The 110,602-nt window shown below is 38.6% G+C and overlaps 3 protein-coding genes and 2 long non-coding RNA genes across 7 annotated transcripts; 2 read left to right on the forward strand and 3 right to left on the reverse strand.

Moving 5' to 3' along the window:
* The first annotated feature begins 12,159 nt into the window (after window positions 1–12,159).
* On the forward strand, window positions 12,160–26,859 carry LOC125367215 (POTE ankyrin domain family member C-like). Of its 3 annotated transcripts, none has more exons than XR_007214009.1 (3): window positions 12,160–12,572; window positions 21,219–21,356; window positions 25,193–25,205. XR_007214009.1 is itself a non-coding variant. In XM_048367829.1 (3 exons), exons 1-3 carry the CDS (start codon window positions 12,570–12,572, stop codon window positions 26,488–26,490), a joined length of 246 nt encoding a protein of 81 aa, XP_048223786.1. In that variant the 5' UTR covers window positions 12,160–12,569; the 3' UTR covers window positions 26,491–26,859. The 3 variants fall into 3 exon arrangements, 1 of the variants encoding a protein (XP_048223786.1); XM_048367829.1 differs by lacking the exon at window positions 25,193–25,205 and adding an exon at window positions 26,386–26,859; XR_007214008.1 differs by lacking the exons at window positions 12,160–12,572; window positions 25,193–25,205 and adding an exon at window positions 15,127–15,208 and having other exon boundaries at window positions 21,219–21,660.
* Window positions 23,663–56,356, reverse strand: LOC125367213 (ankyrin repeat domain-containing protein 26-like). Its single transcript, XM_048367826.1, has 8 exons — window positions 56,245–56,356; window positions 55,208–55,278; window positions 54,689–54,782; window positions 50,990–51,096; window positions 49,406–49,535; window positions 40,027–40,218; window positions 36,593–36,631; window positions 23,663–23,672 (listed from the first exon to the last, which is right to left on the reverse strand). Exons 1-7 carry the CDS (start codon window positions 56,299–56,301, stop codon window positions 36,596–36,598), a joined length of 687 nt encoding a protein of 228 aa, XP_048223783.1. The 5' UTR covers window positions 56,302–56,356; the 3' UTR covers window positions 23,663–23,672; window positions 36,593–36,595.
* LOC125367216 lies at window positions 28,877–29,701 on the forward strand. Its single transcript, XR_007214010.1, has 2 exons — window positions 28,877–29,076; window positions 29,606–29,701. It is a non-coding gene; the product is annotated as an uncharacterized LOC125367216 (long non-coding RNA).
* LOC125366879 (ankyrin repeat domain-containing protein 26-like) lies at window positions 56,349–93,141 on the reverse strand. Its single transcript, XM_048367601.1, has 10 exons — window positions 93,133–93,141; window positions 75,310–75,424; window positions 73,772–73,945; window positions 69,503–69,609; window positions 67,314–67,451; window positions 62,941–63,005; window positions 60,522–60,638; window positions 59,055–59,265; window positions 56,644–56,662; window positions 56,349–56,354 (listed from the first exon to the last, which is right to left on the reverse strand). The coding sequence occupies exons 3-10, from the start codon at window positions 73,820–73,822 to the stop codon at window positions 56,349–56,351; spliced, it is 714 nt and encodes a 237-aa protein (XP_048223558.1). The 5' UTR covers window positions 73,823–73,945; window positions 75,310–75,424; window positions 93,133–93,141.
* On the reverse strand, window positions 81,522–86,954 carry LOC125367184. Its single transcript, XR_007214001.1, has 4 exons — window positions 86,628–86,954; window positions 83,506–83,606; window positions 82,709–82,751; window positions 81,522–81,688 (listed from the first exon to the last, which is right to left on the reverse strand). It is a non-coding gene; the product is annotated as an uncharacterized LOC125367184 (long non-coding RNA).
* Window positions 93,142–110,602: the final 17,461 nt, after the last annotated feature.

The following is a 110,602-nucleotide window of genomic DNA, read 5'->3' on the forward strand; positions in this document are numbered from 1 at the left end:
CTCCTCTTACACTCACGAAGACATACAGACAAACAGATTTTAAAAAAGAAAGCAAAAACAGTGAAAAAAGAAAAGATATTTTCCATTTCCTGCAGCTCAGTTCACAACCATTTGTATGATTGAAGCACAAAGTCATTGTGCCTTTCTGTTCCTCTCCTAAAAATGTCATCCTTTCCTGTCACTCTGTATGAATGTATATATCTGAAGGACCCTAAAGACCCCACCCCTAATCTTTTAGATATGATCAATAACTTCAGCAAAATAATAGGATACAAAATTAACCCACAAAACTCAGTAGCTTCAGTATTTATCCACAATGTTCAGAGAGGGAAATCAGGATAAAAATTCAATTTCAATAGCCTGAAATTATGTATACAGGTCATTTGCATATGCACACAAACTGACTAGGGGTAATATATTTAGGAGAGGAATACAAAGATCTAACAACTCTGCAAATCTAATGAATCGTTTAATGAAATATTTGCCAGGAAGCTGGGCACCGGTGGCTCACACCTGCCTCAGCTACTCAGGAGGCTGACATCTGAGGATTGTGCTTCAAAGCCAGCCCAAGGAAGGAAAGTCTGTGACACTCTTAACTACAATAAACTATTCAGAAAAACCCATAAGTGGCACGGTGACTCAAGTGATAAAGTGCTGGCCATGAGCACAAAGAAGTTCAGGGACAGTGCTCTGGCCCTGAGATCAAGCTCCAGAACTGGGGAAAGATTACCAGGAATATAAAACATTTTTAGGGTAGAAAATCAATGAGGGAAGAGACATAGAATGAAGGAAGGGTGAGCAAATATAGTCATATTAAATGTACATTACATAACATTTGAACTATGTACCTTGAAGTTGCAGATGGGAGGGGAAACTGGGAGAGAATGATGGAAGGGTGACACCAATCAAGATAAGTTGTGCTCATGACCTCACTGATGTATCCTCTATACAAGTACTTAATGATTTTTTAGGAATTAAAAGTTAAATTGGGGAGATGTAAACATTATAAGTAAACATTCAGGTACCAATGGTGTATACATGTAATCTTAGCTGCTCATAATGATGATTATTAGAGAACTGGGGTTTGAACCCAGTTTAATCAGTTCATTTTCAATTAATCAGCTACAAGCAAGTATGAAGGTGTAGAACAACAAGTGTACTTGCTGTAAACAAGAAAGCCAATCAAGCACAAGTTCCTGTATAAAGGATTTGGGGGGGGGGAGGGAGTGTAGATTCAAGACACATGTAAGTCTTATTAAAATTTTAGAATAAGGATTGACAGTAGATGAAATTCTGTACAGTAATGCCAAGTTTCCTAGAAGATCATTTACGTGCACAAGGGATTCACTATTTAAATAAATATATGGGTTCTACAAGCAAATATTAACTGTTTCCATTGATACTCTCTAATCATGGAGTTTCATATACACTTACAGAGGTAGATAGGTCTTCCGTTTTAGATTCAACATTTTTACTCTTTGCATTTTCAAAACCACATCCATAAGTTTCTTCCAAATTTGTAACAACCTATAAACATGCAAAGCAAATTAATTGCATCTGTAGTATAAAATTAGCCAGTAAATGTAAGTGTAAAGGCAATCATACCAGTAGTCGCTTTCATTGGGGGAGTTTGAAATTTTGGTGTGTGCAAGGCAGAGGTGACCCCCCCCCCATGACCAGCTCACAAGGAAATTCTGAACATTTCACTTGTGTTGCCAAGGTTTCTTGCCAGAGGAGGCAAGCGTGTTCCCTGGTACTCAGAGGAAGAAATCTCTTATAAATTTTGAGCTGGATACTTCTAGACTTCCATCCACATGCCTTTGATAATAAATCTTGTCATTTTTATGTGCAGAATATTGTGTAACCTTCTAGCAAATCATCCAACATGGGGACCATTGTCGTGCCACCTCCCAATATGGGGACCAGAACATTTCTTACCACAACTAGGTGTTTGATGATTTCTTTGATCTTTTCATCTCCTGCTATCAATCTCTTTGTCTTGATGGACGGAATGGGCAAAGCGTAGCACATCATGATTTCTCCTGTGGGTGGAGAGCTCAGAACCGGTTCAGCTTTAGGGTGCTGTAATTTTGCACCATGTTTTTCTTTTGCTTTGGGTGACAATGATAAATTGAGTAGTCGTTTTATAGAAGGCACTTCTGGAGCACTTGCCAAAGTGTGACTAGGAGTTGAAGTGTCTTTTGCTGGCTTCATTTTCTTATCAACGTGGCTTAAAAATTCCACACACGAAAATTCCTCCTGTGGGTAAACATGGAGAGATTTAGAGAAAACCTTCTACTATTTATGCAACAAAAATGTAAAGTGTTCTAATTAAATTTGTGTCCTGTATCTGCTTATTGTCCTAGCAGCTTACTCGGGTTACATTGTTATTGATAAGGGGCTGGGGATATGGCCTAGTGGCAAGAGTACTTGCCTCGTGTACATGAGGCCCTGGGTTCAATTCCCCAGCACCACATATACAGAAAACGGCCAGAAGTGGTGCTGTGGCTCAAGTGGCAGAGTGCTAGCCTTGAGCAAAAAGAAGCCAGGGACAGTGCTCAGGCCCTGAGTCCAAGGCCCAGGACTGGCAAAAAAAAAAAAAAAAATTGTTATTGATAAATACTAATTGTCCTCTTTGTTTGTTAATGGGGAAGTGCAAATAAGAGAATGACTACAGGTATGCCAGTGCATGGCCAATTTATATGCCTTTCTGGTAATGACTTGTGAATATCTCTCTATCTTCTCTATTGCCTTTCATAGAATTAATGAATCCTGAACTTCCCAAAATTCTGTCATCCAACGTGATCAATTTCCCTTGAATTTTTTCACTAAATACACAAAATATTTGAATTAATATTTTATTTCTTCTAAATTGTATGTTTGATTTAATATTTTATAAGAATCATTGTACTTGACCTTCCTTAAAATTTTATGACCTAGGATTTTTCTTCCTAGTTTACAGATAGAGAATCTTAGCATGCACAGTAGCTGCTGAGTTGTTAAGTACCAGAGCAGACTGAGCCTTGGCAAACTGGATTTCAAAGCCCACCCTAAGTAGCCTAAAATAGTATGACCCCATCAGACTAAGTATATTCATTATACACTGCTCAATAGGAAGGCTGGTCTTTATAGATACTTTTTAAATCAAGTCAGTGTCACCTATGTGCAGTTAATCAAATCCAACTGAAGTGGACTCTGAAGTTACCTGGTGAATATCCAGTTTTATTGACAAAATTGTTATGGTCTCCCTCATAGGGAATAATTAGCACAGGTTTAGGCTAGTCACAGCAGAGGATCACAAGAGCCCAATAGCTATGCCCTTATGAATGCATAAGATGATGCTAAGTGAAATGAACTTCATGTTATGGAAACAATTGTTATATCAATGTTGTAATTATTTTCAACATGTGACATGAAACCGTAGCTTCTATTATTGATGACCCTCTTGTATCCTCTTCCTGTGTTTGTACCTGCACTATCACTGTATCTTATTCCAATACATGGGAAACCGTGTATACTGGTATTAGAAAGGTAATACCAAAATTGAGAGTCACAGGGTAAAAAGACAAACAACTACAAAAGCAATACTTGCAAAACTGTTTGGTGTAAACCAACTGAACAACTCATGGTGGGGGAGGGGAAAGGGGAGGGGGAGGGGGGAATAAGGAAGGAGGTAACAAACAATACAAGAAATGTATTCAATGCCAAACGTATGAAACTGTAACCTCTCTGTACATCAGTTTGACAATAAAAATTTTAAAAATAATAAATTAAAAAAAGATTTTTTGAATTAGTTTATAAGTTGTATGAAACTGACGGTATTGACAGATGTTCGAGTAGGCTGCTTCTTTTTTCTAGGGATATATTTTGGTTGATATTTCACAGCCAAAACCCTAGTCAAGGTAGATTTTACATGTGCATTAAAGGGACCATAAAAACTGAATCCGTTCATAAGCCCTACCACTGACATCATTCTTTCAAAGAGGGTAATAAGATTTCTTGACAATAAATTTTTTTATTATTAAGAAAAGATTTCTTAATTTTGAAGGGATATATTAACAATTTTTTCACATTTTTATTAAAATTTTCTAAAATATTAAAGTGTGTTCAAAGACATAATATCCTCTTAATACATTTATGAGTTTGGTTATGAACAACCTAGCAAATATTTCCTCTGCTATCACTGAAAACTTTTACTTTGTCCAAACTCCTCAACTGTCTTGTTTCAAAGAAACATTATAGTTGAACATAGTAGCTTTCAATCTTAGTATAAGAGTAAAACCAAAGATAATTTGCCACCAATATTATTAAAATTTCATTTGAATAAAATTCCCTTTTGAAAACTTTATTACAATAGTAAGTGTATGCATTGTAAAACCTACAGGTGGTTGTAGTGATTCACATCTTCCCCTCAGCACTCCTACACCCAGGCAGGTGATTCAAGCCCTGACCCAGTACTGGTCCCTGATACAGTGAGATCCTAGCTTCTCAATCGTCCACAGACAAAACAATTTGAGCCTAATTCCCCTCTGAAATTTTATTTGTTTCCTTATTGTGATTGTGAGTAGATGATTGAAATGAAGTTAATAAGAAAAATAATGCAAATACCCAAATGAGATTAATAAAACAAAGCATCAGAAAAACGTTGAGGAAATCATATTGCCACGGAGATTTCATTAAACAAGAAACAAGACTTCCATGACCCAGACAAAGCAGACACACTGAAAGCAAAGGGAAGAAAGCGTCCGAGGAGGCTGAGCGAGCTGACACAAAGGTTGTATGAGGTGGGAGGGGAAGGAAGCACTGACAACCGGACTTAGTGACAAGCAAGCTACCATCTGCGACCCGCAAGATTGGAACAAGGTTATGCAAAGTCGTAAAGGCGAATGACTAGCTGACAGAAATTCAAAAGAGAATTGTCAGAGTAAAACGAATATAGAAATACTTCAGATATTTTCTTACAAAACGCAGCAAGTACACAACGTGCTACTGGAGAGAGAATCTGTGATCAAGAGGAAACCCCTCCCATATGGAAGCTAACAAGTTTGTGCACTATTGAATTGTGACCTATCTCCAAATACATTCAATTCTGAATCCTACCGCCTGTGAATGTAACCGCGTTTGGAATTCAGTCTCGGTAAATATTATCAAATTAAGATGCATTAAAAAAAATTAGAAGCTCCCTACTCCAGTGACTTTCTCTTCTTTTGATTTGAGGATTGGGCGTGGCTCAGTGGTTTGGCGCTTGCCCGGGGAAGCCCTGAGTTTGCTCCCCAGCACAACAAATGAGAACAAGTGTTTCCTACATTAAGGATACAAATTATATCTCAATATAGGCTGCACAACTAATAGATGCTGATGAAAATATTTTAAAACTAGAAACATTTGAGAAATTAATCATCACCCATCTGTTGACTTTCGAATGCAAAGCAAAAACAGACACATAAAAAAAAGAACGGCGCATGACAACAAGCAGTTATTGGAAGGAAGAGCCAGGCTGGGAATGTGGCTTAGTGGTAGAGTGCTTGTCTAGCGCGCATGAAACCCTGGGTTCAATTCCTCAGTACCACATAAACAGAAAAAGCCAGATGTGGTGCAAGTGGTAGAGTGCTAGCCTTGAGCAAAAAGAAGCCAGGGACAGTGCTCAAGCCCTCAGTTCAAGTCCCAGGACTGGCAAAAAAAAAAAAAAAGCCCATAATCTAAGAACACACGAAACATTATAAACACCCCCATGTGCTGAGAGAGAAGTCCATCTTCTCCTTAAGGGCCTTTTGGAAGAGTTAATCCTGCAAACACCATGACTTTTTGATTCACTGGGACCATGAGACCATAGATTTGTGTCTCAAAGTAGGGAATTTCTCCACTCTGTTATTGAGACTAAGGTACTCATAGGTAATTTGATGGAAAGTATTAATGGGAAGTATATGTACCTAGCACTGATCAAGAAAATCTGTTTTAAACAGGACAACTTGCTTCAGTTAGGTATAAAAAATACTATTTTTGCTATCTGTTCATTTTGTTTTGTTTAATAGTAACAGAAAAGGAGGGGACAGGCAGTAGAGTATTTTAAGAAGTGAGAACGGAAAGGATACTGTATTCCTTTGAGAAAGCCCCTTCTCCACTGAAAAACGGCCTAACAAATGAACAAAGCAAACGGATACATAAATATGAATACAGGAAGTGGCGCTGTGGCTCAAGTGGCAGAGTGCTAGCCTTGAGCAAAGAGAAGCCAGGGACCGTGCTCAGGCCCTGAGTTCAAGCCCCAGGACTGACCAAAAAAAAAAAAAATATATATATATATATATATATAATATATATATATATAGAGAGAGAGAGAGACAGAATAGAATGAATAGAATAGTCCCATGCAAGGAATACGTGTGCAATAAGGAAACCGTGAACGCGTATACACATTGGTTGCACGCAGTCCTGTAACTCGCACCCCTGAGAGGGGCGTGTGGCGTCATCATCCGCTCGCGCGGCTCTCGGTTCCTGGCATTGTGACAGCTCGCTCGTGGGCGTCAACGGCAACATCGCTCGTTATGCTAAACTCTAGCAACGCAGAGAGGAAGCCAAGTGTGGAGACGGGTTCCGAAATACGGTTTTCTCCCTATTCTGCACAGCAGAGCAGGTGCCCCGGAGGCAGGGACCGCAGCCCGGGCGCGCCCGCCCTCCGCCCTCCGCCCTCCAGGGCTTGCAGGGTGAGTACCGGCGGCCGCGGTGGGGGGGCCCTGTGCCCGGGCGGCTCGGGGTGGGGACGCACGCGTGGGGGGATCACCAGCCTCCCCGATCTTCCTGACGCGGGCAGCCGGGAAGCCCTGCGGAAGCCAGGCGCCCGCCGCGCCCCGCGGACATCGGTGCCGGCGGAGGGTGGGCCCGCTGCCTGCCCGCCCCGTCCACCCGGGTGGTCTGCCGAGCCCACCGGGCCGCAACGATCTCAGGGCTCGCGCGCCCGGCGCCGCCGTTGGGAAGGAAGGAAGCCCTTGGGCCCCCGCGGGGCGCGGGGCGCAGGGCGCAGGGCGCAGGGCGCAGGGCGCAGGGCGCGGGGCGTGCGTCCGGCTCCCCGGCTCCCAGGAGCGCACGACGCCTTCAGCGGGCTTGCGCACTTCCACCTGATCTTGCGAGCTGTCAGGTGCACCGAGGTAGTCACTGAGACTCGGGGGCCCGGGGAAACCTGTTCACCCGGGATAGCAAAGTGCACTATCACGCACGTGACTCTGGGTGACACAGTTTGAGTTCCCCACACTGTCAGGGACGGGCGTCGTCCGCTGCACACGCGTCTGCTGGGGCACCAACACGTAGACGGGTGCACCAGCGATTCCCACCAAGGTGCTCCTTCACCCAAGAGCCGACTTCTGCAAGTGGGGTTGCAACATCAGGCAGGTGCACGGTGTTTGCTTTTAAAGGACGGTAGCGTTTTCGATGCTTAGTTGCGGTTACGGCGCTTGCAATCGCTTGCAGGTGAATATGTGCACCGCGTTTTGTGAATCACACGTTGTGGAGCGGGGAGTTCTGTGTTCACATTCTGGGTCAAGCGCTGAGTACATGCGTTCGTTGTCTTGGGCGATTTACCTGGCTCTGCTCTGCCAAGGTTTTTGTTTAATAAGATAGTTAAGATAGTGCTAACATCACTGAGTTAGGAGGATTTAAATTGAGTTCAACATGTACACAGAACCTAGAATAATGCATATTGTTTACATACTAGATTTTTGAGAAAAACTAAGTTGAACACTTGTTAAAACAGATTCCCTTACCTAAGGACTTAGTAATCTTCCTCAAAACATTTTGGTGCAAAATGTTGTTTAAAAATACAACTGAAAACAACAAATATGTAGAATATTACTTTGTCAAATAAACAAAATAGTATATTTTTCCTTTTGTTTGACTATCAGGAAGTTTGATCTAAAGTTAATTTGCTGTTATTATTAGTGGTAGTATACTCTACCTTAAAGTTGCTATTTCTATTAATATTTGAATCCTTGATGTAGAAAATGATTGTGTTTTGAATAGCTTCACTTTATAAACTTGGTAAACTTTGCAATTAGGATAAATAACTTAAAACTTCAGAGATTTTTATATAGAGTTATTAGTTGTAGGTGCTCTTTCATTTTAAATATTTAATATTCACGTGAAAGGATTTAATGACATTTCTTTTAGACAAATAAACAAACATCTGATAAAGGCAAAAGGTATAAACCTGCAGTTTATGAATTTACAGTTTAAGAAAATTAATACCAGGAAACAGAAACATTTTGCCCAGGCAGGTGGGGGGAGGGGACACGAAAGAGAAAGAGGACAGACAAATGGAGAGGGGAAAGATGGATACTACAGTCAAAATATTCAATGTACATACGTGAAAATGGAATGAAACAACGAAGAAATGGGTAGGATTGGGACAGAAGGAGGGGTAGAATAATGGAAGGTGTGACTTTTGGTCAGGATACACTATACTCATAAATTGATGTGCAGAACTGAAACCCTGTTGAACAACTAATTAGAGATCATCTAAAGAATGAATGATAATAAAAAGGCATGATAGAAAGCAAATAGATACATCATGAAATATAAAGTAAAAAATTTACAATAAGTGAAAATAGGGAATTTTGCTTATACAAAGATATGTATTTGCAAAAGGAACTAATAAATGGTAGTTTGACCAGGCAAAGTTGTGGCTGATGCATGTAATTCTGGCTACACAGAAGTCTGAGATCTGAGAATTGTGGTTCATAGCCAGCCTGGGAAGGAAACTCCATGAGATTCTCATCTCAATTAACCCGTGGCTTTGAACTGAAATCTTTCTCTATCTTAGCCTCCTAAGTAGTTGGGATTACAAGTATGAGTCATTTGACCAAAATCTTTTTTTTTTGTCTATACTTCTGATTATATTTCACAAGTGGAATATTGCCATTTTTGAAGAGTTAGTATGTGATACAGATGTTGTAGAGACACATTGAAAGTTCATCATATATTTATTTCATAGGTAAAAAGGGAAATAAATGCTTTAGAAGACCCCAATAAGTTACCCAAATTATCAAGAACTCTTTGAGGACAAAACATACTGTAAAAGGAGTACCATGTTATACAAATAAGTAAATTTGTGCATATTGCACCATAGAGCATGGATGTATTGTATAGTAGTTATATTGTGCTGATCACGTGAAAAGTGTGTTTAAAATGAATAAAAAGATGAGAACTATTGACTAACAGACAGAGGTATGATTATTTTCATGCCACCTTCGTCAATATGAATGGTCTTTGTTAGCTCTGCTTTTCTCCTGTGCCTTTACCATAATCAGGTCTATCACTACAACCTATCCCCTGTAAACCTTCTCCCAAACCATGCAACAATAATTGTGTACTTTTAAATTTTCAGATCTGATCATGTTAACCTGTTACTTAAAAGTCAGATGCTCTTAGAAGTGTTATAATATTAAATACCCCATTCTCCTAGCTTTACCCTGAAATTTCTTCTTAGATTATAGCTCCTCTAAAATAGAATTTTGGGGAAAATTCTTTTAGCACTTAATGGGATGTGTTAGCAACTGGTGTATTTTGACATTTCTTTATTAAGAATTATTACTGAAAGTGGGAGTCATTCTCCTGGCTCTTTGCCATAACCATTGGGTTACTTGTTTTGTTGCAAAAGGAATACCGTATTTTCTGCTCAGTAATTTTTTTCCAGGCTGCTTCTTTACTGTACAATTTTAATGCATATGCATATATATATGTATGTATATATCTTGACCAAGGTGACAAAAATCTGATCTAGATGTTACTGTTTATCCATACCAACTGGCCTTAATGCCTTTCCAATCAGTCTCCCAAAAGTCCAGCAACAGTAGATTTAAGACACATTTTTCTTTTCTAGGTCCTTTCGGCTTCTACCTACAAATACATCTTAGGGTGTTTGGTGTTTTGCTTTGTTACTTAATATCAGTATCCGTTCTAGTTTTTAATGTATCATAACCTAAAGATTCAATGTCTCAAAGCCCATTGGTGTGGATCTATCTGGGCAATGACTAACACTAAGTCATCGATTCCCTGGGAGGTGAAGATCAACTGCATGGGGATGGATTTCTCTCTCAGTTGGATTGCACACATTTGCTACATTTAACCACTTCCACCCTGAGTGTACCACAAGGAGCCCCGGGGTGGGGTGGGGGTGTCAACCACACCCAGGCGTTAAAGGGCAGAGGGCAGAAACGGCCAGTGGGGCGTGGCTTCGGGGCACCCAGAGCCTTCCCAGAGAGGAGGAGGTAAGAGGACAGTAGCTTTGACCTCTCTGGGAGAAAAGGCCTGGAAGGAGAATGGCGCTCCTTAGCCAGCCTGGTACCCCTGAGTGCGTGCTGGGGACTGAGATTGGAAAGGTGTACACGCCGCTGATTGCCTGAAGGAGAGAGTCCTTGACAAAAATCATTGCTATTCTTAACAGGGCATCTCAGCAACCCAATTGCTTAATACAGGGGACCATATAGAAGGAAGGGAATCCACATGAACCCCCAGATATGGAAGCAAGAGGTTCTTATTACATACTGTATGTCGTGTTTTTAATTTTTAGGGAATTTTTTTTCCTTTCCTCTTAATTTTCTGTACCTTGTGTCTTGTGTATAAGATTCTTTGACCAGGGGAAGGGAAAGGGAATCACAGAAACAGCAGGTCAAAGGATGAACTAATACAACAATGATACTCACTTAACAAGAGGTTGGCTATCATCACCCTTAACAACTTGGGGGAAGGGGAGTAGGGAGGAGTAACTGGGAGAAAATGAGGGATGCGGTAACATTGTTTAGAAACAAATGTCATCATTACCTTACTTATGTATTTGTAATCATCCTGCTCATCACATTTTCAATAAAGATTTTTAAAAATCATTATTGAAATGAAGTTTCCAAAATTGGCTAAGCATAAAGACTTTTTATTGTTAAAAGTATTGCAAGATTCATCCTTTATTAATTGCTATAAGTACACCTGCAATGATCACATAAAAACACCTGAAGATAAATGCTATTTGTGTGTCACATGGGGTGGAGCAGAATTTAAGGGTTTCAAATCGGGTCTACCACTGACGAGGTGTGCAAGCTTGGCTAAGTTACCTGGCCTTTTTCTGTGTAGTTCTTTCTGTTTTGAAATCCCTAATGGTATTTCAATTTTCAGAATTGTTGTAAGGATTAAAAATGAGTGAGACACGGGCACAGTGCATAAAATAATAGGCAGGATATGCGTAGAATGCTCTAAGAAAACTAATTCCAATTCTTACTAAAACAATGTCTCTCTCATCTGAGGAATTAAACAGTATTCCCCAAGGTTTGAATGTCCTTCAACACATATTTTAATTTAAAATGAAAAAGACAAAAAGTCTTTATTTCGTCCTGTCAAATAGTGCTAGTAATATATTTTTGCTTTGACAGGTGGAAAGTTTGATATGAATTTAACAACAGTGTGATTTTTGTTCCTTAATGTCACTGCTGTTTATAGTTGTATTATATTTGTAGAAAAATGGTATTTTAAGTAGACTAATACTTTATGAGTTAATGGACTTTACCTATTCATAATGTGTTATGAGTAGGAACATAAATTACAAATTCGGAAATTTTTGTATGAAAGACAGTAGCTGCAGATATTCTTCAAATTTTGCTTAGGGCTTGGGTGCTGTTTCTGAGATTTTTTGCTCAAGGCTAGTGACCGACCACTTGAGCTCCACTTTTGACTTGTATTTACTTATTTTTTGGGGGTAATTTATTGGAGATAAGAGTGTCGTGGACTTTCCTGCCTGGGATGATTTTGAATTGCAATCTTCAGATCTTAGCTTCCCAAGTAGCTAAGATTACAAGTGTGGAAAAAAAAAATTGTGAATCTTTTGGAGAGTTGGTAGCTCAAAAAGAAAAAACTAAGACAAAGGTATGGTTAAAAACAATAATCAAGGGCTGGGGATATAGCCTAGTGGCAAGAGTGCCTGCCTCGGATACATGAGGCCCTAAGTTCGATTCCCCAGCACCACATATACAGAAAATGGCCAGAGGCGGCGCTGTGGCTCAAGTGGCAGGGTACTAGCCTTGAGCGGGAGGAAGCCAGGGACAGTGCTCAGGCCCTGAGTCCAAGGCCCAGGACTGGCCAAAAAAAAAAAAAAACAACAATAATCAAAAGCAATGTTTGTTAGGAAAATGTATTATGCCATTATATTAATAAAAATTCAAATTAAAAATACATTAAAAACAACGTGAAAATAGAGAATCTTTGATTATATAATGAAATTTACATTGAAATAGGAATTAATAATCTCTATCCATTGTAAAATATCATTTGGCACAAATGACTTTTTTTTCAGCATTACCTATCTCCTGCTTATCTAAAAAGATGGAAAATATCACTTCGTACCTTTAATATAGGGTATAAATGTTGTAGAAACTGAATTAGTATGATTTATTTTCAGGTGAAAAATGAGATAACTACCATGAGTGAGTCTGATGACTTCACTCTGTCATCTGAAATAACCTGTGGAGGATGGGAGCTGTCTGGTCCGGACTGTGATGACATCTTGGTGTTACTCAAGCAACTTAGACTGAAGTACAATGGTAAGATGCTTGAACACGTATGATCTTTGACCGTAATACATGGATAGTGTTCAGTACTACACCATAGAACACTGTTGTGTTCACGAGAAATGTGTATTATACTATAATTGGATAAAAAATCTACAGATGTAGCTCAGTGGTAGATTTGCTCAGCAGATGCAAGGCCCTGGGCTTGATCCTTGTTACTGCAAGCAATAGTTAATAATAATCATAATGAGAACAGTGTTTTTAATTAATATTGCCATTTGTTCACTGTGAGTGGTTCATTCAGGCTTTTGATTGACTGTTTCTCCCTTTGCCTTTAACATGATCACTTTATCAGATCAGTTACCCTCATCTCTGCCTCCACTACTGTAGAAACTTTATAAATGTTATATATCCATTGCCACTTTTCCAAAAACCATGATCTAATCAGCAACTGTAACTACACATTTTTTTAAATTTCAGACATAATCATATTCATTTGTTGCTTAAACACAAGCTACGCTTTTGTGTTAGTACAGAGATAATTACCTAATTCCTCTAGCTTTTCTGTAAGATAAAAGTACATTTTAATAAAGAAAATTCAACATGGAAGGCTCAGACATTGCTGAGATACTTGAAAACTCTCCCCTCATTCCTCCCACCTGGCTGGCATCTTTGTAGGGGGAGAAGGTGACAAGGTTTCTTCAGAAGGGAGAACAAGCAGAGACTTCCTCTCCTTGGGCTGCCTGGCTGTTGGCATCTTGGTGACCCCTGCCGAGTGCCCTGTGGAATTCAGGGATGGTACTGTGCAGGGGGCAGAGGTCACAACAGCTGCTGGAGATGCAGGGTGAGCCGGACATGGGGAAAGCAGAGAGAAAAGAGGGAAGGAGAGGTGAAAGAAAGCCAAAGAACATGGCATGGCACCAGAGGCCCAAGAGTCGGGGTTTAGAAGATGGAGTCCAATTATTGAGACTCCATCAACTCTTGTCTGAGTGTGAGACTCTGTGAGCTTTGTTTTTCCTTCACACTGTCTAGATATTCCTGCTGAGACACTGCTGGCACAGACACTAGGACCTCCTCATCATCCCAGACATTCAGAATAGTTTAGTTACATCCTCAACTGCTATTAACTATTGCTATTTATTTATAATTTACTACTATGGCTATTTATTTATAATTTGAAGATCAAAAGTTTATTTTGAAGCCCATCTTATGCACCTGAACAAATATGGATTCTAAACATACTACAGTAGTGCAATTATATCATTCTACAACTTCATGACTGTTTACCTTGTCCTCACTTAAAATGGTGGCAAGAACAGTCTGTATTGAAAATTACATTTTGATTAACTCCAACGTTTATGGTAAATTTGTGCTTACAGTGATAAATTATGTGAGACTTAATTTTTCTTAAATTTTGCTATTTCCAGGGTACATGGTTTATATGAAAGTTCTCTAAAATCTGAAAAACAATCCAAACACATGAGAAACCTTCTCAGTTCAGATTTCAACTGGAGTTAGGATTGTCTGTCATCATTCAGTTTGGTTTCTCTGTGTCTCGACATGCTCAACCTGTTGTTTTAATTATATTTCATACTTACACCTCTCTTTTGACCTTCAATCTGGACTACAGTTGAATTTCAAATGAACAGCCTGACCTCTCTGTAATCCTTTCAGATTTCCTTCCCTCGATACCCGGTAGTTTTCGGTCACACGTGTGTCCTCAGTGCTCTGATAATTACTAAAGGAAGTCCTTGCAAATCTGTAGGGCTGTTGACCTGCAGTGCTGTCCTGCACAGGGTTCTGTCCTGCGATCCTTTTCTCAGGGATCCACCTGACTGCCTTGCTTTCAACCCGCTCTCAGCTTTTACCACCGCTCACGTACTCTGGTATAGACTATTTCAGTTCCTTCTCTCACTGTAGCATCCTAGGAAGCACTTCAGAGCAAGATGTTAGGACGCGGAAAGGTCAACTTTATTTGCTTCCTGTCTATTGGAGATCATGAACTAACATCTATTTTTCTGAAAAGTGTTTTAGACATTTGGTATGCTTCGTTTTGTTTCAGAAACAAAATTAGTACTTACGGGTCCATGGTGGCCACAGCGGACACAAAAGATCCTTAGTGCCCCCCTTCTCCCTCTGCCTGCCTCCTGCTCACCCTTCAGGCTTCAAGGTAGCCATCTTTTCTCCAGGGAAACCCCCTGAGTTCAGTTTAGATCAGATTCACTTTGCTGATTACAGAACTTTTTTGTGTCACATAATCGGTGGGAATGTATTGTGGCCATGTTTATTTGTCTATCATCTGCACTAGACTTAGAACTTGAACATGTTCTTATCTGTGTTAGCTGCAGAACTTAGCATAATATGTTCTACGCCGGAGTCTATAGTGTTTAGTGTATAAAATATGAAAATGTTCAGTACTTCATATTTGACAGGTTCTTTATGTTTCATGTATGTCTTGTTTTCTCCCTGATATAGATCCTGGTAGGATATTGAAAATCCAAGATACGCTTCATGCATATAAAAAAGTATTAAAACTTAAATGTAGCCACTATGAAGCCCTGAAAGAAAAAACTGAACACATGAGAAAAAAATATTAGTATACTACACAAAGAGCTATCAGAAGAAGAGCATGCAAAAGTAGAACAGGAACAGGAACTCCGCAATTTGAGGTAAGATCCGATCATTTAAAAGATGTGTTTACGTGGACATGACACATTAAACAGGGCTCTAACCATTCACACAGTGAGACCAGAGCAGGATGTAATGGGAGAGGCTCACAAGGGCTCAATAGCTGTGTGCATATGGTCGTATAAAATGATGCTTATCAAAACGAACACCAAGAAATGCTTTTGACGTCTGTGCTTTTTTGTCCTGTATGTAAGTTTAATCTGTTTCAACGAGTGCAAAGGGGAGCACAGAAATGAGGGGACCAGAAGGAACTAATGCAGCAATGACTGTATTCCACTGAGAGTCTACTGGATTTCTAACTAATTAATAAACTTATTTGTAGGCAATAGGTATAGAAAGTTAGTTTACTTGACAATATGTTTTTTTTAATTGAGGTATAAACATGACTGTATAAAAATAAGTTTTACACTTGTCAATATACTGAGAGACTTCAAAATTCCTTTTCCATAATATTTGTAAGAGGTAGAAATGACATTTACAGGTAGCAGAATATTCTTCCACTATAACCTTTCAAGCACATGTGTTCTCTGGAAGCGGTGGACGTGAGAATTTTTAAATATGAGAACTAAATATATATATATATATATTGAAGCATAGAAATTGAGACCCGGAAAAACTGGGGAGGAGCCGGCGGGGGCTGGCTGGGCGGTCTCCAGGAATCCCGTTTCAGTGTTCCCGAGACAGACCCACCGCCGAGGGGGCCACGGTAGAATCGCGGTAGGGGCCAGGAAGGACAGCGCTAGGCAGCCTGCTTGGGAAGCCCGGTCCGATCGGAGCCGCAGAAGCCGCCACACGGGCAGGGCAAAAACCAGGACAAGAGCCATGGACAGAGCGGGCCAGGCTCAGGCCCAGCGCGCACTGGCCACGGACCCCAGAAGGCCATGGGAAGCATGAGTACCCCACAAAGGACAGCCCCGCTTGCACCCCCAGAACAGCAGTTGGCAGGGAGCCCTTCCCCCCCCACCACCACTGGAGAGAAAGAAGATGCCAGCGTTGAGGCTGGCACAGACCTGGCCATCTTCCCAAAGGGCAAAGGAATCTGACAGTCAGCTCCAGCCAGGGGGGAGGTCTCCCCACCCAGGTGGGAAGAGCTTCTCCTGGGGTGCTGCCCATTCACCCACAGGAAAACACAGTCACAGCACCCCCCCCCGCACCCCCATCCCACCCGCCCCTCTGCAGATCTGTAGCTTAGCCGGCTGCAAGAGTTTCTAAAATAATAATAATAATAAATAACTGTTTCGATCAGAAAAGGGGACCCCCTTCCTCCCACCTCAAACAAATGACTTAAGAAACCAACGAAGCCACAGGAAAGCTGACCCTGGCCAGGAAATCAGAGGCTCCAACCAAAGACGACACAAGGTCACCCCAATAATGAAGAATTCTTTTGACCGATTATAACTTTTTAAATGTTTTCTAATTTTCCATCAGTTTTTAAAATTTTTTTCCTCTCGGGAGAGGGAGATTTTGTTAGTTATCTATTGTTTCCTATCAAATTGCTACAAAATATATGAGCCAAACACAACCCGTCATTACCTTGAGCTCTCAGTGGGCGAGACATCCCTGTGTACTTGTGGCTCGGTTGCTCGCATCCCTGTGTACTTGTGGCTCGGTTGCTCGCATCCCTGTGAAGTTGTGGCTCGGTTGCTCGCAGGGCTGCAATCCAGGTGTCGGCCAGGGCTGCCGTTACCCCAAAGCTCCAGGAAGACTGGATCGCTTTCCACGTTCAGGTCACAGGGCCTTCAGCAGGATTGACTTCCCCACAGGCTGACGGGTAGAGAGGTTCATTGCTGGCTGCTGGCCAGAAGCTTCCCTCCGTTTCTCCATGTGGGACCTTTTCTTTAGGCAGCCCATGGTACAGTACTGGCATTCTTCAGAGGGAGTGAAGCAGAGACCAAGAAAACGCAATCCAGCCCCGGTGGAAGCCAGTCTTTTGGGACTGTAAGCGTAGAGAGACTATTCTCTCATTTTTACCATATCCTGCTCCATCCAGGCAAGTCCCAGGGTCCAGTTCATGCCCTAGGAGGAAATCACACAGAAGTATAACTGCCAGGAGGCACAGCTTTTGGGGACTGAGACTATCTATCACAGAGACTATTTAAATAATAAAAAATAAAAATAAAAATCAAGGCAGTAGTATATTTACTACTTGGTCTGCTACCAGAGGCAATATTGGAAGATAGTCTCACAGCAATGAGCAAATTAGATATATTTTTTTCTTCTTTTCCTATTCTCTCTTTAAAAACAAACCTCTTGTAATCGTTTTCTACTTCTCCCCTAGATCCGTAGCCAACAGCATTTCTTAGGCCTCCACCCTCAGGAGGCACAGACGAAATCCAGGCTCCCATGAGCAGAAGCTCTGCCTCTCAGGCTCAGTACCCTCATTGGGTTTGGTATTATTCGCCTACATTTACATAACCTTTTAAGTTTTTTATTTCTTTTTTGTTTTTTTCTTACTCTTATTTTTTACTTTTTTACTCTCACTCTCTTTTTCATTTCTCTGGATTTATATCTCAGCCATCATCCCTCTGTCCCTTTCATTCCCTCCATTTCTCTACTCTTAATTGCTCCTCCCATTTTCCCTTATCCCTTTTGCTGGTTCTACACTCCTTGCACCTTTATAGTCCATTGATCCCTAGTTCTTGATTGTCTCAAAGGGGTTCATTGAGTAATCCTTTCAGTTCAGATAGATCTAAAGGTAAGGACAGGTTAGTTCACTAGTTCCAACTATATATAATCCAACCCCTGAGTCACAATACTCCTTCCCTAACAAATAAATTCAGAGATAGGGGAATAGCTACCTAACATATTGATCCTCCAAGATCAGGGAAATTACAAGGTCCAGGGTTGATTTTTGTCTTAAAATTGTGTTCTGTGGTGGTAGTTGATCTGTTTTTATATTGAAGAAAGAGTGAATTTACCTATGACAGTGAAATTCTAAAGTCTGTACAACTACAAGACTCAGGTCTGGGCTAGTTCATGCCTTAAAATTGTGTTCTGTTGTATTATTGGATTTCCTTTCTTTCCCAAATGTGAAGAAGAAGCACAAGAAAATGGCAAGTCAGGGAATCTCAACTCCTGCTCAAAAGAAACAGGCCATAGAGTAGTCAATGAAAAGCCAAGAGGATTGTCCTCAAAATGCTCTACAAGCACGAGTGGTAAATTCAATTAATGAAAAATTGAAGGCATGCATGCACCCATACTTGATTGTCATGAGACTAACCAAAGATTAATAGAGCTAAATAAATAGGATGGAAGAAAGACAACCTCTTCAAAAACTGGTGCTGGAAAAGTTGGTTAAACACCTGTAAAAAAAAAAAAAAAAAAAAACTAAAGTTAAATCCTTATGTACCACCCTGCACCAGAATCAATTCCAAATGGATCAACGACCTCAAGGTAAATACCCTGAAAACATTGCAGGAAGGAATAAGAGAAACACTTGGGCTCCTTGGCACATGTTGAAACTTTCTTTTAAAGGCCCAGAAACATAACAAATCAAAGAAAGGTTGGACAAATGGGATTGCATCGAACTGTAAAGCTTCTGCATGGCAAAGGACATAGTTTGAAAGATAAATAGAAAGCACTCAGATAGGGAGATGATCTTCACTGGCCACACAACAGAGAAGGGCCTCACATCTAAAATATACATAGATCTCAAAACTTAAATTCCCCAAAAACAAACCCTCAAAGAAACAACTGTCCCCTTAATAAATGGGCTAAAGACTGAAAGACAGACGTTTCTGAACAGGAAATGAGAAAGGCCAAGAGGCATATGAAGAAATGCTCAACCTCACTGGCCATAAAACAAATGCAAATCAAAACAACACTGAGATTCCAGTCACCCTGGTAAGAATGGCCATTATCAAGAAAACTAATAACAGGGATGTGTCCAAAAGGGAACTCTACTACACTGTTGTTGGGAGTGTAAGCTTATTCAGCCACTCTGGAAAGCAGTGTGGCAGTTCATCAAAAGACTAAACCTAGAGCTCCCCTATGACCCAGCAACCCCACTTTGGAGCAGTGCTGTGGCTCAGGTGGTAGAGTCCTAGCCTTGAGCAAAAAAGGACAGTTCTCAGGCCCTACGTTCAAGCCTCAGGACTGGCAAAAAAAGAAAGAAAGAAAGAAAGAAAGAAAGAAAGAAAGAAAGAAAGAAAGAAAGAAAGAAAGAAAGAAAGAAAGAAAGAAAGAAAGAAAGAAAGAAAGAAAGAAAGAAAGAAAGAAAGAAAGAAAGAAAGAAAGAAGGAAGGAAGGAAAGAAGGAAGGAAAGAAAAAGAAAGAAAGAAAGAAAGAAAGAAAGAAAGAAAGAAAGAAAGAAAGAAAGAAAGAAAGAAAGGAAAGAGAGAAAGAAAGAGAGAGGGAGGGAGGGAGGAAAAGAAAGAATGAAAGAGAGAGAGAGAGAGAGAGAGAGAGACATTGTCCCATTCATAAGGAAATTGAAGCCTTGGGAAAAAACATACTAAGTGAAGTGAGCCAGACCCAAAGAAGTATAGATTGGATGGTTTCCCTCATTGGTAACCATTAGTATATATCTAGGATAGTCCTAAAAGATGATCATAATAGCCTGCTTAATAGCTATGTATATATGATCACATAAGATGATGCTAAGCAAAATGAAGTTCAAGGTACATAATTCAGTGGTTTATCGTTGTTATTTTCAACATACAATGTGAAATTAGATCTTTTTCTCTTGTTTTTCTTTCCTATGGTTTTACCCCTGTTGTCACTGTATTTGATTTCGGCACCCTGGGTATTGTATATATGTTTACTGAACTAGGGAAGGGAAGGGGAACATCAAAATGGAGAGACAAAGGGGTAAAGGGTGAACAGATGCAACAACAATACTTGCAAGACAAGATTCTGTAAACCAACTGTACAACTCTGGCGGGGGTGGGGGGTAATGGGGTGGAGGGAAGGTGGGAGAAAACGAGAGCGGAGGTAACACGTTTGTTAAGAAATGTACTCACTGCCTTGTGTTTGAAACTGTAACCTTGACAATTTTTTTAAAAAGCATAGGAATTTTATTAAGGTAACAAATTAACAGATGAACAGTGAGATTATAAATTGAATTTTCATTCTCTACCAAAATGACTTTTAAGATAAGCATATTTAATTGCAGATTTGCCCTAAAGCAAGAAGAAGAAGAGAGAAGAAATATTGATGGGCTTTATGAAAAAATTAAAGAACAGTTAAGAGATAAAGAAGAGCAATATAACAATGTAGTTAAAATGAGACAAACACTTGGTGTCTCTGTTAGGACACTGAGTGAGGAACTGAAAACTGTAAAAAATGATTTGAGTCAGGTAATGAGTATTGGGTAAAACTTCATATTTCTCACTTTATTTCATCAATAGTCGTTTTCCTTTTGATTCAAGATATATCCTGTCATATGTTTCTTACTGGTGAAGATACAATCTGAGAAATGTTTAGTAATTTTATAACTCTGCAAACATCCCTCGTGTGCATTTACAAGCTTAAGACCTCTACCACCTAACAAGCCACATAACATATAGTATAGCCATAAAGCCATAACGTGTGAAGTTGCTGGTCACTGAAGCTCTGTTACGTGAGGTATAAATATATTGTTTAGATTTAAAAACAAATCCTCACCTCTACTTAAATATAAACTAGGAGAGTTATACCTGAAATTCTTTATTGTAAATCTTGGCATCTAATAGATGATCATGATATATTTTATGAATGAGCACTGGACTCTAATCACTAGTAGTAATGTAACTTAGGCATCTTTATGTTAATAAACAAAAGCTGCACATTTAAAAAGAAATAATGTATGATACAATCTCTGGTTTTATGAAGTTTCTGCTTTTGATCAATTTAAATGCCATTTTGCAGTTAACTTTTGATTAACGTGAGTGAAAAGTTCTCGTATTTTTGAGTTTTAGCTTTCAACTGTTTTCATAATGTTCTTCTCTTAAGTAATGCCTTGGCTACCCTAAATGATGTGATACTAAAATTTAATTAAATGTCTTTTTCTAGGCTTTACAGGAACGAAATGATACCCTGAGAAAGCTTTCTGAAGAACAAAGTGCCAGAATATTACAAGATGAAATTCTGGAAAATCATCTTTCCAAGCAAAAGGAAATGGAGATATCAAAAGATAAAATGAGTTTTGAGGTATATTCTTTAGTGTTTCTAAATCTGTGTGTATGCACTTCCGTATGCACATATTTCAAAATCCTGCTCAGTGCAGAATATGAGAATATGCCAGAACCATAAGAGAGTATGGTAGAATTGAAAACCCTATGTATGTGTAACACCAGTATACGTGGAGGCTATGCTGTTTCTGTCTCACTGGACAATGTTCTGAAGTCAACTTCCTTCGCCTCTAGCAGCCGAGTAGGGAACATATAGAATGACCTCGTACAATGCAAAGGGGCCTAGCATTTTTATAGGAATTTATAGTTTCATGATCAAATTGTCTTTGGTACTATAATACATGTTCTATTTGGGGCACCGATTTCCCTCATTTGTATGCTAGTAGGCTGGCTGGGTTATTTCTTCCAGTGCTAGGTAAGCATAAAATAACAGCTATCAGAGGTGATATTTTGTTTGCCATTTTCTCCTTTGAGAAAAGTCAGTGTGTGCTCCCAGTTATCCTGTCTTTCACGACAAAGAGCTTTGGAAAATAATGATAGGATGTATGATAATAGATAGATAGATGATAGATAAATATAGATAGATAGATGCTTCAGTAAGCGTTCTGTCCCTGAGCTTTACCTTGCCCTGTGTTTTGTTTCATGGTTTCTTTTTTCAGTCTTCAATAGGGAAGACAGGTCCTCTTGAATGCTTTGCAGCTTCTTTATCCCTGATACGTGTCCCTTGCCTATGGTCTACATACATTTATTTCTTGTATTTTGATAGAACATGAAGGAAAAAATATTCCTTTTTTAAAAAATATATATGCTTTGAGTTATTTTTCAAATTATTTGATAAATTAGGCAGTTCCTTTTCATTTTAGACAAATTACAAAAGCATAGATATAGAACAAGAATAGTACTGATAACCCAAATAGAGAAATAAGAATAGTACCAAACTTCGGCAATGGTTTGTTTTTGTTTTTTTGCCAGTCCTGGGGCTTGAACGTATGGCCTGAGCACTGTCCCTGGCTTCTTTTTGCTCAAGGCTAGCACTCTGCCACTTGAGCCACAGCACCCTCTGGCTTTTTTTCTTTTTTTTTTTATGAAAAATTCTTTAATTTTTATTTAGACAGAATAAGGTCTGAAGACATAGAAAGGTGTACAGTAAAGTCAATGTTCTATCACTGAAAAGATTAGAAAATATTTTAGGTCAAATTTTAAATGAATGAGGTAAAATTTTAATCCGATCATATTTTCACATTTTTGAAACATTAAAGAAAACTTTCAAAGGAATTTGGGCTACAGAATAACAGCGTAACATTTCTGTCTGTATTTTTATTAACAATGTTTTAGCCAAAGGAAGTGCTTATTAAATTATTTGTAGAGAAAACTGTGCAGTTTCATATATATATATATGTATATCACTTGTAATTATTTTTATGCAGAAACTAGAGAATAGATATCTTTTCCCCTGAAGTTTTGTGTTTGTTTTATATTACTTTTTATTCATTTGGGTTAAAATGTGAAGTACTACAAATTCTTTTTTTATAGATTCTTATAAAGAAAAAAAAACTTAGCTGTCTGATTATATACCAAAAGCATATGTCCAAAATTTGATTCAGATTTCCCCAAAGTAAAACTTCTTTCTTTGCTTGATGTTTAACTTTCACAAAGAGCATTGCGATGCTCATCAATGATATAGAAGTAATATATTACTAAACAGTATTCTAACATCACAAAATGGTTCACGTGGGATAAACCAGTTTTATCTGACAGATGGAAAAAAAGCTGATAGCCAAGATTGGTTTTTATGCCTATGTAATAATTTTTAAGGTACTGTAAGAGAATAGGCATAGGATCATGTAACCACAGTGGAATAGATACTAAAAAAAATCTATTAATATCACAAACACTGGTTTAACCCCTTATGCCATCGAACTCGTATTTAAAGTTTCAATTTTAAGTAATTTTTATTCATCCTAATTTCAGAGTTTTGTAATATTATGTAGACACCTTTTTCACATTTAGAATTTTGCCACTAGATGATTTTAGGTTGATTACAATGCAGCAAAGCAATTAACATCAAATGTTGAAAGAAGTGAGCTTTGAAACTTAGGCTAAAATTCACATGGATAGTTATAGATTATGCTTTTGAAGAATACACTAGCAGTATATATATATATATATATATATATATATATATATAATAGACACACACACCATCCACGTTGGGCTGAAGCGCTTTCCCACACTGAACCACTGGGGGTAAACTGAGGACTGGTGGGGGAGAAGCTGCTGTGATGGCTTCCCGGGCCCTTGAGTAGACAGGACTCGTGGCTCCATAGGGCCTTGTCTCTCCTGAGGGGTTTGCTCCTCTGCGGTTCCCATCGCACGAGAGACGGTGGCCGGTTCAAGGTCTCCTTCAGGAAAGAGCCAGTGGCGAGGTGTCCTAGATTGGAGACTCCTCCTCTCGCACACTTACAGGCTGTCTGGGGGTGAGCTTCTGGAACTTCCACCGGTTTGACTCAGGGGAGGGGTTTATTCTGGCTATTTTCCCTATATATGTGGTGCTGGGGAATCGAACCCAGGGCTTCCTGCGTGCGAGGCAAGCGCTCTACCACTAGGCCACATCCCCAGGCCTGCAGTGGGTTTGTAAGGCCTCTTTGGAGGCAGTGTGGATAAACACAGCGCCTACCTGTTTGGCACACAGGGTAGCGTGTCTCGGCGTATTCAGAGTCATGTAACTGTGCTTTTCAATGTCTTGAAGAACTGCAGGTTCCATGGAAGCCACCCCTGGACTCCACCGCCAGCATCCATTTCCTGGCCTAGAAAACACCAATTTATTCATTATTTCTAAAACTTCTGAATCCTGCAGAATTTGTTTTTCTTGTTGTTGCCAGTCCTGGGGCTTGAACTCAGGGCCTGAGCACTGTCCGTGGCTTCTTTTTGCTCAAGGCTAGCACTCTACCTCTTGAGCCACAGCGCCACTTCTGGCCATTTTCTATATATGTGGTGCTGAGGAATCGAACCCAGGGCTTCATGTATAGGAGGCGAGCACTAGGCCACTAGGCCTAGGCCTATTCCCAGCCCATAATTTGCGTTTTTAATAATAATTAGTGATTTTTGACTGTCTTCTTTTTCTTAACATGGTGGGGTTTTTTTTTTAAATTTTTCATTTCATTTGTATAATGAATGAATCCTCTCTTTACTGTTTCTGGCATTGCAATGTTGCTCTAGTAGCACTCATAAGTGGATGGGTCATAGGTTAATTGTACTTCTGGGCTGTTATCAATAATGCTACGCTGAACATTCAGTTGTAAGATATGTGGCAAATACAACTTTATTTCCCTTCACCTGGAGTTTTATTCTCTGGTTTACTGAGACACATTTTCCTATCTCTGCCTTTACTCCTGCTATCCTTTCTGCATTTTCAGTTTTTATTTATTTATAGCTGGTTCATAATTTACTTCTTCATTAACTAACTAAGCATTATCTAACTCCTCTGTCTCTCCCTCGCCTCCTCTTCTCAGCAGGTGTCTTGCATAAAAAGGCATAATTTCCTTTCAGATCATTTAGTTCTATCTATGTCAGTTAATCTTATCCAAGTATAATAAATTTACCTAAGGGGTAATTTTATATAATAACATTCACATAACCCTTTCCTTGAATAAATTGGGAGTGTTTTCATGGCAGCAGTTAGGATGTTCCATCACTCATAAGATATTAAAAGTTTATTTTTTGAGACACTGGCATGCTAAGGCTTTTTTAAATTCGAAAGATATCTTTAAACTTAAAGCTTTTAAAAGGACAGTTCCACTAAATGATAATTTCTTACTATGGAACTAATATATTTTTCTATCCTTCCTTATATAGATAGAACTGGGATGTGTGCCCAATTCTAGCCACTGAAAGTTCTCCATAAAGCAGCCCACCGTGACCTCTTGCTGTGAATGGTTTGGCTTTGACTTGGGAGCCTTGACTTCAAGTAGTCTGGTATTTTTCTTTTCAGATTGGAAAGCTTAATCATGCACAGTGAGAGCTGTATCAGTTTCCTACTTCTTAATCCAGGAGGTATCATTTGCTTTATGCACCAAGATGACGGACCACCATTGAATTCTGATATAAATAAGTTATAAGTTATTAGGATCAGAGAAAATACTGTTGGGCAGAAGTGGAGAAAGTTCCATGAAAGTTAGGGGATATATTCTGGTTTTCTGTGGCCTCTCTTTCCTTATTAGTGGGAGAAAGAATGACTCAATGTTAAATTGTAGAGAATAACCCTTCCAGTCTTATGCTACCTGTAGAAAAGTTCAAATATTATAAGAGCACGATTATTATTATTATTATTCCACAATAACCCTAAGGCTAGTAGAACCCTGCTCACATTGGACTGTTTAATTTTATCTCCCAATACTTTGGTGAGGGAGTTAATGCAATTATTTCCACTTAACAATGACAAAACTAAAACATAACAAAGTTAACTTGCTCAACCTCACTGCTGGGTCAAGAATTCAGACCTGACATGCAGGCCATTTTGAACAAACTGCCTGTCATACTTTTCTATAACACGTCTATTTGTCACTTAAAGCACTGTGTTATTAACATCTGCAATATAGCTGTGATCGTTTATCTTCTTGAGGTTTGCAAATCATCCTTGATGAGATGATGCTAGGAATATAAAATATAAATTCTTACTATATGGGACTGTCACTTTCCCTCATTTCATCAATGTTGTAAATATGAGTGTCTGAAAAAACATAATTTTAAATGAAAATATGCTGCAGTCCCATAGCCATAGTATGTATATACATATACATATACATATATATACCCATGATCAATATGCATTTATTTAAAGTGTTAGTTTATACTATGTGTTACTTTAAAATTCTCAAGCCATAAACTTCTAATATGTCAATTAACCTGTGGTTATGTAACACAAAATTCCCATACTTAATAATATAAATGACTCAGGTAATGAGTATTTCAATTAAAATTTTAGCAGAAAAAAATCAGAAGCTGCCTACTTTTTCCAATTATTACTAAAATATTTTTCTTTGTTTTAGTTGCAAGAATTACGGGATCTACACAAAAGTGCTGAACAACATGCAGAGACGACACAAAAACGCATGCAAAAGTATAAATACCTTGGACATTTACAAATCAAATAACCAATGTAGCAGGATAATTACAACAGTTAGGATAACAATACATGTATAAAAGCTGGGGACATATACATCTTGAAGTATGAATTTAGGGCTGGGAGTATATTTCAGGTGTACAGTCCATGGATTCAATCCAGCCCTGGAAAAGCAAGAAAGAAAGGAATCAAGAACGACAAATAGTTTGGATTTTATACTGTAAAGTTGTATATCGTCCACAAAGCCTAGGTAGAATTTGATGCATTTATCAAGTCATATACTTAACAAATGTTTATGAATCCCAGTAATTTCCCTTCTATTTCATTTCTCTTTATTTTAAAAATATTTTATTATCTTTAAGTCGTTGTACAGAGTTGTCATTCGACAAAGCACTTTATGAATTCCATGCGTCTTGATCAATGTCAGCCTTCTCAACATTCTCACTCATCCCTCCCCACCCACTTTTCCACTCACTTTAATTTTGTAGCATATACATTGAAGTTTTGACTGCATTTACATGCGTTGTTTTAGAAATTATTTGACATTTTAAAGGTTTCTATGAGAATAATCATATCAAAATATACATTTTTAGGCTTGAACTTAAAATTCTCACATTAAAACATACAGCAAAAAAAGGGCAGAGCAAATTGAACAGCTGAAGAAAGTTTGTGCAAACGAAAATTTGGTAAGTCTTTCCATATTAATTGCTCTTATACTGAAAGGGAAGTTTTCTTACTCCAGTATTAGCATATAGAAATCTTTTACACTGTAAAATTTCACTGATAAAATAGTTATTGTGCTCATGCTGATACTAGTTGCTGGTCAGGTGGCAGCTCCTCTCTATGGAACAGTTTACTGAATTCATAAAGTTAATGACTCAACAATAAACAAACAAACCAACCAGGCACCGGTGGTTATGCCTATAATCCTACCTAGGCGGGAGGCTGAGATCTGAGGGTCACTGGTTGAACAAAAGCAGGGTAGGAAAGTCCGTGAGACTCAGACCTCCTATGAACTCCCAAGAAAGCCGCACGTGGGGCTGTGGCTCAAGTGACTGACTGCATCCAGGCTCTGAGTTCAGGCACACACACAATAACTAACCAGTTCTGACAGTCTAAAGCCCAGGCTTATATACAATACTTTAACCCATTGTTCTATAGAAGGCGCTGTGGGGTTATTTTTTTAATTTTTTGACTATTTTGAATAATGCCAAATAATGGTCTGCGTGTTGATTTATAATGTTGGGTTCCTGCGAATGGTAATACTTTAAAACTTATAATAAATTCAATGACTTTCCTTAGAATTCTGATTTTTTTCTTGTAGTTCAAGTGAATTTTAAGAGTAAATTATCTGATTTTCTTAACAAGAATAGCAAGTAAGCTATTCATTACAAAGGAATCTTTTGTCAAATAAATGATTTTCTTTTACAATAAAATAAAATTGACCGTATTATTCTGTAGAAATTTAATAAGATCAAATGATTTGTGACAAACATGATGACCTTCAAGACTAATCATAATTTTTGTAACTCCTGACAATTTTACTTTGAATAATTATTCAGACCACAGTGTGGTCTATTATACATTAAACTTTATTGTAATAGAATTTGTGTTAAAGTGTGCGATGATCTTATTAGACAATTCTCAATCTAAAAGTTGTTTTTTGTTTGTTTGTTTATCATAGGGCTTAAAGTCAGGCCCTGAGTACTGTCCCTGAACTTTTCCCTCAAGGCTAATGCTCTACCACTTTGAGCCACAGCACCATTTCTGGTTTTCTGGTAGTTAAGCGTCTCACAGACGCTGGAGATAAGCGTCTCACAGACTTTCCTTCCCAGGCTGGCTTTGAACTGCGATCCTCAGATCTCAGCCTTCTGAGTAGCTAGGATAACAGGTTGTGAGCTCCCAGTGCCCAACTTGAAAACACTTTATTACCAAAGTATACTTTTTTTATTCACACAGAATAGTGGTCTTGTAGAAAAAATGGAAGTTGAGTCTTCAAAATATGGACATTTACATCAAGAAAATGAACTTCTCCGGCATGAGTTGCTGTCTATGACCAATGTCCAAAAGAAATGTGGCACACTTGAGAAGGATAAAAAGAAGTTAGAAGAAGAAATTGTAAAGCTCAAGAGTCACATGGCAAAGAATATGTTAGAGCTTAGTCAAATGGAACAATACAAGCAGGTGATTGAAGACGGAACGAAACAGGAGTTAGAGGAGAAACTGACAGAAGTCAATCTGTTTTTGCAGGTTAATTTATAATATACTTAACATTTTTAGTCAATTTATGCTTTAGGTATGAGTGTTATAGGTACTTCATCTAGTCCCCTCATTTGTTTTGCAGATGTCTAAAAAGAATATCTTTCCACATAAATATTTCCGTTTCTACAATTATAATTATATTAGTCTTGCATAATAATTTTTCCATTGAGCATTATTTTAGCACTAGTTGGCGTAAAATGAGCTACTTGGAGGAATATAAAAATGGTGATGTTGAAGCAATACAACATTTTGAATATTGCTCTTAAATGACATTGCTTAATTTTCAAAATTTAAATTGATTTTATACTTTATCAGATGACATGGGTAGTAACATCAGAAGGATTTAGATCTAGGGGTGTAGCTCACTGGTAGAATATATTCTTAAGACATATGAGTACTTCAGTTTGTTTTGAAACATATCTAAAGAAAAGAATAGTTTAAATATTTTGTAATTCAGGTTTAATGCAGTTTATAATAATAAGTACTTTAACTGTTGCATCTATTTTCAAATATTTGAAATCACTCAAACATTCATTTGAAAATAAAAAGAGAAATACAAGCCGGGTGCCAGTGGCTCACGCCTGTAATCCTAGCTACTCAAGAGGCTGAGATCTGAGGATCCCGGTTCAAAGCCAGCCCAGGCAAGAAAGTCCAGGAGACCATGAAACTCTTATCTCCAATTATCCACCAGAAAACCAGAAGTGGTTCAAGTAGGGCACTATCCTTCAGCTGAAGAGCTCAGGGACAGCACCCAGGCCCAGAGTTCAAGCCCCAAGACTAGAGAGAGAGAGAGAAAGAGAGAGAGAGAGAGAGAGAGAGAGAGAGAGAGAGAGAGAGAGAGAGAGAGAGAGAGAGAGAGAGAGAGAGAGAGAGAGAATGCACAGTTGTTTGGGTTATAATTGTTTAAAATACATCTTTTTTGCTTTGTTGCAGAAACAAGCAGCATGTCAGGAGAAGATAGAACAGTTAAATGCCTCATCGAAAAAACACACAGAAGACAGAATTAATGAACTGGAAACTGAACTCTCTGAAATGAGATGTCAAGTAGATTCTAGTAAAATAGAACGAGAACACTATAAGCAACTCTATCTAAAAGAAATCAAAATTAGAAAATCATTGTCAAATAAACTAAGCAAGTAAGTCAGAGTCAAATCATTCCACATAAACTAATTAATTTGTCTCTAACATATTTTCAATGAAACAGTTTCAGGAGATTAATGGTACCTAATAGCTAACTAGAAAATATAGTTTTGTAACACAGTGTTAATAAATGAACATGCCTTTAATGTTTCATCTGACATAGTTTGCATTCCCCCCCCCCTTTTTTTCTTTCTGCATAGTTTTATTTCCCCACTCAGTGTTTTAAGATGCATTTAAGATGGTCTATTAACATGTCGCCTAAAGTATTTTGAAGCTCTTATTTCTTAAGACTACTATATTGTTATCAAATTTCTGGTCAGAATTCTCTAAAACAAAATTTGTAACAAGTTCAACTATCTTTTAGAAGAATGCAATTTAAATCCAAAAGTCAAATACTATTATTCTTCCTTTGGGCAATCTGTCAATTGGTAAATTAGCTTTCTTTCAGTATAGTCTTTGCTCTTACCACTAGAGGGCACCTGAGAACCAGTGGTTTTATTATACAATACATAAAAGATAGCTTGTGATGTAGGAAATGATTAACACAGGTATGAGAGTACAATTTGCATAAAGTAAGAAATAATTTCTCAGTGTGAGGAGATATAGAAGACAAAAATGGTTTCCATGTCTGATACTCTGGTAACTATGGTAATTGCCTAAGGAGATGCCTTTGTTGGTTTTAAACAATTCTACAATATCATAGTCACTAGCTGTTGCTACTCTGAATTATTTGCTTAATGGTGCCCACATAATTTATTGGTTGGTACAGATGTTATGTTTTTTTAATTTTGCCCTTAACAAGCTTACTAAAATATTTCTTGCTTATTTCAGTCTTGTGTTTAAAGTGTATCTAAATAAAGGGGCACAATGTGAGGTTTCAATATATTTATCCATAGAAAATGATTATTACAGTTAAGCAAGTTAACATATCTATTATCTCACAGGTAGCCTATAAATGTAAGTATTTCTAATTGTACCTAACATATTAGAAGAGATACATTCTGACAAATTTTAATTGTTAAGACACTGCTTAATGGGAGGTTTAATTTACTGTTAACAGCAATTTCTTAAAATATATAAGTCATTTAAGACTCCTATAGGAACAATGACATACCAGTTATTTTCCTTTTTCAATGTTTTCACAGAACTAATGAGAAGCTAGTAGAGGCCAAGACCAAACTCCTCCTAGAGAAACAGCACTACAGATTTTCCCAACCTAGCGCTGAACACACAGGACTTGTTCTAGAGTCCACTGTTGTTGGAAGTGCTAATAATGCATTTTTAATGCCAAGAACTTTTCCCAGACATTTCCCAGAAAACTTAACAGTTCCAGACCTCAATTCCACAGCCTCCAGTGGAGATGGTGCAGCACCACAAGACCTGGTTTAGTTTCTGTTTCTCTAGGGTTTCAGATTTCTGATATCATTCTTGGTGAATTACTGAATCATCTAGTTGACTTATACATGTTAAAGAAAGGTCATAATAATAGGTTTTAATAAAATACAATTATTAAAACTTCATACAGCTTTCATTTCAAGAAATACTCATTTTTTAATTTGATTCAGCAACTGTAACCTAAATAATACACATTACTTCTTTAAAAGCTCTGAGCATAAGTACTTTTAACTGAAGAATCAGCTTAAGACACTCTGGTTTAACTTCTGAATGAATTTGGTTTGATTTGAATGCCACAGAACTTTGACATTTTCATGCACAATCCTATTTTCCACCCTGATCATAAACAAATGATTAATATCCAAGCATGCAACCTGAAATGGATGTTTGAAAATTAAAAGAATCTGAAATTGATATGTTTTATAAATTAAACTTGTAACAATAAAAGTATTTCTGTTTTAAATATTAAAAGTTTGTGACTTTCCGGGGCTGGGGATATGGCCTAGTGGCAAGTGCTTGCCTCGTATACATGAGGCCCTGGGTTCAATCCCCCAGCACCACATATATAGAAAATGGCCAGAAGTGGCGCTGTGGCTCAAGTGGCAGAGTGCTAGCCTTGAGCAAAAAAAAGAAGCCAGGGACAGTGCTCAGGCCCTAAGTCCAAGGCCCAGGACTGGCAAAAAAAAAAAAAAGTTTGTGACTTTCTAAAGTAAAAATACAGAGTTCATTGCTAATTTACTTATATAATCTTTATTTCAAGTTTCATAAAACATAGTTTATTGCTACCCTAATCACTATGTGATAAATTAGTTAAATAATATACTTGTACTAATTCTTTTTGTAATTTATGTGCATTAATTCTTAGCACTCCTCCAACTTTACATAGTGACAGCCAACAGTTTTTAAAATAGTTAAATTAAGAAATCTTGCATTTAAAAAATGAACTTCACTTACAGCCATCTCTTGCTTGCCTTTGAGCGATGTATAACCAAACATGATAGATATATCATGCACACTTAAATAACAAACACTAAAAACCAGAATCAATTCTAATCTTCCTATCCAAAATGTTGTGTAAAATTATACGCCATCCTTATATTTCCTGAAGATTAATAAGAAGCTTCAAACACAACCGTGTGATTTTAATCACACAGCAAGAATTCATGTGTGGAGATTTTTAAATGGTCCTAATGATGACAAACCATACCGACTTTCGAATTAGTAAGAAAACTTGTTCAAAGATGTTTTACAAACTTTTGTATTTTTTCCAAGTCAAAAGCTAGCAAATAGTTGACAAATATTTTAAAGCTGGTACAAAATATTTTAACAAATATGTTAGTTTGCACTGTGCATCATTGTTAAGAAAATATCTACTTCAACCTGTATATATTTCCTTATTGCTGTATAAATTTTTAAATATTCTTTAAGAAATTTTAAAAATGGATTTAGATTCAACATATGACTTTATATATATATATATATATATATATGATGCACCATTTATTGCTTTCATGGAGTTGTTATGAACTTTTCTTTTTCTTTAGTGCTACTGAGGGTTAAATTCAAGTCCTTGCCAAAGCTTGGCAAGAACTTTTTCACCTGAGCCAGGCCCCTGTTCTTTTGCTTTTAGTTTCTTTTTTTTTTCTTCAGATATTTACATGTGCTGACTGTCACATTTGGCTCTATGTTGTGGTCTTCCTGTGTACATTTCCCAAGTAGCTGGGATTACAAGCATGCAAGCATCGCCATGTCTATGTCTAGCTCCATGATCTTAATACAGACAAAAGTACGTGGCTCTCTATTAAATGAGGCTTCAAATTTATCCTCTGTCTTGTTGTTAGGTCCCAATAAAGTTATTGTTAGAAGCTGTTTTAGATGGAGCTGCAATCAAACAGCTTTAAAAAGGCCTCAAACTAAATGATTGTTTAACACACAATGCTAAGACCCTACCTAGCTGAGCTTTACATGGTTTTGTTAGCTCAGTTTTGTATTTTTCTGAAAAGTGAGGGAATCCTGGTTTGTTTCAGAGTCACTATAAAGGACCACTCTATACAAGAAGAGAAAGAACACCCTCCTTTGCTAAACCTGATGCAAATATAAAATGTTTTCTTTAGTTCCTACTAGTAAAATTCAGATAATATATCATTTTACAAGGAAATGACAAACAAGTGTGTAAATCCGCACACATTGCAAAAGTAGATGTTGGAGAAAAATTTTTCCCTAAACTTGTATGATCCCCCCTCCCACAAGAATTCTCACATTGCCTATTGTATATAATTCAAAAATTTTTAAATGAAGTGTCTTCTATATTTGCTAGGAATGTATTGCTCCTGGTAAAATAAATGCTAAAACAAGAGATAGTGACATATACTGTACAATAATGAGAGAAAATAACAGGTCTGGGGATGAATCATTGGTTGGAAGTTTCAATTAAATAATTTTAAGTGCTCCAAGGAAACAGTAAAGCTTCCTTTGTCTTGCAACTATTTTCAACAATCAAGAATCTTCCTGGGGCTGGGGATATAGCCTAGTGGCAAGAGTGCCTGCCTCGGATACACGAGGCCCTAGGTTCGATTCCCCAGCACCACATATACAGAAAACGGCCAGAAGCGGCGCTGTGGCTCAAGTGGCAGAGTGCTACCCTTGAGCGGGAAGAAGCCAGGGACAGTGCTCAGGCCCTGAGTCCAAGGCCCAGGACTGGCCAAAAAAAAAAAGAATCTTCCTGGTGTCCACGCGTGCAGCATTTCCAGACTCTACTTCCTTTTATATGGAGATGTGTAGCATCTGTCTGGCTGATATTTGGTATGAGAAATTGATAGGCTAGATGCTACCCATCCACAAGGATCACTTTTGACTACAATGTGTCACCTCTCTTAGAGGAGCATGCGCACGTGAGCCAGAGCACATTTTGTTTATTAGCATTGCTTGGAAAAGATGATCTTCCATTGTAGACATTGAATCCCCCATTGCCTTGCTGGCAGGGGCTCGGTGACAAGACTTGGGTAGCTCACCTACAGGCCAGAGCATTGCCTTGAGAAGCCAAGGGCGAAGAGGGAGGCCTGGGAGTAGAAGAGACAGGCCAGGAGGGCGTCGGCTGAGGGAATGGGTGCCAAGCGTGCTTGAGCTCCTGACCCTTCACCTGCCACCAGCCATCTTCCATTCAAGGGAACAAGGTCTGCTGGACAGCTGACACTGACAGGCAGGCCCGTCCACGTGCACCTGTGCCTCTTGACTGGTGTCGGGAACGCCCTTCTTGACACATTGTGGAGATGGGATGAACTCACTTATAAAGCAGCCAGCGGTAAAATACTTCAGATACAGCCGGGAAAACTCATTCTGAAGACACTTCTGATGAGGCAAGGTATCTCAAAAGTGTAACCAACTCTTATAAGTCAACAAAAAAGGAAAAACTGGTAAGTAAAAGGGCAAGAGGAGTTGAAAAGACCATGAAAGGATTATCAGAGGGCAATAAGCACAGGAGAAGATAGTCCACACTACTAGCAGTGGAAGAAATACCGCTGATTAGAGCTGCGAAATTTAAACAACAGTTTATATTAGGGAAGAAAACGTGGCATTCGAATTCTCATGCGCTATTGAGGTAAATGGAAAGCACTCTGTAATACTTTATCCACCTGGCTCTTCTTGTGTTGTATGCGCACACAGGCCATTGCCCTTGCCTGGCACACACTCTACTCCTTGGACCAGGTCACCATTTTTCTGTCATTGTTTATTGACTAGCCAGCTCCCTTTTCCTAGCACTGCACTGAAATCCTGCTCATGCTTTTCACATAGCTGGCATAGCAGCCCAGCGCCACACACCAGTTTTTTCTTCTGGGTGAAATGAGGTCTTGTGAAATCGTCTGTCGTGGCTGATTCACTTTCAACTAAATGGCTGGATTAAAGATATAAGCCCTGGTGCCCACCAATTTGGCAATCTTTGGGAGGATAGGTTAAACTGGAAGGAAGAGTCTTGTGTGGTGACAGATTGGTTAATTTATCTCGTTAAATATGTTTTAATGAACTTGACAAAACTAATCAAATGGCACACTTTGTATTTGTGTGGTATTTCATACATCACTAATAACTCAGCTACACTACCTAAAAACAATACACGGTTGCAAAATAACAACTCTAAGAAGTAGCTGGCTCGGAGAGGTTCGTTCAGGACCAAGATAGAGGAATAAGATACTTAGCCCTAGAGCAAGGAGAAGAGATAGCCATACGCTAGAATGAGTAAATCTGAATTTTTAATGCATAAATATACTTGCAAAGTAGATAACAGTTCCAGGAGGAAGGTACCACAGTTGCCACAGTAGTTCAGGTAGAAACGATGGCAAGCTCACTTGTGCTTCTAAGTAGCGGAGCCTGGCACCAAGGACTCCGATGGAATCCCGAGTGGAGGGCTGCGCCGCCAACGTTGCATTTGAGAAGCTGGCCCCTCAGGTATTCCTAGAATTATTTACTCAGCAGCCATGTGCTAAGGCGCTGTGACACGCACTGGAATGACAGAATGAAGATGACAGTCAGTTCCTCATCAATTATATCCTATAACCCCCTATAACATGTTTAAAGGCAACGGACACACAGACACACACATTCTGCTAGGTCTCACCCAGGCAAGTGTGAACACACAAAAAGGGGCCTTCGCACCAGCGCAGTGTTGGTGTTTAAGCTTCTGTGGTGGAGGTGATGTGTATGTTAACTGAGGAATAAGGAGAAAGTACCCCACAGAACAGAGAAACAGTGCGGACCAACATCTAACGTGAGGAAGAACACCTGTCAACGACAAGTAATCCAAGTCGGCTAAGTTAGAGCACATGGACGGAGATGTGAGATAAAGCTAAATAACTTGAAAATAATCACCTTGATGTGAGACACTTAGTCCATGTTCAGGATTTTTTAAATTTTTCTGAGGGAATAGGATATACTAGTGATACAGTAAATGACCAATTTAAAATGATATTTGTCAAGGGAGCATTTTGAACTGTACCTGCTTAACTACATAGTGCTAGGTGACCTGGGGTTTTTGTCATCCTCTTAGCAGAGACAATGATAACTTGCATTCTATGAATCGCCTCAGAGCGTAAGGGGACAGTCGCACAGAATGACAAGCGAGTAAACACTGTACCAGTAAGAAAAGGGGCAGAATCTGAGAACTGATACTATAGAATATGTTCAAGTGAAAATTACATTTAGAAATGTCTACATTCTTCATCGTTATTTCTTTTATATATATATATATATATCAAAATATTTCAAATAGAATCAACCATCTGCTATTTATACTTTATTTCATAAGTCAATCTACTATTGACACATAAAAGTTGACAATATACCTTCTACTGTTCACTCAGATTTGCCAACTTCCTCTGGCTCTAAAAGAAATCAAATATATTTAATAGTTTTAAGTTTAAAAAGATACAAGATACATTATCATTTAGATGATAGATTGCTTAGAAAATGTGGCCTCAAGAAACACTTGAGAAATGATTAAATCTAAATTGAATATTACTTCAAAAAGTATTTTAATTTTTATGAAGAAAAATGTTATTTTAATATAATAGACATACAATGTTTATCAATTAAACATTATTTCAGTGAGGTGTTGTATCTTATTAACAAAGTTTAATAATTTAACAGATATATTAAATCCATTACATTGTGATTTCTAGCATAACTCTGATGCTTATAAAATTCTCATCAGTTTTAATAGATTTTTCCTAAAATGACTTTCCATTCTCTACCTTCAGAAAGTTAAAAATTTGAGCACAATTCGATGGTATATGATTGTAATTATAACTATTTGGCACACAGAGGACAGAAGATTATGATCCAAAGCTAATATACAAGTATAAAACCCTATCAAAACCAAATTGAAGGGCTGGGAATATGGCCTAGTGGCAAGAGTGCTTGCCTCATATACATGAAGACCTGGGTTTAATTCCCCAGCACCACATATATAGACAATAGCCAGAAGTGGCGCTGTGGCTCAAGTGGTAGAGTGCTAGGCTTGAGCAAAAAGAAGCCAGGGACAGTGCTGAGTCCAAAGGCCTAGGACCTGGGGGGGGGGGGGGGGGGGGGGAAGGGCTGAGAGATTTGAATAGGGCATTTATTTGCCTAGCAAATGTTAAGCCCCGAGTCTCATCTTTAGTGTGGCAGAACAATAAAAAATTGAAGACATTGTTATACTTTTACAACAGAAGCTTACATACATAAATGAGGCAATTGCTCTTGTCATTATAGTATATGAAATCACTACTGACAAAAGATTTTAAATATTATGCTATCTAGAGTCTACCTGTAAAAACTTTTGCTAAGATGGACACAAAGATTGGCTATGGTTATGCATTTATCCTTTTTTATAATTTGCAAATTTAATTTCCTTGACTTTTGGCTTTTACTAATAGGAACAAGGGGGAAAATGTACAACTATTGTAAGTTGGATATCTTCTGAGAAAAAAAAGGACCAATTTTTTTTAATAATTTACTAAGTATATTTTTGCTCAAATGAGAAATATATGAAAATATTTCAAATTATTGCTCCTTTGTCCATATTTCTTTAACTAAAATGTGATTCATTAAATCATTTTTCTTTTTTGTTGCACGTACTGATGCTTAAGCTCTTGCTTGGCTTTTTCACTCAAGCTGGTGTTTTCTCACTGGACTAGGTCTCCAGTCTTGGTTTTCTACTGGTTAATTAAAGATAAGAGCGCCCTGTGCTTTTTTTCTAAGTAGGGTTGCTATCACTCAAATATTTTACACATGCTACGCACAGTCTCACATAGTTTACCGAATATTTCAAACACTTTTAGTGACAATGACCATATCACGTCAAATGTCTCAGACAGTTTAAGTGAAAAATAAAATTTAGTTCACTGACATATTTCCCATTAATTTGAGAAAAATTTCCCTGAAAACAGCAATACATACAAGTCTTTTAATGATAATTCAATACCATATCAAAGAAAATTTTCTTGAAAGATACTTATAATACCATTAATAAAAAAAACTATAAAAGTTACATTACATTTTTATGAAATTAGAAGTTAGAAATGTAATGTTATTCGCTTTCATAAAAACTTGATTTAAGTTTTACACATGAATCACGTGACTGTCACATATGCATGCATAAGCCCACCAATCAACACAATATTTCCAATTTAAAAATAGGATATCAGAAATTTAAAATACCAAAGAAAAAAAAATAATATAACTAACCTTGTACAGGTACTTCCTTACATCCTCACAAGCAAGCCTCATGCTAGAGAAATGTAAGTCTTCGCTTGGAATAAAACTGGAGTTGAGGTCTGAATTATCACCATTTGAAGTACAAGGACCTTCTGGGACAGACCTTGTCCTGTCAATTCTGTGCAAAGATTGCTTCTGCTCTTCCTTCTGCAAGCCTTTGCTCTTGCCAGCCTCTAGTTCCTCGTCAGCACTGTGAAGATTGCAAAGGCAAATATGGAGTAGCTCATGGTTATCTGGATGCCTTCTAAATAACATTTTCGTAAATACAAGTCCAAACAGAATTGAACATTAAATAATGTCTTAAACCTGGAAATAGGCCAAATGATACCTACTCTGGGAGGTATTGGTTTAAATTATTGGTTTAAAATTGTTGTGAATAATTGTATCCCTTTCCAGAAGAATTTAGTTTCTTTTTTCTAATTTATTGCAAAGGTGATGGGGGGGGGAGGTTACAGTAAGGTCATGGCTACATTTCCTTTTAAACACTGTTACCCCTTGTACATCACCTTGACAATAACATTTAATTTACTTTTAAAAACTAGGATGGTACTTCCTGGGGCAGCACAAGCCTAAGATCACATATTTTAGTCTTCCTGTGGCTGGAGTCACAGGTGCACATTACTCCATCAAATTAAACAGTCTAAACAAGTTTAAACAGCAAGTTTAACAGTTAAAACAATAGGACATCAATGAGACTAGAGTTATGGATATACAGATTGTGAAGATATTTGATTCATATATAATTGTTCCCTTCGTTGAGACAGGGTGTCATGAACTTTTCTTCCTGGGCTGGTCTCACACTAGGATTCTCCCCATTTCAGCCTACCATGTAGATTGTGGTGACAGGTACATCCATTGCACCTGATTATGAATAGATGAGGAATCTTGTCAATTTTGCTGCCAAGGTTGGCTTCAGGCCTACCAGTCCTCAGTCAATTAATAAAATATGTATTTGAGACTTACTCATTTAGCTCACACAAGAGTGATTTTATATGTTTCACATCTTCCATTCGAATTTTTTTACATTTATCCTCCTCTGTTTCTTCAGACTCATTTTCAGCTTCCATTTTATAGATTGCAATTTTCATAGCTTTAAGTCTGAGTTCTACCTGACTTAATATTGAATCATTATTGCTGTCCCTTAGGCGCTTTACATTTTCTTGATCTGCTATGCTTTCCTAAAGCAAGTGAAAAGGACATATTTTAAACAAAATTCAGCACTTTGTACAATTACCAATGCTAAAATGTAAGAAAATTGGTAACATTGATTCATGGAACAATGTTGAATATGGGAGATAAAATCCTACAGGTTAAAATGTTCATCTGCATAAAAATATTGTATTTATTTTGGCTTTTCTGTGGGGCTTGAGTTTCAACTCTGTGTCTCATAGATGTCATTCAGTCTGGATCAACTTGGTCTACTACTGATCTCATTGGTAAATCCCCAGAATAAGAGCATTCATTTAAATTTTGTAAAATTTGAGCTATGAAACTTATGAACTACCATATACTTACGACCTACCATGTGCTCTTGTGTAAGATTTTTGAAGATTAGGACTTTCTCTTCTAAATCCTCATAATTTTTCTCTAGGTGTTCCCATTTCTCTGGGATATCTTTTATTGACAACATATCCAGCTCAAGACATTGAATATGCTCTTTCAGAGAAATATATTTGCTAGATGTAGTTTCCAATTTTTGTTTAGCATTGCTAATCTGCATGAATATAATAGTATAGTTTAGTAATAAAAGATACAAATTGAAAATTACCTAAAATAAAACCATGTATAAACTGTGATATATATATACACTTGCAATAAATAATTTACAGTGGATGCTTCAAATATACTGCATTGAACAGTTCTGAAACTCATTAAAATTTAAGCCAATTGTAATTTATAATTTTATAGTATTTACAGTTGAGGGGCTGGGAATATGGCCTAGTGGCAAGAGTGCTTGCCTTCTACACATGAAGCTCCCCAGCACCACATATACGGAAAACGGCCAGAAGGGGCGCTGTGGCTCAGGTGGCAGAGTGCTAGCCTTGAGCAGGAAGAAGCCAGGGACAGTGTTCAGGCCCTGAGTCCAAGGCCCAGGACTGGCCAAAAAATAAAATAAATAATAATAATAATAATAATAGTATTTGCAGTTGACATTCTTGTCACAAAGCATCTGCACTTGCCCACATGTTTGCTACCTCTTAGTAGAACATCTTTTTACCTCTTTCTCCAATATTCAAGCCTCACAAGTTTTAAGGTTTCAGGGACATAGCTTCCAGTTATTTGTGCCTGCATCAATAAATGCCTACTGGAAAAAGTCTTTGAAATGAAGGGCTTTAATTAGTCTAATAAGTAATTATTCCAAAGTCATGATTATGACTTGAGAATTCTTAATTTACCTTAGATTCTTGAATGTAGGATCAGAATTAGTTTTGAAGGAGAAGCAGTGATTCTCACTGTAAATGTCTAGTGACTATTTGTTTCTTAAAGGATTTAATTCAAGAATGTTGCCTTGCCCCCTGTATTCCTACCTATTCATAGGCTGCAGGTAAAAACGACCATGAACAGGAGAATCTGGGAGACTCATCTCCAATTTGCACAATACTGGAGGTAGAGGTGTAGGGCAATGTACCATCCTTGAGCACATATCCGAAAGAGTGTAACTTGATATATGAGAAAGGTACGTGCACACTCATGCTCCTGAAAGTGCCGCTCAAAAGCCCAAGGGTAGAATGAGCTGAGGTGCCCAACAACAGATGAATGGAAGGCAAAATATGATACATATATACTATGTAATAGGACACACCCATAAAAATATGAAATTGTGTCACTGTAGGAATATGAACGGAATTTTGAGACTTCATGTGGACCAAGATAAGCCTGACTTAAAATTCCAGTTAAAAGATGTTTATTCATATGTGGAGTTAGACCTAAAAACATATGTACCATATATTTATATACACATTTACACTCATTCTGATATCCACAATCACATTTATATTTGCATTATGTATATAGAACACATAGAATATCGCTTTAACTATAGGAACAATGGGAGAATTGGAGAAGGAGAGGGAATAAGCAAGAGAAAAGACCTTCAGAAATCACAGCAACCATTCATGAAGCAGCATCACAATCCTCCATGAATGCTGTCGATCAATAGAGGATTTGGACAGCAGGGGAAGAGAGCAATGTTGTGAGAAATACTATAGTGAAACCACTAGATAGAATTCTTACACAACAAAATAACAAAACACAGGAAGGCACAACAGGCCCAGGTGAGATTGTGACACCGTTAGAGGGGACAGCATACAAAGAGGGTGAATGAGGATAAACATGACCAATAAACTGTATTCACATATATGAATAGAACAATGCTGACATTTTTAAGAAAGTGAAGTGAAATTGGGGAACATGTGTTTGACAACAATACATTGTCTATCTGAGTGGAAATGTCACAATTCACTCCCCCATCTCCAACTAATATATGTTGATAAGGAAAATACATAAAAATTTTAAAAATTGGATCTTTAAAAAAGAGAGAACTTTTTGCAAACCCAACTAAAAGAAGGAAAAATATCCAAATAAAAATAGGCATACAAATGGAAATAAACAACAAATTCATAAGATAATGAGGGAACACTTTGGAAAACTATTTTCACATAACTAGAAAATATGGGAGGGAATGGATACATTTCTAGAAATATTGACCTACCAAAATTTAACCAAAGGATAGAAACCATATAATTAAATCTATAGCAAGCAATGATATTGTAGATGCCTAACAAAAGAAAGGTTCACTGCCTAATGGATTCACTGTTGAATTATATTAGACTTTTGCAGAAGACCTAATACCAAAAGTCCTCAAGTTTTCATGAGACAAAAAGGGAAAGTACATTATGAAACTCATTCTATGAAGTCAGATTTCCACACATTCCAGAGTCAAACAATGGCACACAAAGAATTGTAGACAAATCTCTTGGATGTGCTAATTCTCAAAATTCACAACCTAAATACAACACCATCTCAAACATGACATGATCAAGGTGCTGACATTCCAGGTATGCAGAGTTCCATCAGCACAGAAAATGAATCAGAAACAAGAATCACATGCTCATATCAATTTCTCCAGAGAAATCCTTTGGTAAAATTCAACAAACCTTCATGAAGCAAGCTCTCAAGAATCTAGGAATAGAATGACACCAGGGGCTAAATAATAGGGGAAATTGAAGTGATGTAAATAATTAATCTATTGCTATACTAACTTTACACAACAAGTATTGCTAAGTTCAGTGTTAGTGTCATTGTTCAATGGGAAACTTTTCTGAAACTGGCTCTTTGCGCTATAGTGTGTAGTTGCAATTGCCCACACCTGTGTTTTGATTTCTGCTCTGTATTGCCTACACCTGTAACACACACACCCCCAAACACACACACACACACACACACACACACACACACACACACACACACACACACACCCTGCCCCAGAACTACATCCTGTTTTGTCACCAGATGGGTAGATGGTTTCCATTATGGTCAAGATGCCCTGAACTGTTGACAAAACCGGTTTCTGGACATTCCTTGAAAGTAATGAAACCGGTTTCTGGATATTTCTTGAAAGTAATGAACTGGTTCCTGGACACCTCTGGAAATTAACGAGCCACTACAATTAGGCAAAAGGGAAAGTTGCTGTGGCTTTGGGTTTGAAAGCAGCCTTCTGGGATGGCTCGGGGCTGCATCTTGAGATCCCAACCTGGGGTGCGGTCCTGATGCACCAGTACTGTCTCGCTCAATAAAATTCTTTCCATTCCCGACTGTCATCTGAGCGGTGGTTGATTTCCCGACCCCATAACAAGATGGACAGAGGAAGAAAGAAAGAACTTCACACAGTGCGTTGAGAATAACAACCTCAGTGATCAACCGCTTGTTTCCACATTTTGGAGACCATTTCACTTGGCGTGATCTCATGCGATCAGATGTACATAGCTGTTGAGCCACTGTGATCCTCTGCTAGTGTGAGGACCATGGAGGAGAAGGGCAAAGGGATAGGCTGGACTCCATCCTCAACAGGGAGCACTGTTTATTGAGGAACAGCGAAGGGCACAGACCTTTCCAGGGTTTGGAGGTTGTGCTGCTGACTGGATTTGGGGGTGTGGGCTTATATAGAGCTTAACAAGGAAATAGAAAACAGAACATGGGTTAGGGTCCCAGGGTGACGTCCATGACCACCTGGGGTGAGGGGCTGTTGTCCCTTGGGGACCCACGGTGGTATCCTTGGTGCAGCCCAGGTTGGATCTGCCTGCTGACAGACCTGTGGTCAAAGCTCGTTGTCTTGCTTGGACTTGGGGGATAAGGCAGGAATCAATCCTTCACTGGGACTATCCTAGATATATACTAATGATTACCAATAGGGGAGACCATAGAAGTTTGTTTCTTTGGGTCTGTCTCACTTCAGTTAGTATGATTTTTTTTTCTAAGTCTTTCCATTTTCTTAAGAATGGGGCAATGTCATACTTTCTGATAGAGGCTTAGAATTCCATTGTGTACATATACCACAATTTATTTATTTACTTATTTACTTATAGTCTGTGGAATCTGAAGAGCGTAGAGAATAAAATTGTGACCATTATGCCCCTAACAGCTATTTTGCTTCTGTACCTTTGCTTGCTAACCCATGGGGAAGTGGAGAAATAGCAGCAGTCTTCCTATAGCTACTCTGTAACCACACTCCCCCCCCCCCCCCACACACACACCCCTCTGTGAACTCTGTACTACCCGAATCTGAGCACTGGAGATAACGGCCATCTGGCCCGGGACGTGGTTAATTGTCGGCGCCCGGAGCCCACTCAAGGTTGGACATAACTGTCAGTTCTCAGCCCCCGGCCCGGACCTGGGCACAAGAGACAAGAACCATCTGGCTCCAGGGATGTGGCTACGTGACCACTCCTGGAGGCCCACCCGAATCTGTACCCCAAGGTTAAGGCCATGGCAGGAAAACCCAGGCCAATCCTGAGATAACCTGTAAACTAGGGCAAATGTCAACCAATCATGTACTTGTAACCAGGGGTCTTCCTCAACTTCCCTGTACCCGTCTATAAAAGCTGTGCTGGAATTGTGCTGGGGACTCTCAGCCTCACTGTCAATGAGTGCGGGGGGGGGGGGGGGGGGGGGGGGGGGGGGGGGGGGGGGGAGGGCCGGGTTTGAACACCTAATAAACGACCCTTGCGGTTTGGCTTTGACTGTGGACTCTGATGGTTGTCTTTGGGGGCCTTGAAATCTGGGCATTACAGAATCCAAGTGAAAGGTGTAGGGGAACCCCCTTTTTTGAGTCGCTAGAAACAGCAGGTTTAGACAAGGTAGTGGGCCCGGGAAAGGGCAAACCTAAGCTGAATAATAGGAGCCAAAAGCAGCTTGACCTAGAGCTGCTCCACCTTTGCAAAAGAAAGGAATGAGGAAGACCACTCCGTTTGCATGTTTTAGATTAGGGGAAGTTCCGGAAAGAGAAAGATTTAAGGTTAAGAAAGTTAGATAGGTAAATGCCTGTCACACCCAGAACCACGAATTGTATGGCTTTGATTGCTTTGTACCGGAGTTTACTGGCACTGTAATCACTAACAGCAATTCTGCTTCTGTACGTCTGCCTGCTTTGCCCAACTTCCCAGACCACCTGCGCATGGTACTGGTGATTTTTGCATTTAAAAACCCAGCCCCACTGAGGCCCAGTGCTGTTCTTCACCATCCTGCCGGTGGCGATCAGACACTGTGCACAGCTAAATAAGAGACTCCTAGCCCGACTGACTGAGTGCTGGTAACTATTGTCATGGGTTCGAGGCCACCTGGGTGTTTGGTATACAAGTCGATGTAATGTACAGAGGGGTTACAGTTTCATACATAAGGCAGTGAGTACATTTCTTATCCGACTTGTTACCTCCTCCCTCATTTTCCTCTCACCTTCCCCCCTCCCTCCCCAGTTCCTTCCCTACAGTCTCCTGAGTTGTACAGTTGGTTTACAGCATATTGTCTTGTAAGTATTGCTGTTGCATTGGTTTGCCTTTTACCCTTTGTCTCTCCATTTTGGTGGTCCCCTTCCCTAGTCCCAATAAATGCACTAGCCAGGACAATACAGAAAAAGAAAGAAAGAAAAGACATGAAGATAGGAAACCCAGAAGTCAAATTATATCTATCTCCAGACTGCAGGATCTTATACACAAAAATATGTAAAGATTCCATACCCAAATTGATCTCATATTAACAAATTAAGTTAATTGACAAATTAACTTTTTGTATAATACAGCGGTACCAGTTTGGGTATATATCAAAGCGAATCAAATTCAGCATTACAGATTTACCAGTATTCCTGTTTATTGTGACATTATTCAGTTAATGCATTAGAGAATCAACTTCAGTGGTGCACAATGAATAAATGAATAACAAAAATATTTTTATATACACAATGGAGATTTACTCAGCCACTAAGCAATTAGGCATTCCCAGAAAATAAATGGAAGTCAAAATCATCATGTTTAGTGAAAGAAGCTAGTCCATAGGGCAGGCTTCACATCATTTAGCTCATCTTTTGTGAAAGAAAATAAAAATGTCTCGATGGTAAAAATGGATACTATTGAGGAAGAGAAGACATTTCAAAAATAGGGGAGGAGAAATGAAGACAAGAAAGAGTAGCAGGGTGGATGAGCATAAACAAAGCACATAAATGCACGGATGAGGCTGGTGTGATTAAAAACCAGTAACCATGTGAAATTTAGTGTACAACAATTAAAAAAAGCAAAGCTGTCTACCACAGACTCCTTGCCCTTGAAACCCCGCCTCCATGTTTGAGAAAAGTCAGGTTATAGACAGCCAGGTGCTACCCCATCTGAAGTTTTAACCAGGGAGAGCATTGACAATGACAACATCCAGACATGGGACTGAAGGCTTTCTGGGATGACAGAAGTCTCTCGCCCGTCGGCATTCCAAACTACACCTGAGCCCGCCAGAGCTAATCTGTCCTCATCAATCTTTATTCATACCACAAGTCCAGGAGGAAAATTAATGATTTTATGCCACTAAAGTCTGGAATTTTAATTAAGAAAATGTGAATAGAAGAAATTATTTTTTCTGAAATACGAAAGAAAAAGTAACTTCCACTATAAGAATTAATCTCCTCTAAAATAGTATCTAATTATATTGAGAGTAATTTATTAATGACAAACATTGCCAATTAGAATAAGAAGACAGCAGGGCACCGGTGACTCACTCCTGTAATCCTAGCTATGCAGGAGGCGGAGACCTGAGAATCATGGTTCAAAGCCAGCCTGGGCAGGAAAGTCCATGAAAACCAGAAGTGGTGCTACAACTCAAGTGGTATAGAACAAGCCTTATTAAGCTGAAGAGCTCAGTGACAGAGCCCAGGCCCAGAGTTCAAGCCCCATGACTGACAAAAAAATTTCCATTGTGGATATATGCCAAATTTCCTTGAAATAGTTTCCTTTGGATACGTTAAACTATTTACTCAGTGCAACTTGCATTGAACTCTAAAATACAGCTATACATCTCTATTTGTCTAATGAAAACAGGTAAACATAAGGAACTGTAGTTTCTTAGAATGTAGGCTCTATTACCATCAAATGATTAGCCCCAATACACCCAGGTAATAGAGTTCAGAGAACAGATATCTAAAGGATCTAGTTATTAAGTGTTGACAAGTAGCTAGAGTACATTGATGAAGTAGGAAGCCCAGGCTTAAATTTTCCCTTCTTAGTTGGTAAAGATTTAACTACATGGGACTCTATAAATCTTAATGAATTAATAAAATGTCCAGCAATGAGTGAAACAGCATATCCTGTGGCCAAGATTTGTTTGAAATGGAGATGGAAGGATTAGATACTAAATGTATCTTATTCTCTTCTCTACCGATAGAGACTGTCTTTGTAGGCATGACTTAGTATCTGATCTTGATGATATAGAGACTGTCCTTGTAGGCATGACTTAGTATCTGATCTTGATGATATAAGCAAGGTCTAAGTAAAGAGCAGTAGGAGGGCATTCTATTACACTGGCTTCTGACACAATCCACCTGGCAAACACAATATTGCTGGGAGAAAGAGTATTTGAGAATCTGGACTGGTTTGGTACTGGCTCAGTAAAAACACAGAGGTCTTTGAGTTATGCCAGAGACTCCAAATACAAACTATATTTATGGTCAATTAATTTTCAAAAAGTGTTTCAAAACAATAAAATGGCAAACAATTGTCTTTTTAGAAAGTAATAGTTCTAGGACACCTGGATATTCACATGTGATTCCCACCATACTCTACATATAAGAGCTAATGCAAAAGTAAGATTTATTTAAATGCTTAGAAAACAGGCATATTTCCTGAGTCTGGATCTGTGCTAGGAAAACAAAATTTACACAGATTAAGTAGATTGTCCCAATAAAATATTGTACTTGTAAAGATACTATAAAGTAAAACAAGTACCACAGTGGCAGAAAATATTTTAAACCAGTGTATCTGATAAAAGATTTTTAGTTGGGATATACAGAAGACTATTAAAAGTAAAAACTTAACAACAATGTGATTTGGAAGGAACTTAAATAGATATTTCTCTTAAAAAGCTGTACAGTTGATTTACTAGCACATGAAAGGCTCAATCCTATCTAGATTGTGCAGAGGAAAACCTCTATGGTGTAACACTTCAATCAGTGGCATGCTGGTGGAATGTACAATGGTATGGTCAAATTGGAAAACACAGCAACACTGACAGCAAACTTCACAGAATTACATTACTCAGTCCTTCCACTTACATGTCTACAGCAGAAACAGCAACAAAATCCCACAATAGAAAATAAACCAAAGGGCTGGGAATATGGCCTAGTGGCAAGAGTGCTTGCCTCGCATACATGAAGCCTTGGGTTCGATTCCCCAGCACCACATATATAGAAAACGGCCAGAAGTGGCTCTGTGGCTCATGTGGTAGAGTGCTAGCCTTGAGCAAAAGGAAGCCAGGGACAGTGCTCAGGCCCTGAGTCCAAGCCCCAGGACTGGCCAAAATTAAAAAAAAAGAAAAAGAAACCAAAGATCTACCTGCTGATGAGCACATAAATATAGCAAATATGCTTGCAATGGGCTGTTACTCAGCCTTAAAAATTAAATAGTTACAACTCCTACCACCAACATTATCATTGTGAACATCATTCCAAGTAAATAAGCCAAAAAAAAAAAAGCTAAGCCACAGATTGGGTGATTACATTTATATGAATTCCCAAACTGTGCAAATTGATAGGGGACAAGGAGAATGGCAGCTGCCAAATCTGACCAAGAATAGGACTGGCTGATAGCAAAAAGATACTGGATTTCATTTTAGGACAGTAAAAATATTCTAAGATTAAAGTGATAACTGTATAATTCTGAATCTCCTAAAACCTGCATTGCATTCTGATGAAATGCATGCTTTCACTTATACCCTAAGGGTGTTACTCAATAAAAACCGACTTCGTCATTATAACTTGAGATCATGTCACAGTGCTCTGGAATTTAAGACCAAAAAAAAGTTTCCGGGGCTGGGGATATGGCCTAGTGGCAAGAGTGCTTGCCTCGTATACATGAGGCCCTGGGTTCGATTCCCCAGCACCACATATACAGAAAATGGCCGGAAGGGGCGCTGTGGCTCAAGTGGCAGAGTGCTAGCCTTGAGCAAAACGAAGCCAGGGACAGTGCTCAGGCCCTGAGTCCAAGGCCCAGGACTGGCAAAAAAATAAATAAAAGTTTCCCCTCGTCCGAGAAAACATATACTTCTTTCACTGAAATCAGGTTTATGGAATGTTAAACCTTTATTTCACTGCTCATAGAATTTATATTTTCTCCAACTAGAAGATTTTTGTTGCAAAAATAGATTATATTTACCTCACGTATCAGCATGTTAATTGAAACACCTTTTTCCAGCTCACTTTGCTTTAGATGTTCACTGGTATTACACACTCCATTTCCATTTTCATTTTCGTTCTCATTGGCCACTTTAGGGTATTCCTTAAACCTGTGGGGTCATAGAGTCAGTAAACAAAGCTTAAGACAGTATAGGTATTTAATAATATTTAAGCAGATATTACATTTCTCACGAACAAATTAAACTAATATCTCTCATTTATTTCAATTATAAGCTATCAGTGAGCAGATTTATGTATTAGTAAGCAAAATTATGTAAATAATGTTGAAAAATTTTATGGTATGTATGACAGAGAAAATTTTATGGTGTGTATGACAGAGAAAGAGCACATATTATAACTATATAAAGAATCATTTTAACTATTATTATTCATGAACCATTTCCTTATTAAAGATTGGCTATAGTCTAAGGATTAATACTTAAACCGAATAAGTATGGCATACGTATAGGTAAATAAAGGTGATGTATATTTATTGAAATGTTTTTATATGATACTAAAATGCACTTCTGTAACACCAGCTACTCACAAGAGGGGGTTCGGGAAGTACATGATCCAAGGCCAGTCTGGGGCGGGGGGAAGTTAATGACACCTAATCCAGGCCAGATATGGGCTTCTCATCTATAATCCCAGCCATGTAGAAGGTATCAGTGGGATTTCATGATTCAAGACTGGCCCTGTGCTAAAACAAGAAGGCCTGATAGGAAAAATCCCTAAAAAACCAAAACTGCCTGGAAGTATGGCTCAAATGTTAGAGCACTTGTCCAGCAAGTGTGAAACCTTCTATTCAAAGCCAGGTCCAGTACACAAACAAAAAAAAGGTACACTTTAGCCCTAGTACCAGGGTCTCCAAGAAGAAGCCCACCCAAAAAGCAAGGGAGAATGGGGGTGGGACCTGCCAGTGGAGAGAATGCCTAACACCTCCTTGCCCGAGACCATGACTGCGGCATGGAATTATCCCAGGTGAGGCTGAAGGGAAGCACACGAGCAAATTACGAACAAAAAATGACCACAGAAATGAACAGAGTACATGAAAAAGCAAGCGGCTGATGCTCTACTCCAAAAGCAGCATTGTTATCATTCTATTTCGTTCACTAAGAATTGAGCAAATGAGCAATGCTATCTGCTTTTTATGCATTTCATTTCTTGTTCAGGTGAAGTCTCAGATTAGGCTGAGCCAGCCCCAGACTGCTATCCTAACTAACTTCCCCGACAGCTGGAATTACAAGTGTTGGCTAGGAGTTCCAGTTTGATGTCTGTGGTATTGAGACCTGTGGTGCAAGTCCAGCCTCCCACTTGAATGCACCTGAGTCTCTGCCTCCCGAATGGCTATGGTTTCGGTCAGGGCACCACAGCCAGCGCATCAGTTTTTACCATCAAAGGAGAAAACATTATGCGGTGGCATTTTAAAATGTGTGCATTCTGTCCTGAGTTTCTGACCTAAATTCTAACATGGAATTCATTTGTGGTTATAAAATGAACTTATATGTAGGATTTAGTAAAACTACTGTTCAGTGATTGACAGTGTTAAATATTAAGGTCTTACTCAGTTATCTCTTTTTCTAATTCTTCCAGTTTCTTCTTCTTTTGAGCCAAAGCAAATTCCAGCTTCTGTACGGACTCAATAAGTTTCTCTACTGCTTCATCGTCAGCCTTTGAAAAACATATAAAAATAAAATTCAAAAAGTTATAGACAGTTACTTCTTCTTAGAAATATAATTTCTGAGTTTATGAGTAACATATATGCAAAATTAACAAGATGGCTATTGGACATTAATACTAAAAGAAGGATCTCAAACTGACACACTCATAAACATTACCTTTTAGGGATTTGAGGGGCAGAAATTTGTATATTATTTATTTAATTTAGAGGCAATAAACTGATCATACATGATTCTACAGACAACTGACTTCAGGCTTTTTAGCGGATCCTGACGGTTGTCATTTTTATAGTATTAGCATGCTGGCCCACATGTTTTGTCTTTTCTGTGAGCGTCAGATTATGAATTTTGTCCCTTCCTTTTCCTCAAAATATTTTTCTAGAAAGACATAACAGCATAAAAGCAATGTGCTGAAGTCATTTTGAGATATAAGCATTCGCCCAGGATAATTTTTTTTACCATTTCCTTTGCCATTTCTCTCTGTTTCAGCAAATGAAAGGACGGCTGAGAACACGAGGGGCATCTCCGTCCACTGACTGGGCCCACGAGGAGTCATGCGTTGTTGTTCCTGCGTCTCCTGCAGCAGGTACAGAATCACAAAAGACTTTCGGAGGTAGTCTTCCCGTTTGCAGCAATGGTAGCCCCCCCGAAGAAGCCTGCTGGAGGCCTGCACCTAACTGGTCCTAGCTGCCCAGGAATAACATCTGCTATCCAGCTAGAAACAAGCTTTCATGTGCCCTTCCTCCAGTCCTGGGTGGCCTTCTCATGCTTCTAATGCCCGATCCAGTGAAGATCCTACAAAAGCCTGTGTGCCGTTTTCTGCTGTGTTGTCCTTGGGATCTCAAGCGTAGTCAGACTTGAGGGGCTCATGTTTTAGGGCTGGGAATTTACAGTATCACATAGGCTTGCTTCCTTTTTGTTTTTGTGGGTTTTTTTCACTCCTTATGCACCATGAGGTATCATCAAATTCCTTCAAGGAAGTATAGACTTCTGAGGGATGATTCTTGTGGAGAAAGATTTCCTGCCCAGGAAATTGCACCTCACATCACTTTCAAGGTGAGATCAGCCACCATTAGCAGATGAGGCTCAAGATGATGCATCCGGTTCTGTTGTTCTTACTCTTGTAGCCCTGGCTAGAGTTCATGAGTAGCATGTCCTGAATGGAGTTTAAATTTGAAGAGGTGACGGGGACAGATGTTCTCGATGAATCTGAAGAAGTACTCAGGGGCTTCTTTCCGAGTGATAGAGGCCTTTGAAGCTAGGTCATGCTGAATTCATACTAAAGCCTTGGTGTCAAATCATCTGGGTTTTGGCCTGGGGATACTGGCCACAAGTTTGAGGTCTGTCTGGAAGTTACACAGGTTTAGTCTCCATTTCTTGAATGCCAGGAGTTGCCTGATAGATGTCCACTTCTCTGTGGAGATGCCACTGGGTTGGGATGCAAAGCCTCCCTGAGGAGATCAAATTATCAATTTTTCTTTTCTCTGGAATCATGTCCCTTTCTAGGCAGACATGACCTTCAAAGAGTCTTCTTCTGAAATGTATTTGAGATGTGCAACATGGTTCAAAGGTATGAATCACCGAGAGCTATCGCACTGTGTATCATCAATACATAGATATCGATGCATGAGTGTATAATTTGTTATTGTAGAAGTGATGTGCCAGAGGGGTTACAGTTAGGTAAGTCAGGTAATGAGTACACTTCCTTTTGAACCAGGTCACACCTCCCCTCACTCTCCCAGTTTAGTTCCTTTTCCACGTAGTGACGAGCGAATACCACTGATGTATTTGTTCGCCCTTTGTCCCTTTTCTTCCACAGCTGTCTTAACCCAGGTAATCTGTACCACACAAATCATTAATGGAAGAGGTTTCTCAAAAAGTTAGAAGCTACTGATGGATTTGGCTAAAAGAAAGCTGGATCTAATGAAATTTTTGGCTCACAAAGTAGAATTCATAGTGGCCTATGCACACGGCTGATTCATTCTTTCGGGAATGTACAGAAAAATCTTTTTTATTTTTGTTATCTTTGTTATCTTTTGTTATTTTTTTATAAGATTAATAGGTTTGAAGTACTATAAATTTCTCAAATATTCTTCCAATATATATTTCCATGTGTCACTTATATAAAAATATGTCTATTTGGCATTCTCATTTATAGAACACTATCAACATACACTAATGTTATGTATTTGCAAAGTTCAGCAATAGAACAGGACTGATTATATATATATATATTCACATATATATATGTATATATATGCAGTTTTCTTGATCATTTTAGCCATAACCAAGCAGTCCAAATAAACATTCAAGTTCCCCCTAATATGTATGTATATTGTGTGCATAATGAAAGTACATTTCTCTAGATATTGCGTCTTTAGCAATTAGTTAATGGAAACATGGTTCTAGTAATTGAGCCCCAAGCATGAGCAAAATTCACGCCAAGTGGGAGCACAAGTTCTTAATTCCAAGTCCCAGTATTGGAACAAAATCAATAACAGAAAGTCAAGTAGGAAGAAACCAGTTAGGTACTCCTTGATTAAGCCAACTACTTCATTAATTCAATATAGTGTTGACAAAGCAAACTTATGATACCTTTTTCCACAAAACAAAATATGAGTAGTAGAGAAATTACTTTGTTTGGTAAACAATAGTATAGTGTCTGTTGTACACAAATGAAATGACATCCTGAATTGTAGCGCAATCTCCTCTGAGTCTGGAGTGTATGTCTTTAAAAAACAAAACATGGGCTGGGGATATAGCCTAGTGGCAAGAGTGCCTGCCTCGGATACACGAGGCCCTAGGTTCAATTCCCCAGCACCACATATACAGAAAACGGCCAGAAGCGGCGCTGTGGCTCAAGTGGCAGAGTGCTAGCCTTGAGCTGGAAGAAGCCAGGGACGGTGCTCAGGCCCTGAGTCCAAGGCCCAGGACTGGCCAAAAAAAAAAAAAAAAAAAAAAACAGAGGAACACAGTTTCTGAGCCTGCAATTCTAGGAGCACTAAGTACCTCAGAAGGTCTTTTTCAAACAAGCACTATTTCCACATACTTATTGGCAACATTTTCTTACATGCATTTCTTACATACATTTGCAAGGAACGTTTAAATAATGCCTAAGTATTCAGTCTTGATAGAGACTGAAAAAAGTAACTCATTTTCCAAATGTCACTAAAAGGCTTAGATTAAAAGCTCAATTATTTAATTAAATGTCTTGAGATATTTTAAACTAAGTGTTATCAGGGTTAAAACAATAGTACAACAACAATGTTCAGAGCATCATTATTCCCAACAGCTAGAAAGTGATATAAAAGGTCCATATCTACCAGTAGAGGAATGGAAAAAACAAAACATTGTCTTTATGTATAAAACACTGACTTTAGACTCTCAAATTCTCTAGAAAAATCGTACACCAGTCACGTAATTTCTTCTTTAAAGACAGTAAGATTTGTACTAATTGCCAGTACTATTGCTATAAATACAGCAAATGTTTGTGAATTTTCAAATTGTTTAAGTATTCCTACTACAGTACTTCTAGAGAAAGAAATTGTCCTTTTCAGGATGAAAAAAATTAAAAACTGACTTACCAAATTTGTACCCATCAGTTGTTTCTGTAACTTTTCCAGTTTCATTGTTAGCTTTTTTATTGTACCTTCTAACATGAAATATTCATGTTTAAACCTAAAGGTATTTTGATAAATAATCAGTAACACAGATGAAATCTTAAAATATCACACATATCAGAAAAATAGGAATAGTTATATAAGTCTGTTAACATTTAATAAGTAGACAATTTGGAGTCTTTTACTCTTCAAACTGTTTTGTGGATAATGTGCCAAATTTAAAGATACTGTGTAAAATGTATGCATTTCTTTTCTTTAGAGTGCTAGAAATTGAACTCGGCACTCTAAAGATAGTTCAAATCACAGATACAATGCATGACTTGACTCTTACTGAACTATGTCCCAAATTATTTATTTCACATACTATGACCCTAAAATGCTTCTCAAGCTTCATACAGAATACCATAACTAATATAAATTCCATAGTACAACGCTTATTTGCTTTATTACTATTCATTATTTATATTGCTTAAAAAATTATACTTTTGTAGGTGATCTTGAATCATCTCAGAACTTCGTATAGCCTTGCTGTCTTGAGCCTCTTCTTCTTGCAACTAAAAGAAAAAAGTCTTTACTGATAAACTAGTGTTAATCTGGCCATCGTTTATTTTCAAGCCAAATGTCCTACAACACATCTATCTCCCATTCACCTGCACGTTGCTTTGGGAAATAATTGTCTCTATCTCACCATTAACTGTCCTGTTTCAACACAAAACACAGCATGAAGTGAAAACTTGTTCGGTACAGAAAAGGGCTGACAAACTAAAATCAATGAGAGTCCAATGAGTCAAGAGAATGTTTCATGACAAGTAAATTGTGAGCCAGTAAGAAGTAAATAAAAAAAGAAAGAAGAAATAAAAGATGAAAAGTCAGAAAGAACAGTACAACTAAAAGCTGAGATACAGTGAAATCAGTCCAATTAACTCAAACGGTAAGATTTATTAGCAAAAAGAGTCCACAAAACACATTATGTATGCCTTATTCACTGATCTATTACATGTGTTTGGCCAAGTGCAGTCAAAAGTAAGTAAAAATAAAAATAAATTCCCAAACGATGTTAAGTCCCTGCCAATGCTGAGTAAATGCAGAGAAGTTAGCATCATAAGTTGTGTTGAAATTATTGTGGGATCTACTAATTGCTTCCTTGCACTGATTTTTGTTAAACTAAGTCTCCCAAAAGCAACTGGTGCCCCAAAATCGAGGTAAAAGGTATGGCAATCCTCCTAAGGTAATGACGCATTAAGTAATAACAAGGAAAAAAAATGTGTGTGTTATGTTGTTGTTGTTGTTGTTATTGAAAGATGAATGTGTTTGGGGAAATATGGGTATCATTGTGGGAAGAATAAATCAAGCACCAGCACTGAACAGTACACATCCAGAGAGTATCTTTAAATCTTCTTAAGAATTGCACATTTTTGTGCAATGATAAAATTCCTAAACAACATATTTCTGAGGCCTTATCCACATTGGTCTATAAATGACATAAAATTACAAATGTCAATATCTACAAATTAACTTACCTTTTTGAAAAGGTATTTTATAATGTTCATTTCCATATGTAGCATCGTAACATACATTGTACGTTGATCTATTTCTTCTGCTTCATTATGATTTTCTTTTTTTTTTAGCACTGTGTCAGTGTTTCCAAAACCTTGATCAGCATTTTCTTTCTTCAAAGCTTCTTGCTGCAGGGCTGGGGATATAGCCTAGTGGCAAGAGTGCCTGCCTCGGATACACGAGGCCCTAGGTTCGATTCCCCAGCACCACATATACAGAAAACGGCCAGAAGCGGCGCTGTGGCTCAAGAGGCAGAGTGCTAGCCTTGAGCGGGAAGAAGCCAGGGACAGTGCTCAGGCCCTGAGTCCAAGGCCCAGGACTGGCCAAAAAAAAAAAAAAAAAAAAAAAAAAAAAAAAAAAGCTTCTTGCTGCAAGAGAATTCTGCAACAAGAATTTAATTCCTGTAGCCATCAGGATGCCTACAATGCTATTTAATTATACTAAAAAAAGTCACTTTTCCTCCAGTTTTTCATGTTTTTAATTTTTCACCTAAAATTCTTCCAATGATCATGGTTATTTGAAAATTAATAATGAAAGAACATTTTGTTGACTGAGGTGGTAAGTTAATGTGAAGTGCCACTTTGGTAAATACAGAAAGAGCACTTTTACTATTTTATCAATGTTAGAAGCTTAAAATATATTTGCCACTCACGTTAATTAGTCTCAAGAAAAACAGATAACGTAACTAATTTTTAAAGTTATTGTTAAAAAAGAGTTTGTATATTAACTTGAGATAAAAAATATCAAGGTATTACAGGCACAGTTAAAAAGATTTATTGTGTTTTTGTCCTCTGTTCCCTTTCTCATGGATCACCTCCCTCCACCGTGTGAAATGAGGCAGGTGGCTAGAAAACAATTGGGGTGGGACCGAATGGTGGAAGAAGTAATGATTGAGAATCACTAGACACTTAGATGGACATGTTGGCTATAAACCCCTGCTACAATCTTTTGAGGTTCAGAAAAAAAAATGGAATGAAATAAAATTATTTATACTATATAATATCATTTAAAAACGGTTTTGTCACTTGTCCCCATATTATTAAAATCAGGATTAGAAGGAAAAGTGTAAAAGCTTTTGCTCATTTCTAGTATTCATTTTCTGCTGACACTTCAAATAATATTTTCTGTCATGGGCAATTGGAAAATCTGTCTTTGCAACAATCCAGAAGCATAGAATTATTTCAATAATAAAAATTAGTATGGGGCTGGGGATATGGCCTAGTGGCAAGAGAGCTTGCCTCTTATACATGAGGCCCTGGGTTCAATTCCCCAGCACCACATATACAGAAAACGGCCAGAAGTGGCGCTGTGGCTCAAGTGGCAGAGTGCTAGCCTTGAGCAAAAGGAAGCCAGGGACAGTGCTCAGGCCCTGAGTCCAAGGCCCAGGACTGGCAAAAAAAAAATTAGTATGATCTTTCAGCATAAAAACCTGAATTAATTTTATCAATGTGGAGAGACATATTGATTGTGATCATCAGTATTTTCTGTCTGTATTTTATTTCCTGTATATTAAAAATAAAATTGTAATACTTTTATCATCTTTATGTAGTTGTATAAATGAGTTGCCATTCAAAAAAGCAGGTTACTACTGCAATATGTCTTGATCAGTGTTACCTTTTCCAACATTCTCACACCCCTCTCCCAACACATCCCTTCCTTCAATTTTCTTAAGAATAAAATGTTATCTTTGGCTCTATCTTAATGGGACACAGTTTCTTTAGTTTATATGAAGCCAATGACTATACACACATTACTGAAAAGGAATGAATACATAAAGTATGTAACTTATTCCTAACTGAAAATTTATTTCTGGCTTGGAAAATTAGTAATTTCATACTCTTTTAATGCATGTGTAAACTAATGCAAGATTTCTTAGGATTATTTTGCACATCTTAGCCATAGTCCTTTCTAAAATTTTCTATATTGTTACTATAAATAGACATGAAAATGAATAGCGTATATAAAATACAAATAATGGTTTTACAATTCTGAAATTTATATTTAAGAATTCAAAATAGGAAATAAAGAAAAATTGGAAATGATAAAAATCAGAAATAAAAGAAAATTTAGATGAAGTCAGATCCTTGTGGCATTAATTTAACATAATTATATAAATAACAATCCCAAATTTTTGCTGCTAAAAAAAGAAAACAGGACTCCTCATATCTGCTCTTCTCTTAAATAACTATCAAAGTCATGAGTTGGAAGACTATGTACTGAAGTATTAAAAGTTTCACATTTAAAAATTGTCATTAAAAAAATGTAACACTCTACACTAAAACATTTTCTCTGCAAAAAATAAGCAGGCAAGACAACACTTTCGAAATATAATATATCCATATCAATATGGCAAAAGTCATATATATGCATATGTATATATGTGAATATAAATATACATATATGTATATATTATATAAGTGAATATATACATACATACATATACATATATACATACATACATAAAGTCCAGTAGGGCACTGATGGCTCACACCTATAATCCTAGTAACTCAGGATTGCAGTTGGAAGTCAGCTTGTGCAGGGAAGTCTGTGAGACTTTTATCTCAATTAACTACCAAAAATCCAAAAGTGGAACTGTAGCTCACGTTGTAAAGCACTAGCTGGACTTAAGAAAAAAAAAGGGGGGGGGCGGAATCCCTCAGAGAAAGCACTCAGGTCTTGAGTTCAAGCCCTGGGTCCAGCATACACACACACACACACACACACACACACACACACACACACACACACGAGTTCCAACATTTCCTCATACTACCTAATATGGTATATTTCATCCAGTTCGCTATTTTCATTCTCTAATTGAGATTTCACTTCTTCTATATCTAATAGCTCTTTCTGTGGTCTTCTGATCTTATTTTCCATTATTTTGATTTTTCTTGAAAGCAATGCACATCTACTGATTTTACATTGGATTAGTCTGTCACATGAGTAAAGCAAATCCGCAAGATGGAGTGAGTCGCCAGCACCTGTGTCCAGGGAATAAAACAACGTTGTCAGAATATTCGTGGTGTCTGCTGAAGAAGAGAAATGTTAAGATACCTAAAGATTCCATGTGACTTGCAGTGCTGAAGTAAGGTAACTGTCCCTCCAGTGTTCATTGTGGTGATCTTACAGGTCAAGAATATTCACGTAAAGGCCATGTAATGGGAAGCACCTTCGGGAAGCAATTCCCCACACCAGTAAGTTAACTACTGCAGTCAAAGTGGTTTGTTTGTCACATATTTGCACCATGCATTACACAGTTTCAATGCAATAACTTTTTATCAGGAGGCTTCTAATAGGCTGTAAGTAGATAAGTTTTGGGGGAAGTAAACAATACATGTGAATGTATCTGAAAATACACATGAAAGATATGTTGTTAGGCTTGTCAGATTGGGGGAGGGGGAGTAACAAAAAATACTCTTTAAAAGACTAGGCTCGGGGCTGGGAATATGGCCTAGTGGCAAGAGTGCTTGCCTCGTATACATGAAGCCCTGGGTTCGATTCCCCAGCACCACATATATAGAAAACGGCCAGAAGTGGCGCTGTGGCTCCAGTGGCAGAGTGCTAGCCTTGAGCAAAAAGAAGCCAGGGACAGTGCTCAGGCCCTAAGTCCAAGGCCCAGGACTGGCAATAAATAAATACATAAAATAAAAGACTCGGCTCATGCCTGTAACCCTGGGTGTTCAGGAGCCTGCACTGAAGATCTATGTTTTAAGCCCGTCCTGGACTTGAAAGTCTGTGAGATTCCTATCTCCAGAAAAGCAGCAAAAAATCTGGAAATGGACCTGTGGCTCAAGTACTGGCCTTGAGCAAAACAGTTAGGAGACAGAGCCCAGGCCTTGAATTCAAGCTCCAGCACTATCAAAAAATTAAAATTCAAAAAATTAAAAATAAAAATCTTTAAAGGCTAGAAAGATGGAAAAAAACATAATGTCTGAATTCTTAATGAAACATGGTTGATAACAGCTTCAGTATTTTTACTAAAGTAGATATTGTGGGAAAAACTACTCCCAGCAACAAAGTCATTTCATTATCACAAAAGTTTGAGTTCATCATAACAATACCTGTGATAGATGAGAAAAAAAAGCAATCAAAGATCTAAATAAAGGAATTGATTGAGTTATTTCAAGAAGCTCTATTGCTAACTGAAGGAAGGAAGGTTTTTGTCTACGCATTCCTATTTTCAGATACTTTCTTTTCTCTTTCATGAATGGGGAATTTCTCCGTAAGTCAGTCTTACCTGTCTCACTGGAAATCTCTTTCTCTGGGCAGGGAGTGCAAGAAAAGTAATAGGAACCTTTTCCCTCCTGAGAAGATTTCTTGAGTCCAGGACCACAACTCTCACCGACTGAAGAGTCTGAGAAAAGTCAGATGTTTGGTGTTAATTGCTATACTTCCCTACTCCTTCTTTAAAGGTATTTAGAAAGTCGTATCATTAAGAATCATACATGGGCTGGGAATATGGCCTAGTGGCACTTGCCTCCTACACATGAAGCTCTGGGTTCAATTCCCCAGCACCACATATATGGAAAATGGCCAGAAGGGGCACTGTGGCTCAGGTGGCAGAGTGCTAGCCTTGAGCAGGAAGAAGCCAGGGACAGTGCTCAGGCCCTGAGTCCAAGGCCCAGGACTGGCCAAAAAAAAAAAAAAAAAAAAGAATCATACACACACACACACACACACACACACACACACACAAATATACATGAACATCTATCTAATCAACTGGTGGACGCAGTTTCAGTGTATACATGACAGGACCCACCTTGCTTATATCACTCTATTCGCCCACATCATTGTCCTATTACGAGCTGGCTGCATGTATTCAAGGAAGAGTCTAGTAGTGGGAACTTAGGTACGTAGAAGCATTGTACTGAATTGCCTTTGAACTATACTGTACACAAATTATTCGTGTCGCTTTACATCATCTTTCCAATTTGCTTGTGAAGTAGTGGAGAACAGGGAAGAAAAAAAATTCCCCAACTGAGCTCTGAAAGCATGAGAGTAAGGTGCCGATACCACTTGTGGTCAATATTTATACCCCGGGTTAGCATATGTGTTCCTGCGCTTCCGCGTTGCCTTCAGGTGAATTCTATGTGTTCAGTGCCGTGTTGTTTCACCACAGACCCAAAGGCATCAAAATGAGGCCAATTGACTGACTGTAGTATGCATGCAAAACCCAAATCTGAGAGCAAAATGATCCTTTTTATTTTTATATTGATACTGCCACATGTTTCAGAATGCTAGAAAAGTCACTAACACGTTGTAGTATATGAGAGTTTGTATATGTAGTATATGAGAGTTGTAGTATAGGAGAATGTTTGGAAATATATTCACAAATACATGTGCTCCTTTTCCATTCAAATCAAAAAGGGTTAATTCATCAGAAGACGATTCATTGATTATAGCCAACTAATAACCAAATAATAGAATGCAAGTGGAAAACTGATTACATTCTCAAAGAAGAGCAATTCACAAATGTTATTTTAGAGTCTAGAAACATTCAAAACATAATACACAAATAATCATTAATATAATATATAACATCATGAGAGATACAATAGTCTCAAACATAATCATGCATCTTAACAAATTATTACATATGCACTACATTTTTAATTTTTTATTTCATTATCTTTAATGCATCTTATTAAGGATTTAGTCATAATAATCCATTTGAAATATTTTCTCTTGTCATGAAGATCGAATCAGAAATCAATGACAAAATAACTCTGAAAAGCACTCAGAAATTTGAATAGTACATAGCATACATCTAAATAATTTTGGATCATAAAGACAATTAAAGTGAGAAACATTTTGAGCTGAATGGACAAAAACATGCAAAAATAACCCAGAAATTATGGAATGTCTTGTGATCTCTAAAGCAGTATTAAGAAAAATTTCTAGCACTGAATAGTTATGTGGCAAAGGTTCACAATTTTACTGTAACTTATTAACATGCATCAATAATACAAGGTGAGTTTCACTGTCATAATTCCATTATTGTACACAGTGTACTTTCAGTTGGTATCCAGAATGTATTTTGGAACTCATGAAACTGAAATAAAAAATGACTAATTTTTAAGTGGGCAAGCAAATTTGAAAATGTGATTCACCAAAGAAGCCATGATAATGAAAACGTAAGAACATAAGATGCTCAACCTTATTAGTCATTAAAAGCACTATAGAAGCTGTGCACGAGGTTGTAATTCTAGCTACTCAGGAGACTGAGACCTGAGGATCATGGTTCAAAGCCAGCCAGGGCAGGAAAGTTCATGAGACTCTTAATTCCAATTAACTACCAAAAGGGTTTGAAGTGGAGCTATGGCTCAAGTGGTAGACTGGAAGCCTTAAACAAAAAAGCTCAGGGACAGTGCTCAGGCCAGCAGTTCAAACCCCAGGACCAACATACACACCTCTACCATTTGAACATGCTGCTAGTTGGATTTGCAAGTTGTTTAGAGATGGAATGTTTAAGACTTTTCTACAAGGTTGTCTTAATACCATGATCCTCTGTCTCAGCCTCTTGAATATCTAGCATTACTGGCATAAGCCAGCAGTGCCTGGTTTCTTTGCTCTTTCTGAAGTAAAACTTTCTCATCCTTACTTACTTGTGTAGGGTTGGACAATCTACAGTAATTCACTATGAATGACCTTACCAGGATTGTTGCATGGGAGACATCTAAGATTCTTTTCTTCATATTTGGAAAGTGTTCTCCTGATGCTATGAATTTTAAAAAGTGAAAAAAATATTTTGATAGTGATATGAAAAACAATTACCAAACATATTGAATTCTTGAGCATTTAAGACAAGGTAAGTACTACTCTTGGAATTTGTTCCATATGCTTCAAAACTTTGCTAGACAAATTTTCATAAGATTTGTAATGACAATGCCTAACGTATGAGACTGTAACCTCTCTGTACATCAGTTTGATAATAAAAATTTGAAGAAAAAAAAAAAAAGATCTGTAATGAATGAAGACAAAATAAAGGTAAAATGATCCTGAAGAGGGCGCAACAGAGCTCAGCAGATTAACTTGATTGGCATGATAAGGTACTCACCAGGTATTCTTTCTCTCTAACAAATACTTTGTTCTTGTAAAATTCTTTTATGTTAGGCTTAAAAAATCTTTTAAACATTAAGGATCTTATATCTTTAGTTCAAATATTTTTTTGAAGGCTAAACAATATAAGGTAAAAACATGCACAAGAAAAATGGAATAATTTTTAAATTAATTATATTAACATAATACTTTGCAATCTTTTTTATTTATATTTTTTCTATACTTTGCAATCTTATAAAGGAGGGCATATCAACTATTTAATAATTTTGATACTTTGTAAATAATTTTTATTAATGTATTAGTTCCTTAAATAAAATGAACTGTCCCAAATTGGTAAACTAATCAATCACCGTAAGGGAAGATAATTAATAAAACTCAGGATCACTACTAGACTGGTACTTAGTCTCCAACTGACTTGGAAGACAAAATTCGCTTAATGCATAGTCATTAGCCGTTGTTACGGTAGGCACATACACAGCAGCAAAGAGGATGGCCCTAAAATCTACCTCCAAAACTGGGACCTTCCAAATATAAGCAACACCCATGTTTAACTAGTGTATACTTGAAATGAAAAAGTCAGGTAATCACCATATGACCCTCCAGGAGTGGCTCTAGACCAAGAAAGACAAAAGAGATTCCCCACACACCTGTCTGTCCTCATTCTCCTCAAGAGCAGGTGCTGGCCTTTGCTAAACCTGGTGGTTTGCATATGCTCTGGCTGACTAGAAACAAGGACAGGCCTCAAGTTCTTACTCACACATTTCCAGTCTTTCTCTTTCAATGAAAGATACACACTGCCAGAAGAGTTTGTCTCTTACTTGACTGCTTCTTCTCTTGAGAGACATTCTGTCACTTCTACAGAAAGCCTCTTTCTCTCTTGAACTTCTCCTCTGCTGCTTAATTTACTTTCCACCAACCTATACTCACCTCTGAACCAACCAAGGCTACCAAAATGCCATCACATTCACCAAACACTTCCCACCAAAAACAAGACAATGGTACGATGCTCATTAAATCAACCCATCTCTTTTAGATTCAGAACATTCTGCATAATAACTCCCTTTGAAGAAAGAATTTGAAAATATTTTTAAAACTTAAGGCAGAATCTCAAGCAACTGGGATTTTATTATTATTGAAAACATATTACTTAAAAGGGAAAATTGAACATTAATAGACACTGGAAGAAGGGTGACATGGGATTTCTCAGTGCGGTGAGGGGGCTACACAGGATACCAAGAGACCTTTTAGCATATGTCTGGTAGCAGAGAAGGGAAACAATAGCATAACAAAAATGTCTTATACCTATAATCCTAGCTACTCAGGTAAGTAACACAATGCCAGACCAGAAGTTTGACTCAAGTGTAGAGTGTCACCATGTGGGGGAAAGGCATAGCAAGAATGTTATGTCCTGTGTTCCAGATTAGTACCAACACACACACACACACACATCCCAAAAAGATGAAGAAGAAAAAGAAGAAGTGGAGTCTGGCACCAGTAGCTCATGCCTGTAATCCTAGCCACTCAGGAGTCTGTGATCTGTGGATCCTGTTTTAAAGCCAGCCCAGGCAGGAAAGTCCATACAACTCTTATCTCCAATTAACCACCAGCAAAGTGGTAGAGTGCCAGCCTTGAGCACAAGCATCTTAAGGACAGCACCAAAGTCCTGAGTTCAAGTCCCAGGATGGTAAAAAGAATAGAAGAATACAGGAAGAAGAATACAGCAAAAAAAAAAAAAAAAAAGAAGAAGGTTATGAGCGAGAGGAGGAGGAGACAGAAGCGGAAAGGGAGTTAGAAAGCCCGCCCTGCGTCACTGGAAATTATGTCATCGATTACAATAGTCCTAATTCACAGCTACTGTCAGAGAAGACAAAAACTTCGGAGGGCAACACAGTGTGGAGGTGTACACCCACCTGTGTGCTCCGCGTGACATTCCAACACACAAGAAAGCTCAGCTTCGCAGCAATGAATCTTGGAAAGCTACGAAGCCAGCATGGTAAGACTACGTGCTGCTTTTGGAATTATGCCTGAGCATAACATCATATGTACATGTGAATTAAAACAGCAACTTTTTGTCTTTAAACATTTTTATAATGTCTAAGTAGGGGTTATCATTGGACATATCATCTTATGAGTATGATCCATCTTGACGGATATCACCATTTTATCATTGTGCCCCACCCATGTCAACCCAAAACCTCTTCCCTTGGCACAGCCAGGAACTTTCTGAGTGCATTTCCACAGGCTAAGCAAATCCGAGACAGAATCTTCAAGTAGAATTGTATCAAACTAAGAAGTTGCTGCATGGAAAAGGACATAGCTAACAAGCTCAAAACCCTACAGAATGGCAGCTTAATTGCCAGCTAAACATCACACAATGGCCTAATGTCCAGGATATACAAAGAGCTCAAGGAAATGAATCCTCAAAGAATCAACAAAATTAATAAATTGAAAGTGAAACAGATTTTATAGAAGAAGTAAAAATAGCCAATAGACACATACAGAACTGCTCAATATCTTTGGCCAAAAGGAAATGCAAAATTAAACAACAGTTACATTCCATCTTACCCCAGTTACAACGATCATCATCAACAAATGAGAGACTGGTGCAGAATGGAGGAAAAGAAACCCTAATACACTGTTGGTGGGAATATAAACTGGAAGAGTAATCGAATATTCCTCAAAAACACAAACATAGAACTACCTCCATTATCCAACAATACCTCCCCCAGCCAATTATCAAAAGGACTACAAGTCATGATACAATGAAGGCACTTGAACAATCATATTTATTGCTGCACTATGGACCATAGCTAAGATATGGAAAGAACACAGATGCCCTTCAATGGATGAATGGTTAAAAAATATGACATATATATCATTATAAATTTATTATCCATTAGGAAGGATGATATTGCACCATTTGCAAAGAAATACATGTAACTCATCCCCAGAGAGATAGAGGACACATGTTTTCTCTCCTAGCTGGAAGGTAGATATAATTTATAAATATACAAGTAAACACATGTGGAAGTGTGCACAAATAAATTAAGGGAAGTATCATACATGCAGGAGAGAATTCAAATGGTGTGATTTCTTAGAAAAACTAACAGTCCAACTAAATGAATGCCAGGAAACACGCACTTGAGAGCAAAGGGCGGGGGGAAGGAGCAGACAACGAAGAAGAGGGCAGGAAAGAAGTCATAATGTACAATGCATATCCATGGAAAAATTTCAAAAGTGTGTGAGTATATATATGTATATGTGTGCATCCATATGTGCATATATATACATACATGTGATATCAAAATCAGTAAGCAGAAAGTGAAAAAGCAAAAAACCTTCCCAGTCAGCAATATGAGTTTTAATGGCAACAGTGCAGCCACAAAATCAACAACACAAAAAGAATGACTAGGATGTCCTCTTTTATTCCACTACACATGATTTGTGTAACAGCATTGTTCTTAAGGAACAATGTTCTTTGTTCTTTGTACTTAAGGAACTCCTTCAGATGTAGCAAACTTCAAGAACAACCATACAGAAGATATCTATCTGTGGATGATAACTCTGTATTCTGCTATATGAAACATTTCAAATAAACAGGCAAATCACAGCTATGATAGTATGTACCATGCAGGCATAATTATTTAAATTGGAATCAAATGGGGAATGCTGGAACCATTAAGGACAAAGGCCTTAAAATCCCTAAATCATTAGTAGAAGACTTTACTAGTCCATGTGAGTCCCAAGATCCATCCCCTATAGTTAACCTGAGATCAAAATAATTCTACATGTGTTGCTCCTTGTATGTACTCTAGCCCTTTTTGGCTTATAGACAATAACATTCAGTGCTATGCCCGAACTATCTGAACTAAACTATGAAATATCAGTGGATAAATAACTATGCAATACTTGTAATTATTTTCAACCTCAAGTTAAAGTATACTTGTATTTTAATGCCAACACTTACACTTTACAATGACCATAAAGAGCATAAAATGATGCACGACATCCAAAGTCATCTTTTAAAAAGACATCAACGCCTTGCTGAAGAAGAAACTTGACCATATGTTTGGATTCACATTGGACAGCATACATGAGGGTTGATCTGAAATAACAGAGGCAAAATTTCACCTTCAGGTACTTTTACTACATTTATTTAGTACATTATTGTGTATGTTTAATAAATTCAATATCATGCCTGTGTGGGTAAAATTGAGCCTTTACATATGCCAGCAACCAACAGCATCTTACGCGTCCAGTGTTCACCTTTGTCAGTTACTGCTAAAGCTAAAAGGAGACTGCAGTCAGATGTGTCTTAATGTACTTTGATAGAAAATAAATTCTAGGCTCCTGGGTCTAATGTGGAGCAACCATCCTAATGAGTAATTCTCCACTAATTCCCTCATCTTATGTAATATAATCCACAGTCAAGTAAAAGTCAAATAAGTAAAAGCTATTGGAATGACTAATAACATTAATCCTATAAAAAGAATGGTAATAATGTGGTAGACAAAAGTCTAAATTGTATATACATGACTTATAATCCCCCTATCAGGGGTATTACTCTTCCTATCATATCAAAAAATGTATTTGCTGATAAGTGTTTTCAAGCGCCTGGAAATTCAGGAATGAAAGCCAGTACTGTATGGATCTAAAAATCTTCTCTTTATCACCTACCTGGGACTGCTCTTCATGAAAGGAAAGGCTTATCCAATTAAATATTGTATTTCCTAAGCATATAGCAATTAAACCTATAAAATTTTCTGTGGTTTGAAGATACAGTGCTCTACCAAAAGCTCCTGTGTACATTCAAGCACTAACTTGAGTGTACCAACTTCGTGGATTGGTTAATTTAATGGATACGCTCAAAGACAGACAGACTGTCGGGAAGTAGACTCAGTTAAAGGAAATTGTCCTTGGAGGGAGACTGTGCTAACTAAGCCTCTTCCACTTTTCTGCTGCCTAGATTCCAGGAGAGGAGCCCCTTCCTCCCCTCCTCTACCACAGATCCCGGCTGTCAAGGCGTTCTGCCCAGAGCAAACAAAACAGCCAGCCTCTGAACACATGACCAAAACGAACCCTCTTCAAATTGTTTTCCTCAGGCATTTTTACTCACAAAATAAACAGTATAGGTACAGGGGCAATCTCTCAAGAGCATCAGGAAGAGCATCGGGAAATCGCAGTGAATAGTTATTTGGGGAAAAGCTAACATTAGTATTCTTCAAAGAAAGCAATTGGAAGCAAAGAATATTCCGAGTGAGAAAATTATTTCCAGCACATATTTTTTTTTTGCTTAATACAATCCCTTAAATAAGTATAAAAGAAATAAAGCCAAGCACAATGACTCAGGCTTGTAATCCTAGCAATTTGGGAGGCCAAGATCTGAGAATTGCAATTCAAGGTCAACTTGGCCACAAGAATCCCTTTAACGCTTATCTCCAATTAAGCACCAAGAAGACTGAGATGCAGCTGTGGCTCAAGTGGTAGAGCACTAGCCGTGAGAAGACAGAAACTCGAGGACAGCATCCAGGCCCTGTGTTCAAGCTCAAGGACCAGCACATAAGAAAATAGTATGAGAAGTGACATGACTATAAAATGGCTATGAATTTTATAGTGGCTCAAAGGTTAAACTAAAATCCATACTGAAACCACAATATTCAATGTACAAACGTAAGTAAAAATGGAAGCAGGTAACGAGGAAATGAGTGAGGATTTGACAGATGGGAAGAAATTGATGCAAGGGGTAATACTGATCAAGTTGCGTTGTACTCATAAACTATAATGTTGAATTGAAACCTTTCTGCATAGCTAAAGATAACTTTTTAAAAGAAACAAAGAAATTAAGTAAAAAAAATACTGATAGAAAACTTCTTTAGATAAGACCATATGACCATCAGAACCAGATTACAAATATCAAAGATTGGCAAATATGAAAAGGGAATATGAATCCTATTCTATACTGTTCTTTGTGGAGACAATCTGAACCATTACTTTCTATCTAACTGACCACCTGCGCCAATATTTTACATTATATTCCAATAAGTATAAACTAACCTTTGTTCTATGAATGTGCTAATTCTGATTTGAGTGATGCTTCTGATATGAGAACAAAAGGAGACTTTTGTTGGAAAATAGAACAAACAACTATAACTATACCTGTTCAGCTTATCAACAGCATGTACATTGGCATTATTCTCTATTAAAAATTCTGCCATTTTTTCTTTGTTTTCCTTTAGAGCAAGCAAAAGTGGTGTGAGGCCATCCTGTGGAAATAAAAAATTAAAATAAGTCATAACTCATGAAAGTCCCTATTTCTCCCCTGAGTTGAATATGAACACGAGAGGAAATAAACAGCAGGCTCTACCTCCTCACACACTCCCCTCTCTTTGAATGCCACAGACCCCAGCATGTAAAAGGTAAACATTATCAGAGGTTAGAGCAACATTTCTCAAGAATATGTCCCTTCTTGAAGTACTATACCCCCTAGAAAGATTTCATGAACATATATTTAGGACCTACTATACAACAGTACGTTCTAAGCCTAGCATTAAAGAAATTGTGAGAATGTTGCTTAGTCTCTGTCTGAAAACACTTTTATGGCAAACATTCGCTTCTATTGTTGATGATCTTCTTGTTTCTTCTTCCTGTGGTTGTTCCTGTACTATCTCTGTATCTTATCTGAGTACATTGGAAACTGTGTATACTGGTATTAGAACTAGGAAAGTGAAAGGGAATACCAAACTCAAGAGACACAGGATAAAAAGACAAACAACTACAAAAGCAATACTTGCAAAACTGTTTGGTGTAAACCAACTGAACAACTCATGGGGGAAAAGGGAAAGGGGGAGGGGAAGGGGGGAATGAGGGACGAGGTAACAGTACACGAAATGTATCCAGGGCTGGGAATATGTCCTAGTGGCAACAGAACTTGCCTTGGGTTCGATTCCCCAGCACCACATATATAGAAAATGGCCAGAAGTGGCGCTGTGGCTCAAGTGGCAGAGTGCTAGCCTTGAGCAAAAAGAAGCCAGGACGGTGCTCAGGCCCTGAGTCCAAGGCCCAGGACTGGCAAAAAAAAAAAAAAAAAAAAAAAAAAAAAGAAATGTATCCAATGCCTAATGTATGAAACTGTAACCTCTCTGTACATCACTTTGACAATTTAAAAAAAAACAAACATTCACTTTGTAAGAGATACAGTTCAATGGGCACAATGATTAAAAAAAAAAATCTTTCCATTTGATTCTTATTTTTGTAGTAGCATGACCTAGATTCCAGCTTCTGCCTCTCCCAATGGGGCACTAAGGAAATTGGAAGTTAAAAGACATAATATTCACATAGACTTTGACATTCTTATTACTATTTTTAAGTAGTTGTACAAAGAAGTTGCCATTGAACAAAACAGTTTATGAACACAATGAATCTTACTGTCATCCCTCCAACATTTTTTACCCATCCCTCCTGTCCCTACCCCCTCCCTCACTCCTCCTAATTTTGTAGGATATATATTAGACTCTTGACTGCATTCTCCCCCTCTTCTCTTCATTCACCTACCCTGTTACCCTTGATCTCACCATTTTGAATACCTGCTTCCTGGTGTTTTATTTTGCTAAACTTTGATTTTTCTCTTTTTAAGAATTTATACACAATGGAATTTAATGCCTCTATCAGAAAGAATGGCATTGCCCCATTTGTAAGGAAATGGAAGGATTTGGGAAAAATTATACTAAGTGAGGTGAGCCAGACCCAAAGAACCATGGACTCTATGGTCTCCCTTATTGGGAATCATTAGCACAGGTTTAGGCAAGCCACAGCAGAGGATCACAAGAGCCCAATAGCTATACCCTTATGAACACATAAGATGATGCTAAGTGAAATGAACCCCATGTTATGGAAACAATTGTTATATCACAGTTATAACTACTTTCAACTTCCCATGTGTATCTGTAGCTTCTATTATTGACGATGTTCTTTTATCACCTTCCTGTGGTTGTATCTACACTATCTCTGTAATCTTATCTGAGTATATTGAAAACCACGTATACTGGTATTAGAACTAGGAAATTGAAAGGGAATAACAAAATTGAGAGACACAGGGTAAAAAAAGACAAACAACTACAAAAGCAATACTTGCAAAACTGTTTGGTGTAAGTGAACTGAACACCACATGGGGGGAAAGCGAAAGGGGGAGGGGGGAGGGGGGTATGAGGGACGAGGTAACAAACAGTACAAGTAATGTATCCAATGCCTAACGTATGAAACTGTAACCTCTCTGTACATCAGTTTGATAATAAAAATTACGGAAAAAAAATAAATAAAATAAAATAAAGAATTTTCCCTTGAATCTACCATATTCCGGTTAATACCTTTGTATATACTTTCATACTACCTCTCTTATTTACTAAAGATTTTTCATAACTGTTGGCTATCTCAACAAAATTTTATCCTCACTTTTTACAGATAATTCTGTGGCCTTGATAATTCTGTGACCTTTTAAAGTCATTTTTCTCCCATTTCCAGGTTACTTACTAGTTGTTGTTGTTGTTTTCAGAAACATGTACATGAAAAATAAAACTGAAGTAATTTGTCAGTAATAACTTTATGCTAACGAATATGAATAATTTTACATAGTAACTAAAACTCAATCACCTCGGTCACTGGCACGAAGAGTCAATGCACTTCTACCTATGATTAACCCCAAAGGTTACAAAAATATAGAGTCCAGACTTATGCTGAGACCTCCAGAAATTAAAATGGACACTCTGTTTATGGAGGCAAACTAAGTTCTCAACAGTAGGCCACAGTTAGTGGGGGTTTATGCTCTTGTATGATCCCACATGGTTGGGGATAAAAGAAAGATTTAGATGTGAAATCGTTTCTTTCTTTAATATCATGTTTTACCAAAAATATCATACCATAAAACTTTTTTAAAAGACTCAACAGAACTACTTCAAGACAACCACTTTTACAGTACTTACTAATATCTCTTTAATAACCCATTAACTATTAAATCTAATTAATAGATCAATTCAAGGAATACCTGAAATTTAAATTACTGACAAAAAACTTATTCTTGTTCTTCCTAACCTCAAAATGTTTTTATTAGAGATGCAAAATTGCTGAGATATCAAACATTTCCCAATCAGCAATAATACTGCTTATATAAAAGACCTGACAAATATGTACACATATAAAAATACAGTATGAAGAACCTAAATAGTACAGTACATGTGTAAAAAATATGGCATCCAAATATCATGACAGGGAACGTATTTCAGGACACAAACAGCATGCATGAAGGCATTATGTTTTTCTTTTTTTAGTGTTTTATTGTAAAAGTGAAGTATAGAGGGGTTACAGTTATATAAGTAAGGAAAGGAGTACAATTATTGTTGAACATTGTTCTACCCTCCTTCCAAGCACTCATGCCTGTAATTCTAGCTACTCAGGAGGCTGAAATCTGAAGAAAGTCTCACTCTCAAGTCACTAAACTACCAAATAGCTGAAAGTGGGGCTGTGGCTCAAGTAGCAGAGTACAAGCCTTAAGAGAAAAGAAGCTTAGGGACAGTGTCCAGGTCCTGAGTTCAAGCCCCAGGACCCACACACAAAACAATAAGATCATTTCTGTCGCATCCCTCCTCCACACAGCCAGACCTTCCTCACTTGACAATTTGGACAAAAGGAAAAAATAAAAATTCAGAGACAGTCACTTGCTGAATACTCCATTTAATTTATCCACTAAAGGAAAATGTCAGTAATGGACCAAGAAATTCAAATTACAACTTGATTTCATTTTCCAAAGTTACAAAATAAAATAACCCTCACCTCTCAGCTCGAGGCTATACTTTTAAGAACACAGTTTAAACAATTATCTAGGTATCTATTCCTACCAGAAAAGGATAAAATGAAAGAAAAGTGTTCGATCTTTCCGCATCTAGTCACTTCTGGCCAGGATTCTTCAGATTCCAACTAATTTCATCTCTAGGCAACTCTGCAACTTCAACATAATTTCCTTTACCACATTAAGGAATATTATCCCCAAACTGAACAGCATCTTTTCTAGCACAAAAACTTTTTGAAAGAGTTTAAATAAACAAACCGTTTTTGGTGTTTCCCCTCAATTACCTACCATCAAATCGGCCTGCATCGTCATAATTGCTTTTCCTCTACTCTTTTTATGCTCCAGTCTTACCTCAGAGGGAAAATTCACTTTGATAAATTTTTCAACAAGGTTTGCAGGTTGCTTTGTTTGACTGTGAAGAAAAAGCCCGCGTGCAAGGACAGTTCGACCTGCGCACTCTGAACCTTGTATGGAAGCAGTATCATCATTTGAGGTAAGCTCACTGAGAACTAATTTTTTTTTTTAACATTTTCTTTCACTGAAGACTTGGAACTTGCACACGTGGAACACAAGCCGGCTCACTCTACCTTGGTTTGCGACTCAATACTGGCATTGTAGGCCAGCAGCGTGGCCACCATGGGTACACTGTCACTGTAGATGGCATAATGGATAGCAGCATTGCCACCGGCGTCCCTCACGTTTGGATCCGCGCCGTATTTCAGGAGAAGAGTCACACACTCCTCATGCTGGCCCTGGGAGGCCTGTGGACATCACAGCAAGAAACAACTCATCAATGCGAGGCGCTCAGGGGACGCCTTCCACACATGTCACCAATTGATTATTTTTATTTTTTTAAAGAGGGATAAGACTATTTGATTGTTGGAATACATTGATAGATTGGGTAATTCACATTGCAGCAGAAATACCCATCATATCATAAGCAAATTAAGAACTTTCTGAATTTGTCACTAATCTTCAATCACAAGTCCCAGAAAATAGTACCTAATTAGCATATAAGATGCCAAGACTATGGTAACAGTACAATGGGAGACTCACTCTCTGGCTATCAAATATGTAGAGTAACATAAGCCTTTGACTAAATAAACAGGACTTTAGTCAACATGTCTATTTGGCATGCAAATTTAACTCATTTGTGGTTCATTTGTGGTTCAATATTGCAGTGGGATACACTGATTCTAATCAAGGAGATTTAAATAGAATTTGAAAACCAAACAGTAAAAACAGGGATGTGACAGTAATAAGAATCCACTTCCCAATTTTACAGCTAAAAATTAATACGAAGTAGAAACAGAGATAGATAGGTGACACGTATATTACTGTAGGGAATTCATTTATAGTTCCCTATTATCTTAAGTTATAAACATAATAAGGATTTTTTTCATACAAAAATTATTTTTAAAAAGTCTCAAAGGAAAGACACAACTTCTGTGAAGTGTTGTGCGACCAGGTGTGAAAGGCTGTAGAACCCAGAGGCCCCGGGTGGGTGGGTGGGCAACCATAGACCTCCAGAGAGGCCCAGCTCCTCTGCCACGCGTGGGATGCGGAAAGCTCCACAGAGCAGCACACTGGCTAACCAATGTCCCTGACCACAACGTTCAAGCTGCACTCATGGCTTCAACGACCCTCTTAAGACTGTGGGAGAGGGGCCTGGGACAACTGATAAGAAGTTCCTGGTGCAACGGGGTCCTTCCTAATTGATGAGCAAGCTCTTGATTGTTGCGTTGTGATGCCTTGATTGTTTTTGTACTGTCTTTGTTTGATTTGATACCGTGTTGACAGCTTTTCCTCTTGGCATCTCCTGTGACTGATTCTTCAGTTCTATCTTCAGCTGCTCCCGTAGGGCCTTGACCTGTGCCCGCCTTGGTGGCCGCCATGGTGCTGGCCCCAGAAGCCACACTCAGGAGCTCGCGGCTGCTCAACTGGTTATTTTTTAATGTGATCACTTAGTTTTCATTTTAAGCTTTGTTATTGGGGAAGAGAGATATTGAGACAGGCTCTGTTTCCAAAGTGTTGGGATTACAGGTATACACAACCATTCCTAGCTATTACTTTAAACTGCTTAAATCAAACCCATGTCCTGAGGAAATTATTTACTGCTAGTTACCTTTATCAGAGCTGTGCTGTCGTCACTGTCTCGAATATTAAGCTCACACTTCTTCTCTATGAGAAGAAGCACGATATTTGGATGTCCATAGGCACAAGCATAATGTAGAGCAGTCCTGTGAAATGAGAAGATCTATGAAAGATAATAGTCAAATTATATGGGGAGTTTTAAACATCAAATAGCATGTAATTTAAATTTTTCAGAAGGAAGATTAGCCTGTTTGATTGAATTTGTTGTAATAGTTTTAAACAAAGGGCTCTATATCTGCAATTCCTTGCAGAGGTGAATTTCTTTTTGAAGAAGTAACATATAGACTTTAAACATGACATTTGGATCCTACTTTAAATTCTGTTATCAATTAGCTATTGCTTAGCTTATCTATGAAATCAGTAACTTAGAGGTTTCTCATTTATGTAATGAAGAGCAGTTTAATACAGAGGACTACAGTGATGCTTCCATGAGAATTTAGGCAGAATATGTACAGTACTGTACACGTCAGCTCACGTCCCATTATAATTACTACTACTTCTACAAACATAACCTCTTGGTGACATGAAGTAATGCAATTATATCTGTCCTGCAGATAAGTTTTCAAGGGCTATATATTTCTGTAAATCCAAGTTTCACAAGTTAAGACATTTGAACTACATTGTTCATTTGACCTTGGTCTCAAGATCCTCCAACTTCAGCTGTTTAGAGACAAGTGTCTGGCTTAAGATGTTCTTTTTCTCACATGTTGTATTAGTATATGTTCATTGTATAAACAGTTTCATGTTTTATTTCCCTATTTGCCTATAAAATGCTTAGATCACACCTAAAATGGTGATGTTCTCCGTGGTCTGCCTGATGGTAGGACAAACTTGAAAAGGCAAGAGGCGGCTCATGGGTTGAGAAGTAAGAACCAATCAACTTTACTGTCATCTACCAACAGCAATCTGCTGAGAAAGGTCTTTCGGAACTCCAAGGCTGTCGACAAATCCTCCTTGCACGGAGTTACTTTTCAGAACTAGGCCCATGAAGAAGCCACACACTGGCACCAAGGGAACCTACTGAGGAGTAAAAATGGCACTCCGAATACTTGAGTGTGAAATGTAAAAAAAATAAAAAAGAAAGACAAACACTGAGCCATCATCCCATTTCAAACATCCCTCAGAAAAGGACATGTATAGAGGGTATATAATGACCCGGAACGGGTAGTGGATTGCACGGGATAAAATTCTAGCTCTGAAGTCGATGTGTTATGAGACATAGTTGTGCACTGCGCAGTTATGTGCAGTGACATGCGGATCTGTGTTGTTTACAATGATAAGAACCTTCATGGTAATATGTGGGGGAGCCTTGACGTCACTGACGGGGATCAATTGAATGGTTTTTTTTTTTAAAGACTAAGCACATAAACTGATATTTTTTTTTTACACGTTTTCCTTTCTTTGTTGTTAAAGTGATGTACAGAGGGGTTACAGTTTCATACCTAATATACCTAATTTCTTATCCAACTTGTTACCTCCTCCCTGGCTCCTCCCCCCCCCCTTGGCCTTCCCCTTCCCCCCCTTGCCTTCCCCTCCCCCCACCCGCCCGCACCTGTTGTTCTCATCCCGGGCGTTGGCGGCCTCCGGCCCCGCCCGCAGCGTCCTCCGCACCAGGCCCAGGTGGCCCCGGCTGGCCGCCTCGTGGATCTTCCCGGAGGCGCGGTAGCCGGCCAGGAGCCTGGCGGCGTCGGGGCGCCCGGCCTCGGGGCTCGGGGGGCTCCGGCGGCCGCCGCAGCACGGGGGACCCCCGCGGCCGCTCCCGGGCGCCCTTCCCGGGACGCGGCGCCTCCCCGGACCCCCGGCCCCGAACCCGGCCCTGGCCATCCCCGAAAGCCCGCTCAGCGCTCCGCGACGGAGGCCCGCAGATCCCCACGGAGCCCGCGCTCAGCCCCCCACAGCCCGCAGCTACCCGCGGCCTCGAGCGGCGCGGCCCCGCTGCCAGGCAACGCGGAGACGCGGGCCCCGGAGCGCGGGGCCTGGGCGGGCGCCCCGGGCGGGCGCACGGGGAGCGCGGGGAACGAGCTCCGAGGGCCGGCGCGCGAGCAGCTGCTCCGCCACCCTCACCCCCGCCCAGCGCCTCCGGGTCGGTCAGGCCCCAGGCTCCCGCTCCCCAGCGCCTCCGGGTCGGTCAGGCCCGAGGCTCCCGCTCCCCAGCACCTCAGGATCAGGTCGGTCAGGCTCCAGGCTCCGGCTCCCCAGCGCCTCCGGGTCAGGTCGGTCAGGCTCCAGGCTCCGGCTCCCCAGCGCCTCCGGGTCAGGTCGGTCAGGCTCCAGGCTCCAGCTCCCCAAAGCCTCCCGGTCAGGTCGGTCAGGCCCGAGGCTCCCGCTCCCCAGAGCCTCCCGGTCAGGTCGGTCAGGCTCCAGGCTCGTGCTCCCCAGAGCCTCCCGGTCAGGTCGGTCAGTCAGGCCTGAGGCTCCCCACGGGCCTCTCCTCCGCCTGGGCCCAACCGCGGGGCTCCCAGCAGGAGAGCCCTAGCCTGAGCGCCCAGGCCCCAGGTCAGGCCTTGACCACCACCACCACCACTACCAATGACAACAAAAAGGTGTGCAATACCCAGACAAAACACACATGGTGACAGTGAGTAACACAAGCTGATTTTACTATTGTTAAAAAAAAAAAAAATGAGGCCATCAAGGCTTCTAACACACAGGCATTTGAGGATTCTCCAAATACATGCAATAGCATCAGTACATAGAATTCTAATGCGTTTAGTAAGCAAATAAGAACATATGGAACGTATAAAGCACAACATTGATCATATTATTAAACCAGAATAAATAATAATAAAAACTAAGAAACAGTTCTAAGAGAATTTTTTTTTTTGGTCAGTCATGGGGCTTGAACTCTTGAACTCCGGGCCTGAGCACTGTCCCTGAGCTCTTCAGCTCAAGGCTAGTGCTTGAGCCACACACAGCACCACCTCTGGTTTTCTGGTGGTTAACTGGAGATAAGAGTCTCATGGACTTTCCTGCCTGGGCTGGCTTTCAATGGTGATCCTCAACCTCCTGAGTAGCTAGCCACCGGTTCCTGATTCTAAGGGAAATTTTTTAAACCTTTAAAGTTAGATAGATGCTAAAATATTAAAAACTTGGGAAATCAGCAATGTGACATCATATTATAGATGCAATGCAATCTCAAGCAAAATCCCTGCGTTGCAGTTTGGCAATTTGATTGCAGAAGCTGTATGGATCCTGAACATCTCAAAGTCATGGGGACAGGGTTGGGAATATGGCCTAGTGGTAGAGTGCTTGCCTTGTATACATGAAGCCCTGGGTTCGATTCCTCAGCACCACATATATAGAAAAAGCCAGAAGGGGTGCTGTGGCTCATGGCAGAGTGCTAGTCTTGAGAAAAGGGAAGCCAGGGACAGTGCTCAGGCCCTGAGTCCAAGCCCCAGCACTGGCAAAACAAAACAAAACAAACAAAGTTGTGGGGACAAAGCCTTAGAAGGAAACAGAGACAGAAGGCTTCACAGAGTAAGCTATTGGCGCTAGGTGAACTCAGAAGCATGTTCAACCCTAGGACAGTCAGGAGGAATCCACACCAAGACAGAGGGACAGCGAACATAGGCTCGGTCATAGAACAGGACAACCTGGCACAAGGATTATGCGGAAAAATTGATGCTGCATACAGTGAAGAAAAGAGATGGATGCCATATAAGGTGGATTTCACACCGAATTATAAATACTCTGAGGATAAGAGGTGTCAATTTCCCATCAGAAACAGGGATTACAAAGGTGACGTCCAAGCTCAGGGTTAGATGCTTGCCTAACATGAATGTAATCTTGGCTTAAATCCACAACATTATTATTAAAAAAGAAAAATACTAGCTCAGTACTGGTGGCTCACACCTGTAATCCTAGCTACAGGAGGCTGAGATCTGAGGACCCTAGGAGGCAAGTCCATGAGACTCTTATTTCCAATGAACCACAAAAAGCCAGAAGTGAAGCTATGGCGTACATGGCAGAGTGGTAACCTTGAACAGAAAGGCACAATACCCAGGCCCTGAGTTAAAGCCCCAGGATCGGCATAAGGAAAAAAAAAAGAAAGAAAGAAAAAAAAAAGACCAAAAAGAAAAAACTACTGGATCCTGAAAGTGCATTAATATAGGTTGGGAAAGATAAGGGAGAATGATCAAGAATCATTAAAAAAATAGATTCATTGTACCCATAAACCCCTTGGTTAAATAGCAACTCCTTTTTATAATTACTTAAACATAAATTTTAAAAAATGGTGAAAAGAAAAATCTGCAATACAAAGGAACCCTAATATTTAACAACATAAATGTCATGATAATCAGACTCTAGAACTGTCCCAAACTGAGGAAGGCTAAAGACACAAGACAACTGGATAATGGTATCATGGGTTGTGACAATCTCTCCTCTTGAGTTTTATTAAATTTTAAAGTATGTTATTGAGGTAAGTGGCAAAATCTAAATAAAATTTTAGGTTAAATAATATTTAATCAATATTAATTTCATGATTTCTTCTGCTACACTGTCATGTCAAATAATTCCTTACTTTCAGAATACATGACTTTAGCCAGAATTTGTTTTAACAAGAAAGAATTTAGCCAGGCACTGGTGTCTCACACCTATAATAATAGCTAATCCAGAGGCTGAGATATGAGAAATATGATATGAAGACAGCCAGGGTAGAAAACTCCATGAGATTCTTTTTAATTAATTTATTTATTTACTGTCAGAATGATGTACAGAGGGGTTACAGGTTCATATGTAAGGCAGTGAGTACATTTCTTATCCAACTTGTTACCTCCTCCCTCATTTTCTCCCACCCTTCCCCTTCCCACTCCTTCCACCCCCCCCCTTGTAAAGTTGGTTTACTGCTTATTGTCTTCTAAGCATTGCTGTTGCATTGGTTCACCTTTTATCCTTTGTCTCTCCATGAAACAAAGCATGGAAGAGACTTTGTCTCTTCCATGAGATTCTTATCTCCAATTAATCAGCAAAAAGCCAGAAATAGAAGCATAATTCAAGTACTGGAGGACCAGGGTTGAAAGAGCCTTTTAAGAGCATGAGGCTGTGAGAACAGCACTAGAACAAGCACTTATGAACACACACACACACATACACACACACATGAATTTAGGAATAAACACAAGAATTTAGGAATAGTCTTCACTTCTTCAAGTAATATATTGTTTATACTTATTTTAGAAAGAAAGGACGAGAAGGAATAATGAAAATGTAATAAAATACTGATATGTGTGGAATAGTGTCCAAGAATATAGTGTGGCAATCTGACAAATTTTCTACAGAAGTCTAAAAATATCAAAAGAATATTTCCAATTAAATGCATTTTAAAAATAACAGAAGAGCTATAAATATAATTCTTGTTTGGAAAGTTTGCCTATCAATTATAAGGATGTTGGTTTCATTCCCAGTACCACAAATACAGCAATAATAAGTTTATATTCATAAAGTATAGCCAATACCTAACCTCTATATTATTGAGAAGTATAATGTATAATCTCAGAGTTTGTTTTGCCACTGCTCCAGTCTTTTAAGTGAGCTCAGTATATTTTGTCAAAATAATTCTTGTGAAATTAATGTAGCTTGTGAATTTGTTGTTATTCAATAAATTCTGACATTGTGGAAAGACACAAATTTCTAACACAGCTTGAGCATGACACCTTGCTACTTAGGAGGCTAAGACATGTCAAAGCTATCCCGGGGAGAAAAGTCATCAAGACTCCATCTCCAAAGCAACTACAGAAAACTGTGGTGGAGACATGGCTTAAGTGTAGATCAACAGCTGGAGCAAGCCAGCCCATCATTCAAGCTAAGCAAGCAGGTGGTCCTAAGTTTCAAACCCTAGTAATGGAGTTTAAAGGTACTGGCTACGGTGCCAATGCAACAAAATTTCTATTTCTGTCTATATATTATGAAAAGAATTAGAAACTGCAAATAATGCTTCAGTAAACTGATATTTATTTCCATTCAATCATTGGTATGTTGGCTATGTTGGAACTGATTAAACAGCTACTGCTCAATAGTTTCAGTGTGCAAAACTCCATAATACTGGGTGACATTTGCAGATTCATTTATATGTTACTTATTAAAGCAAAGAAATCATTGCAAGTCTTTGATTTTTAATTATAGATAGTAAATATAAGAATATTTCCTTTCAATATGTGATACATGTATATACTTAAATGTGATATATATATATACAGTCCAACAAACAAAATTTTAACTATCATAAATACACTTATTATATAAGGTATCTGTAAATTCTTGTCATTCTCCCTAAGGTAGCTACTGAGATGACATTTCAATCAGTCATGAGTGAGAAGCTTCCAACTGCGTAGAATCAAGTTCAGCAGTAGCTAGAAATTAAAAGTGAGAATTATATTCTATATCTCAAAGACTGTAGTCAATAAGTCAGTAAAAATACCCGGAACTTTGTCATTGTTAACAAGAAGAATATGTACTGCACTTCAGTATAACATAGCTTTAAATATGATTTACCCATACTTCCACACCAAGTGCTAAAGCCTCAGTTTCCCATAACACATTCATTTACTCAACAGTCATGTGCTGAAGTATTATGACAACTCCCCAACAATTATATCCTATAACCCCAGAACTGATTAAAGGCAATGTACCCATAAACGCAGACATTCTGATAGCTCTAAAGAGCCCTGTCTGAGCATACAGAAGGGACATACATGTCCTTTAGTGTTAGTATTGTAGATTCTGTGGTGGAGGTAATGTTGACATCTGAGGAATAAGAGAAAAGTACACCACAGAACTGGGAAGCAGGAAATAAAAACATCTAAAGTGCAATAGGACACTTGTGCGATTAAAAGTAGTTCAAGTTGGCTAAGCTTGAACAAATGGACAAGGGCAAGAAATGAGGCTAAATAACTTTAAATAATTGAAATGGCTTGGAGACTTTTAGTCCATGTTAAGGAATTTAGAATTTTTCTGAGGGAAAGGGGTAAGCTAAAAATATATTAAAAGAGAGACTTAAAATAACACAGTTTGAACTATAATTGCCTGCCTATGTGTTTATTATATGAGCTGGCTTTTTGCCATCATCTTGACAGAGAAATTATGATATACACATTTTCTATGAATAATTTAAGAGCATAGGTGGATAGTTGCACAGCAATGATAAAGTGAAATGTGTGCTTCCCCAAACAATAAAGACTTGTGAGATTTTTCTAACTACAGAACATGAACAAATGAAAAATAAGTGTATTTTCTTCAGAAATGTCCACATTCTACAGTTTTTATTCCATCTGTACATATGAAAATATTTCACTAGAATCTGTTAAACATTTTACTCATATTTATTTCAAAATCCATGAAGCTACAATTAATACATTAATTCAACCACATACCTTCTATTTGTCTACTGCTCTGTTTTGCCATCTTCCTCTGCCTCTGAAATAAGTTAATTGTATTTAAAACTTTTAAATTAAAAAAGATATATTACAATTTGAATTACAAATCACTTAGAAAATGTGGCCTTTAAGTAACATAGAAGCAATGAGACTTAACTTGAATATTATTTCAATTTTTAAAAATTTTGTTTGCTACTTTATATTAATATGCTAAAAAGACTACAAATATTAATCCATTAGTATATTATTTCAGAAGGTATTATATTAATACAAACATTAAATAATTCAACAGATACACTAAATCCATTATTTGTGATCCCAGCCCAACTTATAAATTTTTTTATCATCTTTTCCACGTAAATGTATTTTTTCATAAATTGAATTTTCTTGATCTTCAGAAAGTTAATTATTCAGCAGGGTGTAGTGGTATATGCTTATAATCATAATTACTTAGCGGAAAGAGCTAAGATCATAGTCATAGCCAATCGAGACTAAAGTATAAAGTCCTATCAAAAGAAAATTAGGCAAAAAAATGACTGAAGATTGGGTTCAAATACTAGGGTACTTGATTAGCAAATGCAGACCTCTGAGTTCGATAATCAGCATAGTCAGGCAAAAGGGAGATTAAAAATTGAACCCAGATCACTATGTTTTATCACCATAGACACATGAAGGAATTGCTGCTGTCATAATAGCTCATAAAACACTAGTGAACAAAGATTTTAAGTATTATGCTATCTAGATCAGAACTACAACAACAAAAAAACTAAGGATAAATGTAGGTTTATATTTACCTTTTTCCAGGACTGACCTTGCACGGTGACTACTGTGTAAAGATCTCTTCTCTTTCTTCAGCAAACATTTTCTGTTGGCAGCCTCTAGCTCTTCCTCAGTCCTGGGGTAATTGCAAAAGACAAATATTTAGTAGCTCATTACCTGGACTATTCCTAAATAACTTACTTCTTAATGCCACATGTCAAAACAGAATTCAAGATTAAACAGTCTTAAACCTAAAAGTACATCAAAGCATACCTCCTGTGCAAAATTACAGGTACAAATTGTTGTGGGTTTTTTTTAAGCATCTATTTCCAGGAAGATTTTGAACTAATAAGACCTCCAAACAAAGTAGTAGGAAGAAAATAGTTTTCTGTATCACATGGTGTATCAGATGATACTGGTCTTTCTAGGGGGCCTATTCTAGTAATGTTTCTGAGGCTGTCAGTGGAAATAAAACTATGGGAGATAATGGATATGTTCACACTCAACTATAATAATGATTTCAATATATGTCAATACAATAAAACATCACATTGTACTATAAAGATCTAGATATGTATATGGATTTATATATAGATGAAAATTCATTTATATAAATGAATATATACAAATGGACTAATAAAGGTTCTACTATGAAAAAAAACAAATGGACTGAATTACCTAAACATATATAAATATGTATACATGGAATTTAAAATGAAACTGAAGATAGAAAATAAAATGATTGTATTTACTAAACCAACAAGGGATTTAAACAAACATCTCCTAAAGACATTTTCAAAAGCTTATTTTCACCCATGTGTTCGTTGCACTTATAAACTGTTAAATTAACCAGTCAGGAATACTTCAGAGTAGCAGTTTGTAGGGATGAAAGAGAAAGCGGATTTGGTAATCAATAAAACATCTTCAGATAATTGGCTTCTCATATCATTACCAAGACATCTGAATTGGGACATAGCCTTTTTTTTCTTCCACACACTTCCTCACACTGATTAAAGTACTATGATTAGTAGTAGTAATGACTACTTATTGTTATCATTATTATATGCAGTAGTGCTAGGGCAGTGCACTATTACTGAGCCATGTGTTCTACTACTTGGTTTTGAAATAAGTCTTACTTTCTGCCCCACGGCAAGACTGAGATCACGTATTTTCGTCTTCTGGTAGTTGGGGCCCAGGTGTACGCCACTGCACCAAGCTTCCCTCCACTGAGTCAGTCTCATGAGCTTTTCTCCCCATCTCAGACTCCCATGTAGCTTGGGGGGACAGGCATATTGCATTGCAAGAGGTCACGGGTAAATAAAGGGGTCTTATCCATTTTTCTGTGAGACGGACCTCAGACTATGAATCTCCTGTCCTCAATTAGCTGGGAGTACAGAGCTCAAGCCCTGATGCCCAGCCAATTAAGGAATTGTTCTTTGCCACTTAGCAAGTGCTATTTATCACTTTCCTTAATTCTTGCATTAATATTAATTTCCAGTTCCTTGAATATTCCTATTTGTCGCATAGGAGAAAAAAACCCAACAGGACAGGTTTTATTCCAAGGAAATGTCAGTGATAACACTGAAGTCTCCAATAAAGGAAAGTTCATTCCACAATTTGCTCTGTAGCTAGCACTTGACTATTTGGGTTTACATTGCAGTCTTCGAAACAATAGCTTCACTTGTTAATATTTATATTTAAGGAAATGATAATGAAAGCTTTATATCAATATAAGTGGTTTAATTTTAAAAGCCTCAAAAACATATCACTAAGCCCGGTGCTAGTGGCTAATGCCTATAATCCCAGCTATTCATGAAGCTTAGATCTGAGGATCCTGGTTCAAAGCCAGCCCAGGCAGGAAAGTCTGTGAGACTCTTGTCTCTAATTAAGCACCCAAAAAGACAGAAATGGCATTGCCCTTCAAAGTGGTAGAGTACTGACCCTGAGCACAAAAGCTCAAGGATAGCCTCTAGGTCCTGAGTTCAAGGCCCTGGACTGGCACACACATACACACACGCACACACATACACACACACACACAAAATAGCCACTGAAAAACTGATTAAGTGAGTCTTAAAAAATAAAACGGAAAGATTATACACTGTCCTGGGTTAACAGTATATGTGTAAGTGCATTTCCGAACATTATTTTCCAAAATCATTTCATATGCCACTAATCTCAATAAAGTGGTTCAGCAAAATTATGCTTTAAAAATTCATGAATATGCTCAGTTCTTTCCCAGTTCAGGTTGTAACTTACTTTTTTAGCTCACTTAATAGTGATACTATGCTTTTTGCTTCTTCTTTGAACAGTTGGTTATATTTTTTCACTTCGCTTTTATTCAACTGGCTGTCAGCTTTCATCTTAAAAAGTTCAATTTCAAGATCTTTTAGACTGAATATCATCTCACTTATTGTTGAATCGGTATTACAGTCACTTAACTGCCTTAAATTTTCAGGATCTTCATTTTGTTTCTAGAGCATGTTAAAAAATATTGTTTTTAAAAAAATTAAGTCCCTTTACAAGTAATTAATGCTAAAAATGTGAGAAAATAATTACATATGAATTAATTTTCATTTGTCTTAGGTTTCAGTCTGTTGATTTGTTAGACAATATGAAATGTGGGAAATAAGATACTGCGGGTTAAAATATTTATCTGCAGTATCAACCATATTAAATCTTAAAAAAAAAAAAAACAAAAAACATTGAGCCAGGTGCTGGTAACTGACAGCTACTGTCATCCTATCTACTCAGGAGGGTGAGACCTGAGGATGGCGGTTCGAAGCCAGCCCAGGCAGGAAAGTCCATGAGACTTTTATCTCCAACAAATTACCTCAAAACAGCTAGAAGTGGCGCTGTGGCTCAAGTGGTAGAGTGTGAGCCTTGAGCAAAAAGCACCTCAGAGACAGCACCCAGGCCCTGAGTTCAAGCCCCAGGACTGGCCAAAATTAAAATTAATAATAATAACCCTGAATAATTTCTTTGTCTTTCTGTGAAACTGGAGTTGCCATGGCGCCCTCTGTATGCTGGGCTGCTGCTCCGCCACTGGAAGGCAGCAGGAGCCCTGCATCCACAGGCTACCAGGATTAGTCCTTGGTTTTGTTTTTTTAGAATTTGAGCAATGTAACTCAAGAGGTACCATATAATTGTGACCTACCATATACTCGTGAATAAGATCTTTGAATGTCAGGAATTTCTCTTCTAAGTCCTCCTGATTCTTCTCTAAATGTTCCCATTCCTTTTGGATGCTTTTTATGGACAATAAATCCTGCTCTAAACATTGGATATCTTCTTCCAGATGAGGACAGTTAGTAGATGCAGTATCCAGTTTTTCTTTCACATAACCCATCTTCATTAATGCAATATAGTTTGGTAATAAAGGATATAGCCTGAAAAGTGGCTAACATAAAACCATGTATAAATTCTGATACAAATTCAGTCACAATAAATAAGACTTTATAACCAATGCTTAATATACCTTATTAAAATAGTTTGAAACTTAAAATTTAAATCAATAGTAATTACTAATTTATACGTTCAACACTTGTCATCTTTGTCACAAAGCACCTGAAGTTGGCCCTAGGGATATTTTATTATAGATATAGATATAGATATAGATAGATAGATATAGATATCTATATATATATAGATATCTTTGCAAAATGATTCTAAACCACACCTTAGTGGAAAGCCTCTCACCCCTTCCCTCAATATTTAAGCCTAGTAAAATTACTGGCACAAACATTAAAAGGGCTGTGGGTCTCGCTCCAAAGAGTCTTCCTAGCAAGTGCAAGGCCCTGGGTTCAGTCTGTGGTATCCAGAAGAGAAATACTTACATTTTAAGAGAGGGGGGGACGATGATAGAAGGTAAAACATTGATCAAGATGTATTGTTTGCCTAAATTGATATGTTGAATACACACTCCTTTTTTTTAATAACTAAAGGTAATTTAAAAATTAAATAGTATTATCCTATTGTTTCCAGACAGTTCTATAATAAGCTAGTTGGTACTTCTCTACAACATTTAGCCTCCTGCATATTACTTGGCCTTCCCATTTGATTTCCAGTGAACAGAGTGGGGTTGCGGCCTCCCACGGCCTAGCCACTTTCCTACTATGAAACTGTAACCGCTCTGTACTTCATTTTGACAACAGAGAAATAAAAAATAAATTCAATAAAATAGACGATTACTCTTGTTTTTTTTTTTTTTAAAAGGGGGTGCGGCGGGGAGGAATGAGTTGTATACTGGTAGCCCACACCTGTCATTTTAGCTACTCAGTAAACTCACAACTGGAGCACTGTGGCTCAGTGTCAGCACAGGAAGAACGTTTCTCTGGACTCTGTCTCTACTAAAACTAGCAGAAAGCAGGAATTAGAGGCATGGCTTAAGTGGTAGAACACCACCGTAGCAAGCGGAAAGCTCTGAATTCGAACCCTAGTGTGGCTAAAATGAGGAGGGGAGGGCAGGCGTAGGCTTAAAAATATAGTCTTATATGCTTGTTATGCATTTTCTTACGCCTTACGTACTAGGGAAAGTAATAAGAGAGGAGGCAAACTTCCCCATAAGTATTTAAAATGACGACATTCTGTCCAAACTATAAAAACCATTGTCATCATTCACTGCGGGAAGTATTCAAAAAAAAGTCCTTTTTTGATACAGTTATTGTCATTTTCATCACTCAACTATTATAGAGAAATGAAGACAAATTCAAATATTTCTTTATTCAATGGTCTAACAATAAAACTAAAACCTCACAAGATATATATTACATGTATAGGTACACATATATAAATATAACTTTTTAAATCTATACATTTCTATGATTCACATAGTTTATATTAACATATTTGCTTTCAGACCCCCTAAAATACTTATTTGAAAGTAAAGGGGGCTGGGAATATGGCCTAGTGGCAAGAGTGTTTGCCTCATCTACATGAAGCCTTGGGTTCGATTCCCCAGCAACACATATATAGAAAACGGCCAGAAGTGGCGCTGTGGCTCAGGTGGCAGAGTGCTAGCCTTGAGCAAAAAGAAGCCAGGGACAGTGCTCAGGCCCTGAGTTCAAGCCCCAGGACTGGAAAAAAAAAATCAACAAGTCAAAGAAAATGAATAAAATCTCAGAGCTCGTTTTCTTTTGTGTAATCAGTATCAGTCCTTTGGTTTGCCATTGTATTCTTGAGAAATTTGTCACTCAGTGCTGTTTTCTCAACAACCTACATACTCATTCAAAACTTTTATGCATATTAAAGTTTTGGTTGAATATCACTGTCGGAGAAGCTCCCAGTTTCGTAATGAACAGAACATTCAGAAACACAGTTATAGGAAAGGAGCTTTGGAATGCACAAACACCTTTTTCCTATTCGAATCACCAAACTGCGTATAAACGATAACTATTTAGTCAAAGGAAGCAAAGCAGTTCTTAAGTTCAGTCAGACAAGAGAGTAAGATTACATCTTGACCAATTAATTTACCTGTTTCGAATCAAGTTTTAGATCCTTAACTTCTGTATAGAGCTTCGTCACATATGTTTGAAGTTGTTTCATTTCTTCTTCGTTATACATTTCTTTTGCTCTTAATATTGTCTCAGTGTTTCCAAAATATTGATCATCGTCTTTCTCCACATCTTCGTGTTGTGAGAGAATTCTGCATTTGAATACGCTCATTTAAAAATTCCTACTTTGGTAAATTGATTCCTTTAGATCACATAATTGTTTAGGATGCTATTATTTATTTATTACGCTAAAAACGTCCCATGTCCTCAATATTCTGCTATTTCATGTGTTTTTAATTTCTCACTTGAAATTCTTTTAAAGATCAGGATTGCTGGAAAGCTAATGATGTGTGCGAACCCTAAAGCCCTGTGGTGACTACGACTGGCTCCAGGAGATTTGACATGTGTGCATGGATGACTGATACCAGCAGAAAACCCTGCTTGTTTAGGCTACATGTTTGCCCTGCTGTCGTAATCCTGTCCAAAGACAGGAATGGGTGCTGCTTCCTGGTTTTCTGTTATCCACCCTCTTGGAATGTGCCCTTTCCACCTGTTCTCTTCAGATAGCCCAGGACAATCTTCACATAACAGCAGAGAATCTATAACAGCAGTGAACCGGGGAAACATCTGTGGTTTAACCATGCCTGCTGGTGACTCTCATTCTTTGCTCCGTGGTAGTATTGGAATATTAATTATTTAATATTCAAGTATTAAATATGAGCTATCACTACATGGGCATTTCTTTATTCATTGACTAAGTATCTGTCGTCAGAACCAGCAATAATGAAGAACATCTTGTTAATTGGTGTGGTAATTTCACATAAAGTGCCATTTTGGTAAATATTATAGAAAAGGTATTCTGAATTTTTCAGAAGTTTTAGAAGTTGAAAAATCATACTCACCACTCAGAAATAATTACCCCTCAAGAAAAACAGATAACTAATTTAAGTTATTGTTTACAAATGAGTTTGTATATTAATTTGAAATTTAAGAAGTGAAGGGATGAAGTGGAGAGAACACAATCAAAAGTTCCATATATATCCTCAAAATTGAAGAAAACTAAGGGAAGGGGTGGATTGGGAAGTATAAGTGAGAATGTTGAAAGAGCAAAACACATTGCATTCACAAACGGTTTTGTTGAATGGCAACTCCTCCATACAATTACTTAAAGATAATAAAAATATTTTTAATGGTCATCAATTGGCATTGTTCAAATGGATTTATGGTATCTTCATTCACTTTCCCTTTTTCGTTTACCTACTTCCTTCCACTATGGGAAATGAGTCTGAACAAGAAAAGAGACAGGGTGGGAGAGAACGATGCAAAAGGTGGCCGATTCAGAATATCTGGAGGTGTAGACAGATCATATGCCCCTATGGACCCATTTGAGGCTCAGAAAATATAAGACACAATAAATGATTTTATGACATTGAGTGGCATATATGGGTGGTTTTGACACATGAATACTCATAGTATTATAATCCAATAAAAGAATAAAGAGAGTAATATCTTTTAAAGAAGTTCTATTTTTTTATTTTCAGGTAATACTTTTAAATAATCATATTTATTATAGATAATCTGAAAAATGTATCATTGGAATATTAAGAAGCATAGAATTATTTCAATAATGAAAAGTAATATGTTCTTTTAGCATAGAAATGTATCAATATAAAAGAAAGACATATTGAATATATTTCTCAGAATTTTCCTTCAGTGGTACTTTTTGTTTCTCGCATGTTAAGAATGAAGTTTTATCTCTGTGTCTACCTCAATGGAAGTAGTTTTCTTAGCATATAATAATAGGCCTTTGATTGTGCACACATTACTGAAAATAAGTAAATACATAAAATATACAGCTTTATATCATCCTTAAAATTTGCTGTAGGTTGGAAAATTAGTAATTTCATACTCTTATAATGCAGTTATACACTAATATAAGAATAAATTATATATATTATCTTGACTCCTTTCTAAAATTTCATATATTAAAATATATAATAAACAATATAAATGAATATTTAAATTATGTAAAATACAAATTTTATATAACTCTTAAATTTATGTTTGAGGATTTACTTAAATTAAAAATTGGACATAAAAGTTATATAACATTCTTCCTTGCAGCAATAATTGATAATATTTACAGCAGAAACAAGTCTAAATTCTTATAACTAAGAAAACAGAAGAACTACTATTTACTGTGCTTTTAAATGGCCATTAGAATCATGAGTTGGAAGAGTATGCACTGAAATATTAGAAGTCTCACAGTTGAAAATTGATCATATTATTATAAAAAATGAAACATTCCACAGTAAGAAATTTTCTTCCTGCAAAATCTCAGAAGGCAAGCCAAAACTTTCAAAGATTTTACTTATCTGTATAGTAGTAAATGAATTGTTCCAAGTTTTCTTAATAATACCTCATATGGGAGATTTCATCCAGTTCCATTTCTCCTTCCTCTATTTGAGATTTCACTTCTTCTATGTCCAGTATCTCTTCCTGTGGTCCACTGACCTTATTTTCCATTATTTTAATTTTTCTTGAAAGCAATTCATATTGACTAGTTTTACATTCTATTAGTCTGTCACATAAGTGAAGCAAATCCACAAGATGTAATGAGCCACCTGCATCTGTGTCAAGGAGAAAACAATATAGAAGTAAAAATACTCACATATTCTCCACAGAAAGTACTGTATATTTTTACACAGACTGAACAAATGTACAGTGAATGCCTATGCTGTAAGATGTATTAAACTACGTACTTCAGATAAAACGGATGAACTCTGCTGTTCTTCCTTTCCTTAACGTGTAGCGAGGTGTTCTTATTTACCTTAAAATGAAGGCAAAAGGTAGCCATATGATCCAGCAATGAACAGTTAACCAAAAGATTACAAAGAAGATACAGTAAAGTCACTTGCACAACCATGTTCATTACTGCACTATTCACCATAGCCAAGGTATGGAAACAGTCCAGATGCCCTTCAATGGGTGAATGAGTCAACAAAATGTATTATATTTACATACTGGAATGTCATTCATCCATTCCACTTCTACAGCGCGGTGGGGCTGCCTCTGGCTGTGTTTACCTGAAGAAGGAGGCTGTCCTGCTGTCTGGCCAAAATCTCTGCACTACTGTGGCTCCCTTGGTGAGACTCTCTAACTATAAACTTTTCGCTGGAACACTAAAATTGGTTTCTTGGCGGGAGCTCAGTTAGACCCCGGCTGTACCTCCGCCATCTTCCTCTGATCAGAAGACCTAACTTTGAACTTCATCCTAAGTTGATCCATGGCCACTACCTACTCTGAGTATTTCACTGAGACTACTCACCGTCATCTGTGTCTGTTTCATATGACAGCGCTAAACCAGCATGGTCTTTCAGAACACGTATTTGTTTTCTGACCTGAAAAAATAAATAATTATGCTTTATAAGGTTCTCAAAGTGGCAAAAAAAAATTCTAAAGATACATAGTCCAAGGAGGTATGATGTGACAAAAATACAGAAGCACCAGGACTTCTGAAAGTAACTAATTTCTGTCAAATGGGAACCTTTATCAATAACTTATAAGTACCTTTTCAATGAAAATGAATTCACATCAACAGTTTTTCACCTTGCCTTTTCTAGTATATTTTTATTTATTTATTTATTTATTTATTTATTTTTTTGGCCAGTCCTGGGCCTTGGACTCAGGGCCTGAGCACTGTCCCTGGCTTCTTCCCGCTCAAGGCTAGCACTCTGCCACTTGAGCCACAGCGCCGCTTCTGGCCGTTTTCTGTATATGTGGTGCTGGGGAATCGAACCTAGGGCCTCGTGTATCCGAGGCAGGCACTCTTGCCACTAGGCTATATCCCCAGCCCCTATATTTTTATTTTTTATGGTAGATTAAGTTACCTTTTATAATGTACCTTTCAGTAAAATAGCATTTTCTTTAAGACTTGTAATTATAAGTACTTGTAGAGTTTATTTATAGGAAAAAAGGCAAGTTTAGTCCTTGAAATTGAATATCAAATTGCATAGTTATTGAACAATTTGAAAACCTGTAAGGGCATGTTGAGGAACACTATATTTTAAAAAGAAAAGTCTTTTATTACAGATATGTTTATGTAAGAAGAATAAAACTCCATGCTGAATAGGTAATGCAGATAATTCTAGTAACTTGGTACTATGGCACCTGGTCTTCTTGTCCAACCTTTTCAATGTAATTTTGTATTCTTTTCTTCCTGGTAATGATTAAACAGGATGGTGGTAGGATAGGGCACACCTGTATTTTCTCAGCCCTGCTACATACACTGAGCTTGGGAAGTTGAAGAATTCTCAGATGCAAAAGTGGCTGCTTTAGTCTCTTTACTCTCTCCTGCGTTACCTAAAGTACTTCTGCATTGCTAATTTAAGTTGTGGTGAACCTGACTTTGGAGTCAGCAACCTTTGGTTGGGTCTGTGGATGTTCCTCACGCTCTTTGCTGCCTTCTTCTTTGAGCTGCGTTTAGCAAGAAGCAACAAGAAGACCTGTAGAAGCACACATTCTGCCTCACAGTTCTATCCTGATCTGCAACATGGCTGTCAACGCTCTAGATGGCTTCTTGTGCAAGAAGGTGGTCAATGTGTGGAATATGCCCACAGCAGAAAGGACAACCAGGTTGCTGGGCCCTAAACAGCCTTGTTTTTCCTGGCTTTGGAATGCTCTACAATGGCTCATTCTTCCCTACTCTCACCATTCTGCTAATTCTACAGGTCAGTAGCATAGACGACCCTGATATGGTTATTATGATGTTTCCTATTAACCATTTGAACTGAAACCCTAACAGGACATGTCAAATTTGCTGCCTCTGCGCTTTTTCTCCCTTGACAGCACTACACCCCACAATCCCTCCATCTCCTGCAGGATGAAGTGATTTCCTGGGAGCTACCCCCTTTGGGCAGCAATATCTTCTTTGGCATCTTTCCTCTTGAGGACAGCATACAGCATAGCCCACATCTTATATTCAATCCTCTTAGTCCTTCAAAACCTTCTTTGCTATGGTTTCTGCTCCCTGCCTGCAGGCATAGATGAGAGACCACGTGGCTTTTCCACTCCATATAATATGCCACTAGTCCTGGATTTGAGCAGGACAGTAGGCAAGCGCTAGGTGGCTGAAGGTCTCTAATAGTTCTGCCAGGTGGTGCTGCCCCTGAGGCTTCTCCCAGGACCTCATGGTCCCTAGACTTGCGGGGCGATGCTTCTACACTGCTCGCTAGGGTACACGCTGCTCCCGCCACCAAGCAGACTGTATTCTTCCTTGTATATTACAATACCTGGTGCGTTTGCTTCAATGTTTTCTTATTTGACCTAAAACAAACAAAATATTTTCAGCAAATATTAAATACGCAGAGTACAAATAATATTGACTTCTTATACAACATATCTATAACCTACTTCTGTTTTTGTAGTTCAAAGTAAAAACACTGTCTATAATAGGTTTTACTCTAAAGAAAGTAAACATTCATGAGAAAGAATGATACTAATATACAACAGATTAATTTGCTAGCAATTAGTTTTCCGACAGTCAAGCGGTAGGAAAACCTTGATGCTACTTATATTGTTTGACATAAAGAAGAGTTCTAAGGTGATTTTTGTTGTCACTTAAACAAGGGAAAACTATAATCTATTAAGAATCATTAAATTCCATTTGGAGAACATCATACAAGTAAGTCCTCATATGATCATACATCTTCTTTAATAGCATTAGGAATCATCATTCTCAAGATATTCTATTTTACTATCATGATTTATTATATTCATATTGCAACCATGTTTATATCCTTATATACAATATAGTCATATATACTTATGAATAAAAGTTCAAAGGCAATTTACTTAAAAAAATGTTTCCTAGTGCCAGTGGCTCACACATATAATCAGAGCTAAGGAGGTAGCTGAGACCTAAAAGATCATGGTTCAAAGTCAGTCCAGACTAATAAATTCTTGGGTCTCCACCTCCAACTAACTACCAAAATCTGGGCTTGGCTTAAGTTGTAGAGCACTAGCCAAGCAAACAAAGTGAGCAAGAACAGGAAGGCTTGAGCCCAAGCACTGGTACAAGCAAAAACAAAATCAAATGTTTCCTTTCAATCTATCAGGTAAATACTTAGACAATTCAATACATATGTTTGTCTCTTCTTGTCCATTTCTAATATCATGCAAACTCACGAAAAGCTTCTTCCTAAAAGGAAGTAAATGTTCTTAAATGTCACACTCTTTGGTTGTTTTGCATTCTCTATTGCTTTTCCTAGTCTAAATTCTCAAAAGCATTGTATAGTCTTATCTTCTAGAATCAGACCTCCATGATGACAATTTATTGAAGCTGCTCCTTGACCTATCTTCATCTAAACAATCTTTCAGCAGCACTGATATAGTTGAGTAATTTTTGGTTTTTTTTTTCAGACTACACTATTCAATTTCCAGAAAATTAATTATCATTAACTTTTCTTCAGCTGAAAATAGTTTCCAGTGTTTACCTTCCTTCATCTTGATCTATTTCAGTAGAACTGTGTCCATCTGTCATCTGTACTAGATCACTTGTTATGGAAATGGAATTTTCATGCATTGACACAGAATCTCTGGAGGTCCAATTTTCACTTCCACTTTCCTTTTCTTCCATGACAGTCCAGAAAGGAGCACTCCTTAAAAAGCTTATGAAAGACAATACTTTCTAATAATTTCACTGGTAAAGACTTAAAAGTTCTCTGGTAACATTTCAACTCTTTCCCATTCTAATTCATTTATTAAGGAAAAAGACATGGAAACACATATACATCATACCATAAAAACAGTAGAATAACAGGTTGTGATATATAAGATTATGTAAGTGGGAGTGGAAACATTATACTTAAGCATAAAGAGGTGAACTACAAAACTGTAGCTCATCAGGCCAAAATAAAAAATGTGAGAGAGAACCAAGAAGAGAATAAAAGGCAGACATTGGTGGCTCACACCTGTAATCCTAGCTACTCAGGAGGTTCAGATCTGATGATCACAGTGCAAAGCCAGCCCAGGCAGGAAAGTCCACGAGACTCTTACCTCCAACAAACTACCAAAAGAGTAGGAAGTGGAGCTGTGGTTCAAGTGGCAGAGTGCTAGCTTTATGCAAAAGAAGCTCAGGGACAACACCCAGGCCCTGAGTTCAAATTCCAAGAACCTCGCCAACCATTAAATAAATAAAAAAGAAAATGTAAACTCAAAGACTGTGTTCTTGACACTGAGGCACTTTCCAGTAAAAAGTACTCGTTTGGGGACCTAAAATTTCTCATTATACTGACCAAGATGCATTGTACACATGGCATGTTGAATTGAAACCCTTTTATGCAACTATTTAAAGTTAATAAAAAATTTAAAACCAGACTATTTTCTCACCTTTTAAAAATATGAGGTTGTCATGGAAATCCAGTGATATAATTCCCATGAACTATTTGTAAAACTATATAAATTACAATAAAACGACTTGGTTTTTTATTTTTTAATGGACATTCTATTTCTAAAAAAAGAAATATGTATATGAGTAAAATATTGAAAAACATAAACACATTCATAGCCTTGAATGCATTATATATAATATAATATTTACTTAATGCTATATAAGTATATGAATGATTAATATCCTTCTATAGGCGTGCATGTCTTTCCAAGTCATATTTTCCTGGCTGAAGAAGAGCCAATTCTAGAAGTGAAGTTGTTAGCTTAAAAGAACGAATGTTATATAGAAATTTGGGTTATATAACCTTAAAAATCTGTCAACTTAATTCAACCAGAGTGCACAAGACTAATTTTTAAATAAAACACTTTCAATGCATACTGGGTGCCGGTGGCTCACACCTGTCATCCTAGCTACTCAGGAGGCTGAGATCTGAGGATGGCAGTTCAAAGCCAGCCCAGGCTGGAAAGTCTGTGAGACTCTTTATCTCCAGTTAACTACCAGAAAACCCAAAGTGGCGTTGTGGCTCAAGTGAATTGGACAACAGACAAAGCAAAAAAAGTTCAATGCAACTGACTCACTGTACATGGATTCATTCCACAATTATAACAAAACAAAAGCTGAATCTCTCTATTGGAAGCACATAATTTGCTAATCGTGACGGTTAGACGTCTTTTGAAATGCCAATCACGGGCTTTGCAATACTGCCCTTGCCTTACTTCTGTTCTCCATTCCCTGTAGCACGGAGTCGCTTGCGGTGGCCATTTCCCGGAGGAGCTGAGCTGTCCTCTATAGCGAGAGCAGCATCAGCATCATAGCACTGCATCTGCAGTGCTGCTTTCATTTCAGTCCTTTTGTGCTTCTTCTTGTTGGGCGTAACCTTCAATAGAAGTTTGAGGTTAAGTATAATTACCTATCCAAAAAAACCCCAAAAACTGTACGCCTTTTTTCCATCTACTCCTTGCTCTCCAACCTTTTTACATTCTCTCTGAGAACGGGATAAGTGCATCCTGTTGTCTTCACTACTTCACATTTACAGTCAACAGCCAAATTTAGAGAAAATGACCTTACAGAGCTCTGTGATTGAAATTAATTTTTCCCTTCCTCCAATGAACCAAGCCCAACTTCCCCTTGCCTTTTATTTATTTATTTTTTTCCCTGGTGCTGGGGCTTGGTGTTCAGGCCTGGGCACTGTCGCTCACACAACTTCTGCTCAAGTCTAGCACTGTACGGCTTGAGCCACAAGGCCACTGCTGTTTCTCTCTGTGATTAATTGGAGATAAGAGTCTCATGGACTTTCCTGCCCCAGCTGGCTTCAAACTGAGATCCTCAGAACTCAGCCTCCTGAGTAGGTAAGATTGCAGGCGTGGACCACCGGCTTCCTGGCCCCATTTGCCTTCTACAATTATCTTTCACATTGGGATCCTGGAAATGGACAAGGTGCAGTCACCCACTGAAATGTATGAATCAAGTGGGCGACAATACAAGGAGCAGTCGGGAACTGCTGAACTGATCATATGTGGTCTAGAAAACGGAATGGCTCCAATTTTCATATTCACTATGCATTATATTTATTTTACAACTGAAAGATGTATATGTTAAGTACCTACTTAAGCCCTCTAAAGCTGCTGCATTTTGATATTCTTTCTCATTTGTTGCTTCATTCCAATTAAGCAATTTAAATTTAAGTCACTAAGAAAAATATGTTGGCCTTCTGATTCTTTTACGTCTCTGGGGTTATCTCTGGGGTTGTCTCGTATGGGTCTTGTTTTCTTCAACAGCAGAAATACAGTTGTCATCGTCATTGTTGTTTTTATTTGAATGACTTGGTTCATTTCTTTGGGGGTTCATTTCTTCAGAGGACCCACTGGTCCTTTGGTTTATTAAATATACCCAATCCCTAAGATCCAATAAGTAATATTTTGGATCATATTTCTCCCTGATTTTTTAAATTGTATACGTACTATATCTGTCTTTTTCCACTTTTGTGTGTCTCACAAACCTCAAGACAGGGCTGACTACGAACTTAGATCCTACCATTTCTGATTAGGATTACTGGTTTGAGCCAGTAATTCGGGTTGTATTCTTTGCATTTGTGTTTTAAACACTTAAACTTCTTGCATTCCAACAGCAACTACTTCTAAGGTGTTTGCTGACAGTTTTTGTACATTTCTAACTATTTTTCTTCATTTGTACCAAAGCATGTAAAAGTGGCTGATTTTCTTGGTTTGAGTCACAGGTATTTTATCTGGCAGAGTGCATGTTTTCAAACTTTATCTTTCAGAAATCACAGGACATAGACAAAGAGATAAATCTAAAATTTAATATTATAATGAAGAAGTGAAAATAAGTAACTTTAGACTAATATAAGAGAAAACCATGAATCATACATTTCACTTTCTTATGAATCTGAAACTTTTGCATACCTGAGACTTGATATTTTTCCTTCCATCAGGCTTATTTTGTTCTTCCTCTAACATCACTTCTACGTTTCGATTTCCTGTCAAATTTATTCATTTACTTAATATGTTTCAAACAGTAAAACCATTTAAACACTTATATAGAAAGCTGGAGTGGTAGCTCATACCAAGAATTCTAGGGGCTGGGAGTGTGGCTTAGTGGTAGAGTGCTTGCCTAGCATGTACCAAGTCCTGGGTTCAATTCCTCAGCACCACACAAACAGAAAATGCCGGAAGTGGCACTGTGGCTCAAGAGGTAGAGTGCTAGCCTTGAGCAAAAAGAAGCCAGGGACAGTGCTCAGGCCCTGAGTTCAAGACCCAGGACTGGCAAAACAAAAGAATCCTAGCTACTCAGAAATCGAACATAGGGCTTCATGTATGCAAGACAAGTACTCTGTCACTAGGCCATATTCCCAGCCCATTTGCTCTTTTTGAATCAAAACTTTCTCATAGGGCTGGGGATATGGCCTAGTGGCAAGAGTGCTTGCCTCGTATACATGAGGCCCTGGGTTCGATTCCCCAGTACCACATATACAGAAAACGGCCAGAAGTAGTGCTGTGGCTCAAGTGGCAGAGTGCTAGCTTTGAGCAAAAAGAAGCCAGGGACAGTGCTCAGACCCTGAGTCCAAGGCCCAGGACTGGCAAAAAAAAAAAACACAAAAAAAAAAACTTTCTCATAGTTACTTTTTTCTCTAGGGTTGGACAATATACAGAAATTCAGTATCAAATATCTTACCAGGATAGTTGCATGGAATACTTTTATTTTCTTCATATTTGGAAAGCGTTTTCTTAATGCTATGAATTTAAAGAATGATAAACAAAATTATTATTTTGATATTGATATGAAAACAATTATCAAATACATGGAATTTTCGAGCATTTAAGACAATCTAAGCATTACTTCTGGCATTACAGATGTTTCAAAACTGAGCTAGACAAATTTTTACAAAGCTTGTAATGAAAGAAGATAAAGTTGAAATTATGCTGAATAGAAGGTAACAGAGCTCAGTAGATTAACTCAGTTAGCAAGATACAGTAGAAAGTCCTCAGACTCAAAACATATTCTGTCTCTATAATAAACACTTCATTATTTTAAAAATCCCCTTGTGTTAGGCTAAAGATTTTCTAAGCATTAAGGATTCTTTATTTTTAGTCCACTATATTATCATGAAAGCTAAGCAAAATAATATAAAAGCATAAAAATGGAAAAGAAAGGAATATTTTTTGAAGATCATATTGTATACAATCCCCAATATATTCATTCTTTGCAGGGCTTAAGATTGAAATGCTACATTTAACATAAAATTATGAAAGCTTTCTTTGACTACTCACACTTTTATTTTGCAATCTTGAGAAGCCAGACATATCAGTTATTTATAATTTGTTAATAACTTCTATTAATGTATTAGCTCCTTAGATAAAATAAACTAATTGTCCCAAATTGGTAAACTAATCAATCACAGCAAGGGAAGGAAATTAATAAAACTCAAGATCACTAATACAATGGTACTTAGTCTCCAACTGACAAAAGACAAAATTCGCTTAATGCATAGACAGTCATTAGCCATTGTTACAGTAGGCACATACACAGACAAAAGCAGGAAAGAGGATGGCCCTAAAATCTACCTCCAAAACTGGACCTTCCAAATATAAGCAACACCCATGTTTAACTAGTGTATACTTGAAATGAAAGAGTCAGGTAATCACTATATGACCCTCCAGGAGTGGCTCTAGATCAAGAAAGACAAAAGAGATTTACCATACACCTGTCTGTCCTCATTCTCCTCAAGAGCAGGTGCTGGCCTTTGCTAAATCTGGTGGTTTGCATATGTTCTGGCTCATTAGAAACAAGGACAGACCTAAAGTTCTTACTAACACATTTCCAGTCTTTCTCCTTCTTCAACAAGAGACACATCCTGCAAGTAGGGTTTGCCTCTTACGTGACTGCTTCTTTTCTCTTGAAAGACATCCTGTCACGTCTACATAAATCTCTCTCCTGTACTCCTCTTTGCCTGCTTAATTTACTTTCCACCAACCCACAGCCTTACCAGGGAAAACTGAAAGAATAAACAAACCAATGAGTAAATGGGCAAACGAGCTAAATAGATTCTTCGCAGAGGAAGTATAAATGGCCAATAGACACATGAAGAAATGTTCAACATCCCTGTCCATAAACGAATTACAAATCAAAACAATACTGAGATTCCATCTTACTGAAGTTGGAATGACCATTATCAAGAATACAAAAAACAGACTCTGGCAAGGTTGTGGGAGAGAAGAAACCCTAATACACTGTTGGTGGGAATGTAAAATGGCTCAAACAATTTGTAAAGCAGATTAGAGTTTCCTGAAAAAAACTAAATGCAGAACTACCCTATCCAGCAAAAATCCCATTCATGGGATTTTTTTTTCCAAAAAGATTGCAAATTGGGATATAGTAAAGTCACAGTATAGAAACAGTGATAAAGAAGGTATAGACATAGACCAAATGCCTTTTAATGGATGAATAGATCAAGAAAATTTAGTGTATATACACATATTATAGTTACACTCATCCATTAGAAAGAATATTATATCATTTGCAAAGAAATAGATGGAACTGGAAAAAAGTTAAGTGAAGAAAATCACCCCCAAAGCAACAGAGGAAGCATGTTTGGTCTCATATATGGAAGCTAGGTCTAATTTATAAATATACAAGTAAACACATATGAAGTTGTATGTACGTATATACAACATATTAACTGAAGGATGGTATATGAAAGGAATAATTCAAAAGGTGTAATTTCTTAGAAAAACTAACTCACAGTCCAACAAAATGAATATCAAGAAACTGTCCCTTAAAAGATGCAAACGGGGAGATACAAGGCAAAGGAGTAAACAAATGAAGAGATGGAGCAGAAAGAATGCATATCCAATGAAACTTCTTAAGTCTTAATATATATGTGAAATATCAGGATTAATAATAAGGAGAAAAGTCAAAATCTCTACAGTCAGACAGAGAAGTTTTTTTTGTTTTTTTTTTTTTTTTTGGCCAGTCCTGGGCCTTGGACTCAGGGCCTGAGCACTGTCCCTGGCTTCTTCCCGCTCAAGGCTAGCACTCTGCCACTTGAGCCACAGCGCCGCTTCTGGCCGTTTTCTGTATATGTGGTGCTGGGGAATCGAACCTAGGGCCTCGTGTATCCGAGGCAGGCACTCTTGCCACTAGGCTATATCCCCAGCCCCAGACAGAGAAGTTTTAATAGCAACACTGCAGCCACAAAATCAACAAAAACAACAACAAAAAATGACTATGCTATCCTCTTTCGTTCCACTACATCTGAGTTGTGAAACAAGATTGGGTTCCTTGTACTGAAGGAACCCTTTCAGATATTGAAATTTTCAAAACCAATGATAGAGAAGGTAACACGGTAAGGATGGTAAGTCCATGTTCTGCTATACAGAACACTTCAATAAATAAATAGATAATTTAAAGAATCAAAGATATGACACCATTTACACCGGAGTCAAAATAGCCTAAATCAGAATAAAATGGAGAATGCTCAGATCTAAGGATAAAGGTTTTAACATTCCAAAGTTGAAGAAAAAAAATGTAATGATTAGAAAACCTGACTACTACATTTAGGGTAGTACTAGAACATATAGGGCTCATTCTACTATACTGCCAAAAATTAACCTGAGATAAGGAATTCCGAATGCATTGATCCTTGTAATTATTCTAAAGTTTGCTCAGTTTCGGGCTGATAACTTTTACTATTTCATTGTCATTACAAAACTACCTGAACTATAAAATCAGAGGACAAATAGATATGTAATAGTTACAAATATTTAAACTTCAAGTTAAAGTTAACTAGCACCTTAATATAAACACTTACACCTTACAATGAGCCCCAAGAGCATAATATGAAGCAGGACATCCAAAGACATCTTTTAAAAAGACATCAACGCCTTGCTGAAGAAGAAACTTGACCATATGTTTGGATTCACATTGGACAGCATACATGAGGGTTGATCTGAAATAACAGAGGCAAAATTTCACCTTCTGGTTATTTTAATAAGCTTATTTGCATGGGTCGTTAAATAGGTTCGGTAAGTTTAATATCCTTCCTGTGTGTGTAAAGTTCATTTACACATACCAGCAGGAACAAGTATCTTCCACTTCACGAATTCACCTTCGTCAGTTATCTCCAAAACTAAAAGGAGAAATCAATCCGATGCCTCTCGTTCCAATGGGGTATTACGTAGTGGATTTCGGAATGTAATGTATTGTGATGGGAAACTAATATCCTGGGGGTCTAATGTAGGCAAAGATTTCAATGATAATAAAACCCATGAGCAAGTAAAAGTCAAATAAGTAAAAGTTATTGGCCTGACTAACATAGTATTAATCCTGTAAAATAATATTCATGATGATGGCAACTATAATACTAGTAGTGTGGTAGGCAAAGGCCTACATCACACATACATAAACCTAAAATTCTTTATCATGAATGATATACTTTTCACATAAGGAAATGGTTTTAGTGGTAAGTATTCTCCCGTTCCTGGGAATTCTGGGATAAAACTAGTATTGTGTGAATCTAAAGTCTTCTCGCCCATCTATGACTTTTATCTTCATTAAAGGAAAGGTTTGTTCAATTAAAATCTACTGTAATTGCAATTGACTCCATTAAAAAAAACTCTATGATTTGAAGACACAGTGTTCCACAAAAGGCCTGGTGTTCTTGAGAGGCGCATGGATTCTGAGTGGACTAACTAGGTAACTCGGTGGATGCGTTCAGAGGTCGGCTGGGCCTCTGCAGAGCTTGTCTTCTGCTAGGACCCTTCCACCCATCTTTCTGCTGCCTGAATTCCAGGAAAGGAGCCCCTTCCTCCCCGCCCTGCTACCCCACGTCCCTGCTACCATGGCGTTGGGTTCTGCCTCACCTCCGGCCCAGGGCAAACAAAACAGCCAGGCTCTGAACACATGGCTTCTCCTCACGTCGTTTTGCTTGCGGGCACTTTTACACATGGATGGCTTATTACAGTACAACAACAAAACAAACTACATAGGAAAAGAGGAAATACCGAAAGAGATATCTGGCAATAGCAGTTCATAGTCATTGGGGGATAGTATCAATATTCTTCAACAAAATTGATCTGAAGCAAAGAGTTATCAAAGAGATAAAATAATTGCTAATTTTGCTTTAACAGGATTTTTTTTTTACTTTATATAGTAACCCCATATTCTATTCATAATAGTCAATGTACATAACTGAAAATGAAACAAGGTAACTTGAGGAAATGGATGGGGATTTGAAAATGGGGGAGATTAGTGCAAGGGATAAAATTGATAAGACACATGGACTTATAAATTGATACGTTGAGTTGAAACTCCTTGCACAGTCACTTAAGGTAATAAAAAGTAAACAACATAGACATTCATTTTGTCAAAAAGAAATACTTGAATCATTTGTATAGATATTTGATATTATATTCCAGTAAATATAAACTAGGTTGGTTTTTTTTTTTCCTATCAATGTGCTATTTCTGACTGGAGGGAAATTTCCTGCATTAGAACACAAGGAGACTTGTGGAAAAAAAATAAATAATGATACCTATTCAGCTCATCAACTGCATGTATGTTGGCTTTATTTTCTATTAAAAATTCTGCCATCTGCTGTTTGTTTTCCTTTAGAGCAAGCAAAAGTGGTGTGAGGCCACCCTGTGGAAATCAGAAAACAAGAGCAATGCACAACTCATGAAATTACTTACTCCTCCACTGAGTTAAACACACACACACAGAGCGAGAATAAACAGCAGACATGCTGCTCCCCCCAACCCCGCCCTCTGGTTGCCCCTCTCCTGCCTAAGACTTGTCACATGACAGTCTTTATCCTTTAACCTTGAGGACAAGGGCTCTGTATTACCTCTCCGCAACCACCAACTCCAACCTGTGCAAGGCAAACATGATCAGAGTTTAGAGCAAGGCTTCTCAATACATAGTCCTTTGTGCAGTACCACAAAGAGATTTCATGAAAAGAAAGTTGGGAAATATTACAAAACTAATGCATTCTAAGTCTACTGTTAAAGAGTCATAACATTGTTTACGAGACAGGCGCTTTAACCAACTGAGCTACAGGGCCACCATAACATTGTTTAATGCATGTTTGACAACACTTTTGCAGCAAACATACATTTTTTAAAGAAGCTTTGGTGGGCACAGGTAGTGAAAGCTTTACAATTATGTGGACCCTCCCACCAGGTTATGGAAAAAACTCACAAATTCTCTTTTATTTATGATGCCATATCTCAAATGCCAATGCCAGGTTCCACTTCTCTGAATGGAGAAGTAAAGAAAATGGCTTGACGTTAAACGATATAGTATTCAAATAAAAGTTGATTTTTTTGTTGTTGCTCATGATGGTCACAGAGCTTGAACTCAGCCTGGGCGCTGTCCCTGAGCTCTTCAGCTCAAGGCTAGCTCTCTATCACTTGAGCCACAGCGCCACTTCTGGTTTTCTGGTGGTTAATCGAAAAGAAGAGTCTCACAGACTTTCCTGTTGGGGCTGGCTTTGAACGTGGCTCCGCAGATCTGAGCCTCCTGAGCAGCTTAGGATTATAGGCATAAGCCACCAGTGCCTGGCTAAAGGTTGATTTTCTTTTTCTTTCTTTCTTTCTTTCTTTCTTTCTTTCTTTCTTTCTTTCTTTCTTTCTTTCTTTCTTTCTTTCTTTCTTTTCTTTCTTTTCTTTCTTTCTTTCTTTCTTTCTTTCTTTTCTTTCTTTCTTTCTTTCTCTTTCTTTCCTTCCTTCCTTCCTTCCTTCCTTCCTTCCTTCCTTCCTTCCTTCCTTCCTTCCTTCCTTCCTTCTTTCTTTCTTTCTTTCTTTCTTTCTTTCTTTCTTTCTTTCTTTCTTTCTTTCTTTCTTTCATAGTCCTGGCGCTTGAACTCAGGGCCTGGGCACTGTCCTTGAGCTGCTTTTGCTCAAGGCTATGCTCTACCACTTGAGCCACAGCGCCACTTTTGGCTTTTTCTGTGTATGTGGTGCTGAGGAATGCAACCCAGGGCTTCATGCATGCTGGGCAAGCACTCTACCACTAAGCCACATTTCCAGCCCTAAAGGTTGATATTTTTATATAGGATAAAAATTTTTGCCTTGTCTATTGGATAGCTCAACATTTTTTTTCTCATTTATACTGATAATCCTGAGACCTTCCAGCATATCTGCTACTGGAAACTGAATCCAAGTTAGTCACTAACTTTTTCATTTTCAGAGAAATTCACTAACTTTTTTATATTTGGATTAATGTACATCAGAAATACAACTGATTTAATTTATCAGTAAAAATTCCAATGCTAATGGATATGGATAATTTTAAGTTAGTAATTGAAATTCACTCACTCACACTAAGGGTCAACTATGATTAGCCTATTAAAGTTATGGAAATAAGGAGTCCAGATTTCTGCTGGAGTTCCCAGATATTTAAATGGGGAAATCCAAAAATTTGAATAGAAGCAAATTAATTCTCATCTATGGGCCACATTTGGTCCATAGGCCTTGTTTCACGCTCTTGCGATTGATTCCATGTGGTTGGGGATAAAGGAAGGATTTGAATGTGAAATCTTTTCTCTCATTAATAGCATCTCTAACCAAAATATCAGACCGGAAAACATTTAAAAAATAATCAGGACAACTTCTTCAAGTATTTTTCTAACACGAGTTGGTTTCTAGTTAACTAGCTGTTTACTATTGATAGATCAATTCAAAGGGTATCTGAAGGTAAATAACGCCCGGCTTGCAGTGATTAAAGCTGCCAGGCTGAAGACGCCTCCAGGCCTCTGAAATTTGATTCCACACAGTGTCAGGTGGAAATAAGATGCGTGATTTGCAAGTGGTCTATAAAAGACAAACCAGATTCTGACATTGTGACTTATATCACAGTCTGAGATCAGGACTGGGTATCTGCTGCTTTCACTGGCTGGATAGTACACTACCCACTGAGCCACGTCTCCAGTGTCAGCGTACACTTTTGAATGTGCGTAGTTGGGCCCTACTAGATTTACCAAATCGGAATCTTTAGACAAAGCTGAAATGTGCACATTACCAAAACTTTTCCCACATTAATATGTAGGATGAGGGGCTGGGGATATGGCCTAGTGGCAAGAGTGCCTGCCTCATATACATGAGGCCCTGGGTTCGATTCCCCAGCACCACATATACAGAAAATGGCCAGAAGTGGCGCTGTGGCTCAAGTGGCAGAGTGCTAGCCTTGAGCAAAAAGAAGCCAGGGACAGTGCTCAGGCCCTGAGTCCAAGCCCCAGGACTGGCCAAAAAAAAAAAAAAAAAAATATGTAGGATGAAGTTGTGGAGAACCAGAGAATCATGCCAGTCTCCTCCTGCCTCACGTGGCAATTTACTGAGTACTCCTTTAATTTCTCCACTTAGGGGAAGCGACAGTAATGGACCAAGAAATTCAAATGACTACTTGATTTCATTTTCCGAAATTACAAAATAAAATAACTCTCACTTCTCAGCTCGAGGCTATACTTTTAAGAACACAGTTTAAACAATTATCTAGGTAGCTATTCCTACCAGAAAAGAATAAAATAAAAGAGAAATGTTCGATCTTTCCTTTTGGTTTCCATATATTCCGCATCTAGTCACTTCTGGCCAGGATTCTTCAGATTCCAACTAGGTTAAAGCCCGCGTGCAAGGACAGTTCAACCTGCGCACTCTGAACCTTGTATAGAAGCAGTATCATCATTTGAGGTAAGCTCACTGAGAACTACATTTTTGTTTTCTAACATTTTCTTTCACTGAAGACTTGGAACTTGCACACATGGAACACAAGCCGGCTCACTCTACCTTGGTTTGCGACTCGATACTGGCATTGTAGGCCAGCAGCGTGGCCGCCATGGGTACATTGTCACTGTAGATGGCATAATGGATAGCAGCATTGCCACCGGCGTCCCTCACGTTTGGATCCGCGCCGTATTTCAGGAGAAGAGTCACACACTCCTCATGCTGGCCCTGGGAGGCCTGTGGACATCACAGCAAGAGACAGCTCATCAATGCGAGGCGCTCAGGGGACGCCTTCCACAAATGTCACCATTTTGTTAGTGTGTGTATATGGGGGGGGTGAGCATGTACTAATCCTGGGTCTCGAACTCAGGGCCTGGGCACTGTCCCTGAGCTTTTGTGCTCAAGGCTAGTGCTCTACCTCTTGAGCCACAGCTCTACTTCTGGCTCTTTAGTTGTTTCTAATTGGAGCTAAGAGTCTCATGGACTTTAACTGCCCAGGCTGGCTTTGAACTTTAATCTGTAGATCCCAGCCTCCCCTGAGTAGCTGCGTTTGGAGGTGTGAGTCACTGGCTCCCAGCCCATTAGTTATTTTAAAGTGAGATAATTGCTTTTCATTTTAGACTCGTTTAATTGGGGAGGATTGAGATAGGCTCTCAACATCTCCTTAGGCTGGGCAGGACTTGAGAAGCTTCTGTCCCTATGTCTAGTGTTGCAATTGCAAGTGTGCAGCATTGTTCTTAGCTATTCATTCTGCATAGTTAAATCAAACCCATGTCCTGACGAGATGGTTTGCTATCCACTACCTTAATCAGAGCTGTGCTGTTGTCACTGTCACAGATATCAATCTCACACTTCTCTATGAGAAGAGCCACCATCTCGAGATGTCCGTAGGCACAGGCATAATGTAGAGCAGTCCTGTGACACGAGAAGACATGTCAGGAAATTATAAGGCGCTAAAAGGAAATAGCCAAGTGATTCCTATAATTTAAAACATGAAATAGTATTAGGTAGTTTTTCCGGAGTAAAGAGTAATATAATTGATTAAGTCTGTCGTAATATTTTCGCAAGCGAAGGGCTCTGTATGGGGAATACATCTCTGCCCCAAGCAGCCTTGGTGAAGAAAAGAACTACAGTATGGCCTTTAGGTCCAACAGCGGGGACTCAGAACCTAGCTTGAACTCTGCTGTCTATTGGTTACTGCTTAACCTACATTGCTCATCAAGAATAAAACAGCAGTTGAACATCACAGTAATGCTTCAAGGAGCATCTTGGAGAAATAGGTACAGCGCTTGGTGCACCTGTCAGCTCACTGCTTGTTAGAGATTGACAGACATGACCTTTCACCTACACGAAATAACACAGTGCCCCCCCCCCCCGGCCTGGCCCGCACCCCCGGGCCGGTGCCCCCCCGACCTCCGCCTGGCCCGCACCCCGGGGGGGGCCGGGGACACAGTGCCCCCCCACGGCCTGGCCCGCACCCTCGGCCCGGTGCCCCCCCACGGCCTGGCCCGCACCCTCGGCCCGGTGCCCCCCCGACCTCCGCCTGGCCCGCACCCCCGTCCGGTGTCACCCCCCCGGCCTGGCCCGCACCCCGGGGGTGGCCGGTGTCCCCCCCCCAGGCCTGGCCCGCCCCCCCGCACCTGTTGTTCTCGTCCCGGGCGTTGGCGGCCTCCGGCCCCGCCCGCAGCGTCCTCCGCACCAGGCCCAGGTGGCCCCGGCTGGCCGCCTCATGGATCTTCCCGGAGGCGCGGTAGCCGGCCAGGAGCCTGGCGGCGTCGGGGCGCCCGGCCTCGGGGCTCGGGGGGCTCCGGCGGCCGCCGCAGCACGGGGGACCCCCGCGGCCGCTCCCGGGTGCCCTTCCCGGGACGCGGCGCCTCCCCGTGGCCGCAGCGGGGCCGCCCGAACCCCCGGGGACCCCCGGAACCCCCGTTCCGGCTCCGCCGCGCAGATCGCGGCTGGCGCTGAGCGAGTCCGCCACGTCCACGCCGCGGGCCCAGAGGAGGAAGATCTCCCCCCCCCTACCCCGGACACCGGGCACCGAGCACCGGACACCGAGCACCGGACGCCGAGCACCGGAGCGGCCGGGCCCGCTGCCCAGCAACCGGCCAGCCCGGTGCGCAGGCGCCGGCGCGCGCTCCCCGTCCGGCCGCAGCCGGAGTCTCCCCGGGTCCCTCGCTCCAGGTCACGGTTCCCCGGCCTCACCCCTAGGGGGTGGGTGGGATCGCAGGTGGGATCGCCCCACCCAACCTCCTCGCCACGTTCCCTTGATCCCCGATGCTGTGCGCCGGGGAGGTGCATCACCAAGGGCTGTATCCCCACGTGGAGTACAATCGAGTCATCCTCCGAGTGAAAACCCTCAGCAAGTGGGTAAGACCTTCCTTCCGAGAGTCGCTTGCTTCCAGGGGCGCATTCGTCCGCAGGGTTTCACGTGGCACAGTGTGGCACAGTGTGGCGTTGCAGAAGCACATCATGATTCCTTAGCAGAGATGTCCCCCCCCCCCCCATAGGTAGGTGTTTGCTATGGGGGGGGGTCTCATCATGTGGTGTTGCACAAATAGTTTTTGCACGTGTGCTCCTGTGCAAGGCTTTCTGCAGAACGTTTCTGAGAGCCACCCGGGGGACGGCCACAGCGTCTCTCTCGTTCGCACCCGGAGCGGCCCCGCGCCGCGCAGGGGATGCACGCCCTCTCCAGCTCCCGGCGCGGCCCCACGGGTTCATCTCCGCAGCACGCGGCTGCAGGCGCTTGCATTTCATCGGAGACCTCTGCGCACGCTACATCGTCTTTTCCGTAGCACGCATGCTCGTACCTGTGGAGCTCCCTTTGGGTGATTCGTTTTTAAAATGATCTTGAATTTGTGTTTTATCCACATCACGCTCTTGCCGCGGGGTCAGTCTCTTTGCACTTTTCAAGAAGCGGATCCATTTTCCCCTTGCTCTTTGCTCTGAGTCCTCATTA

Source organism: Perognathus longimembris, chromosome 18 (genome assembly GCF_023159225.1).
Source record: "Perognathus longimembris pacificus isolate PPM17 chromosome 18, ASM2315922v1, whole genome shotgun sequence".
NCBI classification, from domain to species: Eukaryota; Metazoa; Chordata; class Mammalia; order Rodentia; family Heteromyidae; genus Perognathus; species Perognathus longimembris.

Bases quoted from the DNA above. Each gene is read 5' to 3' on its own strand.
- LOC125367215 (XM_048367829.1), top strand. The intron at 21,357-26,385 runs GTATATTCTTTA...TCTTTGTTTTAG, and splicing joins AAGATAAAATGAGTTTTGAG to TTGCAAGAATTACGGGATCT.
- LOC125367213 (XM_048367826.1), bottom strand. From the start codon at position 56,301: ATGTATGTTACGATGCTACATATGGAAATGAACATTATAAAATACCTT. The intron at 49,536-50,989 runs GTAAGACCTTAA...ATGACCCCACAG, and splicing joins TTAGAAAAAGAGATAACTGA to GTTTAAGGAATACCCTAAAG. The intron at 40,219-49,405 runs GTAAATATAATC...ATATTCATGCAG, and splicing joins TTAACATGCTGATACGTGAG to ATTAGCAATGCTAAACAAAA.
- LOC125366879 (XM_048367601.1), bottom strand. From the start codon at position 73,822: ATGGTGGCCACGCTGCTGGCCTACAATGCCAGTATTGAGTCGCAAACC. The intron at 63,006-67,313 runs GTAAGTGTTGGC...TAAAATTCATAG, and splicing joins CTTTATGGTCATTGTAAAGT to CATCAGGAGAACACTTTCCA. The intron at 59,266-60,521 runs GTAAGACTGACT...CCCTGGACACAG, and splicing joins AGAGATTTCCAGTGAGACAG to GTGCTGGCGACTCACTCCAT.